The sequence below is a fragment of the Scophthalmus maximus genome, chromosome 13, assembly GCF_022379125.1.
Source record: "Scophthalmus maximus strain ysfricsl-2021 chromosome 13, ASM2237912v1, whole genome shotgun sequence".
NCBI classification, from domain to species: Eukaryota; Metazoa; Chordata; class Actinopteri; order Pleuronectiformes; family Scophthalmidae; genus Scophthalmus; species Scophthalmus maximus.
The window spans coordinates 21,997,059-22,136,917 of record NC_061527.1 but is presented as its reverse complement, the minus strand read 5'-3'; the positions used below and the strand labels follow the sequence as shown (position 1 = coordinate 22,136,917).

General features: G+C 44.5%; 12 protein-coding genes across 24 annotated transcripts in view; 4 read left to right on the top strand and 8 right to left on the bottom strand.

Annotated features, from left to right (window-relative positions):
- The window catches only part of sec16b (SEC16 homolog B, endoplasmic reticulum export factor), a 58,417-nt gene extending 2,802 nt beyond the window's left edge, over window positions 1-55,615 (bottom strand). Inside the window, exons 1-25 of one of the 8 annotated variants that reach the window (XR_007031982.1) lie at window positions 55,518-55,615; window positions 54,836-54,982; window positions 54,429-54,743; window positions 53,998-54,092; window positions 53,783-53,879; window positions 52,959-53,173; window positions 52,713-52,864; window positions 52,556-52,617; window positions 52,277-52,415; window positions 51,952-52,182; window positions 51,449-51,546; window positions 49,276-49,357; window positions 49,021-49,138; window positions 48,809-48,920; window positions 48,476-48,581; window positions 48,196-48,333; window positions 47,971-48,084; window positions 46,775-46,859; window positions 46,500-46,659; window positions 46,212-46,372; window positions 46,097-46,125; window positions 45,798-45,905; window positions 45,621-45,713; window positions 45,412-45,526; window positions 34,834-34,980 (exon numbers count right to left, since the gene is read on the bottom strand). Coding sequence is in view for 5 of the 8 variants with exons in the window: in XM_047336685.1 (XP_047192641.1) it covers window positions 39,561-39,595; window positions 45,412-45,526; window positions 45,621-45,713; window positions 45,798-45,905; window positions 46,097-46,125; window positions 46,212-46,372; window positions 46,500-46,659; window positions 46,775-46,859; window positions 47,971-48,084; window positions 48,196-48,333; window positions 48,476-48,581; window positions 48,809-48,920; window positions 49,021-49,138; window positions 49,276-49,357; window positions 51,449-51,546; window positions 51,952-52,182; window positions 52,277-52,415; window positions 52,556-52,617; window positions 52,713-52,864; window positions 52,959-53,173; window positions 53,783-53,879; window positions 53,998-54,092; window positions 54,429-54,700 (2,817 nt within the window). In the remaining 3 variants the exon portion in view is untranslated. Of the gene's footprint in view, window positions 1-34,833; window positions 34,981-38,053; window positions 39,596-44,141; window positions 45,013-45,121; window positions 45,172-45,411; window positions 45,527-45,620; window positions 45,714-45,797; window positions 45,906-46,096; window positions 46,126-46,211; window positions 46,373-46,499; window positions 46,660-46,774; window positions 46,860-47,970; window positions 48,085-48,195; window positions 48,334-48,475; window positions 48,582-48,808; window positions 48,921-49,020; window positions 49,139-49,275; window positions 49,358-51,448; window positions 51,547-51,951; window positions 52,183-52,276; window positions 52,416-52,555; window positions 52,618-52,712; window positions 52,865-52,958; window positions 53,174-53,782; window positions 53,880-53,997; window positions 54,093-54,428; window positions 54,744-54,835; window positions 55,448-55,517 lie in introns of those variants that run through there. The other 7 variants (XM_047336686.1, XM_047336687.1, XM_047336688.1 and 4 more) reach the window with 7 other exon arrangements.
- glulb (glutamate-ammonia ligase (glutamine synthase) b) lies at window positions 23,254-25,875 on the top strand. Its single transcript, XM_035647138.2, has 7 exons — window positions 23,254-23,415; window positions 23,729-23,917; window positions 24,030-24,191; window positions 24,284-24,430; window positions 24,520-24,647; window positions 24,766-24,965; window positions 25,078-25,875. The coding sequence occupies exons 2-7, from the start codon at window positions 23,752-23,754 to the stop codon at window positions 25,394-25,396; spliced, it is 1,122 nt and encodes a 373-aa protein (XP_035503031.1). The 5' UTR covers window positions 23,254-23,415; window positions 23,729-23,751; the 3' UTR covers window positions 25,397-25,875.
- On the top strand, window positions 39,554-44,141 carry znf648 (zinc finger protein 648). Of its 2 annotated transcripts, none has more exons than XM_035647136.2 (2): window positions 39,554-39,614; window positions 39,809-44,141. In XM_035647136.2, the coding sequence occupies exon 2, from the start codon at window positions 39,836-39,838 to the stop codon at window positions 41,348-41,350; it is 1,515 nt and encodes a 504-aa protein (XP_035503029.2). In that variant the 5' UTR covers window positions 39,554-39,614; window positions 39,809-39,835; the 3' UTR covers window positions 41,351-44,141. The 2 variants fall into 2 exon arrangements, with proteins under 2 accessions (XP_035503029.2, XP_035503030.2); XM_035647137.2 differs by having other exon boundaries at window positions 39,566-39,706.
- A 1,078-nt stretch (window positions 55,616-56,693) lies between the features above and the next one.
- gadd45ab (growth arrest and DNA-damage-inducible, alpha, b) lies at window positions 56,694-60,144 on the top strand. 2 transcript variants are annotated; one of them, XM_035647141.2, is made up of 5 exons: window positions 56,694-56,834; window positions 57,839-58,139; window positions 58,689-58,790; window positions 58,901-59,108; window positions 59,342-60,144. In XM_035647141.2, exons 2-5 carry the CDS (start codon window positions 58,090-58,092, stop codon window positions 59,453-59,455), a joined length of 474 nt encoding a protein of 157 aa, XP_035503034.1. In that variant the 5' UTR covers window positions 56,694-56,834; window positions 57,839-58,089; the 3' UTR covers window positions 59,456-60,144. The 2 variants fall into 2 exon arrangements, with proteins under 2 accessions (XP_035503034.1, XP_035503035.1); XM_035647142.2 differs by lacking the exon at window positions 56,694-56,834 and having other exon boundaries at window positions 57,597-58,139.
- A 2,541-nt stretch (window positions 60,145-62,685) lies between these two features.
- Window positions 62,686-91,855, bottom strand: gng12b (guanine nucleotide binding protein (G protein), gamma 12b). 4 transcript variants are annotated; one of them, XM_035647005.2, is made up of 4 exons: window positions 91,647-91,851; window positions 84,052-84,118; window positions 64,690-64,810; window positions 62,686-64,591 (listed from the first exon to the last, which is right to left on the bottom strand). In XM_035647005.2, the coding sequence occupies exons 3-4, from the start codon at window positions 64,780-64,782 to the stop codon at window positions 64,466-64,468; spliced, it is 219 nt and encodes a 72-aa protein (XP_035502898.1). In that variant the 5' UTR covers window positions 64,783-64,810; window positions 84,052-84,118; window positions 91,647-91,851; the 3' UTR covers window positions 62,686-64,465. The 4 variants fall into 4 exon arrangements, with proteins under 4 accessions (XP_035502898.1, XP_035502900.1, XP_035502899.1 ...); XM_035647007.2 differs by lacking the exon at window positions 91,647-91,851 and adding an exon at window positions 85,981-86,039; XM_035647006.2 differs by lacking the exon at window positions 91,647-91,851 and adding an exon at window positions 85,811-85,974.
- A 1,514-nt stretch (window positions 91,856-93,369) lies between these two features.
- On the bottom strand, window positions 93,370-97,288 carry LOC118317896 (protein wntless homolog). The gene is made up of 10 exons (XM_035647009.2): window positions 97,130-97,288; window positions 96,876-97,031; window positions 96,626-96,762; window positions 95,249-95,417; window positions 95,057-95,154; window positions 94,903-94,966; window positions 94,577-94,720; window positions 94,353-94,436; window positions 94,098-94,257; window positions 93,370-93,979 (listed from the first exon to the last, which is right to left on the bottom strand). The coding sequence occupies exons 1-10, from the start codon at window positions 97,271-97,273 to the stop codon at window positions 93,879-93,881; spliced, it is 1,257 nt and encodes a 418-aa protein (XP_035502902.2). The 5' UTR covers window positions 97,274-97,288; the 3' UTR covers window positions 93,370-93,878.
- Window positions 97,289-98,575: 1,287 nt separating this feature from the next.
- Window positions 98,576-102,041, bottom strand: dr1 (down-regulator of transcription 1). The gene is made up of 3 exons (XM_035647004.2): window positions 101,091-102,041; window positions 100,822-100,985; window positions 98,576-99,830 (listed from the first exon to the last, which is right to left on the bottom strand). Exons 1-3 carry the CDS (start codon window positions 101,308-101,310, stop codon window positions 99,684-99,686), a joined length of 531 nt encoding a protein of 176 aa, XP_035502897.1. The 5' UTR covers window positions 101,311-102,041; the 3' UTR covers window positions 98,576-99,683.
- Window positions 102,042-102,838: 797 nt separating this feature from the next.
- On the bottom strand, window positions 102,839-105,723 carry zgc:109982 (uncharacterized protein LOC553564 homolog). Its single transcript, XM_035647002.2, has 6 exons — window positions 105,436-105,723; window positions 104,529-104,690; window positions 104,232-104,411; window positions 104,059-104,152; window positions 103,368-103,551; window positions 102,839-103,259 (listed from the first exon to the last, which is right to left on the bottom strand). The coding sequence occupies exons 1-6, from the start codon at window positions 105,632-105,634 to the stop codon at window positions 103,023-103,025; spliced, it is 1,056 nt and encodes a 351-aa protein (XP_035502895.2). The 5' UTR covers window positions 105,635-105,723; the 3' UTR covers window positions 102,839-103,022.
- Window positions 105,724-105,839: 116 nt separating this feature from the next.
- scinla (scinderin like a) lies at window positions 105,840-111,872 on the bottom strand. Its single transcript, XM_035647001.2, has 17 exons — window positions 111,715-111,872; window positions 110,492-110,697; window positions 110,215-110,369; window positions 109,975-110,130; window positions 109,727-109,876; window positions 109,469-109,552; window positions 109,249-109,381; window positions 109,077-109,165; window positions 108,754-108,969; window positions 108,531-108,664; window positions 107,975-108,065; window positions 107,408-107,578; window positions 107,129-107,303; window positions 106,925-107,040; window positions 106,748-106,825; window positions 106,581-106,641; window positions 105,840-106,496 (listed from the first exon to the last, which is right to left on the bottom strand). Exons 2-17 carry the CDS (start codon window positions 110,670-110,672, stop codon window positions 106,330-106,332), a joined length of 2,157 nt encoding a protein of 718 aa, XP_035502894.1. The 5' UTR covers window positions 110,673-110,697; window positions 111,715-111,872; the 3' UTR covers window positions 105,840-106,329.
- A 5,825-nt stretch (window positions 111,873-117,697) lies between these two features.
- si:ch73-389b16.1 lies at window positions 117,698-119,770 on the bottom strand. The gene is made up of 2 exons (XM_035647731.2): window positions 119,386-119,770; window positions 117,698-119,274 (listed from the first exon to the last, which is right to left on the bottom strand). The coding sequence occupies exons 1-2, from the start codon at window positions 119,564-119,566 to the stop codon at window positions 119,057-119,059; spliced, it is 399 nt and encodes a 132-aa protein (XP_035503624.1). The 5' UTR covers window positions 119,567-119,770; the 3' UTR covers window positions 117,698-119,056.
- A 4,939-nt stretch (window positions 119,771-124,709) lies between these two features.
- Window positions 124,710-133,292, top strand: LOC118317682 (divergent protein kinase domain 1A-like). Its single transcript, XM_035646573.2, has 5 exons — window positions 124,710-125,045; window positions 131,345-131,479; window positions 131,593-131,700; window positions 131,803-131,979; window positions 132,066-133,292. The coding sequence occupies exons 1-5, from the start codon at window positions 124,992-124,994 to the stop codon at window positions 132,876-132,878; spliced, it is 1,287 nt and encodes a 428-aa protein (XP_035502466.2). The 5' UTR covers window positions 124,710-124,991; the 3' UTR covers window positions 132,879-133,292.
- Window positions 133,293-133,423: 131 nt separating this feature from the next.
- On the bottom strand, window positions 133,424-139,387 carry LOC118317684 (60S ribosomal protein L5). Its single transcript, XM_035646575.2, has 8 exons — window positions 139,238-139,387; window positions 138,639-138,708; window positions 138,431-138,546; window positions 138,047-138,181; window positions 137,603-137,805; window positions 135,219-135,396; window positions 134,795-134,883; window positions 133,424-133,584 (listed from the first exon to the last, which is right to left on the bottom strand). The coding sequence occupies exons 1-8, from the start codon at window positions 139,238-139,240 to the stop codon at window positions 133,485-133,487; spliced, it is 894 nt and encodes a 297-aa protein (XP_035502468.1). The 5' UTR covers window positions 139,241-139,387; the 3' UTR covers window positions 133,424-133,484.
- Window positions 139,388-139,859: the final 472 nt, after the last annotated feature.

Sequence of the window (139,859 nt, the reverse complement as noted above, 5' to 3'; positions counted from 1 at the left end):
ACTTGGTACTTTTATTACATTCTCTCTGGAGCTCTTTATTTGTTCAGAGAAAAAAAACAAAACGCCGATGCACCTTGTAGCATGCTCCTCTATTATAATAACACCAGTCCCATATACACCATCCTGCTCTCAAATAGAAGAGGCGCTTGATCCACCTGTTTGCCGGCGCTGTTCCGCGCGAGGAGCCAGAGGCAACATGGAACAGACAAGCGCGTTAACTGCTACTGCTTGAAAAACAAAACGTGAGACTGTGAACGAGGATGTCTGCACTCTTTCATCGGAGCAAATCAACCCGGCCGTTCATCGCTGCTGCCGCCTAATGAAGTGCGGAAGCAGCAGAGGGGGAACATAATGAAATTCCGGACGCCATATTTCTCGCCCGCGAGTTTACGGGAACAGCAGAGTGGAAATCCCCAGGAGGGGCGCGGGGGGGGGGGGGGGTGGGGGGTGAGTGCGGCCTGTCTGATTCCACCGCCTCTCACCTTTACTTCCTCTCACCTGGTAAACCCATAATGCGTGTGTGTCTCCAATATACCGACATCAGCAGAACCGTGATTGGCTCCTTTGTGCCTGTCCCATCAGATGGGGGGGGGTTTAAAAAGAGAGGTCTCCCTTAGCCGTCAAGGCATCCTCTCAGTCCTGCTGCTGCTCCTCAGCCAGAAGAATGAGACGCAGCAGACGGTCCGGGATGAGGCCCACTCAGGACTCTCTCGCTGATCACTATCTGACACACACGGGCAGGGGGAAAAGCAATCAGCACGGCAACCTATTCCTACTTTTTTCTCCTGCCCCGGTATTTTATCACAGCAGTTTTTTTTATGTCCGCAACTGATACAGAGATTATACCCAAGGAGTGGAGGGCATGTGGGGGGGGGGCGAGATTAGCAAAAAATGTACTGCGCAGATCAAATCACATTCTAACCTACACATTATGCACCCCGTGAATAACAAACCTTGCAATGCATTGTTTATTCCTCGGCGTCCAATTTCAAGACTGCAGCTCTTTGGAAAGTAAAATTGAAATTAAAATGAGTTTTTTGTTGTTGTTGTTGTTGTTGTTGTTGCAAAGAATATCCTTGATATGTCATTTGTTTGCATGTTGCGTCAAACTTGTTAGAGGAAGTTGGGTTTTTTCTCTCCGGTCTGCGGTCATAGTGCCCCCTACATTAGTGTTGTACTTGTTGTATGGATAATCGGTTCTGACTAAAACTGTGCAATGTCGCTGCGGGTGTCATATCAAAAACGGCCCAACGAGACCTGTCTGTGACTCCAGGGCTTTGGATGTATTTCACGCTGAACTTCAAATCTTAACCTGAGGTTAATATTGTGGGAGCGTGTCTGTGTTCCCTCACCCTCACCCTAACATCGGGCCTAATTTCGATGCGGGGGAAATTTAATAAAAAATGAGGGAGCATAGGGCTGAGGGAACGTAGGGATGACCCCAATATGGTCAACATACAGTGCATACAGCCTAAATATCAGTACGTTCTGTAACCAAAGTCATGTGTGCCTGTTGCCCAAAATGGGGGGGGGGGGGAAACTACCCCTTAAATCAGCGTTCGTAACCCGCGCAGTGCAACCTGGTCTCACGGATTTTCGGGCCCAGTGTCACGAAAGTTACTCTATTGAATCGTGTCCCTGAGCACGATCATTCAACCTTTTTTTTCGTGTACTTCAAATGGGGGGGGGGGGCAGCACTTGAAACCTTATTGGTCGGATCGACGCACGCGCACGCGTTTTTACTTTTTTTACTTTATGTGTGTGTGGGTGGTGGGGGGGGGGGGGGGGGGGGGGGGGGGTGATTCAGTTCTTGTCTGAAAGGAGCCCCAGAACTTAAAGTCTAACTGAAGTCTGACTCACTTCAATCGATGTGCGCTCTTTCACTCGAGCCGACATTACTCCTCTGTATTTGCCTGACCCGCCTGTACAGTATGAGTTCAACCAAGCGGGTCTGTGTTTCCAGGCATCTTGTGCAGCATTCTCGAAACGACTTGCAATGTGGCGCTGGTCTGTTTTCTCTTACTCCAAAGCAGGAGATGGGGATCAGAGGGTGAAAAGTCAGAGGGAGGACAGCTTGACAGATAGAGCCGGGGTGGTGGAGGGGTCAGCGCTGGGAGGGCCATTTCCTCGCTGATTTTTATCTGTCTATTAACACAATACACCACCTGGCAGCTATAAACACACATGAATGAGAGCACGGCACATCCGCGGTATGTTGCGCACAAATATGTACTTTCGGAAGAACAAAAACTTGAAGAACAGTTGAACAGTGCACCACAAAGAAAGAGCCACAAACCCCCATGCTTGCAAAACGGAAAATCTTCCATGACGTTGCGCCGCGTGGCTCCGTTTTGAGGAAATGCCGTCGCGCATTAATCAAAATAACTCTGATGGCAAACTTTGAGGGTAACTCTTTGTCCCGACCAACCATGTCCTTGATTGCATTTTCCTTTCCATTCTTTCGTTTAATCAGAGGGAGTCTTTTCAATAGAGAATTCAATTACTGCGTACACCTGAACACACAATGCTTTGGACCTCATTCAACACGGGTCATTGTTAGTTTAAGCATCAGCGTGTCTACTAGGAAATATTGATTCAAACTTCTTCGCCGTCTTTTTGTCCAGGCACCAGTTTGTATTCTGTTCTCTAGGATGTACAGTTTTCCAGTCAGAAATGAACTGGTGTTTTATTTCATTCGGGGGGGGGGTATTTCCCTGCAGACACCCGGCGCCCCTTTGCAGTTTATTGCGTGGATTATCATCCTGAAAAAGTAATTAGCATGAAACGATCCCTTAAATTCATCCTCATTGGGCGAGGGGCGAGCAATCAGGGCCGAGCGACCCAACCTTCCTATGTGGCCTGATTGAATGCTGCGATAAGAACCGAAGCACTGAGAGCTGCGTAATGCTACACGGCTAATATTCTTGACAAAAGGTAACTGCGTTTTAGCAGCAGAGACTGTAAAAGAATCGCAATGGCAAGAAGAAAAAATACTTAAAGGAATGAATGCCCTTTGCAGGAGTGGTGGCATATTTTGCTAAAGGTCAGCGCAGAGGAGTGGAGTCGGAGAATAAACAGCAGTGCTCCATCCAGCCCTGGAAACACGCGGTGTTCTCTGGCCAGCACCAATTTCAGATTCAGCAGTCGAGCCGGAGCCAAGCGGAGTATATTCATCATGTCCAGGTCTAAAGTGAACTGCGTCTACAAAGGACTTCTGCAGAGATCACTTCATAAATCTACTAAACTGCACTTAATGAAGGTCTACGATCCCGGCCGCGGAGATTTACATACAAGTTATGACATTACAGGAGGCTTCAAGTCAGCGCCGTTATCTACTTTCATTTGGTTTTAGCTGGTGCAGAGGGGGCACTTCTTTTCATCCAAGTCCATCAATTTCGCCCTAAAGGACAGACACACATTTTCTGCAGGCCCGCACCGCGGAAACATTTCACCACTAGATTTACTTTTTCCCGGGTCCAGCCTGCATCATGACATTAAATGAATAATATGTGATGCTTGTGTTTATAAAAGAGCACATTCCATGCTGCCTGCTTTAAAGATTTAATGTGTTTTCTTATTAATGTAAGAACTGTTGGACCGCCTGAAAAAAATACTGCAGTCTAATTCACAAAGGTACGTACAGAAGGAGTATTAGGGCCAAGCATGAGGAGAAACGGATGAGCGGGAAGATTCTTTTTTATTTATTTAAAAATGTCGAGGGAATTAAGTCAAAATGTTGAGAATGAAGTGGAAATGTCGAGATTAAGGTCAAAATAGCCACGTCGAATTTATTCTGGAAATGCATCATAAAAAAGATCTTACTCCACTCATTTTTCTCCTTATGCCTGGCCCTAATACTCTTCTGTACATAGGAGTTCAGGATCAACTCAAGAAAATGGTTGAAAAAACTAAATGTGAATACGTCTGCGAGGGATCCAGTCCCAGACCCCCGCAGGTCACGCCGCTGGCGCGAGTTCGAATCTGTAATTTATTTTCTTTTTTTGTGCGCTCCAGTCATGACATTACTCCCAGATCGAGTATGTTGTCCTCTCAAACCGTGTGGCAAATCCCTAACCACTCTCACCGTGGTGAAGATGAATCGGTCAGGGTTGTGAGCAGTTTGCAACAGAAGTTGAACAGTGTAACATTTGTGACATTTAGACTTTTTTTTAGCTCCTTCTACATTTTTTCGTATATACCACATTGGCACGTTGAATGCTGTTCGAAAATAGTGCAAATAGACAAAGGGGCCTTCCATCACATCACATGATCTTCATTAGCAGGTCAAGAATGAATACTGGAGCTCATAATCTGCTTCTTTTTTTTCTTTTTTTTTATTCTTTAATGGTGACAGTCCTGTGGTGTCTTCACACAGACAGCAGCCCGGGAGATTTAAGTCATATATTTAGAATAAAATCTCCAGTGTAGGTTACAGCCGCGGTGAAAATGAATACATATGGTGTATGCTTTATGAATATAAAACAGGTGCAGATACTGAATGGGAAGTCCTCATTCTGTGTCAAAACAAAAACATAAATACTGTTTTTTGGATATATTTTTTTTTTATTGGTAAGCTTATCCCACAGTAACACAGAGGATTACAGTGTCATGTCTACAATAGAGCCTCCCTCTGTGTTTTCAATCCTAGGATGGTGGTGCTCTGCAGAGCATACAGACTTCACTGTGTGTGTGTGTGTGTGTGTGTGTGTGTGTGTACACCGTCTACCTGCCTCCACCACTGAACCCACTGCGGATGGGAGGGATGGGGGGGGGGGGGTCTCCGTGATCTCCCATCAAGCGCTCAGGAGAGCGCAGCCACGCAAGATTGATGACACCCTCCGGAAGAAACAAAAGATCTGCCGCCCGCGAGAACTGGCTTATGAGGCCTGATAGACTCGTCTCTTAATAAACATCACTGATATGTCAGCCACGGCATGTTTCACCCACAGCTGCATCGCGGCGGGCGCGGTGAGCACACTACACCTCGCCTGTCACTGCACTCTCACAGTGGTTACGCACACCCAGAGAGCAGACAGGGGCCAAGACACCAAACCATTAATATCAAGGTGGAGGATTTATCCCCTGGAATTACACGGGGGGGTTGTCATTACCCTGATCCATCATCATTGGCAATATGCATGTATACACTTCTTGTTTCGTAGGATGGACCACACACAAAAACTGTTCACTCGTACATTCTCGGCGTCTCTGTGGTCAGGAGAGACGGGCTGCACTTTGACAGGCGGAAAAAATACAGCACGTCACATGCTGTTTGCTGCTGAAATTGCCTATTTGCATATACACCATTTGCCCCCGTGACCTACTTTATGGCTTTCCAATAACCCCCTTGTGACTAAACGACGCCTAGTCGATACTATAGAATCTGTAATCTCGTAATCCTGTGACGTTTGCATTCCGATAAATGTAAGCCTGAATAATTGCCGCCGCTGTCGCCCGTGAACCCTGAACGCTGCATGTGGAGCCTCGAGAGCGGCCGTTATTTCCACAGGGAAGGGCCTGAGACTGAATGACACCTATACATACACGAGCAGCTCTCCCCCCTCTGAGCTCTGCCATATTTATACACTCCGCTGTTTACAATATTCTGTATTTCCACCGTGAAAAATGTTGTATCTGTCACAATTCTATCTCCCAGACCTTCCCCCGGTGCTGTATAATGCCTTGTTAAAGTCAGCCGTGTGTGAAATGGCATTTTAAAATAAATGAAACTGAGCAGGAAAGTGAGGAGAGGGGGAATATTGCGATGTCAAGCTGACAGACAGGCAGTGGAAATGTAACAAGAGCTATCATCTTAAAGAAAACCGGATTAAATAAGAACCAAGGAGCGTCGGTGCATCCCCGGCCCTGATATTGACATGTCGCTGGCTGGGGCCATTTCTCATTGTCACATCAAGACAAAGCATTATGGGAGATCAATCTCCCCACCTTGCATCAGATAGGCACATCCCGTTTTAAAGTGCCGGGTGTTGGTTTTATTATTCCTGGTAATCCACTGAATGTTTTGGACACTGCGACGAGAGCGTCACTGTCACACTCTGGCATCCCGAACCGGGGGAGGCTTCAGTTCGACCTGGAAGGATGTGCATCATCTCTCGTCACCGCACAGCATCACTGCACAGTGGGAATGGCGATCGATAAAACACACTTTGCATCTATTTCGCCATCACCCTGTCCACGCAATCAAAGGCAAAAAAAACAAGCAAGAGCATATTTATCTTCACTTTTAACTACAAATATGCAAAAAGAAGGGTTGCTTTTTCTAAAAAAAATCTTTGGCTGCATCTTTCTGTTTGGCTCCGAGATTGGACTTGAACTTTGTAGCCAGCAGCCAATTGCACATCAAGCCTTTAACCTCAGGAGCATGTATATCTGTAGGGGTTGTTCATTTTAAAAGTCAAGCATTAACCTGGTGGTGTAATGTGGAATGAGAGAGGTACAGTAAGGCAGGTCTCTATTAAAAACAACAACAACAAGCGCAGGCGTCGATGCTCTACATACAAAGTCCTCAGATCATTGTCTCCAGTCAAAGTAGGAAAAACCACAAAGTGAACAATTAGTTTTACTAAAGTAAAGTACACAAATATTTCTGCTTTATTTTTAAAGTAATTTTACTCCACCAGTATTTGACTTCTTTAGTTATGACTTCATTTTGTAATTACTTTATTAATGAGAGCTGATAGAATCTGATGTACTCCATTGAAGGTCAACCATAACCAACCACAATAGTAAAATGCTACTGATACAGTAACTCCAGTAATATAAAAGATTACAATTTTTTTTCCCAAATTTACTTTTTTTGTAACGTAGTTTTTCTTTATTGTTGTATTGCTACTTGGAGATAAAGATACCACAGCAACATTTATCTTTGAAAATTAGTGGAGTATGAATATAAAGTGCAGGCAAATTACAATATTAACATATCAAATTGAAAAACTCAAGTAAAGAATTTTTTTTGTTGTAATGAGTAAAATACACTGAGTTAATCATTGATGGTGATACAAAGAGGGACGACGCCTCTCGTGCACTCCCCTGTATCTGTTAAAGAAAAAATCGGGTTGATTTTTGATTTTATTTAAACCATATGTGAGATTTTCTGGCAGGTTTATTTCTTTTTTCAATGCTGAGCAGAACGACCAAAAGTCTGTTTTGTCATAATCTGGATCTCAATGAAATGATTCCCCCCCCCCCCCCCCCCCCCCCATTATGTCCCACGTGCGCTCAACTGAATAATTACAAATCATAAGCACTAGCTTTTTATGTTCGCCAAAAAAACGTAAGGCTCCGGGGCTCCTCCGGCCGAGCTCGTCTTCCCTCCCACCACCACCTACCCCCCCGCCGAGTTCAGACCTCGTGGCTTTACCTTCACAGCCCCGCAGGGATTTGGGCATGGAGCTCAGGCCTCGCCTGTTGATTGCTCTTTGACCGATCATTTCCTTGAAGTGCTCCAGAATGTCACATACAAAAAGCATTCTTCATCCTGCGCCCCAGAGCCCCGACGTCCACCCTGATCAAAGAGACGTGAGTGTATTTGGCACTCTCCCACTCTCCCACGGAAACATAAGTCCCGAGTGTTTAGACTCCGATGTCTTCTGTTATGCTTGGCTCCCTCGGAGCAAGGCGCGCGAGCTTTCTCCAAACGCCCACTTTTCTTGTGGAGAGAATTTCAAACGCAGAAAATGTCCTTTTTCCAAAGTATATATCTTTTAGAACATGAACACAGTGCAACAAGGCAACGACATGGACAACAACATAGGCAAGAACAACGAGGCAACAACATGGGCTAACACAGTTCCATAAAATGGTAACAAACAACTAACCAATGAGCAGAGACTGAGCTCAGTGTACAACAATCAACTGCAAAACAAGAAAAGAAAGAGGGGAACTTGATGTGCCCTTTTCCCGAGGAGAGAACCAGACCCAGAGCTTGCGCTTGTGAGGATTAAGATGTTTGATGACCAGGACCCCCTGACCGAGGTGGTTTCTGACCACAAATAAACATCAGCCTCGGCGGGTCCCTGTGCTCTGGCCTCTGCACGGTCAGCAACAGGAGCGCATCAATCACAGCTGGAGTGGGGGCTCCCCAAGGCGGGTGCACGGAGAGAAAACCTCGGCCAGCTGCTGCTTCAACCCTTCACTCACTCACACACACACACACACACACACACACACACACACACACACACGCTCGACCACAGAGTTCTTAATCTCCCTCCACAATTTCACTCCGACAGACACTCCGTAGCCCGGCAGGGACGCAGAAGCCTCAGAGGCTGAACAGAGACCAACAAGAAACATTCAAATAGGGATTTCTATGTCATCATCCAAATATTTATTTTCAAACATTACTCCCAATATGTCAATTATTTAAGTAATTCTGTGTGTTTGTGTGTGTCAAAATATCCCCATACAGTAGACAGGTTAGAGGCAGTGGAATGGGAAGTGAATAGATCCTTTGAATAAGGAGCAGTACTGAGATTTCAAAAGGACTCCAGCACAAGTCAAAGTCTTGCAATACAGAAGTATTATCAGTGAAATATAAAGTGAATCATATAAATGAATTAGAATTATTGTCATTAAGTAAGCAGCATTTAACATTTGCAGCAGGTCAAGCTGGACCTCGTGCAGCTTGTGATAACAGTGCATGAAACCTTCCTCGATAAAACTTGCATCATATTTAATGAGATGGAAATATGGTTTAAATGAAGATGTTGTTGTTGTTGTTGTAGCAGCAGTGTTGTGGTAACGTGAAGACGTATTGTAGTTTGTTAAATAACCTAATTGTCAAATAATTGTCATGAAAGTGGAATGAGAGTAGTACTATATTTAGGTAGAGGTATAAAGCAGAATAACATTCAAACACTTGAGAACTATACAAGTACCACACATTTGCACTTAATAGCAGGACTTACTAAATATAATAAATCACTTTCTCTGTTAAGAGGGCAGTTGCAGTATATCGGAAGGCAAAAATTAAAACCACGGCAACAATGAAGAGAAGTGCATCATCAAAAAAAAATACTGATGGTAGTGTAATTTTCAGGTCTTCCTTTGTTCCCAGCCCCGTCTCCTACACCTGTGTCGAAATCTGTGTGGTGTTTTGGATTTCTGCTGCTCTCGCTAACAATCCTGAATAATCGCACTGACACGTTCACTGCAACTACGAAGGTGGAAAAACATTATGCAGCGATAACAATCCACTGCTCATGTGGCGGATTCACTCCTCCTTGCCTCAAGAAGCGCTGTGAAATAATGCACTGTGCATGTGTGTGTGTGTGTGTGTGTGTGTGTGTGTAATGTGTTGCCTTTCAAACGACGCACATTTCCATAAAAGGGGGGAGTTTGACAATAAACGTGTAATAAAGTTGGATCTCGTGCTGCATCAATCAGTTTATCTGGTGTCAAAGTGTCTCTTGCCCATGAAGTTTGTTTACATTAGGGCTGCAACCGTTAATCGATTAATCGATTAGTGATCGATTACTCAATTAATCGCCAACTATTTTGATAAACCGATTAATCGGTTACCAAAATCCAAAATTCTCTGATTTCAGCTTCTTAAATGTGAATATGTTCTGGTTTCTTTGCTCCTCTGTGACAGTTAACTAAACCTCTTTGGTGTGTGGACGAAAAATACCACATCATCTTGGGGTTTTGGGAAACACAATCGTCATTTTACATTTCATGGACCAAACAACTTATCGATTAGTCGCGAAAATAATTGGCAGATTAATCGATTATGAAAATAATCGTTAGTTGCAGCCCTAGTTCACATTGTGCTGGACATCTGAAGCAGTCTTCACTCTGCAGCAGCAGCAGTTGTACATTTGAGGCGGATTCTCGATGTTAAGGAGCAGTTTATTGCTATTCTATATTGTATTTTTGCATCTTATAATCAGAAGCAGTTACTGGTTGGGCTATTTTCCAACTCATCACATCATATATATGTTTTTTTAAATTATTTTGGTGATGGAACAGAGTTTAATTGATATCATTTAACACATGATTTCATTCTACTCTTTTGGTTTGAAGTAACAGATCCTTAATTCAAGTTAACCCCTCCTCATTGTGCTTCCCCCTCCCTCCCTGGTTAATATTGCCCCCTGCTGGAAAACAAGCAGCGCTGCTGTCTTACAAACGAGGCGAAAGTGCAAAAATTAAATCTTTTCACTATCAATTAATCAGATAATCGCTTGTTCTAACAGTTCTCAAAAAAAAATGTGGGGGATAAAATGCTTTTTTAAAAAAATCATATAAAACAGGGGAAAAAAGCAAGAAGTTCATCGCTTGAGGAAATGGAACGTGGGGAGTTGGGGACATTTTGGCTTCAAAATTGACGTCAAAAGTGACCAATTGTTTTCGGCTCTGGTTGACAGTGCATCACTGTGTCGTCCACTATATTAAAGTGAAGGTTGTGGGTGAAGATTCATGTCAGGAGAGACAAGGCAAAAAATGAACTTAGAGACTGACCAAACCCATGGATTCATCAACGGGACGGAACTATACTTTGTCTGACATACTTTGTAATAAATCTTTCTACAACACCAGTGTTGCACGTGACATGCACCTTTAAAGGAAACCCGCTAGTGACTGTTCTGTCACATTCACCAATTCACCCACAAGCATGTTTCATTACCGAAATTATAACTTCAATAGATCAAATGGAAAATATTGAAACAATTTTTGAAAAGCACGTACAGACTTGGGTAATTGGGGACGCTTTGCTAGAGCTAATACATTTGGATCTTTATCAGCTATTTTTTTTTTTTTACTTGAAAAGCAGGCTATGTATTAACTTTCAAACAAATGCAATCGACAAATCAAAGTACAATATTTTCCTCCAACTGTACGGGAGCAGAATTATAAAGTATAGCATAAAATGGAAATCCTAAAAGATTAGAGGGCTAGTTTTGCAGATTTGTACTTGAATAAATGTACCTAGTTACATTCCAGCACTATAACACGTCATATTTTTCTATAATCATTCCCTTTTGTTGTCGGCTGATTCCTCCTGTAAAGGAAGGAAAGGAAAGACATTTCTGGCAATTGGTAAATTTTTGAGACGACCTGAACACGACATCTCCCGCATGAGCCAGTCTGATCCAGCCGACAAGGTCGCATGATTCTATTGTCTTTTGTTCAAATATACAGAGAAAAAGCAATCCTGTCTTCATCTAGCTCCTCTTTTTTAGCAACCAGAACCACTCTAAAAATTCCTTTTTTTATGAATTTTCTCAGCACAATGTTTGAGCCTGTTTTGGTCTGTGTGGTGATAAATGCACTGAGGAAATGAAAAAAACAGTAATGTTGCCGGCAAATGAATGTCTTCAGTGTGCACAAACAGCAAAGCACACATCATCTAAACGCTGAATATTCATTTCCGAGGACGCAGCGTGAGCACATTAAAACAGCTGACCTCAACCGCCGGATGGATTGACACCTGTCAAAAGTGAAAAAAGCTGCCGGACAGAGCAAGGATTCACCCGACGACGCGTAAAGCACCACGGCAACCTGAAACTGGACACAAGTACATTCGTAGTACATAACTTTTAACTTTGCATTGTCTTTATAAATGTCAGTTGAAGTTTGAAATAGACAAGTATCCTGTGATAAAAATTCCATGTTGAACAAAGGCTGAGAATCCTGACCTAGATGTGTGTTAGTGCATGATTTGTGTTATAATTGAAAGCTGGTGAGGGATGCATTAATTAGTCAAGGGTTTTTTCCTCCTCTGCCATTTGCAGTCATTATGAACATTGCCTACACAAAGCACTCCATGTAATTGATATTGTGAACAAAGATCATAAAATCTACCTAAATCAAATAGAAAATAGTTAATTGGTCGACTTATTACATTCCAGAGTCCATTAGGAAGAATTATATTATATTCCTTTTTTTCGGGGACGTAATTGAATTTCTAATGGAACATTTAGTTTTTGAAATGACCTTTTTCAATTAAAGCCTTTTAATTGAAAGTATATCTTTTTCAATCACTGTACGTCATTTAATTAAACCATATCAGAGATATATAGGACATTGTGTCTTTTAAATTGTATTCATTTTTTGACATTTGACACTTTGTAATAGTTGTGCCTTTGGCAGAAAATAATATTCACATCAAACTTACCATTACATCATTAAGGCGTACTGAAATAAGTATTCACTAGTACTTGCTTGTCTTAAAATGGAGATATAAGGCCTACCCAATATAATGTCAGTGATCACATAAATGAAAGGAAAGACATCAATCCGCAATTGATGTAAAATGCAAGGGGGAAAAAAGAAAACAAAATTTCCAATAAAAATGATTTGTGAAAACTGAGGCCAGATTTGTCTAGTTTGAGATGCGCAGGATAGAAAAGTCCCCGTCTCCCGGAGTAATATAGCGATTGGCTGGAACCACCAAGATGCAAGAATACAGTAGAAGTGATGTGATCAGATTTCCTAGGGATTGTCTTACGCCTATTAGTAGTATTTGAATAGCCTGGAGGCAAGCAATCCACTTACATATATAGACCGGAGTAAGTACTGCAAAAAGGATTGAATTTCAGTTGTTGTTGTGTGATTGTCGAATGTTTGTTCGGAGTCATATATGGCAGACTAATTCGATGAGATTGTTGACATCTAGAGATTTACAGAGCAACTGTAAAGGAAGTCGGACAAATATACGTCAAGGGCGTAAACATGAAATTTCTGTCTTCAAAACTATAAGACAAAATAACATGTTAATATCATGGGCACAATTATGCAGAAGGGGCTCCCGATGCCTCGTTACTAAAACATAAACAGATATTGTCCTGGGGTGGAAACAACTGATGCTGCCATTCTTCATAGGAGGACAGACTCTTAATGTGTGCCCCAGTGGAGGTAATGGTAAACAGAAAAGAAAAGATGATCTAAAATTGATCCTTATGGGACACCACAGGTGAGGGAGGGGCAGGCACGGAGGCGGCTTCGTACCCAGAGTTGTCAGAAAGCAGTAAATCACTGCTCTTGTCTATTGTAGTGCAGTAACAGGGTTATGGAAAAGTCTGAACAGCAAACATTATTGAAGCTCATGAACATCATTTATTCACCAGAAATGTTATTTTCTAAAACATTTAAGATCTCTTTCATCACCTCATGTGACTTTTCAATTTTAAGCGATAGGCAGAGGTCATTCATTATCATTCTATTTTTAAGGACGATTTTAATAGGACAAACAAGAAGGAAAACAAAGCAAACCTCAAAAAAAGAGGCCATGTTGCCCAATGCTGCTGCTGCCCTGACAGGCTCTCGTGTCTTTAGTCTCACCTTTCGGCACTGCGCTGCGACGTCTGCTGTCTTTCCTGCAGCAGCTGCCCTCGCCATTCCCCCTTTCCCTCCTCCCTTTTCATCCCCAACCCCCCTCAAAATCACCTTTTCCTTTCGAATCAAGTTCAACATCTGGAGGAGGAAGAAGTCCCCGAAACTGCTTTTGTTCTGTGTCAGAACAGATTTCGCCCGAGCTGAGGTGCGGCTGCAATGATTTGTCCTAAATAAGGTGCAGTGCGGCGGCGGTGACCGACAAAGGAGGACTTTTTACAGCCTCTGTCTCAATTTTCAGAATTTGTCCGTTACAATTTCGCCGCATGCCAAAAAACTGGAGCACATCCAGATCTTAAGTGTTTCGATTTTTTTTTTTTTGAATAAGTCACACTCATCCTACAAAAAGCATCTTTGTCATCTCATTAAAACATTTTCATCCACCCTCCCCCTGACAAATACAGTAGAATGAAAAGCCGAAAAGATTTGACAGCGTCCAAATTTTTAATGATTTAAGCGTAGGTGCTGCGATCCACTGGCCGCATTCAGACTCGGTTCAGTGAAAGGAATGCAACAGTATGACCCACACTGGATTATGTCAACTTAAACTCAACTGTATGTGGTGCAGATCTGTGACAGTATCTGACCAAAAGGGTCTAATAACTAGGGGGGGGGCGATGTTTATTTCCAGTGTGTATCACCCCTCAGAACACAGGATGCCTTTACATGCAATGTGACAAGACTTCCTCTATTCTTAACTTCTGCTTCTGTGGCTGCTGGGGTGGAGGGGGGCAGAGCTGGGGCATGGGTGGGTGGGAAGGGGGGGGGGGGGGGGGGGGGGGGGGCACAGCGGTGGGCTCCTGGCAGTGGCCTGACGGAGGAATGTCTGACAGCAGCCTCAGCCTCTCCGCTCCACGACTGTGTGCCTGCAAGACAGCACGGAGCCATCTGCTGGAGCCCCCCCCCCACCACACACACACACACACACACACACACACACACACACACTCCATCACCACCACAGCCCGGTCCCCTCCGCCCGCCCCCTCTTTGGGATGCAGCTATAACCACTGACAACGCAACAAGCTAATTAGGAGATTTACGGCGCTAATTACACATGCACAGAAGTGTTGCTGGAGATTTTCTATTTGGGGCTCGGCTCCGTGCACGGTTTCCCCTCAATTAAAGGCAAATGTAGCATGTGAAACCGCGTGATTGTCTTTTACACCCCTGCGTGACGCTGATGCACGGTGACAGCCGACAGACAGCTGGAATGGCTGAGGGCCACCTGACTTCTGGGGCCTGTGAGAAAGCGGCGCGCCCCGAGCGCCCCGCGACCAAAGTGAGAAATGAGTCGTGGTGGTGGGCCGAGGGGATGCCAGGCTGCAGATAACACCCACCATCTATAACGTCCCGGTCTACTTTCGCTGTCAATTAAGAGACAAGCGGCAAGACGGCTGCAGAGGCAGCAACAAGCCTGCAGTATGGAACGCACCGCCCAACGCGCCCAGCGGTTCTCCTTTGATATCAGAGTCAGGTTGAGCTCTTCAGAAGTTGCATTGAGCCCCAAAGGGGGGATAGATCAAGTATCAAATGCATTCCCGGCGAAGGGGAAATGGCTGGTGTTATTTTTGAGAAACTCTCCGCTGAATCTCAGGCGATCATTCGGTACTTAAAATACCTCAGGTGAACAACAACAACAAAAAAATGAGTGTCGTGTTGCTGAAACCCTGTGAATGTGCTCAAGTTGAAATGAAACACAGAAGAAAAAGCAACGGATGGCAGGGTCATTCAGGCATTCGTTTAGTCTCTGCCTTCCACACTTCTGAATTCTCCTGGAGGTTTCCGAACCCTGCCGCGCCCTGCTACTCACCTCTCTCCTATTCCCTAGTCCACGGTGGCCCTGAGAGCTCACGGCACTGCAACGTCGTGTGCGGAACCAGACCGAACACGAGCACATTGACAGAACATCTTCGACGATTTGACAGCGCATGCGGCTGCGTTTAGAAAAGCCGCCGCAAAGAGTGCGGTGAGTTTATCAGAGCTCTTTGAGAGCAGCTCCCTCCTGCGACTTGAAGCAATGAGCTGAGGGCCACCCGAACCCCGGGCAATGCCGAGGGGAAACTGCACAGCTCGGAGAAGACTTTCTGTGGGTTACAGCGACTGACACCAGTCACATATAATTGTCTGATTCATCGCTAATATGAAGACATTGAGTTCTTAAAGGGACAGTTCGCTGATTTTGAAGTGGGCCTGTGTGAGTTACCCGTGCGTAGTTAACATGTGACCGTGTGGAGATGGAGATCAGCGATGTCATTCTACGGAGTTCGGAGGAGAAGAGGAAGTAGCGGAAGTCGGAGGCCCACTGTTGCAAAAACGTGTTTTTTCGGTGCAGAGGATCAGCATATCACGCCGCAAAAAAGTGCAAAATTACACGTCCGCATAAGTAACTCACACAACCCCACAATTTGAAATCACCGAACTGTCCCCTGAATGTGTGTGGATATCGTCTTTGTTTTTCGTTTCCTTGTGCGGCTTCTCTGTTCGCAGACTTATTCGATCACTGCAGGACGTTTCTGTACGTTTTCTCTTTTGTCTTTTCTCCACAGGTTCACCGTGGGCGTCATACAGCCAAGTCCAAATGACCTTGACTGGCGCCCGTGGACAATTGATGCAGGATTAATCATCCAGCACAAAGATAGAAGACGGAAAGCTTTCAACAATGAAATTCAACAATTTTCTTGCGGAGAGACAAATTATACAGACAAATTATTATATACATTAGATTGCTATAACTCTCATATGTTTGTTCAATATGTGGCTGGAGCCCAGGAGATGTTGAGCCAAAACACTGAAATCGGAGGACAACGACTAGCCTGCCTCTGTCCGAATGTAAAAAAAAATATTGTATTTTATGTAAGACATACATGATTTGATTTGGTGTGTTGCCAGTTTTCTAATCGGGTTTTTTTCTTCTTCTTTACCTTTGGACAGAGCTGTGCTGGCCGTGTCTCCCTGCCTCTGCGCGTTTTGTGCTAAGCTGCGCCAAGCCGAGCGAATTTGGACTTTGGCGTCCTATTGAACGGACAAACGTGACGGGCCCACTGCAGCTGCACCTTGAGTGCAGTCGGGAGGGTCGGATTCTACCTCTGAGCAGGGCGAAGAGTGCAGTCATTAGCCGAGTGCACTACCAGCGTGCCGCCTGAGCCTTTCCGCCTTATTACTGGCAAAGGCCGGGGAAAAATGTCTGGAAGCCCACAGGGTCTCTAAATATTAATGAACTCCTCCCTCACGCGGGAATAGCGGGAGCCTCTCCTTGTCGTCGTCCCCCCCCCCCCCCCCCCCCCCCCCCCCCCCCCCCTCCTTTATTATGCCCGTTTGTTTAATTAAAAGAGTGTGTTTTAGGGAAATGAGCTGGCGTCGACTGCCTCTGGGGGGGGGGGGCCTCTCGCCGGGGTGTGAGCTGCTGGCATTTAGACGGAGGGGCCCGCGTGACACGGATCAGACCCGGAAACATGTTGGAAAATTGCACCGCTGTTAGTCATGCACAGCTCATCAGTTGTAGGTTCTGATTTGGTCGTCGTTGTCCGGAGCCGATCATTGACATATGCGGGAGAACATAAAGATGAAACAATGTAGTCACTGGGTATGAGTAAATCCAGCACACGTGGTTATTTATTTTACAGTGTAACACAAAATACATCTTTACCATGGAAACATCACGCCATAAGACGGCCATGAAGTAACTGGAGGATGTGAGGGGGAGAAATACACTGCGGCCGCGTAAAAAAACATGGCCTGAGGCAACTTTTAGATTCAAGCCGCACAGTCCTTCATCACTAATAAGAGCGAGGTATCAGATAAGCTCATCTCTTCCCTAACAATAACACGAGTAAACAGCACTTCCTTTGGCGAGAATCCGCCCCGGCTCTCTGTCATGTGGCGTCCAATCCCTCCATACTTTATCCTTTCAGGATCCAATTCACTCCCGGGCTCGGCATAAATGAGGCCGAGCTTCAAGTTTGAGCAGATAGCAGACACGGAGCGTCTTCTTTCCTTTTTATTTCCAGTATATAACAGCTGACAGGTTTGTGGAGAATACGACCGCACTCGAAATCCCTGTTTTAATTGCTTTTCGGCGGCGGTAACAAAGGAGTCATTTAGACCACACACAATGGCATTCTCTGCGTGCCTGCCCCAGTTATTCCGGAGAGAAACTTTTTTTTTTTAATTCAAAGTGCTGTGTAGATTAATTTTCTGATATGTTAAACATTGTTCCGCATTCTAATTGACACCTCTTCTTTCTTCTTTTTTTTCATGTGCAAAAGCAAGTCTTTTCATGGAGGCGTAATTAAAAGGGTTTGGCGAGGCTTTTATGGCACACGCTAGAGCAGAAATTAGCCAATTACCGTTTCTGTTTGAGGGGTGGAATGACCATCAATGCGGCTGACTCTCTTTTATGTGTCCCACTTAATGGTTTTTAACCCCCACTGCCCCGGAAAAAAATATTTAGTATTCCAAGCCAAAAGAGAGAGAGAGAGAGACAAGAAAGCACATTACAAGGCCAGTAATGTGTTCAAATGTGTACAGAAGTTATATCACAAGTGCAGCATCTAATGTATCATTAAATGTTCAGAGGAACAAAACCCACAATCACAAATGTGATTTTCAGCCGGTGACAGACTCATTCATCTTCTTCCTCTCAGTCATGTTACAGGATGCACAAAACATCCTCTGGATGTGGAGACTGACAACCCTAGTAAAAACACAACTTTTAGATCGACTTTGGATGTAACTATGCTTTGTAAAATCATATTTACTGCGTTTGTGGCCCTCATCAGTTTTCAGTAGAGTAAGAGTACTGTCTGTTGTAGGTGGAGTACTTGTACCACCCTGTGGTTAAAAGTGTAAACAGCGTGTAAAGACTTTTTTCATGCTCATCTTAAATCTCAGTCCAACATGTTTATAAAATATAAATTAAGTAGGAAAGTTAGTCTTCAAACTTCAAACCTGAAACCATCAATGCTCATAAACTTTTTAAAAAATGTATGTTTTCAGTAGGTCTGTAGATCTTGTTTCCAGCAATAAACTTTTGAAAATAGATTGTGGATTTTTATTACTTTTACTAGGGGTAAATGAACCATTGCATGGAAGAGTACGTGCAGAAGCCCTGAGAGGTGAATAATTCATTATTCGGTTGTTTATTTATTCTTAAGATAAGATATACCTTTATTCGTCCCACAATGGGGAAATTTGGGAATATGGGAATTTGGGAAATCTTGCCAAAATCATTAAAAAAAAGAAATGCATTTGTGGAAAGGGGATTTTTGTTGTTGCAACAGAGAAAGCAGATGAAAAAATGAACCAAGAGAGGCAAGTATTGCAGTGTTTCAGGTTCAGTATGAAGGATTTTTTGGCATCTGCAAAAACTGAATACCCCTCACTTCCCCCTCTCCCTCCAAGCATGAAAGAGAACCTACAGTGGCCGGAGCAAAATGAAGAGGACTCGCTCCCAATGTAGATAATAAAAAATTATAATATGTTAACTAAGACAAAAAAATAAAGCTGGGTTTGATCACCAGTCTCTGCAGGTGAGAATTCTACCCAGGTGTTTATTACCGGTCGTCCACCATACCGCACGTGACATGAAAGAAATATGTGGATACTTGGATACATTTTTTTTCCCACTTTCCTGCCGCTTTCCTGTGCTGATGTTACATATTTTAGTATGTTGTGAGAGTTTTAATAATGCTATTTAGCCATAAAGAAATAAAAAAATGCAGAATATTATTATGGCTGTAAATTATTCTTCTTATCATTTAAAAAATATATATTTGATTTACTAATAGATGTGTTTTGCACGCCGTATCAATATAGGAACAAAAAAAATGACTGCTTGAAAGTACAAACTACAAAATGTTCTTTACAAAAATATTAGACGGACAATTCTTCATTGAAACACTGTTGCTTAAAAAGGGCTGACTGTGTATGTTTCTAACCCTAAAGAGCTCTGCCGGTGATCACACTGAGATGATAATAATAATCTTTTTTTATGTGTACTGCTGATAAAGATCCAATTGACGGAATTAAAAAGTCTTTCGGCCTTCTCTGACTACTTTGTAGTAGTTTTTTTCATATAAATCCTGACTACAGACACAACAGCTATTTCAATTTTTCATATACACTATAACAATCAGAGAGTTGTTTAGATAGATGACTGGTGACAGGTTGTACAATGGTAAACAACACAGTGCTGCAGAATCACAGTGACAGCATTGGACTCAACTAGTAGAACAGAAGAAGGGCGACAGTTCCTGCTCTTCTGCCTTTCAGCCACTAGGTGTCACTGTCTGACCACATACAGTATCTCGTGCTGCTCGTGGTGACGTTCGTCTTCCAGATGGTGCAAGAAGATTGAAAGACTAGTCTTTCTGTGACTTTAGCCGAACAATTGTGTGTCCACATGAACCTACAGCCTGCGTTAGATGAAATATACAAGCGTGGACCCCTTTAGGGGACAGTCTGTGACACACACACACACACACACACACACACACACACGACAATCTAGGGGCTTGCATCATGTCACCATAGGTGTCCTGGGGTTTTCAAACAGGTGTGTATCGCAGCTCTACGCTAAAATAAAGAAATAAAAAGAACAGATACACACAGTTTTGATGCCGGCATGTTTTGTTCTGCCCACACATGCTTCATATACTTATGACAGACATTCTCATAAGGAGATAAACAGGGTTCATGGAGTTATTCTATAATCAGAGTGGCAACACCCTGTTTTGGCACTGTTTCATTCACTGGTTTGTCAGCCAGCAGAAAAGCCATGGAAAAGAAAGACAGTGAAAGTGTATTCTGCTAATATGAGGTTTGGCAAACTCTTTAGAGACGGTACTTTCTTGATCCCTGTCAAGTTCCTTGTGGCTTTTCAAACAACCTCATAAACAACGGCTGCTCTTTTGTCTCACAGTAGTGCTTGAGAAGTGCTTTTAGTTTGAGACTTGCTGGGCATTACTTTATCATGCTTCAATACGGGTGTTTCTTTCTTTACCTGCAATGCAAGTTTGTGCATATTTTTTTTTTACCACTCTAAAGCATTTCCTAAAAGTGTTTAAACAAAATTATGTTAAAAATTGAGAGAAGTGAAGACTTGTCTAATGTCATATGGAAAGCAAAGGAAGGCTGTCATAATTTGAATTTTACAAGTTAATGAAGTCCCAATTTTCAAATGTTTTATAGCATTTTTAGCACAATGTAACATTACCATCATTTATTATATTATATACTGTATGTATAGTATGTATTATATTATATATTTTGCTTTTTTGTTTGTTTAACAGTTGAATGTCAGTGTTTACATTTGCTGTCTGGTTTTCACTGATCCAGTTTGTGCAACATTGTGATGTACATGTTTGATACTAAAAAAAATCCATGTTAAATAGAGTAAACCTTTTGAAATGTCACAACTTGAAACTACCTGGACATTTCAAAGAGGGGAATTCTGACCACATAAATTCAGATACAGTACATGGTTTCAAAGCAAATACATTCTGTATTTCGCACTTCAACTGGTTCAGTTTCACAAGAAGGTAGTAGTAGTAGTAAGTACTGTTCTCTAACAGAAAACAACATTATGAGCAGCTGGGTTCAAAAGCAGGAAATGAATCCTTGTGTTGCTCTGCGGGCAGAAGAGCGAAAACGTTGCATACCACATTACCCTCATTTCTATCTACTAACTGCTGTGCGATGCTTGAGAGACAGACATACTTGTGTTTAGGAACAATGCACGTCCGTGTTAGCTGTAGTCGGAGTCGCTGTTATGAAACCAGCTGTACGTGGACAGACCTGTTTTTAGAGGAGCCAGGTTTCTTCTGAACAGTGCAGTACAAAAACCTTGACGTCAGCCAAGTTTTCCTCTCCAACCTTAATTGAAATTGTTGTCGGACAACTGCCAATTGCAATGACAAGTAAGCCGTTCAACAACAAAGACTCGGAGCAAATATTTAACTGGCAATCTTGAATTCAATTTTTGATGATACCAGAAAACATTCTGGCTTATATTGTGTTGCCATCGAGTTGGTTTCATGCCATTAAGCAAATATGGAATCTGCAAATTTTCTTTAAATCATTACAAACAAGTACGTGGTTATATAAGGCCATAGACAACACAGTTCTACAGACTTGAGCCATAGCTTATTTTTAAATGTAAGTTGATGTAATCACTGATTATTAAAACGGCAGACCGGGTGGAGGAATCTCTAGAGTATGCTCACCTGTTCATTACATACCTGTATTTTGCCAACCAGTACAGAATATAACCAGGGTTATATCACCGCACCCCTCAAATACCAGTGACAAAACCACAAGTTACTTACCATGTAGTACAGCATTGTATAGTATGGTGTATAGTATAGTATAGCTAAAGTAAAGCTACAGAAGGAATTAATATTAGAATGAATGTTTCAAAAACAATCAAACTAACAGTCACACAAAAACCAATAAGATAACACCAAACAACATTTATACATAGGATAAATATATATATATATTTATGGTGTATTATATGTATGTGCGTTCTTTCTTCTTTCTTCTTTGTTGCTGCTGCTGTAGTTCGAGTTCAGAAAGAGGATACTGGATCAAGGTCATCAGCATCATCAACGTCATCAGGTCGTCAACAAGTTTATATAAGGCCGCGGCAACTGATTATTTTCTTATGGATTAGCCTGCTGATTATTTTTTTATCTTTAATCTCAATTTAAGGGACAAATAAGACTTGTTGTTCTCAGCAGCCATTTGGACGTATAATAGCAAGTCATCTCGCCTTGACAAAGGTCCATTGTTTGGTTTGCTAAGATTCAGGAAATAGTGAAAAAATGTGAGAGCCCAAGGAGAAACTCTCCTCACTGCTTATTTGTTTAAAAAAAAGAAAATATTACATACTACTAAATAATCATTATCTCATATTGGGTGGAAATCGTCAAATCTGAGAAAACCGGAACCATAACCTGAAAACCCCCAAAAATGTATAAAACAGTTTTAATATTCTGTCAACTGCACTGCCACGGAATTGTGAGTAGCACGGGTGCACGAACAACGTGGCATTAAAAGATAATACTCGGCAACGTACGAGCACTTTTGTCTACGAATTTGTGAATGAAGTACAGTACTTGCATAGAAGCACTGTTGATTGTTTATGGTTTCCTTAATTTAAAAGTTGGTTTGGTGCCACTAGGGGGCGCATGTGTTGTTTTTCGCACCCCGTCGGTCTCCGTCTGTGTCTGTCCCTCTCCGCCTGTCGCTTTTTCGTTTGCTCTGTCAAGTGTCGCTGTTGTTTCAACCTAAACCTGAACTCTGACTTGACCTACTCTCAGATGGGGAAACTCAAGAGTGTTCGGTTCCAGAAAAGCAGTTCTGAGTTAGTTAGATCGAATCGGTCCCCCTACGTCACGCCTTTAGATTTGGAGATACCACTTCGTGCTCGTGGAGGAAATAAGATCATTCTGAGAAAGCGGAGCACCCCAGCTGAAGCTGGCGAGGAGAGACACAACTGCCCGAGTCGACATATGAGACTCAATCAAATAAATGAAATGATTCGAAACGATCGGATGTTTTCTCCGCAAATGTCTTGTCTAAGTTGCTGGTATGATCGGTTAGTGATGCTGTCCGGGTTTCGTCGTCTCTCTCTCAAGAAAACCTGCCAGCAGGCCGGTTAGGGTCACGGCGTCAGTTACCATGGTAACTGTAACTGTAGGGTAATGTAGTTTAAATTCACTCGCTTTCTGGAAACGGAAAAAGGCCAGAGTTTCCCTCTTGTCGGGGTTAAAAAATACAGAGTTTTAGCAAAACCTGCTTCCTGGAACAGGCCCCTGTTTTAGTGTGTGTGTTTGGTATTGGTGGGGGGCGGGGGTGTCGCATTTCCTCAACACGCACTGGTCACGTTTGCGCTCGGCCAATCAGAGGCGGCGGTGCGATGCTCGGCACTTGTATAAAAGCAACGCGGAGGCGGCGCGGGCGGCAGGAATGAGCGACAACCGACGTCTCCACAGCGACTCGTCGTCCGCCGACTCGCTCCAGCTCGGGATCTATTTCTACACCTAGCAGAAGGTAAGAGAGTTCTCACAACCGGTGCTCGCCAGTGGATTCCTCCTCCCGTTGTCGTGTCTTTCCGTTCGCGTGCTGCCGGAGTTGTTTCAACGTGTTATTACAAATGTGGCACTTTCCTGTGATCATTAAATTAAACGGCCATTTTAAATGAGACTGGCCACAATGCCAGATGTTCTGTTGGTATGCAGTGATTCTGCTGGACGGCTTCCTTGTCAGTCACATGTAACCTCCTTTGTCTGAGCCTGGCGGGATTTACGCGCACGCGTCACACGTGCGTCCGGAGGAGTAACGCGCGTCCCCTTCACTCTGGCAGGTCTTTGGGTAGGGTCCAACAAAATGGCTACGTCGACAAGTTCGAGGCTGAACAAAGCTGTGAAGCACCAATACATGAGCCTCCCCCAGGGGGACAAGGTCCAGGCCATGTACATCTGGATAGATGGGTCCGGAGAGGGACTCCGCTGCAAGACCAGAACCCTGGATTCTGAGCCCAAGACGATTGAAGGTGAGATCTGGCCCCAGTGTGATCCACACTGATGTTCATAACAGTATGTGAGTAAATATACATTTATTCAACTTTGAAATGGATCATTGATTGCCTTCTCCCCCCCCTTCAGACCTTCCCGAGTGGAACTTTGACGGCTCCAGCACCTTCCAGTCGGAGGGCTCCAACAGCGACATGTACCTGATCCCCGCGGCCATGTTCAGGGACCCGTTCAGGAAGGACCCCAACAAGCTGGTGCTCTGCGAGGTGCTCAAGTACAACCACAAGCCAGCAGGTGAGCAGAAAAGCACACACGCCCGGGCACCTTGAGCAGACGAGGCCGTCTCGTGCTGCGTGGCGGCTCATTTCCGGCGCTCTTCCCGACAGAGACCAACCTGCGCTCCACCTGTAAAAAGATCATGAGCATGGTGGAGAACAACCACCCGTGGTTCGGCATGGAGCAGGAGTACACTCTCCTGAGCACCGACGGACACCCGTTCGGCTGGCCCTCCAACGGCTTCCCGGGTCCACAGGGTGAGTGTCGGCTTTCCGGCTCGTCTCATTGTTTATATAATGTATTAGGAATCCTAGTGTTAATTTATATTTTCTTTCCTCCTGGGTAGGGCCTTATTATTGTGGAGTGGGAGCGGATAAGGCCTATGGCAGAGACGTCGTGGAGGCACACTACAGAGCCTGCCTGTACGCTGGGGTTGAGATCTGCGGAACCAATGCTGAAGTCATGCCAGCTCAGGTATTGTCCAGTGGTCTTATCATTTAACACATGTCGCACTTCCATGGCGTTGTAAGTCGTCCGATTATTTAAAAAAAAAACATACATTTTTAATAACACCGTCTGTGTTTCGGTTCAGTGGGAGTTCCAGGTTGGGCCTTGTGAAGGTATAAACATGGGGGACCACCTGTGGGTCGCCCGCTTCATCCTTCACAGGGTGTGCGAGGATTTCGGTGTGGTGGCGTCCTTCGACCCCAAGCCCATCTCAGGGAACTGGAACGGCGCCGGCTGCCACACCAACTTCAGCACAAAGGAAATGCGAGATGACGGCGGACTGAAGTAAGGATGAGTTTTAATTTTATCCGTGTATTTAAATACCTCACACGGGTATGACGGCGCGTTTGGGTTGTGAATGTGTTCCTAAGCCCCGTCCTGTTTTTTTTTTTCAAAGGGTCATCGAAGAGTCTATCGAAAGACTGGCAAAGAGGCATAGATATCACATTCGGGCCTACGACCCCAAAGGCGGGCTGGACAATGCCAGGCGCCTCACCGGTCGGCACGAAACGTCGAACATAGACGAGTTCTCGGCCGGCGTGGCCAATCGCGGCGCCAGCATCCGCATCCCCCGGGCGGTGGGGCACGACAAGAAGGGCTACTTCGAGGACCGCCGTCCGTCCGCCAACTGCGACCCGTACGTCGTCACCGAGGCCCTGGTGCGCACATGTTTACTCAGAGAAGAAGGAGAGGAGCCCACAGAATACACCAAATGAACAAGTCTAATTCAAAAAACCCATTGATGGTACTGTTTTTTTGATCCTTGTCATTTTCAAGACTCGAGGGATTGATCTTTCCATTTCTGATTAAAAAATTTTTTACTTGAGCGATGTAATAATGAGGCATTCTTTGTGCTCGCAGAAATTCTTTACCTCCGACGTAAACACTGCCTTTCTGTCAATTCAACTCATTCTGTCATGGTAGCTGATAATTTGCTGAGAGGTGCATGACTATGTAATGTGTTAAACTTTGTACGATGAAAAGTTTGTATAACTCCGACCCGAAAAGATCCCAAAGGAGTTTGAATGTTCTGAGCAGTCATGGCCGCTGTGACAATGGTGGCTCTTATCATGTTGTAGATAGTTGTGGTTATTATGTAAGCCAATCTACTTTTGTATGTTTATAATCCTACATTTGTTCCATTCATGATTGTCACTTACTAAAAACCTTTAATAAATACATAACATTTTTACAACTGACTGTTGTCTGTGGGTTATTCCCAAGCATGTCCTGTTTTGCCTGGAGATATATTCTGACAGAGCAGTCTGTCACATCCAGACAGTCAGCTGATGTGGGTGGAACCGAAATGTGACCGGCGTTGAGGAGAAAATTCAGCGGATGTATTGCTCACTGTAAAAGTGACAGCGTGCACATGCGCAGATCTGTGACTCCGGGGCTTGTGCGTCCATGGCACATGTCAATCCAGAAATAGCGTGTGTACCAGTCTTTCTGGTATGTTTTCAAACGTCTGGACAACCAGTGAGCTAGTTCTTAAAAGTAGGACAGGAAAGAAATGGGGGGGGGGGGATTCCTAGTAAAATCTCACGTGATACTGATCCTTCCTTTTTTGCGTTGGCTGCTCAAAGAAGTTCAGTTAACTTAATACAATTTAAACTGATTATTCTCAACTCAATAAAAGGCTGATTACGTAACCTTCACATTGGTAGGCAGTGGAGCTGGGTGGCGTGACTTCCTCTGGTTTTCCCCAGGTCGTTTATTCAAGTTGCTCTCAACTGGAAACAACAATCATAACTTTGAAGACAGGATGCAGTAAACGTACAGGGTGTGTGGGGCTGGCAAAAGAGTGAGAGGCTTTCAGGCCCAACATACTTTCTGGCCAAAATTTGAAGACTTAACTTATTCTTCACTTTTCCTCTTCTCTCTTTTCTCTCACTTGTTGCAAACCGTTTTCTACCTTAAAGGTCCATTCAAGTATTTGTGCTTCAGCTTATCCTTTGCCCACCTCCCGTACATTTAACAAATTTAGCAATTTTGAATCTCTTCTCTGCATTATCGCTCCTCATCTCCTGAATCTAACATGAATCACCATGTGTCTTTTGATTGTATATTTTAGTCTCAGCGCCATGAGCTGGTGTCAGTGGGGTGACGGTGTGCCCTCAAGAAGCTCTGTGATAAAAGTTGAGTCTCACGCTCTATCTCTATCGCAGTTGTGTCTTTTCCAAGTGACCTTTAGTGAGACATAACACAACAACCAAATGTAGTTTTCTCACAAGTGGCTGTTGGGGGGACAACGTTTTAGCGTTATCTCCACTAGAAGACCACGTATCGGTCGCTTATAAACAGATATTTGTGGGGGGGGGAAAGTAGCAAGCGTAACACATGGGCTAGGAAAGAAAGGGCTATTCCAAAATCGAAGAAAGTTTTGTGCCATGATTTATTCAAATCGGAAACGAGTTACATAATCGCTTCGTTCTGTGAGGCTGTAGGTTTATTCGTGTGTGTTGTTAAAGGACAGATACTGTGCGCTGTTGGCGGTTTGGGGACTGTTTAGTTGCTAATGAAAGCACATTCACAATACAGGTAAGGTACACAGTAAATGTAGTAGTGATATATATATATATATATATATATATATATATATATATATATATATATATATATATATATATATATAGTACTTAATTCATTACAATGGGAAACCTGTTTGTGAGAACCAAATACGAGTAGCATGTTGTGCCCAGCCAAGCCTTTGCACATGGTTACCAGCGTCAAAGGGTCCATTTGACCCTAAATCACAATCTTTTCCTGTACTTAACTGAAGTGAATTGAAACTGAAGATTAACCAGAGGCAGGAAGTCCTGACGGCAAACAGCTGCCAACAAAAAGCACAAATCCAGGATCCTATATATTTTTAAAAAAATGGGCATTCAGAGATAACTTAAAGGAGACATAGTATGCTCATATCAGATTCATAATTTGATATGAGCATATCAAATTATGAACCCCAGTCTGCTCTGATTGGCCAGCTATAGTATGAAAAATGAATTCCCATTTTTAAAATAAAAAAATGGGTCGAGACAGGGGTAATCAGATTCAGTGTGTGTATTGTATTTTCTTGCAGGGGGGTATTTATTAGCACTGCCAGAACATACCACACTTTCATTTGGCTCATTGCCAAATGAGTCCAATCATATGACACTGGCGCCAGAAAGCTATCCGGAGATAATACAGTGGATAGTGAGAACAAGAAAACATTTAAAAAATCACTTCCACCAGAAACGTCAGCACATGCTGTAGGAATGCCTGAGGAGGTGGACATCAAATTGAAAAGCCCTGCACATGTTTGCTCATATTGTAATGCACACTTGCTGTTATGCAACCGATTGAGACCGAAGTCCCCCTCCCCAGTTTTGTCATTTGATCTCATTGTGCTGTTTGCACAGACAGGTGTGAAAGAGAGTGAACGCGTCAGTTTAGCAAACAACACAGGGATATACGCATTGATGTTTCTGATAAGATAACCAGGTCAGATCAACTAGTCAAAGGAGGAGGGCTCGTGAAGTAAAAACCGAACGCCTTGAGGCTTGTTTCCATGGCAGCCGCAGACCAGGGTCAGGCATTGTGGAGTGTGGCGGAGACGTGGGGGCGGTGCTCCATACCAGGGTGTTACATAACGACAGGCAGGTCAGGAGCATGTATAGCACACACAACAAAGAGCGTACAAACTGCGACTCTGACTCTTTTTGATGTCCATTTAAAGCAATGTCAAGAAAAGCCGGTGTGGTATCACTTCTCAAGGAGAGCTACATAATCTTCGCTTTGACCTTTTCCGTCTATTTGTTGTAAATTAAAAGGCATACGTACTGCAATTCAATCAGAGGCCCCAGACCCTAATCAGATACCTCAAGTCCCAAACAGCGAATGAAGTACCATCATTGGCTGCGTGAGGTCTAATCTCATCACATGAATACATTCCTTCATCTGCTCCGGAGCCCTTTAGCCCCAGCAATCACTGCAATCACTGGTGACAGCAGAGTGCCCGGGTTTCTACCCCGCCCCCAACCCCACCACAACCACCAACCACCCACCTGTCGGCCGGTTTGGGGACATGTATTGTAATGCCTCGCATTGCAGCGTGGCAGGCTTAGCGGTCGGAAACTTGAGCAGCTGTGAAAGCAGAGCTGCACAGTTGGACAGAGGGGTCAGAGGAGCTCGGACAGAGATCAGACCACCGCCGATCGCTGCGAACGTCATCATCAGCATTGCAAACAAACACACTGCAGCTTTATGATGAGAACCATCCTGACTGTCATGGTCAAGTTTGACCTCAAACTTTAGATCTTGTCGAGTGAATACACTCAATTGAATACTTTCTCCAGCTAATCGGACGCAACAAGGTTCACGTCAGGCTACATCCAAATTCGGCACACAGAGGAAAAAAAGAAATCAAAAGTCCAAGTGTCCGGACAAGGAGACTCTTTGTGTTTGTCCACCCTGCGGCACGTGCCCCACAGCTGACCCGGTGATAAGAAACATGAGAAGCGACGGGCCTGCGAATAAGCGTGCATTTTAAGATGCAAAGCATCATGCAAACGGGGCACACGTTCTCAGTTCATAAGGCGCATCAGGTGGCAAGATTTTACATTTCAAGTGCCACAGTAAAATCTGTCACAGATGAGACCCAGAGAGAGATAGTTTTTGGAAAGGAGACGGGCTGATAAGATTGATACCTATGTCTTTCTGGTAAATATGATACTGCGGCAGCCAGGAGCTGGTTAGCCTCGTTCAGCATAAAGACTAGGGAATGGTTTAACCCGGGCACAGCCTGGTTGCCTGAGTTTACTGCACCAGGAGAAGAAAAAAAACACAAATCACTGTAAAACTGTATTTTACAGCGACTTATTCCGCGAGAACGGTTTGAAACCATGTGAACGCACACGCTGCCATCCACTCACATCAATCTGTCACTTTTTAAAAGTACCACTGTCCACTGTATTTCAGATGCTTTGTTGCTACTTCCATTGAAAATATTAACTGTTGATCATCAGACGCTTATAATGCTCTTGTAAAGTTCGAGTACTTTTGTTACTCCGCCTTCGGTCTGCACTGCTCGTGTAGTCAAGCAGAGGTGAGAGGCGTCTTTTTGTGTTTGTTACAAAAAAATGGCTGGTTAACTGCCAGGTTAATGTTTACTTGGCGCTTTAGTAAAGCTTTCCCCACCCAGAGATACACTGACATGGTTCATAATCGTGTCTGCTTATCGGCTTTTTTTTTTTTCTTCTGAGCAACATTTTATTTTTTAAAAAGATCTGATGTTTAGTCAGCCGCAATGATGTCATACTGTTCAGTCCGTAATTATGCGAGTGGGAAAAAGCCTACTCAAGTCCTCTTTCAAGGTGTTATCCCAAACTGGAGACATTAAGGACGTCTGGCCGTTTACGATGTCTCCCACTTCAAGACAACAGCCACAGAGGGGTGGACAAACTGCCGGCTGCAAAGACGCCACCAACGGTTACAGCAGCCCATTTCAACGGGCCTGCTGTAAACACCTAAATCAACAAAAAGCTAAGTGCCGCCATAAGTTTAACAGATGTGGTAACCATCTCGGAATAATGCACGAACGCTCCAAAGTCTGAACAGTACGAGTTGTTTTTTCCCATTTTGCTGACTTGACCTGAATGCAGCATTAATCAAATTTGTTGTCCCGTGTTAAGAAGCGTCCCCCGTCTCACTATTATCGGACGACCTTTCGATATTTTACTCGCGTTCAAAAATTGCCTTTCATGCCTTTATTTTATTTCTCAAATCAATTTTCCCCGTGAAGATTTCATCTGTTGTATGTTATTATTTTTGTTAAATTGTGAAGCATTTGGTAACTTGGGGTTTGACAGAGTGCCCTATAAATAATGATCAGAATCACACGTGGAGGGCTCTAAGTACAGTTTTGATTACACCAAAGTTGCAAAGGTGAGGCCAAACCCTGCGCCGACCCCACCCCCATTTTTAGAAGTTCAACCTCCTCCTACTTCCTGCACATGCGCGCTTCACGGCTGCAGCTGGATATTGTATTGAGATCCGATCACATCCAGACGTGGTCTGGGCGACATATGGCCATATTCTTTTAGCAGTGTGTTACGCTACTGTGTCCTGAGCGACATTGAAGGCCCACCTACTCAAATCCCGCCCATACCCCACAGGCATTAAAAGACCCAGTTGATATTGGTTTATCTTTATTTTAGAATGTTTTTCTTCTTTTGATTTCTGGCTGACTTGCGTATGGGAAATGCATTTCTCCATCCTACCAGGGATGGAGGGGGAGGTGGAGGGTGGAGGTGGAGGGAAGACCAGGGGTGTTTGAGTGGGTGATAAAATGACAGTAATCCCAAAGACAACAAACTCCGCCAGGCTTGTAATTTGTTAACCATGTAGCATTCAGGTCTAATAGTCGAGGCTGATGCCATTTGTCTTCTTTTGGAAAATGTTTCATCGGTGGTGGTGGGGATACATCGTAGCGTAGACGCCAGGCGTAAATGTAGCAAAGGTGAAAGTGTTCTTTAAAAAAAATAAAAGTTCTTATTGTGGACGTAGCCAAAGAGCTGTCCACTCAATGGATCCCCCAAGACTAATGTTTGTACCAGATTTAAGGTTCAGGGTTTCATTGGCAATGGGCAACCCAAAAAGTGGAAGACAGTCATTGCAAAAAGTGTACCGTTGTGAAGTAAAACCCAGAGTTTTACTTCTCCGCTCTCTAGAGTATTAGTGTATAAAATGGACAGTTACTTGGAAAGTGCCAGTTCCTTTTCTTTCTTTTTTCTATGTCATTTCTCTTCACGCCCACCAGACGGGTTATATGAGCAGGAAGATTCTCTCATTTAAATCAGGTTGGGGTTTTTTTCGCACCACATTGCTGACGCATACAGTACAGGCAGAAACCCAGTGGTGAATTTAAGATTTGTCACCCACGTGCCAAGGAGGTTTGCGTTGTATCCAGGTCAATGAGAGCAACGGTGTTGGCTTCTCGCTGACCTGTACTAAGGGCCGTAGCAAAATTTCAAACCTGTTTTTCTGGGTTTGGCTGACGAGAGCAGACTAGACACCCCCCTTTCCTGGAAAGTTTGTTTTTCTTATGTCTTTGCAAAACTCCATGTTGTCAAGTTGCCTGGCTGGGACAAAAGATATTTTTATCTTTTGATAAGTGTTCACATGTCTTCCACCCAAGTGAATTTTTGAACTATGCAGCACAGTCACTTGTTGTTCTCCTCAGTGACAAGACCAGACTAGACACTCCTTCCCTGAAGGTTCCCCCCCCCCCGATTATCCTGTTTTACCGAACTCCCGGGTGTCAAGTTGCCAATTCGCAGCTGGAACACAATGTTCTCTTTTGAAGAAAAATGCATTTTGTTTTTCTATCAAGAAGCAAAATTCATTTTGCTTTTTGATAGAAATTTGTCTTGTTTTTCTCATTACATTAAATTGTCGAAGGCGGTCTGAATATAAATAAACAACAACAACTAAACACTGCAAACTTATGGCACTGATCGATTTGGAGTTAAAGTGACCCACAGACAGTTGTTTTCTCAATTGATTTGTTAACTTGGACTTTCTGGAAAGCTTGACGTCTCTGGCCCTCCAGTTGCGTGTTCTCCTCTCCCGCTGTCCACTCCCATCCTTCAGTTTAAAATCCCCCCCATTGCGAAGGCCTTCCTAGAACCGTGAAGGCAACACCAACCCCCCATCCTTCGGCCTCAAAGATAATGGGAATTCACAAAGGGCACACGAGTAAGCACAGGGTGAGCACAAACCAGGCAGAGACATGCCATAAAAACACTCGAACCAGCAGTTCAGCTGTGCCTTTGGAGTTTTTCCACATTGGAATTTTCAGGAAAAACTGATTTTACAGAATTTCACGGATTTGATCTCAAATACTATGACATGTTTTAATCACACTGAGCTTCACTGAACCACATCCTATCATGCGATTAGGAGAAAACCAGCCTTGGACAAATTTAGGCTGTTCCTGTTCCATGCCGACGAGCATTCATGATTCAACGTTTCATTTCAGTTTTTGCAAACTGTTGTAAACTTTTGATGTAGTGATATGAAAGAAACAGCCACCTTAGTGTCACCTTAGCTTTGTATAAAGAGGGGGCACATGGGGGAAACAGCTAGTGTAGGCTATTGTGTCCAAATATAAGAAACCTACCGACAATTAATCGTTTTCAAATTTGAAATTGCGATTTGAAACAGTGCGATTTGGTTTTTTCATATTCATGCCGTCCTCCTCGTGTGCCAGCCCACCGATCATGTAGAAGTCACACTCACCAATCAGAAGTCGCCCCCAAGGCGACTGCGTATTACGCCCGCCAACAACACGCGCGTCAAACCAAAGAAAAACACTGCATTAGTGGAGCGGCATTCGCAGGGGGCCAGAGGCAACGTCGGACTATCAAGTCCAGAAGGAAAGATGTGCAACAAGAGAAGGTAAAGCATGTGGTGGAACAGTCGCTGCATCCTGTGGCAACAACCTGGATCAGAGCTTGACAAGCACCACAGGCAGCTACATGACATGCGGTTTATCCAGGTATTTGCACAGAAAACAATCAGGCATTGTGAGCGTTATTGATCACCTACTTGCTGCGTGCACCGCGTTTTGCACGAGGCGGCCATGATGCGCGTGCACATGCATAGTTCAAAGCAAGCACATATCTCCGAGCAAATCTCAGCAAGAAAAGGAATCGGCATGTTTACCCCAAAAAAATTCAGAGACAGTTGTATGAGCTTGGTATTGGGGGGGGGGGGCACATGTGGAAACAGCTTCTCTGGCTCTGTCCAAATGGAAGGAAATCCACCTCCCAGCTTCTGTCCCTCACCAGTTCTAACCGGCGGGATGTTAGGATTAGAAGAAGTGGCGCACACGTGCGTTGTAGCTCAGCTGTGTCAGCTGTATCGAGTTTCAAAACAGACAGTGATCCGGACGGTGATATGGGGGTCTACAGTGTGAGGGACTGTGTGTTCCTTTGGAGATGCAGTTATGTAAACAAAACGCTTACCCAATCTCCAACAGCTTTTTTAATGCCCAAACATCAGGATGTGTTCAGATATCTTGAACCATAGTTTTGATTGAAAATATATGGAGACCGCTCGTAATACGTCTAAGTATGTAATATGTCTACATCCACGGTAAAAGATTCAGGCGGGAATGTGACTTCATGACGTGGACACTTTATGGAAGAAGGGCCAGGAATTCAAAGGCCTCGAAATGGCATTTCACTAATAACGGTCGACGCCACTTTGGATTGCCGCTCGAATGCAGACGAGGCGTTTCAGGCACTTCAGGTCGTCAAGGGTTCTCTTTGGCCTTTGTAACTCAACTGACCTTTCTACGTGCATGACAAGATATATGACACACTTAAAGGAAAGGGGACAAAACCCCAAAAGCATAATAAGGGCACTTTGATGATACTAAATCGGAGGATTTTCAACTAAGACCATCTTGTTCAAGTTCAATTGCCAATGGCAAATTAAAATAACAAACATAAAGGCAAATCTTCCGCTGTGACAAAAAATACAGTTCAACCGCCTTTTTGAAAGACTGAGAACAAAGAAAGGCAGGATTTATGCAGATTCTCTAAGGAGGTTTAACAATTCACTTCCCAATACACCAAATGAGTAATTTGTACCCTGATGATGCATATTGGTAACTGTTAGTCAGAATCCTATCATTCCTTCAGCTCACTTCCAAAGCCGTCATGCCGTATGACAACAACAGCAAGAAAAAGTCCTAGTTTAACACCCTGCGTCAGCAAACGCCGTCTTTCCTGACTGGGCCCCTCCCAGCGCTCTCATTTCCTCCCGAAGAACAGAACTTGCTCACTCACCCGGTGAGATCGGAAGAAACAACATCGCTGATCTGTTAAGTTTTTTTGTTTTTTTTTCTTCCCTGCCCTGCGTTACACTCCCACTGTATTTAACCAGCACACTGGAGCAGTCGGCCTCCTTCTCACTGCCACAGTGCCAATTGGCTTGTTAGCTCTGGTCAAGAAATCAACATGGATCCCATGATTCATGGTGATCACCAGGATCAGTGTTTCCACGAGACCGTGATGTATGGCTAACGAGGCCGTGATGTACTGTCTGATAAGATTAAGAGAAACGGTGACACTGTAATTTGAAAACAGTTTGTTCCGCTCACCCTCCACCGTGTCTCACTGTCACAGAAGTCAACACTGCCCGCCATTTGTACGTCATTCGGCAGCTTGACGTGGCGCTGTATTGGATTGCATTGCATTCCAGTTTGTTCCGGGTGTTTTGCCGACCTCCTGTAATACTGCTGGCCACACTGTGAAGACATAGGAATATGAAGTAAATGTTTGTATGTATAAATTAATTTACTGGCCAAAAAGACAAGTCCTCATCGCAGGTACACACTGTAAAAGATCTACTGTAAAAGTAGGCTATAACTACATCAGGTCTGCCGGAACGCCACAGGTTGATGTCCTGTGGACTACGATTTTATACAACTGACTGCAGCGTGAAGCAAATCCAACAGCTTCCAGTTGCCCGAGAACGGAGTTCTATGGAAAATTCCAAGATACCGTATGTTCCCGATTAAGGCAGCCTCCTCCACCATGAAATCCAAGACCAACCCCTCAGAATGACTCTGCACATTCCCCGCTGTATTGTGCCAGTGGGTTTTGTATGGTTATGATAAAATGTCCATTCATGTTCAACATCCGAGCCAAACATATTAAACTTATTTTCTTGCAGCCAATTTATTTCTATTCTAGATCTTTACAGCGTTTTGGACACTGGGGAGTATTAGTAGCGTGGGGGATAGTTGTAACCGGGCTGTAGCACTGTCAGATTGTCCTCGACATCATACAATGACGTATATAAATCATTTTACATAATATAATAATGACAATTTCTTATTGACAGGACTGAGTGTCATGTCTCTGTGCAAAACATGCTATAAATATACAAATATACTAGAGAAACTGTTGCACACACACAAACACACAGCAATTGTTCTTGCAGTATTAAAGTTGTAGAGGAAATAAGTCCTTGTGTCACTTTACATTGTTCGCTTGTTTAAAATTGTTTATTCTTCATCCTTTAATAAAGCTCTCGCACATATTGGATAGTGTAGATTTGATTTTATTGTAACATCTATGTTGTAACAACGGTGTTGTTCCGTATTTGACGTTAACTCAGAGAATCTGTGGCCGCGTGACAGTCATATGGTGAGTTTCATTTGTAGTAAGCAAACCTGTGTACCGTACATCAGGGTTTGAGGAATCTAGCATTAACCACCACCGTCACTAAAACAACCAGTGTCACTATGAAACCCTGGGCTCTGTGAGATCACATTCATTCAGGGTGAACAGAGATTTTAAAAATATATTTATTCCTAATGAACTGATTGAAGCCCGGCCTTCCCAAATTGAGCGTGATGAAGAATGCGCGTCATCCTCCCTTTGAAGCAGTCACAAGGGGACAAGCTCTTTCCTAAACTCGAGGTTTGGAAGAAAAGAAAAAGACAAACAGCCAGTAAACTAACAAACTGCAGTGTGTTTAGTCCCAACAGGGACCTGATGCTCCTTCTGAGTACGGCGCCGACATCCGGGTTCATTAATAACGTCACTGGGAAAGGGCACCTGCGTAACGTCCTCCACAGCTTTGTTGTGACGGCTTCCAGCAAGCAGACACAAAGACGCAGAGTCATGAACATTTCAACAGATTGAGATTACTTTGAAAGGTTCTTTTTGTCACTCTTAATGATTAGTGTACAAGGAGTTTAACTTGTGGAGTGTTTCCCTCTTTTTTCATTAAACAGATAACATCAGAAAGAACGGAGCTGCGCGTCGCGGCCAACAATTATTTTGCTCTTTCTTTTCATTCCCAATATGACATTTTCAGTTTCATCAACCCACTACTGTGCTTTTTTGTTGTTTTCTTTGTGATCTCAAAGATTCAGTGTGTAGAATCGAGTGGCATCTACTGGCGAGGTTGCATATTGCAACCAACGGAGTACCCCTCACCTCACCCTCTGCTTCTCCTGCCACCTATGGTGGCGTTCTGGTAACACAACAATGCAAAAGGTCGAATTGTCCTGCCTATCTACTATTCCTTGACCTCTGTGCAAGAAAAGTCATGAGGTCAAGGAAAGGTGTAAAGGAGGACTCATGGGACTTAGGAAAAGCCGACAGCGCTGCTCAGAGAATCCGACTCGACTTTCACTAACACCACGTCATCACGCGACGGCCGATGTCAATTGACGTGCGTCTGCCGTGGAGAAACTACGAATTTCTGAAGATGAACTACATAAAACGCAGCGGCTCCAATCCAGCATGTTTTTCACCATGTGACATCAGATATAAATTATTCATATGCAACGGTAACTTACATGATGACGACGTGTGTCTCTTCTGGGTCATATTCATACTCTTCTACTTCTTCTACTTCGGATTTCATCACTTACGCCCGTGCGTGTCACGCCACGTTAAATATCGCTGCCGCAATGAATTGTGGGGCGTCTATATCTCCTACCCTTTGGCATAGGAAGGTCCGGTGCACCCTTTGCCAAAGGAGATAGGAAAGGAAGCATTGAAGCTCCTTTCCTATGCATTTAGAGAATCCGAACAGCTCCTATCATGGCTGCTGATCAAATACTTCCTGGTGACTTCAAGCTTTAGGAAACAGCCTAGGCCAATTTGACAATTCAACCTCACACCCTGTCTAGAGCCAGTGTTTGGTTTGGCCATAGTGGGCTACTGTGGAACCGTGGTGGAACCCACTCTCAATGTAAATATAAAGAGCTTGTTGTAAGAACACAACAGTTCTTACTTTCAGGTGATTATTCACAAATGAAAACACAATTGTGAATATCATAGTCCATTTATGCCAATAGATCCTCCTAAATCCTACACACAAACTTCATTTTTTGGTAAGGTGATGCACATTATTTACTTGCATGGCCGATTCCTAAACTGTAGTATCACATCGATTAGCTAACAATATATCTAAAACCTGACATGAGGATATTAGTATATAGGTATGGGCTGATGAAGTGTGGGAAACTCCACAGAGACCCAAACTTGATACGTGTAGATGAACAATTTACACCCAAGCATTAAAACCCAGCTGGTGATTTGTTGAGTGTCCAGTTTCAATGCGCTCTCCTGGGAAAATGCACAGAGTGCAGACCAGCACTGTGCCTTATATTATTGGAAGAGTCTCACGAGAAACGTTTTAATTACCAGTGACTGAAGGGTTTTGAGAAAAACAGGTCACATCAAATCTAAGCCAACCCCCCCCCCCCCCCGCCCCCCCTTATAATTGACTCAATCCCATTGGATAAAAAAAACAAAGAATTCTTAGAGAAGAAGAAAAAAAAAAGAGTTGCGAATCAAACTATTTTACCGAAAAGAGAAAAACAAAGGGGTGTCACATTTTCATTTCTTTTCAAAAAAGTTAAATTGGGAACATTATGTTGAGCAACACGCTGAAAAACAATGCCATCAATCTTTTTGGGGACTGTTTTTTGTTAGGGAGCTGGTGATTTTCCACAGTTCAGTGGTAAATGCCCATGAAGAATAACTAGTGCACAGCGACATCTTGTGGCCGTTACGAGAAAAAAATATGTACCGAACGGAACATAAACTATAGAACTGCAGCACACTAGAGCTTCACACACTAGAAACCTGGTTCACAGAGATTGTGGCTTCCTAACAGAATGAAGCAGGCTGTTAAAAAGAAACTGACAATTCAAACTGCCGACCTCCTGCTGTGAAACTTTGTTCATGAATAAATTTGGTTGAAAATATACAAAAGAAGCATGGTATCAACAGTATACAGGTACAATGCAGCACAAGGAGACGGTACAAGGGAACAGCCGCATAATAATCAGTTATTAACACCCCACAATAAATATCAATACATCAGAGACAGTGCTTTTAAAGCTACACTGTGTAATATTTAGAAGAACTTATTCACAGAAATTGAATATATTGTCCATAACTATGTGTTCATATATGTATAATCACCTGCAACTAGGAACCAATGTTTTTTCGTCAACTTTGAATGAGAACACATATAGATACAGGAGGTGGACCACCATGAAATGTCCCCTGTTGGGTGCTGAGTTGGTTGGGGTTTGCAACTTTGCCACCAGATGCCGCAAGAAAAGTACAAAAAAATCACTCACTGGGGCTTAATGATAAAAACCAATTAAAGAAATAAAGAAAAAGAAGTAATAAAACGGAATAGCTTCTCAGCGAAATACAATTCAATGTCAGTTATCTAATTAAGAGGGGAAATGAATAGTGAGTATATTAATTTATGATTACTTTTATGCTTTTGTCCATTTGATTAGTTTAACAGATTTTATATACAATTTGATTGTTAATCTTTTTTATTGTTTTGCAAGAGCAAACCGAATGTGAAACTGTCTCTCGAGATAGAAGCTGAAAATGAAGGGATTTAAAAAAAATAAAAATCTATTATTCTATTTGTGAACGCGAAGCCAGAACGAGTGTCCCAACATTAAGAGACGACTGTTTTCATTTTCTTTGGCACTTTTAAAGGTACTCACATTTTGAGCAGCAGTTTTATTGACTACAGACAAATTAAGTTATCAAAAAGGTTTGAATACAAAGATATGTAATTTTACAAAAACCAAAAGGTAAAATGAATATCCTCAGACTCCGTCACCGTCTGGGTGACTTTTCTCCGTGGGCCGTACGCGAACGGCTGGTAAGCTGAGCCGGTGGAAGGTGAGCTGAGCGCCGCTGTGAAGAAATCGCCGCTGTTGCTGACTAGCACGATAGATGCTGAGCCAGCTGACCCAGGGACGGCTGCTGCCAAGCTCCGCCCGTTAACACCTCTGGACATCTCCCAGAGTCACACTAGACCCGGGGGCTAGTGTGACTCCGGCATCTCCTGGACGCGACCTGCTTGTGAGGAGACCGCAGGGTAAGCAGCTCCATTAAAAAAAAAAATGTTTTTCAGTCCTTCAAAGTTAATCTAATTAATTTTGTATTTTATGGGAACATCTAAGAGTCAAGGTGAGGAGTGAAAACAAGGTCATATGTACTAGTAATGCATTAAACAAAGTTGTTCTATGTGAATAAATGCTAGTTAGATGTATCCTGTATTGAATTTTTCAGGTCAATTCCCTGGGCAGCTTGAAACACATGCGGATGATTTCATGCCAAACTATAAACGTGGCCATGAGTGAACAAACGTCTGCCAGGATGGTCGTTGACAAGGGAAATACAAGGAAACATCAAGGGAGACCCCGGGGCACTCGCTCTCCCACGGATGGACAGATTCTAAGTAGCACTCACAATGTGAACGCTGACCCTTCACCTGGCGGCATTTTTGCGGGTGTGAACTCGCCCACGGTGAGCGGTGACACCGGGATACTCTATCTGAACCCTCAAACGCCAAACTGGTCCCTCGCGGAGAAGTTCGCCGACCTTTCTCCAGTTGAAAAAGCTGGGGTCTGCGATGAGCGGGACCGCAGCGCTCAAGCGCTGTCGCGATGCACTAAACACCCTGAGAAGGGTCAAATAAATGGGTGTAACGATGTGCATTTGGACGCTAGGCAAAATAAAAGCTCCAAGTACCTCAATAGCCTCCAGAGGGATGCCTCGGGCCAACAGAGGTCAGCTAAGCTCAAGGAGCTAAACATTGAGGAATACTCTCCAGGAGGTGGGAACAATGCCAAAAAGAAGCACGTGAATCGTCCCTCTGTCAAGAAATTACTGAAAAAGCACGCAGACGACAAGATCCCTCGACTTTTGGTGGCGATGAAAAAGCGCGGCGGGGTCGACACAGAGCCCCGCCCCTTCAAGTGTCCACACTGCCAGTGGGCTTTCAAGAAGCTGTGCAACCTGCAGAGCCACTTGCAAACGCACACCGGCCTCAAGCCCCACGTGTGCGACGTATGCGGCAAGGCCTACTCCCACCAGGGCACACTGCAGCAGCACAAGCGCCTGCACACGGGCGAACGGCCGTACCACTGCCCCTTCTGTGTCAAGACCTACATTTGGTCCTCGGATTACCGCAAGCATATCCGCACACACACGGGGGAAAAGCCCTACGTCTGCGACGCCTGCGGCAAGGACTTCATTCGCTCGTCTGACCTGCGGAAGCACGAGCGGAACATGCACACCAACGACAAGCCCTTCCCGTGCACGCACTGCGACAAGACCTTCAATAAGCCCCTCTCCCTGAAGCGGCACGAGCGCAAGCACCTGGGGGAGAGGCCTTTCTCCTGCCCCGACTGCGGGAAGGCCTTCGCCCTGCCCAGTCGCATGGCAGAGCACCGCAAGACCCACGCGGGGGTGCGCCCATACGCGTGCCCGGTGTGCTCCAAGTGTTTCACCAAGTCCTCCAACCTGGCCGAGCACGAGGCCATCCACAGCGGCGCGCGGCCCCACAAGTGCGCCGAGTGCGGCGTGGCGTTCGCCATGGCGTCCCGCCTCGTCCGCCACCAGCACGTGCACACTAAGGAGAAACCCCTCCGCTGCACGGGCTGCGGCAAGAACTTCAGCCACCTCGACACGCTGAAGCTTCACCAGGAGCAGACGTGCGCCGGGAGGATCTTCGTCTGTGTGGACTGCGACAAGTCTTTCCAGTGCGCCGCGAAGCTCGCGCAGCATGTGCTGCACCACAGGGACAAGAGTGCATGTGAGTCTGTTTAAAGACAGGTACTGTACATGTACATTCACTGCCCTGGCACCGTCTACTCCATTAACAACTCTATATCTAGATATATCTGAAGCGGTGTGATATTTGATGGATTTCAAATGCTCAGGACACATCAGATAAATTAAGCATTATTAATTAATATTATTTATATTAAGGTATGCGTCTATGATAATTGTGCCTTAATGACTTTTAAACTTAATACTCTACCCTCCTTGCCCACGGTGCCGGGTTACCATGAGTATGGTATGGGATAAAAATTGCCACCAGCACAGCATCGACACCGGAGCTGACAACATTCACAGTGTAATGTGAAAGTGGTTACAAGAGCAGTACACAGCTTTTAAAGTGACTGTATACACTCGGCTGGCAGTTTATCAGGAATACATAGCTAGAAACTAATGCGGATGAATCCCACAGTGCTGCAGGTATTTCTCTTCTTCAGTCTACGATCATTGATTTAAAGGGGGTTGACAAATTGGCAGCGTGTCTATGTTCCCTCAACCTTATGTTCCCTCAGCCCTGTGTTCCCTGACCCCAACGTAGGGCCTAATTTTGATTTCACAGAAATGAGAGCACATAGGGCTGACCCCGACAAATCTAAAGAGACACCTGCCCATATAACTCGATACAATTCAACACCACCACAAACTGCAGCCTCCAGAATGACCATCCTCTCTTCAAACAGTTTTTCGACACATACTGAAAATGATGACTGAAGGACTGCTGTGTTACACGGCATTTGATTTAGATAGGTGTGCCTAATGTACCGCCAACTGGGTGTATATGCGGTTAGCAGTACACACCAAATTGCCATTGTGCGTTTAGGAAACGCAGGCAGTTTCGAATGGCAACCGATACTGTGGCATGTGTCATCCTGAATCTGATGAAGCGATGGTGCTGAGCGCGATCATTTCAGTCCCAACACCCTGATTTTCACAGATACACTGATTTGAACCGCAGATAATTAAAAGTTATCGGTGATATCAGTGACTTACGCTTTCATAACCAATTCACGTGATGGGCAGCTGGCAGATTATTTTATCTGGACAGAGGGAGGGACAGCCTAATGCTGTCACTACCGTGTCCATTCGTCTCTGTTTCCCGTCGCCCAGTGAGCTCACTGGACCGTGGGCGGGCCGTTTTGGTGGCGACAACTTTTCTCAATGCACAAAAAGCAGTGGCTGCAAAAAAAAAGAGTCATAAGCCAATCATAACTTCAATCATAACTTGGAAAAAACATAGCCCTGACATGCTTCTGTGACCACATTGATGGACCAGAGGAGTTTTTAAAGAGAAGCTGATTAAGTTTTCAGTCAAAGCTTTCTTTTTTTTGCCAGATGACTTGAAAGGTGGAGTTTGTACTCATTGTGCGTTCTACTCATGTCTTCGGTATGAGAGGAATATGACATATCATTATTTCCATGCTCCAAGTTTTGTGTGACACTGTACGTGGGTTTTTATAGTTAAAGTTTTGTTTAGCTTAATATGTTTCATAGACATAGAAACTTTACAAATGTCAGAATAATACACAATTTACCCCGAAACAAAGTAGGAGGTTGTCCCAACATCTTTGCATCGAACGCCCCTTTCACTCTGGACCAAAACACATCTACCTTCGTCTTCAATGTGAAATGGTACAATTGGCATTTAAGGGACAAAACGCGACACCCAGGTGGACACAAGAACTGTAAACACACCCGTCACTTGACAACTACATTCCCGGTGAGCCAGACACAACAGTGACTACACCTTATTTGTATACAGTCTGTGGGGGGCAATGCTATTTATGACAGCTATGCCGAGATGTTTCAATCTCAAACGAAGGTTCAGACAGACAGGAGCACCAGCCCATGGATTGGATGAGATGTGATGGACCCATTTTTAACAGTCAGCCCAGCGGCTTGTAGCTCACTCAGTCCAAACAGAAAGGCAAACTTGTCTGCTGCCCTGGCAATGTAAAAGGAGTCAAGTCACCCTTTTTAAAATCAGGTTTACCCACGTTTAAAAAAAAAAAACTACATGCAAGTGCTAATTTTGGTGTAAAAGAATATGTTTAAATGCAGGAATTGCGTTGTAATGTACAGTTAAAGCCCTTATGACGTATTGTAGACGAGATCTCGAAAAGTGTTTTGGCCAAGGCTCAAGCTTCAGTTGATGAGTGTTCAACCGTTGTCCAACTACTGTTACATTTTACTGTGAAGGTGAATTTCAATAAAATAGAAACAATCTATCAGTTTTTGATAAGTATACTCAGGTCAATTTCTTGCTTTCTGAAGAATCATTTTAAAAAGATCATGAAACAACAATTTCTTTTTCAAAATTTTAACGATAAAAAAGTAATTATTTCCCGAATAAAGACAGGGTCAATATCTGTGGTCAGATTTGACTCTTTGGGGAGATGTTGGATCTGTTCTGAATGTGTTCATGCTCCGACATGCTACTGGCAGTAAGTCAGTGTGTCCCACTCACACGTGGCTCCTGCAAGTTAGTCGTGAAAGGAGGCGGCATCTGCCATGTTGTCAATTGCTCTGCATTAAGTGAGAGGCCCACGTTTGGAATGCCAGCTATTTATTTATTTTTGGCAAGTTATATTTATTCAATATGCTTTTAATTTGGTGTTACTAGAATTGTGTGCCAAAGAAAAAGACTGAAAAGCGTTGACATATACTGTAATGTATAAAGCACAAAGCCGTAAGACAGAGGTACATTTCTCAGTTACATCAAAACATGTTTACAAGGAGACTGTGTAATAAAAAGATTGTTATCAAATATATATTCCAAGAATATACATCACTGATTATGTTTTATTTACATTTTAAAAAGCCTCCACTCAATTTGTCTTCCCAAACATTAATATGACGGGACTGTTACTAAGGTCCTCTTTCAGATGAAGGTGCTGCATATATCATGAGCCTGGTCCCCTCCCCCTCAACCATGAGGTATCATCCAACTGTACTTTTCTGTATGTATATATATTTTGAACACTTCATATATTGCTCAACTCTCCAGCTTGGATGATTAAAGACCACAGCATTGGGTTACTTTTAATTTGGTATCCTGTTTATGGTTTAGTCTGTTTTTTCATCCGATGGATTATTGTGTTTACGTGCATCAATATTTCATCGCAAAAAGATTATGCAATCGGATTGATGTATTTATACTTCAATCAATGTAATTTTGCTCATGATATTCTCTAGAAGCATATAGTGTTGCATGGATAATCATTTTTAGAGCGATCTGAGCTGTGAGAGGCTGATGACACTGATACATACATAGCTACACGAAATCCGTAACATTCATGGTTATTGAGGTCAATTAAGGTATCTCTTTCCCCAAGTATGTCCCGCAATCATTGGTAATTTCCCTGCTGTCAGCTTCTGGGATGCCCCATCTCAGCTGTTTCAGTCGCTGCAATATGAGTAGCTATGCTAGTACCCTCAGTATTCATTCAGAGTATTTCTGTATCCAACATGCGACATGATGGTAAGCAAGCTGTGGGGGTTTGAAAGGACATCCTTAAAAAAGAAATGTGGGCAGTGACGCGTGGTATGGATCTTATTGCTGTCCCCCAAAGCTTAGGTAAAGCTCTCATTAGACATATGGGGCAGCGTTAAGGTGTGAGATCCTCACTTTGTCGTAAGTGGTGTCAGTGATCCTGCAAACACGTGAGAGATTTAAAGGTAATTAATGCATATCTTTTGATTTAATATATATATATATATATCATGGTGCAGATCTGTTCACCTTACTGAAACTCAATTTACCTGAGATGCAGGACAGTGGTCTCCACAAGGTTCCTATCCCAGCCGCTGGCCTATGTGAGGAAGATGTTTGTGTGTTCGTTTTTTAAATCACATTTTCTTGCCGGCCGAATCACAGCAATGTCTTCAATTTTAATACCAAAAATGCAAGTAGTATATCGTGACTCTGCTGGACATACTGGTCATCAGATGTGTTAATGGCAGCTTAAGGTCAGTGACCTCACCAATCCCACATAACATACAGTAAGGAGAGAAAAAAAACTGTGATGACAGTGATCACAGTGTTGTGGTACCTGCTTTCCTTGAAAAGGGATTGATCCCAGCAGAGGATGGCTGCGGTGGGAAGGTGTCAGGGGAGATGATGGCGGGTGGGGGAGGAGGACAGAAGCCAGTACTGGGTGGCAGCTCCTAAGAAGATATAGAGCAAAACATATGTTACATCTCTGCATTGAAAACCTGATTATAACTGAAAGGGAAGTATGCATATCTACTCTAATCTTACCGTCTGGGCCGTGCTTCTGTGCTCTGAACTCTCCCTTTCATCGTCTTTGGGTTTGGAATTGAACCAGCCTCTGAACCACCCTGTCTTAGTGCTCTGCATATAACACGGAAGAAATGGACTCGCGTCAAATGACTGATGTGGGTTGACAGTTGTCAATAGGACAGGAGGTCCACCCACCTCTTTCGGGGGCTCGTCCGTCTGCCCAGAACACTCGAAACCTTGTGGGGTGCCCTGCTGGTTTTGTCCCTGGTGACGGATGTCAACCTCCAGCATCCGACCCCCCATCTTCAATGGCAGACACAGACAGCAGACATACAGGTAACTATTTGGAAACACTCCTCAATGCTCTACACACAAAGTGGTACATTTTTTATTTGAGCAATTGAAATAAATTCAGAGAAAAAGCCCATCAAACCAAGTGGGTTGGCATCTTCCTCGTCTTTTCCTTTTGCAAAAGATTATGTAGATTAACTCACCTCGCCTGTTCCAGAATACGACCCAGCCCCTGGAAGAGCGGTGACATGCAAAGATCAGACGAGCAAATCTCTTTACAGAGAAAGGAATGAACGCTCTCTAACACTAGAATCTCACCCTCTGCTGCCGATGGCGGAACACTCAGTGGACAATGTGTCGAGGCAGTTCTGACTTCAGCACTATCTCTGTTATGATAACTGAGGCCTTGGCTCGTGGCCACTGTGGGCACCAGCGGAGCATAAACTACGGTTACTGGAATCGGAGGACTGGCGCATGGCCTAGACGGGGCAACAGAGAGGACGGTGACATAATAGGATCTTCAAAGACAGGATAACAAATGTGTAGTGATACTTTTCATCAGTGACGTTCGCGTGGATGAAAGGTATGCCGCTGTGTGTTTTGTACCAGGCCTGTGCTCCCGCGATGTCCGATGACAACGCCGTCCTCTCCTCGGGGTTTCCTTGGGTTTGATTCAGGAGAACGTCCTGATCCTCACTGACTCTGTAATAAAGGAGCTCAGGCTCAGGACTGTGGATGTCACGGCTTAGGTCAGCCAATCCTGGTGCTGTTGGGGGAGAAAGAAGGGTGAGATGTACGAGAAGGTAGACACTGTTCACTAGTGGTGAACAGGCCACACAGTAGATCATTCAAAGTACAGGGGGGGGGGGACTTGGAATTACCTGAGTTAACTTTGCTATCCTCATGGGCCAAAGCACATACCTCAGGTTCTGGGTGGTATGTTTCAGCAGAGCCGTAACTCCCAGTCTGAGGAAAAGTTTATACAGAAGTTTTAGTGTCTGAATGAGACTGAGAATCTATTACCACGCTTGGTGAGGCCACTCACTCACAGCGGTGCTTTACGTTATCTGCTTACATCTGCATGTGGAAACACTAACAATAGCAATGATGCCAAACTGATTTTTAGCAGCTGTATTATGTCAGCATGTTAACGCATTAGCATTTGCAATAAACACAAAGTCAGGTGAGGCCAATGGGAAATGCATTTGATTTTTTTGGGGGTATGATCATAAACAGAACCAGAGGACAAATGGAAAATTGCCCCCAATGATGGCACCAGCATAGTCGTTGAGATATTTAATTCCAGACCAAATCGTTGGACTGAACAAACAACACAGACCCCTACTACAATCCACTACAGTAATCCACGAGTAACACTGCTAGCAGTAAGGAAGCAAAATTAATTTTCATACAATAAAACAACTGAAACTGGAGAAAAAAAAGTTTCCTTCGCCCATCCAACAGTTGGGGACAAGAATCAAATGCAACAATTCATGGAAAACTGATTTATGTTGTCAAACACTTGCAAAAACGACATCCCGAGCACCTGCATTTACCAAAGTGTGTACATCATGTTTCACAGTGAACTATATCTGCATTGTACCATTTGGTTGTTCTGTGTGTCTGTATGAGTAATGTATTGCACTGCGCTGGTCTGATTACTAGCTTTCATGTGCTCTCCATGGATATTTGAACCTAGTCCTGTGTTTTTTCATTTTATTTGTAATATTATCTATAGTCCAGGTTGCCTTTTAAAGAACTGGCTCGGGACAATGGGTGAATATTTGCACATACAAGCCAACTCTTATTTAGAGCATCTTGTCAATTAATGAGCATTGTCCCTATCAAATAAATGAATAAATAAATAAAGGGTGGGTACTGAATAGAAACTGGACTGGTTTGAACACAAATATAACATTCCCTCAGTGATGTAATTCCTCATCAGCCAAAACATAAAAAATGTCTCTACATTCCCCCTTCATTCCCCCCCACATCAGAGATTTTTCCTGTGGCCTCGGTGCGACCAGATGCTTCTCTGGTAGGCATCATATGAAAGGAAGCGAGCAGCGCTGATCACCTGGAAACTTTGGTGCCTTGCGCGCAGCTGTTTCAGCCAGTCAGGTTGCTGCCCGTCTCCACCGACACCAGCGTCACTGAACTGCCCCTCAGAGTGTCTCAGTCTGTCCGCCAGCTGCAGGAGAAAAAACACATGCGCCATACAACCATGTAGTCCTCATCAGGTGGACACAGAATCACTCGGATTACAGAACTCAAATGTGTGAGACGCGCCAAGTGTGTTTACCTTAACAACCTCTCCGGTCAGCACAAGGACAGGCTCCCGCTGTCCGAGGACTGCTTTTCCTACCACCTCACAGTAATGGAAGGCCTGAGACGCAAGGCCACAATCCAGCAGTCGACTGGCATACAGGAATTTATACACCTGACCACAACACACTCATACTTAGCATCGCATGCACTTTAAAATTGTACTTCTCTATCTTTAAGAGGGCAAATACTATAGGCCAATTGAGTGATTACTGCAAATGAGACAGATCGGAGGTAAAAGGGGGATGGGGGCATACCTGAAAGGATGGTATTGAAAAGCATTTGCCCCTGAGTGTCTGGCAATACTCATACAATTCAGTGCAGTGGATGGCAGAGTTCGTGGCAAAGTATTCAAAGGGTTGCCTAGGGACAGAGATGAGAGGGTAAATCAAAGCTACACTGTAGCCAAAACAAACCTCCGAAGATTACAGATTAGAAGACATTTACCTCTTGACTTTCTTCTGGTGATTTATTGTGATTCTAGTTCTTTTTCTAAAAAGAAATATCTGTCAATCCCTCCTCTACATTGGACTAGACTCGGTCGACGCCGACGACCGATGAGAAGCAATCGAAGGGAAAGGGCAGCTCACCTGTGGCTGCTGCTCAGGAGCACCAGTCTCTCCGCCTTCTGTGTGAACACCCCGAAGGGAACGCCGGCCGTCAGGTAGCACACGTGGGCGGCGTGCAGGAGGCCTCTGGAGGCTGTACGTTCGGAGAGAGGCACAAGGCGAGCGGCTCTTATGTCTGGACAAGGAACAGCATTACAACGTGTCACTCGGCGGCAAGCGGCGCATCTCTGTACCGAGTGTGTCCCCCATGGTGACGATGGCCTTCTGCTGGACGGCAGGGTCTCCCGTCTCGTTGGAGAGCATGACGGCCAGATGGGGCCTCCAGTCGGCCAGTTGTTCATTTCCACAGCACTGGACACAGACACTCACTGTCAAAACTCTTATTGGCGAACGAGGTACACACCGACACACGCGATTTGGAGTACAATGAGTGACCCTGGGACGATTGGGTTGTTCGAGAGTTTGAAATGGTGTGTTGCATGTTTTACCGTGGCCACGGCAGGGATTCTTCCAGACAGCAGCTGGAAGAGAGTCTGGAGGGGATCACTGGCCGTCAGCTGGCCTGTAAACCTGCCGACGGAGCGGTTTGCGTCACTGAGGCTTCATCACATGCTCGCAGCAGAGCCGCTGCACTAAAACAGGAGGCATCGCATTCAAAGGGTGTCCCTATGCTACTCTGTGCAGAAGTTGCATGCCATCCTTGCAGCTCGAATTCTGGCCCCCCGTGTCAATCACAAATTAGAATCAGCCTGGCGATCTGCCAGCCCTCCCCCAGACATTCCTCCACTGACACCCTGACACACGCGGCTATGGGACATATTGCCGATACCAAAATAGTCCGTGAAAAGGACTGGGTTACAGGATAAACAGATCACATAAGCCGCAGTGATGTCTTTCATTAGAAACACAGCTCTCAATCAGCACAAGCCTCCCTGTGAAAATCAATGACTTCCCAGTGTGTGGTATACGTAGAGATTAAAAGACTCTAATACTAACTAAACACGTCAAGCCAGGTGATTTACACTCTCGTGCGAAGTGTTAATGGCTCTGTTATGTACTGTCAAATGACTACTGACAGCAAACAATGAATAACTCAGAAGAAAACTCTGTAAAACAGTGGGGCTGATGGATTATCAGTGATACATCAATAATGAATGAGATCTTTGAGTAGACTCATTTCAAAATAACAAATAAGTTACTCAATGCTGGTGGAACACATTGTAACAATCACCTTATACAAAGATATAAAAACACTCATTTCCCTTTTTCCAAAATGAATCAATTACGAAGCCACGTCCAACTGTTCCAGAAATCTAATCTCTTAGCGTTTCCCTTACTGTAATTGTCTTCCTCCCATTCTAAATTAAGCACATTATTTTTGGACGCAGTGCTGGGGGAAAACCATAGGACTTGACGGACAGAGTCGACGTCCTGCCGGGCCCCTCAAAGAAGTCACAAGTCTAAGAATGTGAGAGTCGCCGGCTCTGTCCCTTAGTTCTGACTGCAAATATTAAGGTGAAAATATTCCCGTGCAAAAGGACAAATACACATTTCAAATACAGTTTTGAAAAAAAAAATGTCACGGTGACATTAGGTTCCACAAATGAACAAAAAGTCTACAGCTGAATGCGAACATCACCATGATAACATGCTGACAGCTACAGAATGTTATCATATAAACAGGTTTACCAAGTGCGACATTTTAATTTAGCATGATACCATGCACAAATTAACTAATTAGCATGAAGTGCGGCTCAGGCTGACGGGAATGCCATCATGTCATCACGGAATAACTATAAAAAAGATTACAAATTTGGCATGAACATTTCAAAGTAATCCATCCATCCATGTTGAGATTTTCCTTAAGCCATTGAAACCACAGACATTGACCTAATGGGGGCGCTAGACTCCTTAGTGCCCCATTAGGTTGATATCTGTGAATTGAGTAGAATAGTGACTACAGGAAGAATCAAGGGATCACCAGGTCAGGAGAACTTATCATTTGGGAACAGTCCAAGGTCTGTACAGAATTTTTTTTCCAATCCATCCAGGAGAGATTGAGATCTACAGTAGAGATTGAGATCTACTGGATAGATAAGTGAAAACTTTCGGTTGTGAATTGTGATCAGCGGGAGTGCACACACCCCTAACACGGCTGCACGGTGGTGTAGTGGTTAGCACAGCAAGAAGGTTCTGGGTTCAAAACCAGATTCAAAACCGGTTCAAACCAACCAGGAGTTTGCATGTTCTCCCCGTGTATGCGTGGGTTCTCTCCGGGTTCTCCGGCTTCCTCCCACAGCCCAAAGACATGCAGAATGGAGGTTAGGTTTATTGGAGACTCTAAATTGACTGTAGATGTGAGAGTGAATGGTTGTTTGTCTCTGTATGTGAACCCCGCCTCTCGCCCAATGTCAGCTGGGATTGGCTCCAGCGACCCTTAAATGGATGAAGCGGTAGACGATGGATGGACACCCCTAACACATTTTTTCCAGTCTGGACAAAACGTTTGCTGCCTTATATTTGCCTGCAGCCGTGACACAGGTTTAAATCAGACCAAAAGTAATCCAAGTTATGTCTTTCCTCACAAATTAGCACTCGTGTGAGGGGCCCTGCGCTGATTTGTTGCAGCTGTCGCGTCTCGAGTGACTTTGCCTTTCTCACCTGTTCAGCACCGTCGTGTAGGACCTGTTGTCCATTTTGCTGGCGAGAAAGAGTGCATGCCCCCACAGGCCGTTGCTCATGGCAGACTCCAAAGCCTCCTGGAAACCACATGGGAAGGAGTAAGGGGACAACCGGATCTGAGAACATCATGACATGCATGGCAACAAGTATGACGCTGTGGTCCTCTTTTTTTCTTTTAATTCTTCAGCCGGACTAGTGCTGTATCAGCGACGGCCTTCCAAATGTTGACCCGTCGTTATAGCTCTCAGATCAATTGTGGTAGCTGACACCACTCATTCCTCCTTTATTTTCATAGCCCTAGTTTATAGGTATTTAGATTGGATGACAGTGAGAGACACCCTGATAAAATGTTATCATATGGTGAAAACAATTGCAATCACGCGTTTACATCCTATACCGCAACTGAAATAGTTCATGAGCCACACAGAGACAACTAGAAGAAGCCACAGAGCAGATCCGAGAGAGACAAAAAAGGCAGAAACCTTCTTTCTTCCAGCCAGCAGCAGCCGGGTGTAGCTCTGCAGGGCCTTCCCAGTGGTCTCGGAGCTGAAGCTGCTCCAGTTCCCCGTGAGCAGGTCATCTCCTTTCTGGGGAGGCTCTTCTGCGGTCGCGCCCTCGCTGAAGTCAATGAGCGTGGTAGCCTCCGACTCCCGGCTTCCATCCGAGCGTGAGCCCTGCATCAGCATTTCTGCGATGTCTGAGCCGACTATTTGCTGAAATGGCGGGAGTTTGGTGAGGGTCATTTCACCCAAAAACAAAAAAAGGGGTTACTCTGATATTATTTGAGGAAAATACTGATGCTCTTACTCCATTCTGTCTGCAGAGCAGTATCAGCAGATTCCACAGGAGGGCAGCAGAGCTCTTATCCTGCAGCCTGTCGTCCTTCATGGAGGCGCCTGCCTCCTGCTGGGCAAACTCTATAGCATCTACTTTGTGCAAATCTTCCCTTTAAAAAAATCAAAATCAAATTCATACCATTGAATTTGAAATATAATCTCCCAAGTATATTTCAGACATTTCATTCAGCAGAATACATTTTATTTTATTTTTTTAGAAGCATACCACAAATAAAAAAAGAAACAATACCTAGTTAGGGGACCAGGGAAATTTCTCATCTCCTGCTGTTCCTGTGTCTCACTCAGAATGACCTGTGCAGACAGAAAGAAAATATCGCTTGTGTTTTTTTCTTATACTATCTAGAAAAGAAAATAATGTTATTACTTTACACTCATTGTGAACGTACTTCCAGGCTGTGGACCTCCAGCTGACTGACGTTCTTCTGTGCGGAGAAGCCTGCAGTGACCCGAATCAGCTGGCCTGCAGGTCCGAAGCTGACTATGGCGTGAGGGATTGAGTACTTCAGAGGAGCCGACGCCTGATGCACGGGCCCGTGCTCTGGGGAGACACGATGCGTAACAGCACATGCGTCATCGCTAAACGCTGAGCGAAAACACACCTGAGAGAAAACAAACCTGAATTGCACTCCCACCTGCGTCAGAGGTGTGAGCAGGCTGTGGGGCAGAGTGGCCGTGTTCTCCTCCGTTCATGTACTGACTCAGTTCATAGCTACTGGACGATAACCCTGAGGTTTTGGAACTTTCTAGCGTCCCAAGGTAATAAGAGGACACCTCCTCGTTCTCTGTTGAAGGATTTTCCCCACGGACATTGAGGTGATGCTGGGAGGTGTCTCCACCCTGGTCATACCTGAAGGAACGAAAAGAGAAGAAAACATTAAAAAAATTAATTTACATCCGGGTACCATGACCCATGAGGCACCCTGAGGCACCCTGAGGCAAAAGGCTCTTTTTGAGGTGACTTTAATATAGTGAAGTAAATCAAAACAACTACAAAGAGACTCATTACTACCACAGAGACAGAAGTGTCACAGCTGTGTGTGTTTGTGTGTGTGTGTGTGTGTGTGTGTGTGTGTATGTGTGTGTGTGTGTGTCTGATTCATCCTTGTGTCTTATGATTTATTTCATTCCCTGTAATTAATTTGTAACTTTGTTCTAAAGTAAACTGTACAAATAAAGTCATTGCTGCTACAGTGATCACTAAGATTAGTATTGTAATATTATATACGATATCAATACAACACTGTCATGCTGGCGAATGCCAAGATATAGTTTACTGTCATAGAGGACTAACAACCAACCAGCAAACACTCACTATTAAGAAGCTGAAACCAATATTTTATCAATTTTCTTTTCTTTATAAATCACTAATATTTGACTTAATAAATAAAATCGTCAGCTCTTCTCTCAGATTACTCAAAGGGGTCAACGTTGAGAGAAGTGGAATGCTGCTCCTCACCTGTACTCCTCGGAGCTCCCTGAATGCTCCTGTATGTATTTACTTTCTTGGATACGGTCTGTTCTCCATGAGTCTTGAGGACCCCATTGGCCGCCATCTTAAAGAGAATTTTTACATTCCAGGACAGTGCAAATTTGTTGGTTAACCAAGGGTGAGTTGCATTGCTAAGAAAAGCTTTGTTTTTAATCACATGGGTTTGGTTTGTGGGACTGTACCTTGTCGACCATGCTGTCCTCTATAGTAGTCGTGGTCATAATAGCCATAGTTGTCCCTGTAGTAGTGGCCCTGGGGTGGATAGTCGTACCCGTGCCTGCAAATAAAGGGCCGCTAGTAACATCAATGCATTCATTCACTTTCTTTCATCCTTCCATACTGAAGACGGCAAAATTTGATAAAATATTGTGTGAGGGTGGAGGTGGCTCAGAGTGAGCGGCTGTTGTTCCGATCTCTGGTGGTGTTGGGCCGCACCTTGGGTGCTATCAAGTGTTAAACCGGGTTTGTTTTTATTATTACACTGCATGATTACCTTGACTTCTTCCTAAACTTGACTCACAGTCCATTTAATAAGAGAAATGAGTGTGACGTCCATCCTGGTAAGATCCATTAATAGAAAAGTCAGTTTAGAGAGCTGTATAAGCGTACGCACCTGGACAGGGGTCTTTGGGGTTCTGCTCGCTCATAGCTGTAGGGATACTGGTGGGAGTTGTAAGGATACTGCTCCTGTCTGGCAGCAGGTGAGGGGTAGTGAGCCCTGTAGCCGGCATCAGGATGAACCCAGTGTCTCTCCCTCTCCCTGGGGTCCGGCGCGGGATAGCTCTGGTCCCTGTCCTGGTGGGAGTGCCTGCTCTTGTCGTCTCTGTCTTTGGTCCTGCGGGAGTGACGGCCGGAGTCGGGCCAGGGGCGACCTCTGTGATCCATGATGGGGCCCGTCCACACAAGATCAGCTGAGGAGTGTGCAAATCTGTCTCAGAGAAATTTCATTTAAAAATAACATACATTACATTAGTAGAATGTGGTTGTTGGTTTTTTTTTGGGGGGGGGGGCTATACTTACAGCCTACGGGAAGACAAAGTACAGTTGCAGCTGCCACATCATTTCACTGGGAGCTCACTGATAACAAGTCAGCGTGATAACACGAGGATAAAGTTCACAGTTCACTGTGAACCATAAGCAGGCGTTGTCACCGCACAGACACCGGTGCTTTAAAAAAAAAAAGAGAGGATAAATTAACAAAAACGAAATTAAAAAAAAAACGACCAAAGGTTAACTGTTGAAAAAATCTACAGCCTCCAATTAAGAGTAAATCTGTGCAAAGTGCTTCGTCCCCGTTGTGTTTGCAGTGTGCGCTCTCCTCCCAGTGATCTGAAAGTAAACAGTGGAGCACGCCCTGAGGAGTTTGACAGCTTCAGTCCCGCCGGGCAGAAGAAGAAAAAAAGTTTCTTCCGTATAACCATGAAAAAATTAAAAATTAATAATTGACAGTCCTCTCTCTGTGCGTCATCTCGACGTGCCAATCCGTCCCCTCGGATGATGGCTTACATGGGGAACAACAACAAAAAACAACAACACACATCCTTGAGGTGCTGAGCGTTGCCACGTTGCCGGTAGGGAGGATGTGGAGGACTCTTCGTCAGACTCGGCTGGTCTCCGGTCAGTCTGAAGTCGTGTTCCAGGAGCGGGGCCACGGGGAAACTGATTCAGAGTCAGTGCCGACGACAGAAGGAAAAGGGCTCACCGCAAGTGTCCACTAGAGGCGCTGTGGGGAGTTGAGCCGGGACCTATGGCCGGGACCTGCACTCACAAAGCTGGACGTCAACTGTCTCAGTCAACTCTGGGCTTCCCAACAAAACAAAAAGGTGATTTTTCGGTGAAATCGTACAAAACAGCAACAACAAAAAACATGATTTTGCAATTAATACATTTATTATTCTTGGGAAAATAATTTTGCACAAAAATAGGTTCCTGAAAACACAGCCGAAATGCTCTACTTTTCACAAGGGGCTATGTCAACATTTCCTATCTCTGAGAGTAACCCTTTCGGGTTAAGAGCGCTTGTCGGTAATTACAAGAGGCATATTCAGAACAATGAATATGTTTTTTTTATATAATACGAAAAGAAACGCTGATACGTGCAGGTTATTTGATTTAAGCGTAAAAATCAAACAACTAAACAGAAAAGAACCACTCAAAATATTTTTCCGGTCTGTCTGAACATATCATACAAATAATCACAGGAATTTATCAAGTTTGCAATTGAGTTAATATTTTTGTCCTTTTGTCTGACGATGATTAAACTATGATGAATAAATCTGATGTGGTGTCAAACTGTGTCTGCTGCTGAAGCAGAGGAGATAATTTAATTTGTGAAGAGGTCAATCACACTGAAATGTTCATTCACGATCATGAGAAATATCGAACAGTGTGTTGATTCAAATAAAACATATATTATTAAGTTTCTGTTATTATTATTATGATTATTATTTTCGTCACAGTCTCCTTGTGCTGTTCAGAGCTGCTGCAATGATAGAATAATAAAGAAAAACACTGTCAGTGATTCTGTCGGGAATCAAATCATCTTTGTTGAATTCCAATGAAACTCTAATCTTAATGAGTCTATGTATTTATTTAGTGTGATAAACTCTCCCTCTGTTTGATATAAGTTTTGTTTTAAAACCAGAGTGGACACGTGATAAGTCTGTAACAGCGACATCCCACTCATCTATAAATATCTACTGCGCTTTTATCATTTGTCACTTTACTCGAAACTCTTTTTTGTCCCCGACGGGATCCTGTAGAATGATGACTCTGGTTTTTCCATTGATCTGATTGGTCAGTAGTAGGACCGGCGACTGGCTTTGATGTCTTGGATCTCTTGAACTTAACCTGCCAGAGCAGGTTTAGCCCGTTAAACCGGAAGTGACCTGAGTAGTGCAGGTCTCCGGTGTAAGGATTAAAAAATATGTATTCAACGGTTTTTTAAAATCTTGAGTTCTTACAGAAACTATCCAAAACCAAGTCGTCAGAAAGAAAGTTATCAGAAAGGTGTACTACGGTAAAAACCCCGTGTGACTCGGGCGCTGCTCGGGTCTCAACTCAACTAACTAATACACTTCAAATCCACTCGGAGCTATTTCTCTTAAAGCGACAGTAACATGCTCACCTATTTAAACAGAAACTTAAATATTGCTGCATTTTACAGACGTTGGTCTTAAACCAACTGTATTTCAAAATATATAAACTGCACTCAGTAATGCACACTGCTCCTGCAGCCTGTGGGTTCACTCTTGCAAGGCTTAATGTCTACTAATTTTCGTCTTCATTTTATGTTATGCTTATGTCGCACATTGCAACACCTGTTGTTAACTGACCCACTGACTCTCCTTTTGCTCCATATTTTCTATTTTGTTTTCCTTAGTTTTGATCTTTATAATGTTCCTTTTTTTGATTTGTAATTTCCTCCGTTTGATTGTATTATCTGATACAGTATATGTTAGGGTTATACACTGGTGTATTCTACCATTATAAGACATTCAATTAAATTACATTAAAGTGTTTATTATAGCACACTGCTTCATGTACAATGCATGTGTTTGAATTCAATGTTTAGAGTATGCCAAAATTATTTGTTTGGCTAAGATTTCAACTAATTTTAAAAAAGATAGTTGAGGAGGACAGTTTGCCAGAAGATAAACAGTTTCTTCAGATACTTATTATTAGCTAGCTAAATATGACTTTTTCTGCAACTATAAGTGCAATATAATGAGTAATATAAGGTGTAAAAGGGTTAGTTAATAAAAATAAATGACTCCGACGACCTTATTGATAAAATGTACGATAACCCCTCCTCCAGTTCACTTCATTTTTGTTTGCCCTCTGACCTCCTTCCTAATACATAATTGTTAATCTGATAAACAGGCCTGTCGTTCAATTGATTTCTTGTGTGCACATTCCCTGAAGAATTACCAAGACTGCTGACGGTCCGACCAAACACGATATGCATAACACATTTTACATTATCAATGTCGTAACCTCCTGCCATCTGTTGGCTTCCAACAGGCTCTGCCTGTGTCGTCCCCGTGGCGGCCGCGGGGCGTCGCTGTACGCACAAAGACGACGGCACCAGGTAGCTGCTCTGGAATTTCCACGTGACCAACGAGACCGGTTTATGCAAATGAGCTGCGAGGACACGGGGGCTCCTACTAGGGGAGACTCGGCAGCAGCAGGCACACCGCGCACAGAGGCTCGGCAGCAGCACGCACACGGCAGAACGTTCCGCCCTGGATATTGTGGGACAACAAGCCGCTCGGATGTGCAACATGACTTTTGAGGAAAGCGGCGGAGATAATTCTTCAGAAAGGTTCGCTTTTGTTTTTGTTTTTGTTTTTTTTAGCTCTTGCACTTAATGCGTCTGTGCGCGTGTGTGTATTTTCCCTCAGGTTGTTTCTTGGTGTGCACTTTTATTCGAACGGTTTTCCGAGACACGTTTCATTTATTTATTTGAATGTAGTTTTCACTATGTCTTCCTTTTAACGCCGTCGGGGCGTTTTCTGTATCCCGAGTTTGCACATGTGCAGCGGCGATCTTTACTTTTATGCTAGTTAGCAGTTTTAGCTAGCGCTGCGCGTGCATGATGTATGGATATTGAACAGAAAAACAGTCATCGATTAGTCTCCACACACACACACACACACACACACACACACACACACACCACCACCACCAGACGTGCAATATTACATCATGAGTTGTTATTCAACCAATGTGAAAAACACTACTGGTTGACTTGGGCTTTTAAATGTGAAGTAACGTATTATGTATATATGCCTGTATATATACACACACATATATATATATTTAAAAAATGTGCGTGTTGACTTTGATATTCATGTCTTGTGTGTGTCCTCAGGATGGACTCGGTGGCTGAAGCGTTAGAGCAGGTCCTGAGCTCTGCATTGCCTCAGGGTTGCATCACTGCCGGGGTCTACGAGGCTGCGAAGTCCCTGAACGCGTAAGTTCAAAAATAGTCCCAGCGGTCAGGTCACGGCTGCGACACGGGTGTTATTCAGGATGAGTGTGAGACTTTTCTGACAAATTTCTTCTCTCCTCGCGTCCCCACAGGGACTCAGACAATGTGGTGCTGTGTCTGCTGGCCACGGATGACGAGGAGGACGTGGCCCTCCAAATCCATTTCACCTTAATCCAGGCGTTCTGCTGCGAGAATGACATCAACATCCTGCGCGTGAGCAACATGAGGCGTCTGGCAGAAATCCTTGGCGGAGTGAAACCTGGAGGGGAGCCCATGGACCTGCACTGTGTGCTAGTTACTGTAAGTGTCATTACTCACGTCTGTTTACTGTACAACTGCAGCACATTGCTCACTTCCCCCTCAGAAGGTAAAAAAAAAAGAGTTGTTCCGCTGCTGCCTGTTTTGACACCAAGGCCTTTTGTCATACTTGCAAGGAACTGTTGCTAGTTCAAGTTGGGCAATGTGATGGATCTCAAGACTGTTTGCACAATCATAAATCAGCAGATGGTAACTGCTTTGTCCCTCCTCTGCAGAATCCCCAGTCGTCGCTGTGGAAGGACCCCGCACTGAGCAAAGTGAACAGATTCTGCAGAGACAGTCGCTGTTTGGACCAATGGGTGCCCGTCATCAACCTGCCCGACCGATGAAACCGCTTGGAATATTCATATACTGTGTGCATTTTTGGAGGAAGAAAAAAGTAACTTCACAAGGCCTGTGTTAATGTCTGTGTGGACTCCTTTGGCAAGCGCCCAGGGACAGGAACGGGAGGGGCGGGCGAGAGAGCACGAGGAAGAGCAACGCTCCAACAAATTTTACCAGGTCAGGGTGAACCCGCCGGCCAAGGAAGAGTGACTCAGCAGTCTTGGTTCCAGGATTTCCAATGAATGACCGCGCCTCTCTCTGCTGAGACAGAAAGCCTTTACGGGAAACTGTATCATGTGAGAGGACAAGCACATGTGGTGGTGAGCACAAGCACTGGACTGGGAGGGTAAAAAAAAAAGGGGACAAGACTCCCAAGAGCTTGTCCACGTTGGAGAGGACCAGTCAGAGCTCTCAGCCTGAAAAATTCCTCAACAGAAGTTGACCAAATTCCAAGCATTTCTGTAACAGCACATTTATTTAAAAGTATTTAAGACTTGTCACTTTGATATCTCAAAAGGGAAAGTTTTCACAGTCTATTGTTATTATTATTATCTGAAGGGCATTGCAATGTTTAGATTTGTCCACTAACTGGTGTTTTTATGTGTTATTAATTTAATGAGTTCTATTTATTGTGCATAATTTCATGGAATTTTGTTAAGTTGACCTAAATAAACAAACGACTAAAACAAACAAGCAACAGTTTCTCTGGATGGTTTTGCTTTAAGGATTTCCTGGTACTACAGGTGTGCATGCAGGAAGTCACGTGCTGTTCCGAGCAACAAGTGCACAAGGTCCTCGGGACACACCTCCTGTGCCCGTGGCCTCACCCATGCACACGGACAACTCCCGTGCCCCACAGGGTTTTAGATATTGGCATGGCATGTCAGTAATCATTTTTTTAACAAGTCTGCTACAATGATTTTTACTAGAGTCCCAAAAAAAATACTGTAATTTCAAACTATAAATATTTACCTGCTCCGGGTTGAAGCTGTTACAAGCCTGAGATTCCTTGAAATCAGCTTTACTGCTGCGTGGGAACAAATGTGGCCTTTGGCATATTTTGAATATCTAGTTACATTGAGGGGAGGAGAATTCCCATTGTAGTTGAATCTTGAGTGGGATGGAGCTCGTCGTGGTGACGCTTTCTTTTTCCGGCCATCTGCATCCACGCAATCACAGCTAAATTTACTGCTGAGGGGATTAAAAATAGCAGAGAGGCAATGGGGGGGGGGGGTGGGTAAATCCACGTTGACTAACCATTTTCAGGCTGCAAAAAGAGAAAACCAGAAGCTATTGGTGCTTGCGCAGAATGGGGAGGGACAAAGACTTTTTTTCTCTTTTTTTTTTTTTACACAGGGTCACAAGACAATGGATGTATGAGTCAGGGCTATTCAGGCCTCCATTGCTAGAGCCCTGCAGTACTTTAGCTTCGTGGCTAAAAATAGCCCCGTGAATAGAGGCGTCCCCCCCTACCGCTGACAATAGTAGCACTTGTAATTAACAGGTAGCGTACCCAGAGAGGCGGGCCCCCCGCAGAGATGTCGGTAGTGCAGCCGAGGATGTGAAGAGGGACAACAGACCTCCCCGGTGGTGCCGTCAGGTAGCGGATGAAAGAAGGGGAGAGAATAAAAAAAGTGGGTGAAAATGAGGACTGACTGGAAGACTGGGGAGGAATGCGGGGTGGGACGGTGGCTGGAGGCCTTGCGGCTGTGTCAAATTGACTGAAGTTTAAAGGCTGCCATTTGCAAGAGTGATGCACGGAGGCCAAAAACACGCAGCTTTACACGCCAGCGAACAGATGTCAGAGTCACTTCGGTCCCCGCAGTCTGCGGCAGGACGTCCCGTCACAATTTCCCAGTGACAACTGTTGTGGTGCTGCTGTCTTTCTTCAGGGAAGTGGCCGGTCAGCAGAACGGAGAAAACACGCGCAAACTGTGCTTCTGGATGAGACGCAAACGTACGCATATTGGGAGATACTGGGTCGCTGGCTTATCTCCCGAGCTCCTCCGCCACGCTGACAGGTAACACGATCCCTGGGAATGAAGCCGCCACAAAGCCGGTCCTATCGGTGCGACTCGAGCAAGGATTACATCAATGTGGGCCAACATATGAGCTGACCTTGTTGTGGATGTAACATCACACCTGTGGAGACCGACGGGAGAGAATGGGCTGCCCACCGGGAGCAGGGGGATTTCTGCATAACAGGCTGCCCCGTGGCTTCGGGGCACCTTCACTGAGGAACTAGAGCCAGAACCGCAAACGTTTATGTGCTCCTGACCTGATACTCACGCAAGTGGTAAACAACAGGTCGCGTTTATGACTATTGGCGCCAAGTAGCAGAAATAAGGTCAAATAGTTTTGGCTGATTAGTTATCTCTGTCACACTCTGAGCTGGCAAGTTGTTGTCAACCTCAGAATACAGAGTGTATCATTAATGCCAGAGACTATGTTGTGTCTGTGTTTAGTGTGAGACATGTCAGTACGCTACGGTAAAATCACTGAGTTAAAAGAAAACCTTTAAAGACAAAGATGAACGAACATATTTGCAAGTAACAGGCCAAGTATGTATGCACGTCTTTTTTCCTGTGTGAACATTTGCGGGAATGTTTCACACCCTAGAGTGCCGACTAGTTAGATTTTGTTGGCCACTTGGCAGCAGAACAATGTGTAAACACAACACATATAATCGCCTTATAAAGTCGATATACACCAGCAAACACTTGCCCAGTCGTCATCATGCAGCAGACGGAGCTTACTCTAGTCGCCCTGTCTCTGTGCACCCAATTTAGCTCTGCTTTGGTCGCCACACATTCCTGGTTTGGTGCTAGGCAGGTCATTTATTAAGGATTTTATAGAGCTGTTACACTGGAGACAGATGCCTATTCTGATGCGAGCTGGAATCAAACCATCACTTTCAAGGTCTCAAATCCAAAACAAAGAGCTGCAAGAGGCAAAAATGCCCTCTGCACATGAAGGCAACTGATAATTCTCCTTGGGTTTGTCACCAACAGTTACAGTTTCACAGAGCATGTAAGTCATCAGTGCAGCTTTAATTCATATGAATGTTGCTTTTAGTCAATAGTCCAAAGATGTTACTTCACACAAAGAATAATAAAAGCATTGATCCAACACACCAAATATTAACATGACCAAATATACTTAGTGACCTCTTGTAAGGTGTGTTAAAAAAAACCAACTAATCTTATTCAGAAAAAAAAAGACTTATTTAAGTGACTTGTTTTCCATGGGTTTATTTGCACTTATCACAGACAGGTAAAGGCAGAACATGACGTACAGTAAGTTGTGACCACACTCACCACGTGTGAGAAATTTTGTAGCGTTTTTTTCTAAAAAAAACCCCACTAAATCATACTCACAAGTAAAAATCTACCAAATCCACAATTAACCAAGACAATTAATGTTGCAAAAACAGAAATTAAAGTGGAGGTTTGACTGAATCAGTGCAATCCTGCAAAAGTACATTACACTGTTACAAGCCAGCACGTACTGTGATACATGGACATATATCACATGAGTCTTTTTTTAAATATAAGATGTCATACACACACATGGTTAATAATCTATTGTCAGATATACCCCCTTCACCTATAGGGTCTTCATTATTCACAGTATTAGACAACAGCACTTGTGTGACTAAAAGTTTGTCAAGAGGCTGAAGCGGGAATTACTTCATTATTAAGGCCCGAGCTGGTAAAATTGCAATATTAGTTGGTTGCATTTTGCACCAACAGACAAATGACAAAGATACAGCGATATCAAGCCAGTCAAAGATATTAAAAAATATATAAGTCAAAGTGAGCTTTGGAGCAACTTTAAACATGGAATGTTTCAAACTCAAGAGTGTAACAGTCATCTGGAGTTTACAGGTCTCAAAAGTGCATGAGGAGCACAGTCACTGTACAGTAATAAAGCCTCAGATCTGCAGAGAGAAACTGCTGTGAAAAGAAAAAAAAAATCAAGTTTGATAGAAGTGACTCTGATGAGATGGCACGGATCGGTCTTCCAATAGTTTTCCTTCAGCAACAACAGCTGAACATTTCCACATTTTTATTTAGTAGGCACTGCCTCCCTCAAAGGGCCGTGTGTAGTTACGGGACAATCTTTTTTTCTGTTTCTGTGCTGGTACAAAGTTGCACATACACTTCTAGGTCAAATGCATGGAGAGAGAGAGAGAGAGAAAAAGAAAAGATGAGAAAAATGACTCAACAACATTTTCGAGACATTGAATTTCTTTGCACTGGATTTAGTTGAAGTCGGGGATAATGATATCAAGTCTTTTATGCGTTTGCAGAATGCTGCAAGCTAAAAGGAAACATCCATAAAAACAAACTTTTAGTCAATTCAGACCAAAATCCTGGCTTTGCACTGCAAGTGTGCTTCACTATAGTCTTAGAGTGGCTGAGTCCGATCAACATTATACATGTCGGGACAATCTGGTCAATTTTAATTGAATCTTTGCACACAATCATTTTTGACTGTGGCTGGGTGGCAAAATATATCAGCAGCACAGTTGACTCTTCCAACCACCGGACGTCGTTATCTCAAGGCAGTCGTTAACCCAAAGTAACTAACTTAAAAAAAAGAAAAAACTGTTTCCCACAGAGGAAAGTAGAAGCTGAAAGCCAAAATGCGATTTGACCAATAATTGAGTTTATGCACGCTGTGATAATTAGTGAGTCAAGGGACTCTCCCTCAGTGGCACAGTTCCCTCCAGATCTTATCAGATCACCAGCACAGAAACAAATAGCCTCCATACTAACTTTTCACCACCTCTGTTTGAGCTGAAGTTAACGTCGGAGGTCACAGGTTCAGATTTCTGCCTGCTCTCTGGTGAAGCTGCTATCTGACTGAAGAGGCGGCGATGAATCTAGTCCTTATCGATCTGCAGCAGGCACGTGAAAAAGTAATCGGGGGAACGCTTGGCCTTAATGCAAGTAGTGAGCAGTATGACTACCATCGAAATGAAACGCAGCGCGAGTTCCGTCCAGCTCCCCCTACAGAACAGTGCATGGCTTCTTGTCCTTGAAGGGGTTTTCGGAGGCGGGGATGCCCATGAGCAGCGGGTCGTTCTTGGCGTGCTCCCCGCAGTAGCGCATGAGGTCCGACGAGGCCTTGGACACCTGCAAGAGAAATCAACCCGAGCACTGAATACACCTCGACGTGCACGTAGCAGGGGCGGGACACTCAGCTTGAGCGGGCCCTGAAAACACAGACGCACCTTTATCCTCTCGATGCTGGCCTCCAACCTCAGCTGCTGCACCGTCCTGCGGGCCTGCGCTATGCTGCCGGAGCTCTGCATTTTTGAAGACATGGCCGCTTTCGGACAGCCGCGCTCAAACCTGTGTGTGGAGAAAGACAACATGCACTCACTGTACGTAAGCCAATGAGTGGAGGAAACCGACAAAGGCCCAGCGTAATACATCTATTCAAATGCTTCCTGGCGACAGGCTGCACCTGAGGGATTAAAGAAGCAAAGGTCAAATTGCTGCTAAAAGGTGTGCGGAGGCTGTCGCTGACTTCATGCAGAGTCCAAAAAAAAAACAGCAAGCAAGTTAGTTCACCTAGATTTGACTTGGTAATAAGTTTTATGGTTACCTTATTTTGAAATCGAGGTCTCTTTCTCTATCGAGCTTGAAAGCTGTTTCATAGTCATCCCACGTAAAACACGTACAGTGCCTGTTCTGCCATGGTTAGCGTGTACATACAGGGTATCTGCTGGATCATATAAGGTAGGTACCAAGATTGAGCAACAAGATGGGAATGGGTTCGGACGAGTAAAGAGCCGAAGAGCCGAGGAGATGAAGTCCAAACAACTTTTGTTATCCAGTGAGCAATGTAGGAAATTTGAAGCGATGAAGCTCGAAATAAGGACACGCCTATGACTGACCACATCAAGTGTTTCTGGGTAAAATGAGCAGCACAAAAAGTGTTTTTGTCTGCAGCCGACAATGTTATAACAGCGACTGCTTGTGAAGAACCGTTCAGTGAGTCCATAAAGGCGCGTACAGCTGTGCGTTGGCCAACACCTCTTGGGATTCTGCCAGGGCTTCTGGGGAATTCGTAGTTGGCGTCATCGCAGACGTCACCATCCTTCGGCTATAGAAGGATCAGGGGATATGTGTGTAGTGTGTATTCCTATGAATATTTGTGAAGTAAAAGCCACAACAGGACCAAACAAGTCACAGCCCTGCTTTCCTTCTTTATTCGTGTCCACTTTGCTGCTGTAATGTCCAAATTTCACCATTGTGGACGAATAAAGTTTTATCTTATCTTAACTTATCTGATATTTCAGTTTGGATCAAAATCACGGACTGGCCAACACTGCTATCCCTGGGTCTGTGCTGCTAGAATGAAATAGAGAAGTAAAAAATGTGCACACATCTGCATCTTCGGTTGCAGCACCAGTTTAATACGTAAGAGGATTTGCACCACATGGCAGATATTGTAAGAAGTGAAGTTACTGAGTTGTTGCACAAACGTTCCACCGCCTCAGGCCGAGCGACTTCTCAGAAGAGGCCGCTGACCTAATCTGGAACTGACTAAATGTGCATGAAAAATGCCTAACGGACTCCTGTTTCACAATTCCCACTTCCAGGACACAAGGGTTTGCTCTTAACAGCTCATTGCGTCACTCTTCGGGCTACTCGACGGAGCTGCAGTGCCCTGCCTTTCACTCTGCAGGGGGGGTGATGCCCGTTTTCTTCTCTGCACAAACACGACACTTAAAGGGCTCTGATGCACGAACGGAACGACATGTATTCATTTCTGTGGTAGAACAAAACGGAGAATTTATCGGTGTGCGTGCACAAATAAGTTGCAGCTTTGCTTTTCCCTGGAACAAATGAAGAAAACACACCAGAGAGTGGCTCCTCGGTGGGACTGATGGAAATACTCTTTGACATGTGGCTGTGGGAAATGTTCGCTCTGTGCGCTGGCGCAGGACATTATGTGGGAGGGGGACGCACAGACACGGAAGCTAGATGAAACATGGACAACTGCAGAACCGACTGCATACAGGAGACAAGACCACACATCCCTCTAATCCCCCCCCCCCTCTCCACCCTGCAACCCACTCCCTCCTGCTTCCTCCACAGGAAGCAGTGTCGGCAGTTACCCTGGTCTACAGCATAAATGATTAAATATGGGGTGGAGTTTTTTTAAAAATAGACGCTCCACACAAGGCCAGTAGCCACGGAAACAGAAAGAGTGGCAGAAATGTATTTCCATTTCTCTCCTTAAGCTACTTGCATGATTTAAAAAAAAAACATCTTAAATGCACAAGACGTATAAACACTGCAAAAACAGACAAAAAAACCAAAACAATCTGCTTTCGTTTGGTGCTTTTTTTAACCTTTGGACTGACTGTTCCCAGGAGCTCGGCACTTCATGTTTTTTCGCTCTCTTTTCAACGGAGCTGTAATTTTTCAACAAGCCCACGAGCAGACGCAGGACGAAGGAGAGCCGCGTCACGGGGGGGGGGGGGGGGTGGGGGTGTGCTGCGCCCCCCACCCCACACACACACACACGCAGGAATCCTCTGTGACGCCAGCCGCTACTGAAGAGCTTTATCAGATTGGAAGGAGGCACAAGGGGGGGGCGTGACTGGTTGTAAAATACATTAACGAGGGCTAAGTGCTTTGTGTTTCACTCCGCTATTGTTGTGTCCCTTGTTGCACTAATAGAGAACCATCGCTCGGCTGATGCAAATGTGTTCCCACTCAAATCCGAACTTAAAGATTCAATCATCTGCATTCTCTTCCTTTCATTTCCATCCCTTTCCATTTGCTCACAGACTACGAGGACATTCAGGTTTAGCCCGAGAAAACGAGTTTGTGCATCCATCTGTGCTTGTCCTGCCGCAGCGGGACGACAGGAGTTGCAGCTCATCTGGCCCGCATGTTTAGCAGCCGGTGAGAGGAGCAAAGGCTTTTCTTTGCCAATACAGTCCGGACCACGCCGTCAATACCTTTGCCTATTGAACCGATAACTGAGGCAGATGCTGTGAAGTAAAAGAGCTGATCCATGGAAACAGAGCTGCTTGTGGCGTGTTCCACCTACACAGTCGCCGAAGTGCGGACTGTGCAGACCTGAGGTGCCGCGTGTGGCACGATATCATCCCCAGCGGTCGGCCTGGCAGGGGTGAACGAGTTCAGAACACGCACTTGCACCAGGACTGGTCCGCCCCCCGTCCGTCCGGCGTGGGTACACACACACACACACACACACACACACACACAGACTCTGCTGTGCAAAAGTGCTGAATTTCAAATAATCCCCCCTCCCTCCCGCTCTGTCGGCCGTGCGGTGGGCAGCTTCACAGTGGGTCGGAGGGATCGTACCAGTCTTACAGGCGACGTCGAGATGCGACGCACCTTGTCAGTGCGACTTTTCAGTTGGATCGCCGTCGTTTATTCATTCTAGGCTTCATTATGGGAAAATCTTCATTTTAGAGCCCCAGTGTGTAATTTATGTGCTTTTCTGGCGGCATCTGGTGGTAAAAGTTGCAAACCGCAACCAACTGAGCACCCGACAGGGGACACTTTATGGCGGCGCACCGCTGATTCCATTCCCGGTTTCCGGCAGCACTGATTGTGCAACCATTTTGTGCGACAACCGTATACAAACACCACGTAGCAAACATCTGCGTCTTACACGGAGGTCGGGTCCAACTCACGTAACTATAGTTAACTCATTCAAAGTTGACGAAAACAAACATCGGTTCTTTGTTGCAGGTGATTATACAATATATGAACACATAGTTATGGACAATATGTTCAATTTCTGTGAATAAGTTCTTCTAAATGTTACACACTGTAGCTTTAAAATCCTAATCAGAAGGATAACATATTGATTTGCTGTCTAATAGATGTACACACCTGCTGGAATCTGTTCGCAATACCCTCAGTCAGAACTGAACATGGTGAAGCAACATTTAGCTGCTATGCTGCCAAGCTTTGGAATCAACTTCCTGACGATATCAAAGCCGCTCCAACTGTAGCCAGCTTCGAAACCAAACATTTTTTTCAGAAGCTTTCTTTTAACTGGTGGAGTCTAATTTTACTGCAGTGACTGTCTTCCACTAAGAAAGGTAAAGGAGAACGAGTAGTATAAGGAAACAAATGCCTTTATTCTACTTCTCTTTATTTAAATATATACGCTATTTTATGTTCCTATTCTATTTCATATGTATTTCATTGTTTTTACTTCCTCTCAGCGCACTTCATCCCTTAATTGAATGCATTCTTTGTCAATGTTCTTTTGTCAGCTTATTTGTAAAGAACTTTGAAATGCCACTGTGTATGAATTGTGCTACATGAATAAACTTGCCTAAATAAAATATTTTTTTAAAAAAACAGAGGAAAAGTTCAACATTTTGACAGGTACCACTCTCCTGTGTGTAGCCTCTGCTAAATCTGAAGCTACAGTCTGATTATCTTCGTTCGGCACAAAGAACAGAAGCATTGGGGGAGGCAGCTCCAGCCTTGCTTAGCTCGAAGCCCGATAAACTCTTCCTATCAGTGACAACAAGTCATGTGTTTACAGGGATCACGAGCCACGCTAGCCGTTTCCTGTCTGTGAAGTGGGGGGGGGGGGGAAAGGAAAGAAAAAAAAAAGAAAGACCTCATTCCGGTAAAAGGGACACGAACAGGCAGGGATTGTTTGTCACTGTAGGGTGTGACACTGAAATGTTAAAAATCCCTTCCAGCCCAAAGACTGTCAGCAATGCCCTTCAGCCGTGGCGTGTCAAAGTCTCCCTCCAGCATGTGTACTTAACGTGCGGTGAATGTCCAACATGTGGCACACTGAAAGCATTGATAAGGAAGCTAAAAAATAAATAAATATAAATATACATTTACTGTCCCACAGCAGAGACATGTCTTCGATGTGGCTGCGGGGCTGTGCGCAGGTGGGCTCCCACGGTGCCAGCGGGGAGAGGTCCTGCGGAGTTTCTGACAGCGCATTCTGCCCTGTGGCGGGTAACTCTGCCCACCGCTCAGATCCGCCGCCTGGACAAATACACCGGCGACGACTTCAAACCAACAGCCCGCCGGGCGGACATGCCAATTTGCCGAACAGCAGTCGTCAGTTTGCAATGCGTGATCAGTGCACATCCCGCTATGGCATTGGCTATGTATTTGTAGATGTCACATAAAACAATCGGAATTGATCCGCACAAGAAAACTAAAACTGAAACTCATTAGAAGGGCTGCAGCTACTGTATTCCACTCTTAATTGCCTGTAGGTGTGCATGCGAGCTTAGGTGGTTGTTTGCGTGTCATCAGTGTGGTACCATGACGACCTGTCCAGTGTATAAAGCGCCTCCCCTCCACCTGCAACCCTCAAGGATGAGTGGTATATATGGATGGAACAGTACTCACATGTCCCTCTGCAGTATGTTAAAAACTAATAAGGTCATTTTCTAATTTTCACAGAGGCTGTGACCAGATTCCTTTCTAACACTATTACAGTGGATGATATGGTATATGTGCAAAACTGCACTCAAAAGTAACACTCTTTCCACAACAAAATACATTTTGAGTTTACCTTTGACTTTTCTTGTTGCTCTAGTTTGTCTGTCCCCATTCTGTAGGATCCAGATGAGCCTATTGCTCGTTGTCAGCATTATCACTGTCATTATAACAAGCAATCCAACAGGTACACAACATCCCCCCTCTCCGTGGATACTATTTCTTTGCTGAGTGGTAATGGTGGGATGGGAAGACACCAACAGTATTTGGCCAACTTCAGAGTAGAACACGGACTGTGGACATCGTCCGGTGTGAGCGGCAGGAACAATTTAAGGACAAACATGGTGTCAGTGTCGATAAGGGCATGTGAGTCCACACAAGCCTTCATTGCGAGTTGACCCTTACCTTTCACTGATAATGCAAACAATTGCCTGTTGCGGCCCTTTCATTGCAATGAACTGTAGTGTTCCGCTATTGTGCATTGTATCAGACATGTCCCCCCCCCCACTGGTGAAGACGAACTCCAGTAACTTGCATTTTCACATTATTTGTGCAAAAGCAGAGCACAATGAGCATTTCGCTCCTCGATTACAGAGGTGTCGTTCCATGTCTGATAAACAGAAGGCAGACGGTGGGCTGCAGCCTATGTGATTACATATCAGCTGTCCAGTTCCTAAAAGTGCTGGGGCCGTGGGACACTGGGCAGCGGCAGTATCTGCGCGTAACCCCGCTAAAACTGCCTGGCAACAACACCGGCAGGCTCCGCAGTCCGCTCCTGGGCCAGGGTCTGTGGCGGCCTCGACAATGAGCTCAGAGGCTTAGGCACATTTGAGAGGCACGCAGACAATGCAGACGGGCCTATCAGTATTGTGCCACACTCACAACTGCTCTTTGGGCATTGTGTGCGACAGAGGCACAGAGGACAGGAGTCCGGAGCTTCTTTTTTTTTAACAAGTTTAACTGCGCCCTCATGGGTGCTAATCTCAGACAGCCTGATGTTATCTCGGAGCCAGACTGTCCAGTCAGGCGTGCAGAGGAAAGAGACATAGGCCTCCCATAAGAGAGACACACAAAGTCTCCTCTGAGCTACACTGAGACAAGGGTATGACTCAATGCTATAACATTCCAATCCGCGCCGGAGCATCGTCGATTACGAGCTTTGATGGAGACAGATTTTTTGAAAGGTGCCTTCCCCTCCCGCGTGAAGGCAGCCGACATGAAAGGGAAACACAGAAGGCGTTTGCGTGTCTTTTCGCTGCAGACCCAAACAGGAGATGAGGTTTCCAAGCCTCTGAGTCACTCTGGGCTCCTCACTCCCGACTGTACGCCCCGCCCCCGACCTCTGCAGCAGCACGATGCACCTTCGTCGAGGGTGAGGTCAGCAACGGGACAGCAGATTCTCAATCCAGCTCCCGTCCTTCCTGTCCTTGATTCCCGCCTGGGCCCCATGTGCAGAAAGAACTGGCTCCTTTGAGCGTGTGTGGTGTGTGTGGGTGTGTGTGTGTGTGTGTGTCAAACAGCCTACAGACAGTAACACAGCAATTTAAAAGTTCAAAGCTTTGAGTAATGTGCTTCTGATTCTGAGGTATAAGTTCATCTACGGCCCTTCGTACACACCGTGGAGAGGCATGGTGAATAACCAACCCTCTCTTTGAAGTTTTGGTGACTTTTCTCTTCAACGCACTCGGAAGTCGGTGGATGACAAGCAACCATAAACGCCCTGCACCAGGTGCTGCACTCTTCCACTTACAGATCATCATACATGTGCTCGGAGTTTCCTCCCCGATTCGCTTTGATTGTTTTCCAAAAAAACTAAAACTTACATTATTGCTTTGGCAAAAACTGACACAGAAATTGAAATCTTGAAGAACAGATGCAACGCAATAATGTGCCCCCAGCTGCCTCTATTAAAACAGAAAGGCTGCCTAACAGCTGCATGTGGGTGGTGGTTATCATGCATACCTGTTGCATGCCGATTGCCAATTAAAATAAAAGGATTGGAATGCTTTTTATTTTTATTTTTCCACAGTAGCAGCATGGTCACTTTGCTCCAGACGAAAATATCTGAACAGCCATTGGGTGAACTGCAATGATATTGCATTTAACCAACCCAATCGTGACGTCACCCATTGGTATGTGAGTGTATGTTTTGAAGCCTTGAATTTAGCGTTTTGGCCAGCGCCATTTTGGGTTTTTTGAAACCAGAAGTAACCATATTTGGAGGAGGAGGGGGGGGGGTCCGACTGAGAGCTCGTCCAGCTACACTTGCAACCATGCAACTGCAACGGACGGCACAAGCTTTCAATCAAGCTGTATCTACGCCCTAATGCATGCTGTGCTTTATACAGTCTATTTTGCTCTAATTGGGGCTATAACTTACAAATCAGTGACAAATAGAATAATTTTCTCATAGACTTCTACAGGAACGGACTTCTTTTTTGCGACTAGTGGAGTCGCCCTCTGCTGGTCATTTGAGAGAATAAGAGGTTTCAGGCACTCCCGCATTGGCTTCACTTTCCTGACCTGGTGACCCAAGTTCATTTTTTAACATACAGTCTATGCAGCTAATACAAGACATTCCCAGTCCCCAGAGATCGATGCCTGTACTGACTTCGTTGACTAGCGCCACCACGAGGTTTACATTCACGGTTTAGTGTCAAATCTCTTGACATTTCTAGGAGAGGTTGCTGTGATGTTCCCATCAGCCTTTGCTGTAGTTTGTGTTGAGTTAGGGCTGCTGAGGCCAACGCCACCAAACTTTTACCCAAAGGCAAAAAATAAACGTGTTAAAAAATGAGTAATGCTGAATAATTACAAAGTTATTAAAAATAACGATAAGCATCATGGTGGACAACAGGCCGGACACCACCGCCAGAGTGAGCAGAACCCCCGGGTCGTAGTTTTGACACCAATGAAGGACTTCATCTCCTAAGCCCCTGAGCGCCACGCCACATTCTGAGCTTGGAGCAGGCCCCCTGCTCAAGGTAAAGCGTTTGCTTCAATATGAGCTGCCGCCGAGCAGTTTAACGCTATCTCAAGACAGTTATTTAACACTTTTTTCACCTATTCGCCTGTAACAACAGCAACACTTTCACAGATCACCTTTAAACAAATAGGTCCCCGACCAACTGCCAGTTTAATAGGCCTATCTGTTTTCAAGAGTATCACATTATGTGAAGGAAGGGATAATGTCCTAACACAAATTTAAGACTACTCCTTCTGCAGATTGCATCAGGGTTTTAGAAAGGGAGATGCAGGGCCAACCTTAGCCACCATTGGCATGTAGCACAGTGCATAACTGTACGGGGAAAAAAGGGAGGAATTAGTAATAAAGTAGTGAATAAATGCTTTCTACCCCGCTCATTAAAAGGCAGCTAGGCGACCACACACAAGAAACTCATAGTGATAAAATACTGGAGTTGGTGTCTGTGTCTACCCTCGATTCTAAGTTCCTACTTGACAGTAATAATGGTCCTAGACTTGACTTCAAAGGGATGTTCAAGGTCCTGCAGCCTGTAAGAGTTTACGGTTTTCCCTCTTTTTAAAAAAAAAAAAAAAAAAACCCCAGCTGCAAGTTTGGGTCGGGGTTATTTTTGTCTCTTTCCAGATCGCATCATTTTCTCTGGAAACACCTCGTTACTTTGCCGTCGTCGCTGCAAATCCTCTGAAACCAGTAGACAGTGCCTCGGCAGTGGAACGGCGCACACGGGGCTCCAACGAATAGCCCCTCGGGGCACGGCTGAGAGCAACAGCTAATGAACCCTTTAGTCAGGCCTGTCTGCTTCCTGATCTGACGCCGCGGGTCGCCCCCGCCGACTGTCTTTGTCTTAACTAGCTCACTTACAGACAATGGAGCCACACGGTGTGGGCTCCACCAGCACAGATACTGAGAATCGCTTTTGTGCTTCGGCGTCAGGAGGCAAAAAGTCATGTATAATAAGAGAGTAAACTACACCAGCAATGCATGAGTCTCTGTGTGTGTGTGTGTGTGTGTGTCTGTCAATGCTCTGTGTGCAAGGTGGGCCAGGCTGCAATTTCCTGCCGAGGGGGAGACATGAAAGCGGTGAGATTTTTATTCCGTAGATATCTCTGCACAAATGCACCAAACTGTCTCCACCCTATCATGGGAGAAAAACTCCCACCGCCACCCAAAAAAAAAGAAAAACTGCTCTAAGCTGTTGACTGGATTCGTTGAAATCCCCAAGGGGGGAAAAGTGAGCAGGATGAAAAAAAACAAAAAACAAGAGCACACCGCCTCCCACCAATACTTCCTGGAGACTGGGGCAGTCCTGGATCTGCATGGGTCTCCTCGACAACCGGGCTTTGTCTAGACAGAAACCAGCGCTCCGCTCACCGGATAGGAATTCAGTAAACCCACAGTCCCACATTCTCACACCACCTTTAGCCCAAAGCTCTCACATAGCACGGAACAACCGAGCCCCAGCTCTTATTGTCACAGTGATCCTGCACTTACACTGCAGCACCCCGCCGTTCATAATCTTTTCTTCTTTTTTTTTTTACAGAAATCAATGCATGTTGCTAAACAGGGTTCTTTCTGTGCATGGAAATCAGCTCTTCGACTCCTCTGACCACGTGGGAATGTGAAACAAGCTGCAGCGAATTCCTCTCATTCCACCTCTGACTGCAACACGTTCAACGCGATCCGCGTCCCGCTCGCTTCAACGTCCAGGTTCTGAACCGGTCTCATGGGACGCGAACCGTGTCGTGCGAATGGAATGTCGATTCAAGAGGGCTGACGCGCTTCTTTGACACAGCCGGCTGCTTAAGGATAAACACTAGCAGTTCTTCTTCCGCGGCCTTAACTGACATTTTCACGCCATCCCCTTAAGGTTATTAACACAGAGTTCTCTCACCTTTTCCCCACTTCGCGGCACTCACATGCCTTAGAAGCAGACACACACACACACACACACACACACACACACACACACACACACACACACACAGACACAGACACAGACACACACACACACACACACACACACACACACACACCACAAAGTCATCATTGTACATGCATGCTAAGGTTTTCTTTTTCCCCTCATTTATTGATTCTGTTCCAAGGGTAAGGTTTATACGAAATGATACATGCTGCGGGATGCGGTATTCCTGAGAAATTCTACTAAATTCATATTAGAAGAATTCCTCCTCCACCACTCTTACAACACTGTTGTCCTTGAGATCATTCGGCGCCAGTTCACATAATGTGGAAAAAAGCTGCAGCGCTGATTCAAGGATTTGAGAAAAACTGATGTTGTAAAGTCCATGGTTCCATGTTGCATCCCCTCAACTTTTAGACTGACTAGACACCAAAAATAAAGGCTCTAAAATGTACATTGTTTTCAATCAATCACCATTCAACCAATAATCAGCAGGTTTCTGCTACTGGAACTGAAATCTGGTAGGGCTAGAGCAAATCCTGTAAGCCTATGTGTTTTTATCATCATGTAGAAATATACATCTAATGGTATTGCAACCATCCAGTTCAATGTGTACTATATTAAAGGTTGCAGGTTGCTAAAAATCACAAATTAATGACACTGAAGACATAACCTTAGTGTATGTAATGTAAGTAATGTATCCACAGCCCTGCTTTACACAGACAAACCGCATAACCACCAACCCTATCTAGGCGGCCTGATAACACCACAGGTTTTTAAAAGGTATCAAAATATATTTCGATGTGACTGATAAAACAAACACAAACTCTATTGAGGGCCTGTGATGACTTGTACAGCTTTCCCCTGTAGATAGAGGAGGAATTGTGATATGATTGAAATTCAGCCACTGTGTGAGCCCATACTGCAAAACCGTCGCTTCCGAGTTTGTAAAAATTTACACTTGAACCACCCCTTTTAAATGAGTTTGGTGGTTTGATCAATCATATGCTCACATTCATTAACGCTTCAGGATGAAACCTGAATGGAGAAGAATATAAAATGTCAGATACTTGGATCAAAGCGGGTACTGAACTGGAGCAAATCAGCTATGTCATACGGGGCAACGCATCCCAATTTCATACGAGCAACAATATTCCAATTAATATCACACAATGCACACAAAAAACAGTCAAATGTTGCATGGCAGGTCATCTGAAGCAATGCAAAAGTACGGGTCCTGCACGGGGGCAACAGAGTTTGAGAATTCACAGTTGGAAATTGAAAGCAGCCCTTGTGGAGAGCGTTGTTAAAGGAGGGTGATCTAATCAGCACTGGGAGAAGGTGCTGGTAGGTGATAGGAACTTAGGAAGGCTTCTTCGCTGCTGCCACCTGACTCCTTATCATGATGAACAGAGACAGAGGGAGGGAGAGAGAGAGAGAGAATACGGGGAGGGCTGGGAAGAAAAACACAGCCTTCTGACCTCAGTGACAGGAATGACTCCCCCCCCCCCCCCCCTTTTTCTTCCTTCCTGTGAACTTTGGAGCGCCCCAGAGCTGAGTGAGCACTAAAGTGCACATAATGAGCAACCACGGGGGAGGCAGGGGAGAAGGCCGCGGACGTAATAGCCGCCGGGCCGGACGGCGTGTCCAGATTGTCCTTCTTTTAGGGAGGCTCCACGAGTGGTCTGCTGCTTTTGTCTCACGACGTCTCCCTCTCTCTGGAAGCCGCCTGATTTTTGTCCTGACGCATTAGTAATCTGCCCTTTGGCCCCAGATGTAATGACCAGAGAGTTTCGCGTGCACGGCACTCGCGCGCTGAGAGAGAGATGCGGCGCGTATGCAGCAAACAGGTGTTATTAACCGCGAAGGAATGCCAAACAGTTTCGTATGCTTTTCCCCTGGCTGAATGTAATCATTTTTTTGGATGATGTTTGGGAAATGCATGAATATTCACGTGTGCTGCCTAGGGTAACGTAACTAATTACTTTTCAAATCAACTAATAAGAAAGGAAATATAATTACTTTTTGAAATAGTAAAAAGTAATTATTAATGAATAACCTTCCCAACACCGATGCGAACACACTAAGACAGTGCACGTGTTGAACCTGCTCAACATCAGCACGTCAGCTCTGTCACATCTACAAAGTTTCATTTTCAGGGAAAACTGAAAATGAAAGTTCCCCAAGCAGCGAGAGGGCAAAGACCTTTTCATCTTGTGATAAGGTCGGAGAGAGGAGCCCCCTTCAGGCTCCGCTGACGACGCAGTTCCTTCTCAAAGTTGTGGCTCTGTTGAACTCCGGTTGAACTTCGCCGGGCTTTTTGTTGAAAAAAAGCGAGAGGGGGAGTGCATGGACGTGTGGAAGAGTACGTGTATGAGTTGAGACCAGAGTGCGACACTGTGCTGCAGGAGCCAGGACTGCGTGTCCCCTGTTGCCTTCGCTCGTGCACATGTCGGCACACACAGTAGTTAGCCCGTGCACTGTGTGCAGGATGCTCAGTGGCAGACGGAAGCCGTCATGTGACACAGTCAATATGCCCAAATCAGGACAAATTCATATTAGCGAGGGGCAAATGCATTTGCACAGAAGGAATGTTCAAGGTAAAATACGCACGTATTCCAATTCACATGCACACGTGCATACCAACTACTCCATGGAATCCACTTTCATTTTCCTAATCCATTTCTTGGAAGACTTGAATGTCAACTGCTCTCTCTCTCTCTCTCTCTCTCTCTCTCTGTCTCTCTCTCTCGTCAACACAAAAAGGTTGATAACGCTGCACCGGAATATAAAGCAAGGTCAACAGAACACGTTTGAATACACACCCGAGTCACGCCAGAGTAAATCATTGACATCATTGTGAGTGAGAGTATTTATGCCGTCATGAGGTCACAGAGAGCCAGACAAGTCCCCTCCTTCATTTCTTTTTTAAATTCGATGCAACCGTCAACCTGCCCCTAATCCAGACGAGGGGAACTTCTCAAGGCGAAGCTCCGCATCACCTCAACAGTGACCTACGTGACACGATATTCATACCCCCGTCTTGTGCACGAAGTTCACGTGATGACTGAGCCCCCTCTTTTTTTTTTTTTCAATCGTGCATCTCGGAGTGTTATAATGCCGCATTCATTCAAAGCACCGAGCAGGATCTCACAGGGAAAGTATGCGCCCGGCCAGTTGCAGTGGTTTGTTTCAGAACAGTGTAACTCCAATGGAACGCGGCTGCAATGCCGAGCAGCATACCACCATGCACCCCCCCCCCCCAGTGGACATCAATCAAAGGTGCATTTTTACAGAGCGGCAACAGACCACCGTGTGTATACTCGCAAGGCAATGCAATTGAAAGCAACTTTATTTCTGGACTGGAAAAATATTTCCTTAGCCACCGTCTGGTGGAGGAAAATGTTTTAGGGAAAAAAAAGATCCAACCAGGAAAGAGCAGCCTGTCGGGAAGAATCTCAAGCATGTAACCAGTGGCTGGGCAGATCCTCTGGGCAGGGTGACGTCCCGACTGCTGCTCGGTCTGGCCCTCTTGACTGCCAGACTCTTGTGTTTGTTAACCGGGAGGCCGACATTCCCTGGACGGCTCCCGCAGCAGAGATCAGGGGTGGCTGGAATTCTTGTCTGGCAGACACGTGGCACAGGAGTGCTCCAAAGTGGACACGGCATGCACAACGGACAGATAAAGCAAGCGACGCGGGCTGTTCATTGTCAGGACCCTGCAGTCATGATTAGAGGGTTGTTTTTTTTAAAAGAGAAGCCACGCCGAAGCACTTTCTAATATGGTCGAAGCACAAGCATGGAGAATGACAAATAAGTCATCAGTGAACTGAATCACGTCTACGGCCACCCGGGCAGCTCTGTGAGGGCTTTAAACTTGTATATATATATATATATAACATTTGCTATTTAACGCTGCGTTCGATTATCGCTCGGAACTTGGACCCCGGAAGTCATCATCACTCATTTCGTTTGCACTTTCCGACTTGGAGGTCGTCATTCCGAGTGGGAATGTCTGTAGTTTTGCAGGTATGTTATCATAAAGTGAGATTATTTCAGACCAGAGGGAAAGTCATGGCATCAATTCATCACGAGGGGAGCATGAATGTCAGATACTGTCACGGCTCGGCTGTTGGCCGGAACCTGGGGTACAGGCCAACGGTCAAATCTGCTTAGGAAGTTTCCTGAATCCTGAAATGACCCGGACGTTATTCCGTCCGCAGCCATGATAGGAGCTGTTCTGTTTCTCTTCATTTTAATGAAAGGTGCTTCAATGCTTCATTTCCTATCGCCTTTAGCATAGGGTACACTGGACTTCCCTATGTGAAAGGGAAGGAGATGTAGACGCCCCACAATTCATTGCGGCAGCAATATTTAACTTGACGCGCCATGCACGGACGTAAATGACAAAATCGAAGTAGAAGAAGAAGAAGAGTGACCCAGAAGGGACGCACGTCATCATGTAAGTTACCGTTGCCTATGAAGCATTTATGCCACACGTTGTAAAACACACTGAAAAATGATGGACGGGGCGGCTGCGTTTTTCGTAGTCACCACGGCAGACGCACGTCGATTACATCCGCCGTCGCATAATGACGTCGTTTAGTGAAAGTGGAGTCGGATTCTCTGAGCTCCGCTGTCGGCTTTTCCTATGAGTCCTCCTTTACAAATGTAAGTTTGTGCAAGTTCCATCTAACAAACGTGAAAATCGCGATAGTAGATTCAGAGTTCAACTCCCACAACATTGTCGGACGAATATTCTTTTTTTTATTCCTCGCATTCCTCTTCCTTTCAACACCTGGCACCTTCTTTACCCACAATGCATTTCGACAGCTAACAGTTCAGTGTAAGATTCAGGTGTGTAATGCTGGCTGTCCTCAAGCTAACTCCTTTCCAACACCTTCGATTTTGAACTTCTCGAACTTGTAGTCGAACTGTATCCCACTGGCTCTGCAGCCACGAAAGGTGTTAAAACCACTTCACAGACGCCGTCGTGCTCGCCAAGACCTGTGCACAGACACGGATGGGTAGAGGACCAGACTAACCTGCTGACACGGTCATCCCCGGAGACGCGATGCTATAGCGCGGCTGAAAAAAACAATGCGCGCACGTACCCTTCCCTCGCAATTCACATAGAGAGCCAAAGAAGACGCCACCTGGCAGGCAGTTATGCGAGAATCCTACCCGCGGAAACAGGATCTGCAGTGACCTAGTTGTTGGGTGGGTCGATAATATGTCACAAAGAGGCAGCAGGGGGTTGGGGGGAGGAAGGGTAATTACACATCTGAAACTGCAGTCATAATTCATTCACGCAAAAACAGATTTGTGCAGGCTCGATGTTTTGGACGGCTTCTGTTTTCTTCCCGTGAAGCATCACGTGTGCTGATTAAAAAAACAAACAGAAAACATTAACAGTACTAATCTAATGCATGTGGTTCACACGTGTAAATATGCTGTATATATTTTCAGGTGGAGAAGAAAAGCTTTTCTGTGTCCCTGGGGCGAAAAGCCTGATGAGGCTGTTTGTCCAACTTCAAAGCGAGCATGTGTCTACATTATGGCTGTGCAGATAGGACTGCTAATCACGAGTGGTATCTGCATGCATGCAGGGCACCCATAAGGCCACCCAGTGCACACGGATGCTGAGCTGAATTCCCAGAATTAGAGGTCCATGTACATAAATAACAATACGAGCAAAAATCTCTGGTGCAGGATTCGCCCCCCCCCCCCCCCCCCGCACATCCTGAGCAGAGCAAGAAAACATCCACAGTGCACACGAGGACAAGGTCTTGAATGTATTCAGATCGCACGGGGCTTTCCTCTCTCTTCTGCTTCAGAAAAAAGAAGAAGAAATAATTCAAAGCGTGACATGTGCGGCACCAGAGAAACAAACAGCTTCACGTGCAGACGTGTGAGCTATTTCCATCTGTCTTGACATATGGTTGCAGATGGAATCTGCACCCACGGAAAAGAAAAGAAGAAAAAAAGGCACAAAAGTAAACTGCTCGCTGGTCATGGATGCAAGCCATCAGAAACCGGTGATCAAATGAGTATTAACCGCAATACTTCCTGCACAGGGAAGAGCCACTCCCGCCTCTGCCCATAGCTAACCAAAATGAGTAGGAGTGTGTATGTGTGTGTGTGTGTGTGTGTGTGTGTGTGTGTGTGTGTGTGTGTGTGTGTGTGTGTGTGTGTGAGAATGAGAATGAGGAGGGGTGGAGGTTTTTCAGGAAGCGGACGTAGAGCAACCCAGCAGAGGGAAGGAAGATGCCCATATATGAGCACATGCTTATGAAACAGGACGAAAGACATGCCTGAAAAGGCCTAAGATCCCCCCCCCCCCCCCCCCCCCCCCCCCCCCCCCCCACCCGGGTGCGACAATAATACAGTAAATGTGTGAACATCCTCCTCCACGTACAAACACACACTCACAAGCTCAAGTTGCACCAAGCCCTCCCTTTCCTTCAGCCCCTGACCCCGACACCCTGCTCTCTGGTGTGCTCCGTACACGTCCCACCTGAAAACCTTTGTTGTCATGTAAGGATCGTTACAGTCGGGCATTTAAAACAAATTTAAAAAATGCATGCAGGGATTCAGAGGATCCGTCACTTCCCACAAATGACGATAGTCACTCATTGTGGAGTCGGTCCACTTACGGAAAAACAGGCTCCCGTTTTGTGCCAAATGTGAACAATAGGCCGAGGAAGTTGCAGCCTATTAGCAGCTCACCTGCACGACGGCAAACAAGAGCCTTTGTTTAACACTGGGACAGTGTTTTAGTCTCATACTGTATCCAGTTAGAACTTGTTATATTCAATTAGAACTGATTATGTTTTCATTAGAACTGATTATTTCAATTGGAACTGATGGTCATGCTGTTAAATCTTTATGAAGTTTAACTATTCCACGAAGAACATTTCCCCCCTTTTTCTGGCCTAAAGCTGGTGTAATACAAATTATATTTCCTGTTATTGCCCTTTTGATGATGACAACTAATTGATGCGCTGCAGTGATGATCTGTTGACCTTTAGGCGACACGTGCCACCACACATGAATACCCGTCACACATCTCACTCCCACTAAAATGACAAAAGGCGCCGTTGTACGTGCTTAATTCATATAATCGCTCAAGAAAATAGGCGGCATCCTGATGCACGGTGCTTCATTAGCGTAGACAAAGGAGGGCAAGGGAGGAGGGTGCTGGATAATCTTTTACAGTTATTGATTTGATTATATAGCACAGTGATGGTGTTCTTAAAGCTGCGTTACCATAGATTTATTAATTACAGAGATGATGGACTGCCCTATACTGCCATCAGGTGGAGGAAATCTATTACTACAGAACTAAGGAGCGTTCACTTTTTTTGCCCCTCTGCCAAGGAGGCTATGCTTTCACATGGGGTGAGGCCGAATTGTCAAACTGGCTTAGGAAGTTTCCTAAATCTTGAAGTCACCTGGGAGTATTTGATCAGCAGCCACGATAGGAGCTGTTCAGATTCTCTAAATGCATAGGAAAGGAGCTTCAATGCTTCCTTTCCTATCTCCTTAAGCATAGGGTACACTGGAGCTTCCTATGTGAAAGGAAAGGAGATATAGACGCCCCACAATCCTTTGCGGCTGCGATATTTAAGGTGACGCGCCGTGCACGAATGTAAACGATGCAATCCAAAGTAGAAGTAGAAGAAGTAGGAGAGTATGAATGTGACCCACAAGCGACACACGTCATCATGTAAGTTACCGTTACGTATGAATCATTTACATCTGATGTCACACGGTTGTAAAACACTGAAACGTGCTGGATTGGAGTCGCGGCGTTTTTTGGAGTCCATCACGTCAATGACATCCGCCTTTCCGCCAGTCCTCCTTTACACCTTTCATTGACCTCATGACGTTTTCCACTGAGGTCAAGGAATAGTAGATAGGAATAGTAGATAGGAAGGACAATTAAACCTCACCGATGGATCTGAGCACAAGGGGAGGAAACAGGAAGTTTTTTGTCACGCTCATTCAAATTTTGTGTTTTTTTTGTTTGTTTTTAAGTTTTTACCAAAGTAACGGCCTCACCTGCCCTGCCCCAAGCTCCATAGGTAAGATAATCTCTGTTAGAGGGTGAGTCCACTGACGTATGAGTGTGTTTAAGCGTGTGCAGTGGCTGCCGCCTAACAGAGAAGTTCCCTCTTCCTGCTTCCCTGTGAAAACCAACTGCAAATACCATGTAAACCAAAGACAGTCCATGGACCATTAAAACGTACAGTTTAAAGCCATTTTCAACACATACATTTTCCTAATCATGAAATCATTTAAAAATATGTAACTAAAGTGATGACAATGACTGTTCCCAACTTGCAGCACAGAAGGGGTCACAAGATGAATCTCTGAGAAGAGGATCAACTGGAGAGGAAAGAAGTAAAGCACATATTTCTGCAACACTGAAAGTGTTTTTTCAGACATTTCTCTGATATATATGTATTTATTGTAAATTACTGCCTAAATCAGTTTTTGGAGAACTCAGTCATAGTTCAAATTTGGTCGAACTTGTGCTAATTTGTAAGCCAAGTGGTCCTCCAGCAATTCAATATTGGACTCCCTTGGGGAACTCCTGAGTCAAAATGGCAAAAGAGGCAAAGAGGTTCTAAATCTGAAGTCCCTGGTTGTGGTCAAGCTCAACAATTCATGCGATGATTCAGCACCACATTATCCATAATGCAAACAACAATAATTCGGGTTTTTTTTAAGAACTCTTGCTGCTTCGGAAACCCGAACATCATCCAAACCCTGAGGGGTCCTCACGACAAGTAAACTGCACTCGATGTGTCGCTCTCCAAGCAAAGACACCCTGGGACACACGTAATAAAAAAACAGCAAGTACATTGTTGCTGGGTAAAAAAACCTTTCTGCGCGTCTTCAATTTGCACATTTACTAGCAAAATGCAAACTGTCAACAGCTGCTTTCCTTAGCACTGTGAACTCTGTTTGTATCACCAGAGGGCAGCAGCTGACAAGGCAGCTCATAGAGGGAGACTGGAGATATGAAAGACTTATGGGGACCCGCTCTGATTAATAATGGATGGGACTGGTGTCGGAGCAATGTTTGTAACCGAACCCTTCTCCCAATTACAGCAGAGGCTGGGGGGGATGCAGGAACAGTTGACTCAAGCGGGGGGGGGGGGGGGGGGGGGGAGACACGACCTCAACAGCAAGGACACTGACCTGCGTGGGAAAAGATCTCAAGGAGCGCGGACTGGGGCGTTTCCAGCGTCCGTGACCGGCATGAAATCTGGAAAGAAAAGCAAAAGGAAATGGGTTGAAATTTGGGGGCGTTGTGTTGAAACCAACTGACTGTCGAATGAAAAAGAGGGTTTCGCAATGCCAGGGAGTCCAGTTCTTCAGTGTAAGTGGAGAGGTAGAAACATTAATGCTCCAACTCATTGACTATATTTTCATAAAGGGTTTGACATTCCAGTGAAACCAGTTTGATGGCAAGTGCCTTGGCCTGAGAACTCTCTTGTTTGTCTTCACCCTCTCGAACACAGCACTTGGGGGCGGGGCTTTGTGGTGTGAGCCAGAGAGCAGACGGTCCAGAATACCTTCGGCTCTTTAACTGTTCATTTGCCAGCAGCACTCACATTTCTCCCTCTTGTAAAGGCCTAATCAGTCACATACTGTATTCAAATATGTGAAGGGGAATCTACACAAGGCCCTGCAGGTACATGAGTTATCAATGGATTTTTATAAAGAAGACTTACTTGACCTCAGGGTCAGGGAAATATAAGTGAGGAATGCCTGATATGCCAACTATGAGTGCTCTATGATGTATGTTCTAATACTATGGCTGCAAATAATTATTATTTTCATCAACGATCAATCTGATTAATCCGTTAGTTGTTCGGTCCACAAAATGGTGAAATATGTCGATCATGTTTCCCCAAACTCCAACATGATGTTTTGTTTTGTCCACACACCAAAGATATTTAGTTTACTGTCATAGAGGAGCAAAGAAACCAGAAAATAGTTGTTGTTTTTTTTTCATAAAAACTACTTGAACTGATTAAAATAGTTGTCTATTAATCTAGTGGTCGTTTACTAATCGATTGACTGTTACAGCGCTAAAGGTAACAGTACTGCTGTCACTGCTACCGTTCAAATGGAAAGGTTATCAATTGCATAAAGTTATTGCCTTATGAATTGATTGATTTCTCATCCTGGAAAAGGTTTGTTTGCATCAGGCATGTTGGTGAACAGAGGACAACAGCTTTGTATATTGTGATAAAACACACACACACACAAAATCCACACAAGCAATTTGAATAGAGCTGCAACAGTTAATTGATTAGTAATCGACCACTAAATGAATCGCAAGTAGTTTTCATGGGGTAAAAAAGGCAAAATTCTCTGATTTCAGCTACTTAAATGTAAATATTTTCTAGTTTCTTTTCTCCTCTTTGACAGTAGACTAAATATCTTTGGTGTGTGGACAAGAAAACCCCATCATCTTTGGGAGTGGGGAAACAGACATTTTCCACCATTTTATGACATCTTATGGACCAAACAACTAAGAGAAAATCGAGGCAAAAATCGACAGATTAATGGATTATGAGAACAGTCGTTAGTTGCAGCCCTAAATTAGAATATGACAAAGCAAAACAGCTTCAACAATGATTGATTGGGTCTTTAAAACCAAAGGCTGTGTCAGCAGGTTTGGCTGAGGGTTCAAAGACAGTTTGCTGGACAAGGACAGACAAGAGCAGAAGTCATATGTTTAGGGTAAACAACGGCTTGGATTTGCTTTTGTTCGTGTGTTGAGGGAAACTCTGCCATGTGTGAATTATACTTCTAAATAGGAACAGAGAAAGAGAAAGTCAATAAATAAAGCACACTATCGCAGTGAACCAGGACTAACGGTTGCTGTGTTGTACGGACACGGAGAGGTCTGTTACTGTACTATGCTGAAAAACCAAAGATGTTTTACCTGCATGCGTTCCAGTTGCTAAGCAACCTCTGTCTTCCCGTGTGTAGCCTTGTGGAAACCCACTAGCTCTACCACATAATAGGAGAATATGATATCGCTGTGAAGCTTCGCCCAACGCCCGATCGCAAATGTGTTGTACTGCACATACAGCAACACGTCTGAACACTCACCAGCTGAGGAAGTCATCGAGGCAATAACACGGACACGGGCGGCATCGGCCCTTTCTCTCCAGCTTCCTCAGCAGGTGACATCCTGCGGTCGTGCACGGATTTTGTGCAATCCAACTTTATTCGTGTGCACATGACAAAACCAAGTGCAGCATCTTTACGTTTCCACACAACACACTATAACGCTTGGCACAGACATACAGTTTGGATTCGGAGATGCACATGGGAGTGTGCTCGCTTCCCGATTTAAAACAAATATGAGAATTTTGAGCTATCGCCGTTTTAACCTTGGTTTCCTAATATCTCGGTGGAAAGAAGAAGTGGAAGAAAAAAATATTCTGAGACACACACACACACACATGCACACAGAGAGAATCATTTTAAATATTTGATATTGACTTTCTGTGTTATTTTAGTAGTCACCTCTGTTCAATGGGTCTGTTTTAACTATAATACATAATGCACATAATACACATCAGAGCTTCCTAACCCGGAGGAAGCAGCCGACTGCAGGGAGGCCACGAAGAGGGGATAATTCAATTTAATGACAATGGCTCTATCAGGAGACTCGTTCCCGCCGATGCTGTGCATGATGCACCGCAGAGACCTGCAGTCGGTTTGTGTAATTGTGTCAGTCGACCTGCACGTCGTGTGCTACTTGTCTATAAATATCCCGCCGCGGAAATATGACAAGTGCCCCAATGTCAGTGGGTCATACACATGCAGGGTGACAATGACCAGTGACCCGCCTGCCGTCACACAGGCCTGCGTGTCACCTCTTGGAGGGGGCGATGACTCGGGACGCCCCCGGCGGTGGGACAGGAAGAGCAACGGTGAGGCCGCATTTATAGTTGACATGGCCCAGGGGTTCTACTGGAGGTCAACCACTCTCAAACAATCGTCCTGAACAAAATATGTAGTAAATATACACGCGTGTTGTTGAATACCAAATGTGGTTTATACCTGTCACCTCTCTTTACAGAGCTGCTTTGAAATCAAGAATACATGATGACAGTAAGGACAGAGGGGGAACCAGTGAGTGTGCATGTACACTGCTGACCCCGTAACATACGGCAGATGGGGACAGCAACTTCATTTATGCAGCAGCCAGGTTGCCAAGGCAACATCCAGCTATTTGACATCAGCATCCCATTAGAGCCTTAGCTTTTTGTACCCCCCAAAAAATCTCTCCCACAAGCCAAATCCACTCAGAGATAGTGTGGTAAGAGCCAGTCCAAACAACGGACGTATAGTAAAACTGCATACTGCGTTTGGAAACAGAACACAGGATGAGGACGATCACAAAGTCCTACTCTATGTACGTGTATCTACATTTACATCACACTAGCGTCAACCAGAGGTTTTTTTTTTGAGTAGCCACTTATACAAACAAACAGAACATGAAATCTGTACCGACGTTATTGTAGCCTGATGCAGATTTCTGATCGTTGTTAAATAACTCAGGAGACAAGTCATCCTCAAATAAAGAAGGCAGCATAAGCTTCTCCTTTCAATGCAAGACAGCATTGAACTTATCAAAATAAATACAATTGTTACTTCCAAATGTCGATGTATTTCAGTCTGTAGCAGATGAATTACAGCTAAAATAATATTTTTTTAGTCAATTATATTAATAATTTGATTGTTTTTAGAAAATAGAAAATAAATAAATTTGCCTAACCGTAAAAAAACATAATCACAAGTTCCCAGGTGACAACCTTTAGCTTCTCATTTTGTCTGACCAATTGTATAAAAGCCAAAATAACTTAATAAGTTAAACGATCAATAATCAACGACTAAATGAATCGCCAACTATTTTGATAATCGATTAATCAAGTCAAAATTCTCCGATTTCAGCTTCTTAAATATGAATATTTTCTGGTTTATTTGCTCCTCTGTGCTAGTAAATTAAATATATTTTGTGCGTGGACAAAACAGCACAGGTTTTGCCATTTTATGACATTTTATGGACCAAACAACTAATCGATTAATTGAGAAATTAGTATGTAAATTATCAATTGAATTGAAGCGAGCCCACAGTGAAGGCCTTCATCACTTGTTGACGAGCAGTTGATGCTTTGTGGGCCGATGTGTGACACGTGCACTCACACTCATGGTGGGAGTGTACTGGTGTACCTCGTCACTGTGCAGCGCTCCAGCGAGGAACCGACTGCAGCATCTCCGCCGCGTCGACTGGACGCAGCCTCTGAAGGTCTTCGTGACCAGGGCAGTGACGCACGGGCGTCAGCCCCAGAGGCTGAGCGTGGAATTTGAGTCGAGGGACAGAGGGGGGCAAGGGTAGGTGGGGTGAGAGGGGGAGCGGGGCAACGCTCTCACAAGATTAAACCATGCAAAGGTCTGCACCGGTGACTGTGGCGTAACCAGGCAACATGGTCCAAACCCACGTCAGCACCAAAAAAAAAGCCAGACAGGTTGAGCAACAAAAACATTTTGATTCCTTTCTTTTTCTGGCCTGTTACACATTCCTGATTCACACTTCTAATACACGCCACACAGAGTTTGAAACATGCTCACGTATCAATATATTATTATTCTGTACATATTCACTCCACAATGTTTATCCTGCGAGTTTAATTATTTATTGCTTTTTTTTTTACTGATGTTTGCATTATTACTATCCCCTTTGCTGCTGTAACAAAGTCAATTTCCCCGTTGTGGGACTAATAAAGGATTATCTTATTGTATCGTATCGTATCTTATTCTGAGGAAGAAATCTGAGAAAAACTTTTCTCTTGCTGCCGAAAGTGAACCTGTGCAAGTTTTCAACAGTATAACATCAGTTTGTGCAGCAGCAAAAAAAATCTGTGTGACTGTGATAGACCATGCGCTCCCAAACCGTGGAACCCATTGGATGAATGAAAATAAGAGTAAGACAGCTCGCAATGCGGGGAGGCTACTGAACCTGAATAACACCAGGTACGTCAGCAGCCCATCACACAGCTTGTCAAATGTGACAACAAATATGTATTTGCTGCTGTCTCTATTAATAAGGCAAAATCTGTGGGAAAAGCTAGTAGTCTGGTGATAATTCACACCATAGGCCCTGGGACTACATTTTATAGTCTCAAAGTCTCAACTTTAGAAAAAAGAATACAATCTAAGGATAATTGATATTGAAAATCGTCTTCATCCCTGTTTCACTGGCAGACATGAACATAATGAAGCCTTTATCAAAGTTATCACAAACACTGGCTTTTTCCACAGAGCAATGGATGGACTGGTTTCAAAAGGATACCCGGTCGCATACATTGATCAGGCCACAACGTTAAAACTGGTTACTGACCTTTTTCACAGTACTGATGTCTCTCTCAAAACAGGCCCAGGTTGTACACACACAAAAAACCCAGCTATTAATGCAGTTGTTCCGACAATGACACTCGAGAGGCACACAGGTCATATTAGTTTCCCATATCAGACAGAAGCACAGGACTTATACTTATAATACCCCGGACAGAGGAAGGGCCGAAGACTGAAACAACCACGAACTAACCCTGAGTGCCCTCTGACCCTCCGATGTAGCATGTAGCCAACTTCAACTTGGCTTCAGAAGATGTCTGAGACACTTATTCTCTGATTTTCCACGACTTTCAGGCTTTCCATGGAAAATAATTGAATTCATCATTAAATCAGGATCTAATTGTACATCTGAACCCTTAGGCTATATAGCACGGTGGCCCTGAAGTGCAAACTAGTGTTCGACTGATTTATCGGTCGGATGTTTGCGTTTTTTACGTGTATCGGCTCTTCTCCCCCATACCTCGTCTCCCTCGACCCAGGGAGGCGAGCCACGGCCTTGGCCAAAACCCCACTTTGACTAAGACCTCGGATCAGAAGAGACAACCGCTGAAATTAATTCTATTTAACTATTTAAATTGAGGGAGCAAAAGTAGTATCGGCTCCAAATATCGGCTCAAGAAAATCGGCAGTCCGTATCGGTCATCAGCTAAGGCTGATCGGTATCGGCATTGGCCCTAAAAAAATCAGTATCGGTCGATCCCTAGTGCAAACCACAACAGCAACTCACACAACACGACAGCAACTCACTCAACGCGACAGCAACTCACTCAACGCGACAGCAACTCACTCAACGCGACAGCAACTCACTCAACGCGACAGCAATTCACACAACGCGACAGCAACTCACTCAACGCAACAGCAACTCACTCAACGCGACAGCAATTCACACAACACGACAGCAAATCACCACAAAACAACAGCAACTCACACAACACGACAGCAACTCACTCAACCCGACAGCAATTCACACAACACGACAGCAACTCACTCAACCCGACAGCAATTCACACAACACGACAGCAAATCACCACAAAACAACAGCAACTCACACAACACGACAGCATTCGTGAGACTGAAACTGAAAGGGTCGGTACGTATCGGAGACTGATCCTCTTCTTGAGTCACTCACAATGTTTACGTTAACATTTGGACTTTCGGTAGTGAAGGGAAAGGTACTGTGTGAAGAGAAACATATAGAGATAGGAGCTACAATATGTATTACCCTCACTGCGTTATCACTCCGTTATGTCCGTGATCGTCACGCCATAACACCGGCCTGGTACGTCTAGCAAGACAGTGGTTCCCGACCGCGGTGAAGTTGGTTTCAAGTTGGATCACCGCGGTGACGTACTGAGCTGATGTTATGGCGAGTTCTGCTTCTATCGAGCCAAAACAACCCAAAATATGAGCTGGTAAAACCATAGATCTCCAGAAATAAAGTTACAGTGTGGCTGCAATATTCGGCAGAGGCTACTAACGTCACCGCGCATTATCATAACAGAATGATAACGCAGTGAGGGTAATACATATTGTAGCTCCTATCTCTATATGGTTCTCTTTACACAGTACCTTTCCCCTTCACTACCGATGGAGAAACTGCGAACATTAACTTAAGCATTGTAAATGACAGACCAGAGGATCAGTGTCCAATACGAACCTACCCTTTCCATTTCAGTCTCAACAAAGCTGTCGTGTTGTGTGAGTTGCTGTTGTGGTGTGGTGAATTGCTGTCGTGTTGTAAGTTCCTGTCGAGTTGCGGCGAGTTGCTGTCGTGTTGTGGTGAGTTGCTATTGTGTTGTGTGAGTTGTTGTCATGTTGTGTGAGTTGCTGTCATGTTGTGTGAGTTGCTGTCATGTTGTGTGAGTTGCTGTCGTGTTGTGTGAGTTGCTATTGTGTTGTGTGAGTTGTTGTCATGTTGTGTGAGTTGTTGTCATGTTGTGTGAGTTGCTGTCATGTTGTGTGAGTTGCTGTCGTGTTGTGTGAGTTGCTATTGTGTTGTGTGAGTTGTTGTCATGTTGTGTGAGTTGTTGTCGTGTTGTGTGAGTTGCTGTCGTGTCGTGTGAGTTGCTTTTGTGGCCACCGTATTATAGAGATACATTGTCATATGAGGGAACAGCTGTTGTTTTTATCCTGTTCACCCACACACACACACACACATATATATATATATATAATCTGTAGTCTGCTCATTTCATGTTTGCATGTCAGTTTACCAGCTGGTGTTGCCTAACCACAGCACCAATGTCCACACAAACACACACACACACACACACACACACACACACACACACACACACACAGAGTAACAGCTGCTCTGAGATTATTCTTATCTCCTTATTGGCGACACTCACCTGGCCTCTCGGATCCGACACACTTTGCTGTTGTTGTTGTTGTTGTTGTTGCCGTTGTTTGTTTTGGGTTTTTTTTTTCAAACTGTAGCCATGAAACAATTCTTCTTTGATTAGAAAACAGAACGAGAGAAAGACATTAAAGTTATCTCGCTGTGTCGAGGCAGCAGTGTCTCCACAGAGAGGACAGACATGCAGCCCTGTCGGTGCGGAGCAGCGGCAGCAGCAGTGACAGGAGGGGCAGGTACAGACATCTGCTGCGGGGCTGGGGCTCGGCGTCTCGGCTGCGCGTGATGAAGACAACAGCGCCCCCTGGCGGATACACTGCACCGCCCCCTTCTTCATCCGGCACCAGGTGACTAGAAAATAGGTAGCACGTGGTTGGTACAACACTGTATTGTATGGTGACGTCAGTGGGCAGGGGCGTAGCACCAAATTCTGGGCCCTATACATAAGCAATTTCCCGGCCCCCGCCCATCACCACAACCCCAAACCCCAAAATTGTTAAATAGGGTTTGCCTAGAGTATCATGCTTAGTAGAATATTATTTTCTTCATGTTTATTTACGTATTCCAGAGGTATTACATAATGCAAAAAAAATGTATCTTAAAGAATATATCCATCCGTCGTCTACCGCTTTATCCATTTAAGGGTCCCGGGGGGGCTGGAGCTGACATTGGGCGAGAGGTCCTGTCCAGGGTGCCAGGCTATCACAGGGCCACATACAGAGACGGACAACCATTCACTCTCACATTCACACCTATGGTCAATTTAGAGTTTCCAATGAACCTAACCCCATTCTGCATGTCTTTGGACTGTGGGAGGAAGCCGGAGAACCCGGAGAGAACCCATGCATACATGGGGAGAACATGCAAACTCCACACAGAAAGGCCCTGGTTGGTTTGAACCGGGACTCGAACCTAGAGCCTTCTTGCTCTGAGGCGAAGGTGCTAACCACTACACCACCATGCAGCCCTTAAAGAATATAACCACAAGATATTTATCTTAAAGAATATAAACATCTTAATATATAACATCTAAGTTTTTTAACCCCTACATTGACAAAATGGCTTACTATACTGCTAAATAAAAAGACAACTGACCAAGACTTCACTAGAGTCCCTCAGAGAACCTCCACTATTTTTTGAAAATACATAGTTCAGTCTCTCCACCAATGTATTCAGTCAATTTTACATGTTTATGACACTAATTACTTAAAAAAAAAACTTATTACAAACAAAAAAACCTTTTAATTCCAAGCTTTCCAGAACTTATTTGAAATCTTTTATTTCCAAATGAACCTGTACGTACCTTGAGGTCCTCAGGCAGAGAGGATCTGTCGGAGACGTTTGTTTATTCTTACTGACTTTACCGATTTAATTTTTTTGTCTCGCTTATTGTGAAGCACATATGTGACCGTGCTATATAAATAAAAGTTTATCATGAGCATCATATGGGTCCATCCTCAGAAACTTAAAACATATCCACAGCTATTAACTTAATTATATTTTGAGCCATTTTTATACAAAAAAATTTGTCCGCCTTTGGGTGGCGCTATATCACAGGGCAAGTTGTCGACTGGATCACAAGGATGAGTCCTGTGGGCAGTGCGGTTTCAGCAGATGATGTTATGGCAAAGCTTCTTGCATATTCTGGGATAGTTCGTGCACAGGAAGTGGGGGGAGGAGGAGAACGGGGGAAAGTTGGGCGAATAATTCAATCAGGATTTCATAGCATATTCCCTTTATTATCATTACGTTAGTACTGTCCACTTGGAGAAAGTCTGCAGTACCACAAAACTGGAAGCACTGAGAGAAGCTCACAGACGGACGCCCAGTTTCCAAGCAGCATGTCCGGTTACCTTTTCATTAATATGAGGCCGATCACAGTATCATTGAGTTAGTTATACATTTTCCCATATCCGCAAATAAAAAAATTACAATTAGCCCAATTATTACAGATCAATAGCCACTCACTGAGTCTGGGACTTTCGGGGCCCACATTAAGTTCCAGGGCCCCGGGCGGTGGGCGATCCATCTTCTAGTCTCGTGTTCCGCCTATGAGCCATGGTATTTTCCCCAATACTGCTGCACATTCCAGTAACTTCCCCAAAAAAAATCACACTGTTGTTTCAAAGTTACAGTATTCTACATAGTCTAACTTTTACACCTTTTGTGTACATACAGTGACATGGAAATAACACAACAAAGCAAGTTTGCTAAAGAGACCTGGCGGTTATTCCTCAGCCCGCTTTCCAGTGATCCTGTACGTCTCGGTCGGCCCCTGGTCCCCACGCGTCAGCCGCATCTCTCGGCTCTCCGGCATCTGCGCCACATCTGTCAACAGTGAACGTGGTGTCTGAGAAAACTGCCATTGCCACGGAACAAGCATTGAGATTTTAGCAAGCAAATATTTTCCATTTGTTCCACTGTCCACAGCCGAAATGATACAGACCTGCATGTTGACCGTCCGCCGACTTGTGGTGCTTGTGGGAGGGCGCGTAGAGGAAGATGATGGTGAACACATACAGATTCCACATGCCGTAGATCCCCGTGAGGAAGGCACTGTGGACCTGGAGAGTGTAGTCTCCCCAGTGCCAGTGGCCTTCGCTGACCTGGTGAAATGTGGGAACAATTTGGAACGATGCCAGGAGTAATAAATGATAACACAATATTATCTGTGTTGATTATTAAGCGGTATAATACGCACTTGATTCAAGATGAAGAAGATGACGGTCATGGCTGCGCACGCTAGAGTTACCAGCATCAAAAACTTGAACCTGAAGATGATACCCTGCGAAGACGGGCAAGAGGGGGGGAAGACAACCAGAATATAGTTTCATCCATTGTATTAAAAATGTTTTTCTGCCAATTTTTTTCTCTCCTTCTGTCTGTGAGTCAGATATTCAATTCCACAAAGAAAACAAAAGAAACCTTATAGTGCAGTCTCCTGGCCTCTGGCATTGCGGGAAGTTGCTGCCTTTTCCCACCAATGTTCCTGAACACACGACGCACCATGTGACACAGGGACAGGAAATACAGACAGACCGAAATCCCTGCCACAAAAATGAAGGTCATCTGAGAGCGGGGGGGGGGGGGGGGGGGGGGGGGGGGGGGGGGGGGGGTCAAGGAAAAGGCCTTAGTTACACCAAGAGATAATGGGATCTAACAGGCCTGTTATAATAAAAGCTTTTATCTATATACCACCAAATCATAACAGTTATCTCAGTGTATTGTTCAGAGTGATTTCTGAAGGATACTGAAACCCTTGTCCCAATGTCCGATGCCCACACACTGTAGAAAGGGTTGGCCAAATGAACGCCCCTTTATGAGAAATGAAGCACATTAACACTTAAAAGAAAAAATACAACTGAGAAACGCGAGACATCAACAAAAGGCGGTCTCTGTCCTGACCTTTCGCTGAGGTCAAACACGAGGAGCACGGACGACCCGAACACCACGAGCCCGACCTGCCACCAGTATGCCGAGAGGCGATTCCTCCGGCTCTGGTCCTGAAGGATTGGCGGTAAAAAAAGAAGGACAACTGGCATGAAAGTACAGAGAAAGGTCACGGCTGAGGACAAGAAGTACGAAGAAATTTCTGACCATGAGGTGTTCGCCGCAGAAGACGACCCAGAAGCAGAAGAGCGCGGAGTAGAAGAGGCCCTGTCGGACGTCCTCCAACAGCAGCATCCACGTCCACTCGAAGCCCAGGGAGAGCCACTCCACCGGTAGGTTCAGGGACGTCATGGAGACGCCCAGAGCCAAGATCCCCCTGGACGAGGCGAACACACACACATTACACTCATGCACTCTTAACTTCTGGGCCGCGGGCAGAGTATTGACCTGGTTCTTCCAGGCCGATCATGCACTTAATAACAAGAGTCCTCCGTGTGTCCCGCTTTCTCCAAGGTGCTGCCCTCGAGCATTTCATTCCTCTTTAAAAGGTAAGACAAAGGTTTTTTTTTTATCTGTGGCCTCGGAGCGCTCACTGGGCACACTTCAACTTAAGAGTAAAGGGGCTGTGTTGTATAACTTCAGTCCGACTTCAACTTCAATCCAGTGCCCTGTGTTCCTTCAGAGTGCCACTAAGATATAAGTGACATTATGGAGGAATGAAAAGGATCCGTTTGGAACTCTACTCACCAAGAGGGAAGAAATAATAATAGATATATGTCTTTTGCCTGCTAAAAAAATCAATTGCATTGTTTTGATAAAAGACCAGCAGACCAAGTGTCATATATTGGGGTGAGGCAAATGTTAATAACGTTTCCTTTGGAAAAAAAAAAAAAATATTTATACAAAGAGGGAGGCAAAAACTTTTTGAGATGGTTTGGGGATTTTTCAAATTGTTTATGAAAGGTATGGAGCTGGCAAATGACGAGGAGGATTGAGTACTGACTTATGTAAACCTCGTAAAGTGGTTAACGCGAGTTCAAACTATAAAACGGTGAGGTTTATTTAAATTAAATTGATTAGGCAGCAATTTGTTACATCCTTTTTGGAATGTACGTATGAAATGTCTTTGTCTGAGAGGGGTTTAATTTTTTTTTTTTCCTTTCTTTCTTTTGACTTATGTTTGCTGTTCCTGTTTGATTTTTTGTTTCCATCACCTGTGCCTCCGTGCAGAGCTGAGTGGTCAAAGTACACACGTGTTTTAGTGAGTAAAATGTTAATAAACAAATTGTTTAAAAAAAAAGGGATCCGTTCAGGAAAATACCATTATGAAAGTTGAAATTCTTATTGTGAAATTTGTTACTGTGTCTAGTTATTCATTATAATATATTCATCACAACGTTTAACTTGATTTACTTTTCCACGTTCTACGCATTGATAACTTGAATTTAGCAATATTCTGGATAAGATAAGAGAAGATATTCCTATATTCGTCCGACAACGGGGACATTTGGGATGTGGCTGCTCATTACTAGAGCTACCTAAGCATTTGGTTGAGTAAAAACATTCTCCATCACTGGCTCATACTTTTCCAGGAGTACCGGAGGTCTGGTCATTAGGCCGATTCTGTGCCAGAACCAAGCTGTCGCCCCGAGGATCCAGGGACTGAACACAGTCTTGATGCTGATCCACACTTTAGTAAAGCCTCCGTTCTGGTGGATGCCCTTAGGGAGAGAGACGACGGGGGGTATGCGTGATTGTGACACATGCCGGCTTTAAATTATAACTCAATCCAAAAAAAAGAAAACGGACATAGCAAGAGAAGAGTTCAACTCACCACTACATGGATGTCCTTTATTTCTCCAATGCCAACATTCACCGTGTCGTTCACCGGCAAGCGCAGGTTGATTAAAAAGTATTTGTGGGCAACGGTGCCCAGTTCCAGGAAGGGTACGGGGTCACAGTGATAGAAGCGGCCTTCGTTTTCATACGTCTGCGGGGACACAGGTCACTGTTACGGGTCACCAGGCAGAGGTACACTTGAATGTTATTAACTTGCATGCGTTAAAAATGCGGCCAGGCGAGGTTCACCTTCGGGACCGCCAACGTGCACCTGAGGGGCCTCCTCTCCACCGAGTGAAACTTCGCGGCCCACTCAGACTTCAGATCGTCTCGGCATGCGATGCCGGCATCCATAGTGATGACGACGTCATCTTCTACAACAGGCGGGGACATAATGCAGTTTATTAAAGACATCCCTCCAGCTGCGATATTGTCATTTACAGTCCTGTACGGGAAAGATACGCATCTATCTCACCGATCTGATTGATCATTTTGAACGCAATGTCAAATTGCAGGACAGCCAGCATGTACTGGAACCAGGGGCTCATCTCCGCGTTGGGAAGAGGCAAGTGTGCAGCGAAGACAATGTCGTTGGCGTCCAGCGTTTTCGCCAAAGGCTCGTCAAAGGTCTTGACCTGCTGGCACCGGTTCGGCCCCCACGGCGTGAGCCAGCCACGGGCCCTGTGGCGGTTTATACATTTAGTGGCCAGGTAGCGGATGGCAATGGTGGGACTGGGAGCTAATGGCGAATGGGAAACGATCGGTCAATAGGCATGCTGTTTTTGAGCTATGGTCTATACAGACAAGAGCACAGACAGAATAAAGCTTCATCTTATTAATTTAGCCGCAATTTGAAAAGCTGGTTTATAAATATTCTAGGGGGTCGACTGATATGGCTTTTTCAGGACCGATACCAATATTGATTATTACTAATCTTAGAGACCGAAACCGAGATTTCTCTGCAGAAAAAAAAATGTTGAAAGGTGTCAAAATTCTGAATAAAACAAACTCTTAACACAACACTTTTTGTTGAAATGCCTTTAAAGCATATGTTTTATTCACAGAACCTTTCAACATGACCTGGACCTGGACATTGTTAAAGTTCAGAGAGTCTTGAAAGCGGCTGCACCAGAGCCAAAGTAGCACATTTTTTAATGAAATTATTTATCAGCAAATCGGCTTAGAGAAGGGCCGATACTGAAAATCATAAAAATGGTGAATATCGGATCCGATAATCTGTTGACCCCTAAAATAGACTGTTGGTGCAATTTTTTTAAAGCACAAATTAAACAGGTAAAATCTCAACAAAAAAAAAGAATCGGACTACTTACCAATCAAAGCTCCGACCACGATTGAAAGAATTTGGAGGACAAATATGAAGAAACCCATGAAAACCAATTTCTTCGTGCTCATGTTCTCTATGATTGCCCCTGACATTTTTGTTTAAAAGGTCATATGTATAAAAAAGAAATGATGCTTGAAACTACCCTCGGTCCCAATAGTCGACGTGCTTCACTTCAGCTCGTCTACCTGCTCTCTCTCACACACACACATACACACATCTGACTCTCCGAAGGACTGCATCAGAAATCATGGTCGGACGGAGCATGTGCAGGGGGGAATGGTGGGTGTAACCATTATGTGTTCCAGACTCCAGGGGGTTGGGGGACAAGAAAAAACTAAAACAGTCGTCTATAAAACGTGATTCCTTTATTGCTGAAAGAATACAACTTTGAAGAATGCGCATCACAACTAGGTAACTTCTCTACATTTAGAGCTGACCACGGTCACAATGTCTGACACTGCACCGAGCAGAGGGGAAATAACAAATTCAGCGGGGATGTCGAAGCCTCTTACAATGATCAAAGGTCGATAATCCTTAATAACATTTACCCTGACCTGGAGTCAGCAGCGAGAATCACAGTAGCACCTACACCTTTAAAAAAAATCAACAACAAAAAACTTTAAGTCTGAGCTGTTTAGTCTGTCATCTGTCTTTGGCTCTGTGAGACGAAAATATTCTGTTTTCTGGAGGTGCGGCGGCTCATTAGCAATACTGTGGGTGGTTCAATGCAGAAGAGAACGCAACATAAAATATTTGACTCGGCTAAAATTAAGCAAAAATGTCCATTAATTTGATTCTCTACTTGACAAAAAAACCAAAACCAAATTCCAATATTTACAACCCGTCAAATGATCCTCTTGAACAAATATAACTAGACGGAGGCAAAGAAAAGCCTCTCTGTAAAAACGGCTGTCGAACCACAGGGTAGGAGGAATGACAGCTCTGAAAAAAAATATTCCTAAACAAATTCTCCTGAACCACCAACGTGATTTATGTCAAATGGAAAACAAAAGTTAAGCGATCTGGCGAGGTACCCGCAGGAGTGAACACTTGCTGCACCAGAATTTCACCAAAAATATCCGAGGCAACGGCTTTCTTCAGAGTGTCAACAACAGAATTCCAGAATTCTACTAAATACTCACAACATAATATCGAGACAATTAAACAGAAGCCACTGCGGGGGAAAAGGGGGTGAAGATGAGACTAATCAAAAACCTCATTAACAGCGTCTCAATCCAAATCATCTTCAGGTACTGATATCTGAATGGTTGGCCATGTTAAAAATTCCCCCTTCTTCGTCCTGGTCACTGTCCGTTCCAAAATGTGCATTTCCCTTGTTCCAAGGAGGTGAAACACGTTTCACGTCTCTGCCCGGTGACGATACCGGGGGAGGTCTGAGAGCCAACGCTGTCCCCAGGGGGGGTGGGATTCGGACAAGTTAAGTGGGCGTCCCTGGGCTCACATGTCATCTTCTTCGTCTTCGTCCTGAGAGGAGCCTGCCTGCTGGGCAGCGCTGGCGGACGCTGCCGCCATCTGTGCCTGTTGGGCGGCCTGCTGCATCTGCAACCACTCCTGCTGGGCGAGCTCCGCCTGCTGCTGCCGCGCCTGCAGGTGCATGGCCGAACCAACAAGAGACATGATAAGACAAGGGAAGTCAAGTGAAGGGCTCATTAGGCAATTAGTGCGAATCGTGATCATATAGTATCCGATATCAGTTGTTTGATTACTTCACAAAGACGACATGCTCAAAAGGTTAGAATTTAACAATAATACTTGTGATCATCATCAGTTTTCCGCTGCTCCGGTGCGTCACATATTATTTAATATCACTCTTCTATAAAAACATGGAACAATCTTTCAATTCAGCACAGATACAGCATATGGCGGATTTCACATGGATCTTCATGAACTATTTTTTTCCCTAAATTGTGTAGGTCTGACAATGATATTAAGTGTGTATGTAAAAAAAAAACAACTCACATTTAAGTAGGCCTGTCTACTCAATTAGTAATTGACTACTAAATTAATCTCAAACTATCGACAATGAAAGTAATCGTTAGTTGCCGCCCTAGACACGATAACTTCTGTTTGTTGCACAATATATTGTCCCAGAAATGATTGAGCTAAGCAAAGTTATCATAATTTTAGGGCCATTTTTTGATACCGAAACACGCGAGCTGGGCCGCAGCACGTGCAAGCAAGTCCCGCGCGATGTGAGAAACATCATCCCGAGTTCAGACTTGTGTTAAGGCTTCAGACAAAACAAGCAATCTGACGACACGGTGCCTTCGGACAAATCCTAAGAAATCCATATTATTGTGACTTATTGACCAAACCAGTAATGGATTCATCACCCGACTAGAGCAGAGACGTTTACTACTGTATCGTAGTAAACGTCATTATTGTGACAGGCCCACGTTTGGGCGTGCTTTTCACCCATTCAGTCACTGGAATCTTACTGTATACGACATGTTGTCACCAAACTGCCCCGTACCGCAACCGTCCTCGTTGTGGTTGTGGGCAATGGAAGCATCACATTGCCCTAAAGCCCTCCGATCCACCATGACCGTGAGCTGCCTGTATTTTCAGATCGTACCTTGGCAAACAGTTCCTGTTGTTGCCTGAGCAGCTCCTCCTCGGGGATGCCCAGGTTCTCCAGTCGGGAGCTGGCCTTCCTCCTCTTCAGCGCCACGGTCTTGCACTCCTGCAGGACGTCCTTCACCTCGGTGATGTACGACGCGAAACCGAGACTCTCGAGGGCTGCGGTGCGGACAAAAACACACATTTTATTTTGAGCGTGGGGTTTTTTTTTTGGTTTTTTTAAAGCGTTGGCCGACGGGGCGCGCACACCCCCGCGGGACTCACCGTTGATGACGTGCTCGGGGGAGATGGTCTTCTTGTCGGACTTGTTGCATATTTCGTTGGCCTCCGAGGAGATGAGGTGGATGAACTCCGTGCAGCAGTTCACCACCAGCTCCCTGGCGTCGTTGGCCACTCGCACGTTGGGCAGCGTTTCCTTGATCATCTTGTTGATGGCGGCCCTGGGGATCGTGAGGTCGTCGTCGTTTCCAGAGGAAGACGCCATCGTGGCAGGCGACGGGGCCACGACCCGAACAAGAGAAAACTCTTCGAGTGGTCAAAACAAAACAAAACAACAACAGAACAGCGATAGCAGACCTCGACGGGCCCTTCTTTAATCACAGGAGTTCACGTGTTCCACCTGGGCCGAAACGACGTCCGTACAGACGCAACTGTCACCAATGACAAACTGGCGTTTTCTCAAAGTTTGCCGGCTGTTAGCGCGCCGGCTAGGCTAACAGCTGATTGTGTTGAAACAGACGTGGTGCGGTTGCCGCAGAGCGCCGCGAGTTACACGGGACGTAACGGGGGGAAACGAACGGCCCGGGAGAAAAACGTTGAAGCACAATGAAGAGAACACCAAAAAAAAAAAAGAATGCTGACACCGGAGGAAACGCTTAGCTAACTAGCTACCAAGCTAGCTAGTAGCCGCGGTTGCCTGTCGCAAGCGAGACGCGAGCTAGAAGACCAGCGACAGCGGAGCCCGAGAGCATGGCTAAAGCTAGGCTAACAATAAACCGCCCCTGCCATATGGAGCTAAACGGTCGGCTAGGCAGAGGCGACGAGCGGGGTGTAGCCGGCGCAACACTGCAGGTGACACTTCCTCGCATCGACCAAATGAGTTGGACATGTCCGACAAACGCAGAGCTACGAGCGATTCATTTTTTAATTCTGTATTGTGGGTAACGTTAGCTTAGATGTGTCCGGATACGACGTCAACCAAAAAGCCGGATGTGTTTGGAGTCGCCTAGTTTGCCATTACCGCCACCTACTGTTCATTTACAGACTTGCACATTTATTTTCTATTACATTCTACTATATTTCGTCATAGTTTTTTTTTTAATATGCTATTCTGCTATTAAAAGCTATTTATTTTAAACTGAAATGTTTCCTAATCATTCAATATTTATTTTCAGTATTCTACCTCGTGTAATTAAAATAATCTGTTATTATCCATATTTAGTCCAGCCTCTTTGCACTGTTCACCATTTGCACTAGTGTCTTCAGACAACTTTATTCCTATCCTTTACATAAATACATATATATGTAAATACATATTCTGTATATATATATAATTTTTCTATGTTCTATATTAACTAAAATCAGATTCAAATTCCTTGTTGTTGCATGTTTACTCATGCTTGGCGTATAAGGCTGATTGATTCTGATTCTGATTCTGAACTTCCATGAATTGTGAGGCTCAGAGCAAATGCAGCTGAATCCCAGATTAGGCCACGTGTAAATCCCCTAATCTCTCGTCAGAACAATATGTCTCCAGCAGAACCAGTTGACAAGGTCATAAATATTTTTAAAACATAGCTGTTAGACGTTTCAAATGTCTACCCACCACTCCCCACTAAGGCAGTATTTAAAAAAAGCTGACCGATCTGAAGGGTCAATCTGATGCACTAGTACTCCTTTGCATACTGCTTATATCATGTATCATATAGGGCCTGAAAACCTTCTTGGTTGATGCAGTCATGTTGAATGCAGGCTGTGGTTTAAAACTAACAGGATCAACTTACAGACACACGGAAAGAGTCACCATAATTTAATGCTTCTTCTTTTTCAAATGTGTATCAGCTTCTTGTTTTTAGCTCAAGAAGTCTAACAGCTAAAAACAAAATGAAAAGGCAATTGAAATGAATAAAGGAAATCATACAGTACATGCATGAATTCACCTGAGAAAATTAAGAAAGATCAGACACAGACTCTCTGTTAGTTGCTCTTGTCCTTTTCAATGGTAAAGCTTTTTCGACTTCTCCAGCACAGGAGTTTGATGAAGTTGAGGCTGGCGTTGAAGACCTTGTCGTGTTCAAACACCATTTTGTAAAAGGTGTCGATGGGGAGGTCGCCGTTGGGGTCGGCATATTTGAGTGTGGTCATTGGGGTGTAAAGAGTGTTGGTCTGATGACGGAAAGGTGGGTCCTCCATTGTCATGATCTTGAGGGTGTGCTACAGGTGGCAAACACACAGCAAACAGGAATGCTCACTGACCGATCTCAATAGACAAGACGATAAAAGATTGGTTGTGTTCTGTTTTGTGGACGAACAACACTGTACCTCTGCCACGTCCTCCGCAGTCTGGCCGAGGGTTTCGAAGATTTGTTTGTAATTCTTCAAGTAGATGTTGAGGAAGATGTCAGCAGTCACGGGGTCGGCTTTGCTGAGATCAGTCTTCAAGCCCTCATCATAGACCTTACGCTCAAACTCTGTTATCACTGGGCCTGGCTCGATCAGGCTGATACTGAGGACAGACGAGAGGAGAAGTACGGCGCAGACATAATCATACCGTCTCAATACGAAACTGTAGAGCAGCATACTAAGCAAAAGAGTAACTGAATGCTGCAGAGCTAAATACTTAAAATACACGTTAATGGAACATTATGTTTTACCTACGGGGCACAGCTGTTCTGCCACTATTTGAAACCACCCTGCAGAGTTATTTCCTGACGTAATGTTGTGTTGGGACTTGCACCCAAAACAAGGTGTGTTCTGGTTTGACTCATTTTGGATGGAACACTTTTGTCTCATTGGTGAGACAATTGGCAGTCGCGGGCGTGGTTGTGCAATATGAGCGTGCAGATCCCTCAGGCGTAGACGAGTGATGGTTTGCAGTTATTTTTTAATATCAGCTCTGAAGGAGAATCACGCCTCCCTTTAGTGAGCACAGCTCTGATTCTCACGAGAGTCCCCACACAAAAATAAATAGCAGAAAAGTACAAGAAGTAGAGTAAAATAGTCTGCATCTTACTTGAGGTTGAATCTCAGGGCTTGCACTGCCAAGCTTTCGCAAAAGCCTTCCACCGCGAACTTGGACGCTGCGTAGACGTCATTGAACAAAATTCCTGCAAACAGGGAACGGCACAGTTAAGAGACTGTCTTGTCGCCATAAACAAGCACTCTCCTAGGTGGAAGTGCCCTCACCCTGAATACCCATCACACTGCTTATAACCACAATGTGGCCCTTTTTCCTCCTCTTCATGTCAGGTAGGACTTCCTTCAGCAACCGCACGAGCCCAAAGAAGTTGGTGTCCATGACAGTCTTCATCTCATCAATTGACTGACACTCGATGGGTCCAATCAGACCCATCCCAGCATTACTTACTGTGAAAGGCAAGGCAAGAAGTGTTATCAAGGTATGTGCAGTACAATTGTCGAAGGCTGCTACAGTTACAGAGCATAGTTTTTCTGACCGCACTCAACCAAACGGCGTGGACGTACTGAGGATGTCCACCCTGCGCTCAGGCAGGCTGTCCACGCAGGCTTTGATGGAGTCCTCGTCACAGACGTCCAGCTGCTTGATCTCCAGGGTCCTGCCCAGAGCCCGGCCTGCCGCCTCAACCAGCGCCTCACCCTTACTCACGTTCCTCATGGTGGCGTAGACTAGGAAAAAAACACATTGCTTTTGTTTATTACTCAGGTGCAGAAGTGCTGAAAGTCGACAAAAAGACACCAGGACACTTCTTCTTAGATGGCATCTGTCTTCAGTGCACCTATCATTACAAACAACATGTTCTAACTGCTGCTGCCACCCCAACACAAAGCACTATTGTAAGTTTCAGATGCGGAAACCTCACAACTTTGCACAAAGGAGTCAAAACAGATTTACATCAACATGAAAATCATAACTTGTTTAAGATACCTGTGTTCTTATAGCTACACAATTACTGCAGCATAGTGTTCACAAGCACTCCTCAAAACACTTTTCAGCAGTGAAATTACTGCTTATGAATAGTTATATATAGCTACATAGCCACATTATTTTCTTAAACTAAGAGCTACTTTGCTAGTTAGATGCACCATCAGTGCCTCAGGCAGCAGTTTAATGAAAAGCTTTATGGAAGAAAAAAAAAGGTTGGAATGAAATATGAATCTGGGGTAAGAAAAGACCTCCCCTCCTCTTTCAAAAATGACTTTAGCAAAAAGAAAAAACCTATATCAATCTCTAAACTGTTAAATTACCATCCTCATCACCAATCAAAATGTGATTCATGTGCAATGCAGACACATTTAAATGTGATCTTTCTTTCGTCTCATTTTCATTTTAGCTCCTCTTTCTATCTGCGTGCCAGTGACACAAACAGAGCAAGTTTTTGACAAAGCCCGATAAGAAATGTGGTGAATTTACCCATGAACCTCTTCTTCTCATCTTTTGCGATGCGGGCGGCCAAGGCCAGGCCGATCCCAGAGGAGCAGCCTGTGATGAGTACCACCTTCTGGTTCATTGTGCCCGGTTGTCTGTTTGTCTTGCAGCTCCAGCAGCAGAGAATGGACCAGGACAAACAAGGGGCAGGAGCAGGTGATGTGGAGGCACTTTTAAAGCCCATCCTTAATCCGCAGGTCTGCGACTCAGCAGAAGCCTTGTGCACATGGCCAGGAGATTACCATCAAGCATGGTCGGCACACGGTGCCAATGCATAGTGGGGATTTATCCTAATCATAACAATTTTATTGCTGCAGCGAATCCTGTGATCTGAAAAAATGATGGCCAAAGACTCGACAGCAAAAGCAGAAATGGAGAAAGAAAGAAAGTCAATTTTCTAAATAGGTGATGTCTTTATTGAAAATTGTATTTGTCTTTGCATTCTAGACTGTAAAAAGGGGACATTTTAGGTAAAAATATGCATTCAGTTTGTCACAAAATTGGTTCCAGTACCTTATGTATGGAACATGTGCATTTTCAAAAAAGTGCGTCATGATTGGACCTTTGTTTTGAGGCATGTTTAAAAAACAAAAAAAACACAAACAAGCAGCAGAGAAAATACCACAAGCAAAGGTTTGATTATATCTTTAATCCTGTGAGCAGGCAATTGAAAGCTTCTGTCTGTGTTCTTATATCACAGCATGGATATTATTTTAGACTTTGAGGGATATTTAAATAACACCCTTTAAACTGCTAACTACACCGTCTGTGTTGCAGGATGTCAAATCTCAATGTACCTCCACCCATATCAAAAGCGTTTCAGGAAGGAATCAAATCTTCTTTTTTCTGCAAAAGCTACTGCTTTGTGATTTTCTGCTACTACTCTTTGAGACGATCATTGATGCGCTGCAAAATATCCTTGTCCCACATCTTGGGGTCCCAGGCATGGAACCAGCCGGTGAAGGACAACAGCTCCTCACCCTGCTTCATTTTAGTGACGGGGATACTGCTGCGGCCAGAGGGGTCAGAATCCAGATATTCTTGGGCTGAAAAGGAAGAAGGAGAAAACGTTTGTAAAATAAAACTCTTCTGTAATTTCCCATCACCTCTAATAACTCTGTTAATATTACCAATCTTGAGTGATCCAGTTTTCTCGGTCTCATTGGCATCCTTTCCGACCCAGGCGAAGATCTGGCGGGAGAAATAACCCAGCAGCATTTAGGGACGAGGCGGTGGTGAAACCGAGACCTACAAGAACTGAGCCTGAACAGTTTCAGTAAAAGTGAAGGCATCCTACCTGATCGTAGGTGTCCAGAATCATGACATCATCGGTTGCCAGATCCAGCTGTGTGAACTCACCCGGCACCTCTTCTGCCTAAAAATCGATACATAATTATATAAAAATATATAATTGCACGTATTAAAAACGACCTTTATTTAATTAATCAAAAATGAGGAAAAATGGAATGCTCACTATCAGCCTGCCAGTCTTGTTTGAGCAATTGAACAGTCGAGGAGCCTTGACTGATTCCTGCAGGGTCTTGGAGGTCTGGTAGTCCTTCTTCCCACCCAGGGCATTCCAGAAACCAACTGGCAGCAAGGAGAAATGGCAGTTGTCCAGATGAACTATTGAACACAGTTATCCTTCAGAGCTCAGAGCTCTGACTGCAGCACTCACCAGGCTCCTTGGTCTCTTGCACCTCAGTGGCGGTTCCTCCGAGCATGCCGGCGACATACTTGGCTGCCTCCTTCTCCTCCGGAGTTCCTCCCTTCCCCACCCACAGCATCAGGGCTTTGGGTGTCTTCAGCACAAACACGTCGTTGGTGTTCAAAGACGAAGCGCTGGGCTCCACCTGGATCAGCAGGACACGAAGTGTCACAAGTGGAAGTGACGGTGTGAATCGTTTATGATGAAGTGTGAGTTAATGCAGATTCCAATGTAATAAACGACGCTGACCTCAACGGCCCTTGTGGCTTTGGTGCAGCTCTGGCGGATATGGTAGAGCCGTGTGCTGGCAGGCTTGCTCTCACCGCTCGCACGGGACGTCCCACCGAGGTGGATGACCAAAGGCTTGTTCTTAAACAAGCTCACGAGATGAGCTGGTTCTTGGCCCTGAGTCACACGGACCTGCAGAGACACAGTAATAGCTCAAGCTACATGTTTGATGAAGGCAGGGGTGATAGACATTACAAGGAATAATTTTGGGGAATGCTTATTCGCTTTCTTGCAGTTAAGATAACAAGATTGATATCACTGCCATGTCTGTCCATTCAGTGTGAAGCTACAGCCTGCGGTATTGGTTAGCTTAGTATAAAGATTGAAAATGTGGAAACAGCGAGTGTGGCTCAGTCCAGGTGTAACAAAGTCCACCTACCAGCAGCTCGAAAGCTTCTTACTGAACATCAGGCCTGTAGGTTGCTAAGCTTACCAGCTGCATACAGTAGCTTAATATTACACATATTTCTCAGAACTATTCCTCAAAGAAAAAATCCGGATTGTTTTTTTCCACTGTAAATTTCTTACTTGTACAGCTGCCTTATCCATGGAATCATCCATTCTGACGGTGAGAAAGGCTGAAGCAGTCAGTTCATCTCGACTGCACTTCTGTCCTTGCCTAGCAAAGCCACATCCGTCACTCATTTGTTACCCATTTCAAGCAAAATGAATGGCAATATTCACAATAAAACAGAATAAATTAAATAATAACTTTCTTTTTTTTAATCTCACGCCACCTTCAGGTCAAAAGTTTCATCTTTTGATTTGCAAATTTTAGCATACTAACATGCTATACTAAGATGATGATCGTGGCAAACACGATGCATTCGGGACATCGGCATGTTAGATCAGTCAGTTTCTGCTGTTTTGTGGCATAAAAAGGTTGCATTACAAGCAATTATGATGGCTCCTGCATTATTACTCACTATTGTGGCCTCGTCTGATAGAGGAGTCCTCATCTGGTTGGAGGACCTATGACTATTTTAGTTCTCACAAAGTGCATATTCTCAAATAAAGGGCGGATTGCATGCACTGGGTCTTCCTAACATGTAAACAGAGCCATGTGGAAAGAGGCTGCACCCACCAGGTGTAGATGATATGCCTCATACGGGCTCCCGTGGAGTAGGAGTACTGCACCAGGTAGCAGTCACCTCCAAAGAACTGTCCATAAGTGGATGGGTCCACTGGTACTGTATCACCGTCTTCCACCCGATAAATCTGCAGACACCCACAACTGTCACATCTAAAAGGTTGATATTTGAGGAAGTTAATATGTAGCATGACCGTAGTTAGACTAGTGACCCAACCTTGACGTCCCCGGATCCATCATCCACCATGCCGTGTTGGGCAGCCATAGCCGTGTTGTTGTGGAGTGTGGAGGAATCGAAGGGAATTCGCGGCACCTGGGCGATTCTACCCATGGTGTAGGCCTCACTTGGGCCTGTAGTCTCATACTTGTCGATCCAGTTGAAGAAGAAATGCTTGAACAGGGCGTTCTCGGCCCCTGATGGCATTATCTGGACCTGAACATGTCAGAGAGACACACAAGTGCAAGCATATTCGTAAACAACAAGCGATGAAAGGAAGGAAGACATTCTGGGACAAACATTTCACCACATGACCAGATTACCTTAGTTTTTGGGGAGTAATTCTTATCTTTGATGAATTTGTTTGCAGCAGTGAGTGCGGCTTTGCGCTCATCGGGGTTAGCATCCTTTCCTGCAGTGTGGGGGGTGTGGTACAGTGGTTAGAGACTTCAGACTGTAGGCTTGCAGAACTGAATAGATGTCTAGGTCCAATACCTTTCCAGACAAATATCTTTCTGTCCCCTGCATTGTCTAAGATGTAGCAGTCACTGTTGGAGAGTGCGTCTTGTTGGAATGGGGGTTTATCAGCCATCTTAGTAGTCTTCATGGAGCCTGCAGCATCAGAAATCTTGATAGAAGAGATATATGATCAAAGCATTTGCATTTATCATGTCAATAATTAACATATTGTAGAATTTCAGGATTTTCTATTTACCAAATAGAGAGTTGGAGGGATGTTCTTCTTATCAGGTAGCTTGTCTGATGTTCCTGGTGGGATGTTGGGCATTGGTCCAAGCAACTACATACATAAACACATGCAGACAGATTGTAACATCACATCCTTCCTTGCAGCCAAATGCGTCAGATAAATCCTTTGACACAGCCACAGGCATGAATATTCCAAGATGTTTCCGAAACAAAACTTTTTTACCTTAAAAAAAAAGAAAAAGAATAGTAAAGAAAAAAAGCTCACATCAAGGACAACGTCTGGCTCACTGCCTTCATCAATGTGATGTATTACAGCTTTGCCGGCTCGCTCATTGTTGCGTATCTCGATGGCCAGATCAATGGATTTCAGGCGCTCAAAGGGATTGCTTTTGGATCCAGCCCAGATGAAGATATTCTATCATTTTGCAGTGGGGAGCAAAGGAAAACAAGGTGAGTTATGGTGAAACACTGTCTCCAACATATTGTGGCTATCCAACTCCAATTCTAGATCACCTCTCCCAAGTCAATGATGAAGCAGTCTCCTTGGTTGAAGCTGCCCCAGGACATGTCCACCTCTGTGGCTCTGACGCTGGAACGACCTTTAAGATGCAGCAGGCGCTTGACCTCTACGGACTGCGCGTGTTTTAAGCCTGTGGATACTCCACCTTGCTGTGAAAGCAGCAAAGTCGGGTTGAGTAAAGCATTACAACTAGGTGGGACCAGTTCATGTTCAATATCAAGATCAACCTTCACCTTGTATTGGATGCCAGCCTTGAAGTAGCTCATGAAGGTGACAGACTCGTCGTTTTGAAACTCAGTGTACTGTACTGGTTTTCCATTGAGGAAATCATCCAGCTGGATCATGAAGATGGGCGCAGCCGCTTTCTCATCCAAAGAAGATTTCTCACCTGTGGTATAACAGATGGAGGGTTAAAAAAAAAAAGGGAAGGAAAGACAAATGGGGGAAATTTCATTCTATCATAAGCCAGAGATTGATTTGAGGTGCCATCCAAGAACGTAAACCCCATACCGATCCATGTGTGAACGTTGTAAGAAGGAGTAGAGGTGGTGTAGAGCAATATATAAGAGTCTCCGGTGTAGAACTCTCCATAGAATTCTCTGGGGACAGGTTTCAAATCCATTTTCTCCACCCGCCACACCTGCAGACCGGGACTCTTCCCTGCAGTCGCGAACTCTTTGTGCAGCGCCATAGTGCTCAGGGTCTGAGAGGAGACACTGCAAGGACAGTAATTAAAATGAGAGCTCATAGTTGGTGGCAGTTCCTCAAAGGGCTGAAACGATTTGTTTCATTAGCAATTTTCAGATCGACAGAAAATGCATCTAAAACTTTGAGCCCCTTGAATTGAGACAAACGTTTTTTTATTATATATGGATTTGATTGTAGAAAACGCCCAAACCCACGTGTGACAACCAGTACAAACATAGTGATCCCAACCTTTGTATCATCTATTGAGATATTCCTAAAGTTGAGAATTCAGTCAAGCATTTCATCAATGATGTAATATTTTGGCTTATTCACTTTCTATATCAAGTTCTTGGTTTGTCCCAGAACACAAGATCCATCCCTGGGTTTAGTCTGCATGTGCCGCTTAACCTGTATTACTGGTACGTTGAGAATAATAGAAGTGTATTTATTTACAGAAGTTAAAAATCACCTGATGCCTGTACCAGGGAGTGTCCTCTCCACCTAATTACCCACTGCAGAGCAAAGCGCAGGTGAGACATGTTGGGCTTGAAGAGCCACTCCCCACGCACAAAGACGGTATTGTACCGTATGTAAGTATTGCCCTGCCAAGTTTAGACCAAAGAGCCAGGAAAATAAAACACGATTAAGTATTATGCACCAGAGGATATAGTTGTTTTCTCTCCGTCTCTCCGAATTTCTGGTTGTTTTCCAGTTCCAGGGGGGAAAATACAAAGGTCCATTTGTGCATGATTTTGTCTTTTGACATATTATAACAGCCTATACACCCAGAACTGTAACAAATAATTTTTTTGGAATTAATGCGCGTAAAGCATCGACGAGTCTACTTTGCTCCCATTCGCTGCGCAGGGACGTGATCGTGTGATTTACAAATACTGAGACGAATAACTACTTTCCAAAAACAATAAATACGCAATTGGTTTTTAGTTGCTTAAACTCCCAGCACTTTCTTTTTTGTATTGTATTGTGTGTTGTGCAGACACATAAATGACAAAATAGAAATGCACATTATTATGTTTTTCCATTACCTGGTGAGGACAGATGATGGGTGTGAGGGAGTTGACACTGCTGCACTGCTGCTCCTCCAGGGTTCAGCCCAGTTTGTCTGCGCGCAGGTTTTATTTATAAGCTGCAGAAAACATCCGCATTCCCACCGAGAGGTGTGTTCAGCCGCGCCCCGCCCATTGTCCTGCAGCAGCTAAGTGTGCAGAAAGTCTACTGTACCTACACCACGAACACCCTACACAGCAGCAGCGAACACAGACCAAAAGTTAGATGTGTGAGAATTGTGAAATCATACTGGATTTAAAATGACACCTAAGAGTTGATGTGCCACTGCCCCACACAAGGCAAAACCAGTGGATAGAATTACATCATGAAAACTGGCATGTGGGCCGTAGCCTACTGGTGGCAGTGAATTTCCACTCTCCAGTAATGGAATTCGACAAAGTACATGTACTTGTACCTTCCGGCCCTACTTGAGCACTTTTCTGCTACTTCTACTCCGATTAAATGTCAGAAGATAATGTAGTTGGGTTTTTATGTTGTTGGGGTTTGTTTGTTTTTATCCTCCACCACATTAATGATTACATGTTAATGCATCAGTGATACAAATAATATAATAATGTAGGCTAACACTCACCACATTGTTTAATACTTAGAGGATAATTAATAAATAATAATAAGTCTTTGCCTTTTGTCAAGTCAAATTTTGAAAGCAGGACTGAGTATTTTTTACTTTTACAGAGTAAGAATGATCTGAATAAATCTTTCACCACTGCAAAAATCTGCCTGTGCATGCAGCCATGGCAAATGAAAGGTAATATAATGCAATCCCAATATCACCTGGGATTATTTATTTATCTCTTTAATATTAAAGAGTTAAATTTTAACAGTACTGTTATCTTTGTCATCAAACAATTCATGCTACTGGAGGTGAAAAATAAATCATACGCTAACTTTACTTCAGTGAGTATAGGAAACATATAACCAAGCTTTTATAGTGATGCAAATATTCCTGAATAACTTCAGGCATATCAAAATCAAAAGTTCATATCAGAAATGAAATGCTGTGGGGCAGCGTGGGGCAGCCTTGTGAGAGGTTTTATAATCATCACATTAGTAAACTGGATATGGACTCGTCTGTTTCTGCAGTCCTGTGAGCAAGAACATCTGTTCATCACTTGGAAGTCACTGGACCGGGTGAGCATGTTGCCAAGTTGTTTTTGCAGTTCCATTGTTGTTCTGTAACATGCGTTTGGGCCAGGGGTGTTAGTGTCTGGCACTGCCCTGTCAGCAGCTTAGAGTTTGAGACCCCTCTGAGTCCCATGTGTCAGCTTGACAGAAAGTGGGAGCATAAATCTCTCATCTGAGCTCCAGCCGTCATCTCTGGTTAGGGCTGGGTCCATCACTCCCACTGTTAGAGCTGCGTCAGCATATTCTGCCTGGTTGTGTAGTGTACACACAACTCGCACAGTCCCAGTCTGGGACATACCACCGTGCCTCCACAAGACAAGACACACAGACAAGTGCACACACATAGACGCCTTCCTAACACAACGGCAAGGCTGCCAAGTACAAGCTACTTGTTCTAACTTGAGCGGGACTAGAACACTCCTGATTGAAGATCGTGATGACTACGATATTTCACATCGAGGCACAAAGCAGCCTTCAGCAGTGTTTTGCTGGAGAGACGTTGTGAAGCATATGGCCCAATCACAAGTCTGATAACAAAGCCTCCTCCTGTCTGAACAAGGCCCACATGAATCATTGAGTAAAAAAAAATAGAAAAATGCCTCATTTCCTGCGGCAGCTCTTTATCATGAAGATCTTTTGCAGGGAATTGACCGCTCACCATCACTGCTAATTTTTCACTCGGTTAAAGGCGATATGTGTAAGAACTGGATAATCTTTCAAATTCATACTCCAAACAAATAGAGGGCAGCATATTACCTGCACTTCTGTACCTTTACGCTGCCTTCCCCTTCCCCTGTGCCATCGATCTTTGTCAGTCACGTCACTATGGCACCAACTATGTCTACATTACTTTTGGTAGGAGGGAAAGCAGTGACACTGGAGAAGCAGAAGCAAAGTGAGAGTATACCATACGGACACACAGTCAGCAAGGTTGCCAGGTATTGTTGCATCGATCAGTTGTCATCTACCAACCACACTGATCCAAACAACCTGAGCACAAAAAGTGTACCCACCAGCGTGCGAGGCCAAGAGAAGGGGCACAGGCACCTGAGAAGACACTTAAAGTTTCTGGACACCCCAGCTGGACCTCTGTGAAAACCAGGAAAAAATAAAAACCCCAGCTCTGTGGGTAGTAAAGAGAAGAAGAACAGGCGCAACAACATAGTGATCCCATATGTGTCTGGAGTAGATCTGAACAAACTCAGGAGGATCTTTAACAAGGATCATATCCTGCGTTTTTCTAACCCAGTAACTCATTGAGACAATGGGGGGTTGGCCCCAAAGGCTGCACACCACACACACACACAAAAACAACCTGGTTTATGCAGTCCAATGCAGCGAGGAATGTGCCGACCTGTCTTGATAGTGACACTCCTTTGTAGATAGGGATTTGCATATTCTGCACAGGGAAGACCGGTGGTTTGAAAGAGGAACGAAAGAAACCACCTTTGTTCAAATAGAGACTCCATCCCTCAACAGAGGAGAAGGTCTATGACGCCATCTTTTTCCCACCTGCAATGCTGTCCATTCATGCCTCCCCACTTGACTTGACTTAGCTCATTGTGTCTCTATCTGGCCGTAGAACCAAAGGCCTCAGGTTTGCATATGGAAATGAAAATACAATCTCATTGAATGCTCTGTTCGCCTCTCGGATATCCTGTGCTCATCGAGTTCACGCCTCAGATTTCTGTTTTCTTCCGCCAGGCGGTTTTCCTTCTGCACACACAGTTATGATGTGTGGTTAATGGTTAACTTTCCTACCTTTTCAATCGTATGACTTATTATTGCTGCATTTCACAGAACACCAATACCATGGTACCATTTCAAATTCGCAGGGGTGCGTGGGATTTCCACCCTTTCTGCTCTACATATCCCAACCTCTGCTGAATTATTTTTATTCTCCGACATGGACAAAATGTATCCCCCCCTCAAAGTGATCAATGCTACTTCACCAATAGACCATATGAAATACCTCAAATAGACATTTTAAACAGAGTAAAGTGCTCTAATGTGAACAGTCTATAGTGCAATCGAACATTAAAATCCAAAACAGACCACCCACTGTCAGTGCCCGTTTAGATGACATTGCAGTTGATTTACATAATGATCCTGGTTCCATTAGCCTTGATCAATGCACAGCTTTTCAGGATGTCACCAAGCACGAATATTTGGAAAGGGGGATTTAATCCTTTCATTCAATATCTTCAACGTCTTCAATAGGGGTTAGGGTTAGTGCAAAGCAGTGATTCTGTTTTTTTCTTGAACACCCAGTGTCTTTATGTTCTACAATAGAGCGCGGCGAGCAAGCCGATTTAATAAACAGTAACCACAAAACATACTTACAGTTATTGCAGGGAAAAACAATAACACAATCCAGACTCAGGTAAAGGAACCAATGGTAAAAACTGAAAAACAGGAACAAAATAACAAACCGAACCACGGGGGGGGGGGGGACAGGAACAAAACAGGCTGGAAACAGGAAGAGCCTGAAACGAACTGACCAACACAAAGGGAAGCGCGGCGAGGTCCCAGGTAGAGAGACACAGGTGAGACACAGTAGGAACAGGTGTGGACAATCACCGGGGCAGGAGGAGACGCAAGAGAAGTGAAGACACCAAACACACAGGAGAACAGGAAGTGACTACACGCGAGGAAAGGAAAATTAAAAGTATAGCAGGAAATCACAAATTCAAGGATACAAACACTTGCAAATCACAAAAGGTAAATCAAGGCATGAACAGAAGGACCACAAACCAAACCCAGACAGTCTCTCAAAATGTGTATTCAAGTTCATAAAGAGCGTGGCAGTATGACAACAGTATGTAATATCAGTGATTGTGGCAAAGAAATTATGACTGCGGCTTGTTGAGATATGAGCCTACGGTTGGGGCATGGTTTAGGTCAGACATATAAAACACTTGGCTATGAACAGATCATAGCTACGGTCACTGGTTGGATGTAAACTCAAGTCTCGAGCATAGAAAGTCTGATACGCAACAGACCCACCCACCGCCCCTGACTTTCACACTTTTATTTTCCACCCTGTTACACGAGTTTCACTATCATCAAATGTGGAATTTAATTCCTGTAATGATCCACACATCAGAATACAACATGGTCCTATTCCGTTGTGTCCCAATGCCACAGTTCCGGAGAAGGAGCAATTCTTTTCACATGCACAAAGTGACCCCGGGGGCGGTCGGAAGCACGATGAAATGAATTGAAACTATCAACCCCCGACATCTGTTTCCAAAAAAAACAACATCATTAGAACTGCTTTCTGCACAAGAGTCGCCGCCTCCGAGATCTACTGACTGATGTCTCAAAAGATAACGCGAGCTTCCTTCCTCTCAAATCAGCTGTTAAAAAAAAAAGAATCATCACTATGATGAACTAACCGTTTATGTGAACAATTTTGAACAATTCACAAATCCATTTAAGACAAGGCTGTGATAGCATGCATTGTCGTGGTTGCCTGTTTCCGGGTGTGCATGCAACTGCTGTGAATAGTAATAGAAATGGACAACACTCTCCTAACAGTGCCATCTGTCATAGATCAGGTGGTAAACTAACAGTTCCTAACCATTTATTAGTCACCAGTGCTTGGTTGTGTGGCTAATGTATATCGTGCATCCAAACGTAACCCTTTTCCAATCTGTTTGTGAGTATGTGTTTATTCAGCTTCTAATCTTACTTCGTAAAAAAAAAAAAGCGAATTAAACATGTTGCACAAACTATGTGCATTATTTAGTAATTTATCTATTATTTATTGAATATTTAAATAGATAAATTGTCAGATTTACACATTTTGACACATTCGGAATAGTTTAAAATCTTCAGGCCTCTAAAAACAAATTAAACTGCAAATAACTGAACTGAACTCAGACTTACACAACCTGCGGGACGTGTGTGTGTGTGTGTGTGTGTGTGTGTGTGTGTGTGTGTGTGTGTGTGTGTGTGTGTGTATGTGTGTGTGTGTGTGTGTGTGTGTTCAGTATGGATATGCCGTGCTCTGTCCTGACAATACTGTACGCCCTGTTCTTCCAACCCCGTGATGAATGCACAACCTCCTCATTATTTTCGTCTATAAATAAATATAAGGCCATACTTAAATTGTAGAACAAAAAGCTCAACTAATACACATGCATTCAAAGTGGAAAAATCTATGTAATCTTCTTTGTAAAAGTTTCTTTTACACACTGCTCACTAAGAAGCCTCCAGCGCCCCCTGCTGGGTCATTTGTTGTGATCCTCTACATCTGTTTTTAAAAGACACCTCTGCCCTGTTTAAATAAAATTAACTAAAACATAATTAATTTCTCTTCTTCAAGAAGACAAGAACTATAGGGTTGTCCATTCATTTGTAGGGAACACCATGTTACTATGAATGTTGTGCTCTTTGTCTAGCTTTTTTCCCCCCAAATGTTCATAAATATAGCTTTGGCTCAATTTTTTCATTTGGACAAAGATATGGAGAAACTTGTTACTTTGAAGCTGACACCTTGACCTCACGCCCCACCCATGTATTTTTAAACCCCACTCCTGTGACATCAGCTGTGACATCACGGAATGTTGCTTTGGGAGTTTTCTAAATTAAACTCACTGCTGCCATCATCACTACCTGCACACAGATTTTAGACGTGCAAAAAAAGTTACATCATCAAAGGTCACCCTCCAGCCTGGGACACAACAAGAGCGCATCCCTTCGGTGATACTTCAGCCACTATTGGCAGGCATTATTTGGAATAGGAAAACAAAACAGAAGGGCAGACAGAAAGAAGAGATTTCTCAATTTATTTGTAGGATTATAATAATATTCATACAACACGTATATGCATTGCTTACATGTCAGCAAAAGATATGACAGCGTTTGGGATGGCATTCATTAAAATCAGAGGCAGGGCCCATAGGATAACATGCAGATGTATATCATGAAGATGCCTTTTGGCCAGTAACGGTGTTATGATGACAGTTAAATGTTGAGGTCAGCGTCACAGCATGTGACATGATGTGTGAAACCGGCCTCCCCTGAATTAGATGTGATTACATCTCAGCCATGGGGGGGGGGGGGGGAGCACACATGCAGCTTTCAGATGACTCACCGCAGGAAACAGACAACAGACAATTGATCCCACATAGGGAGACGGAAAGTTTCTGAACACCACTAGACATACTCTTTTTTTCTTTTTTTTTGCATTACAAAGAAAAAGAAATGCATCTGCGTCTTTCCATGTGTATGGCTTTTCATATCTGCCCGTGATGCACCGTTTTACTGTTCACATCTCAGGGTTGATTTATCTTCATGCCCCCGGCAGGGAATTACAAAACAGTTAAACAGTTATTCCAGTGCTTTTCTTCTTCTTCTGTTGATTTACCGTAGCTGAGCGGTAGCTCCAAATACAGCCAGTATTTATAATTCTTGAATAAGAGTACTTTTGGATAAAAAACATGACACCATTACAACAACTAAGAAGTTGATGAATCCGCAGACTGAGATTGTAAAAGACAAATTACGTGCTAGTCATCGCATTGGTTTAGTGAATACAAATTGGACTCCTGATGGAAAAATATAAGTGGATATGAAAGATATTTTCTTTCATAAATGGATGAACACAGAGCAACCACGAAGAAAAAAACATGTATGAGAGAGCATGGGCTGCGAGCGAAACACTACAACAACAACAACAACAACAACAACAACAACAACAACAACAACAACAACAACAAACTGCAATCTTCAGAGAAAAACAAAGACAATTCACAGGACTAAGGAATTCTGCGTGTATGATTTATGACAGTGTCCCGAAGCAGCGGTGACTTATGATCGTCCTCAGGTTGTTTCCACACGACACAGAGACCAGGGCTGTGAAATTCAAAGCATGTCAATGCAAAGCCCTCGCAATGCGAGAGTATTGAGACAACGGGGAGAAGAATAAGAAACAAAAAGCAAAGGGAAGAGGAAGGTGCTATTTCTCAATCATTCGTCACACGCGGCTTCTGAAATCCCACAGTCAGTACCTCAGTGCAGTCTTGTGTGACGCCAAATGGTGCAGAGGAAGAGGTCCAACGCCGCGGCCCGGTGTCTCTTTCTTTGACCACGTAGCCAGTGCGGCCCCGACGGATCTTGAACAACGACCTCGTGTGTGTGTGTTTTTTTTCCGGATCGAGGAGCGGTTCACCTGAGCCCCGCCGCCAGCTTCTCCATCGCCGCCTTGCGCTCCTCCGCCTTCTGCTGGGAGCGGCGCAGGACGTTCCTCAGCTCGTGCAGGTGGTCCAGTGTGCCCACCAGCTCCCCTTTCACCGTCTTCATCTGACTCTCCAGCATCTGCGTGTGGTGGAGGGAGTTCCTCCTGTAGCGTCTGCTGGAGCGCACTTTCTCCTCCAGATCCTCCACTGCAGAAAACGGACAAACCACCCCCCCAAAAAAGAAGAAGTCACAAACAGCCTTCTAACATAGTTTGCAAGGTATGGGAGCATTCAAACCTCCGCCTCATTTCTACAGACCCATGTTCTCCTGGTAGGCCATGCTCTCTGCGCCGGGCTCTGTCTTCTTGTCCAGCATGTCCTTGGTCTGCTGCAGCATCTTCTCCATCTTGACGAGCTCAGCCGCCTTGGTGTCGCTGTCTCGACGGATCTTCAGCAGCTCCTGCTCCCTCTGGGTCAGCTCACCGTTATACTTACTCATTATCGAGTGTTTCAAAATTCTAAGCGGCCCAACCTGCGAAAACCGGGACCTCGGAGAGACCTTAAAAGCGCCAACAGCGTTAGTGGGGCCGAGACGCAAGACGAGGCATCTAAAAAAGATGACTTCAGCATCCGACAATGTCCCACTTGTTTTGCGTCCTCTGATAGGCGTCGATCAGTTCTCGCTGCTTCGGCTACCGCATGAAACGCTGGTGTGTTCGCCCGTGCTCTGCGCTGCGCCTTTTTATAGGCCATGACCCCGGCACATGTCTCCGAGTCATCTGGAAACAGCCAACCCTCAGTAAACAACAGTACAACTTTGCGAGTCATAAGACTTGGCTTCACAATGCCTTTAAGCAAAACGGATCATTTTTACGCTTATGTGCGGTGGTGACAAAGATCTCTGAGGGAACACAAGTCAGCCGGCCTGCCCCCCTTCGGATGAAACATTTGTCTGTATTCACACTTGGGGAAGTATTTTAAAACTGTTAGGAAACATGATCCGACTAATATGAAACCCATTCGGGGGTTCGATTCCTTGTCAGGCCGTGGGTGAATCCAGTGGGGGTCCTTAACGCTACCTGCCAACCTCTGATATGACTCGAAGTCCAAATGAATGTAATGTACCATTGTGCAAAACATCATTCTGCAACGTCAGACAGGGTTTAGCTTTGGTTCCATTCTAATTTGTCAAATAGAATTGAATTGAATCGAGATAATCAGATTTGAAGATCAGTGCTGCTCACTTCAGAGTTCCCTCAGCGCAAAGATGCACACACCTCCGATGTCAAGCAGATATACTCGGTAGCTACCGCTACAACTCATTAGACATAAACGTAGGCCGATCTCTGATAAATCTAGTTCGATAAGCAATTCACGTTGAAGGCCACGCTCTAGGTTTTGCGTACCACATGTGACCCGTCCCCTGCAGAAGGGCCGCTCACTTCCTGGGCCCTCTGTGGCGTCACATCTTGTTCCTGCTGTGTGACTTTGCACCTTCTCTGTCTCCACTTCCTCCCCACAGGCGGACCACATGCAGCAGCACAGGCTAAAATCTATTTTATTTTGGAAAATTTAAAATCCTCATAAAACAGAGGTCAGTATGAGCAACATATTCCAAGAGTATCTCTATATTTTCATTGTGTGTTGTGTGCAGCTGTAACACCGGGATTTCCCAGTTTGGGATCAATAAAGTACCTCTTTACACAAGCACACATGCCCGTGCACGCACACATGCGCACACGCAAGCACAGGCACGCACAAAAGCACATGCACACGCACACATGCACACACTAGTTGAGTCTCTGTTTCTGTTCCCGTGTGGCTCAGTTATGAAACAATGACATACAGGCTATTTTGTCAACAAGATTTATCAATTATAAAGTGTATATATATATATATATACATACATATATATATATATATATATATATATATATACATACATACATATATATTTATAAACAAGGAACCAATGTCATTTAATAAAAAGAGAAAATGATGTTGATTCAATGATAGCAGATCTATTTCAGGGGAGAAACACCTCTGGCTTCAGGGTGATGAGGAGCGACCCATATAATGGCTGCTGTGTCCGAATGTCAATGCATCTAGTATATTTATCTACAATGAAGTCATTGTTCTCCAGAAATCTCCGCACATGCACATGGTAAGGGTACGAGGTGCTGCATTACACCCAAATCTCCCATTTGGGTCTTCAATGGGATTCAGATCATGGCATATGATGCACGCCATTTTCATACTTATGAAACCGTTCATCGATCCACTATGACCCCATCATTGTTGGCTTTGCTCTCAAAATGGGAACAGTTTTCAATCTGTTGCCGAAAATAGCCCGTGACAATTGCTTTATTTCCATCTGTTTGGGTAGTTTTTGCATTTTAACACACGCACACACACACACACACACACACACACTAACATGGCAGTAAGCTACTGTACCATTCAAGGTCAGTGTCTTGCCCAAGACTTGCCGTAAAAAGTTATTTCTGCTCATATTCCGTATGCGGTTGCTTCATTGCCTGAATGCAGTTGGGACAGTGAAATCCTGTTCTTTCACATTCTATGAATGAGACGGGGGAGACCCCCTTCCATATGACATGATGGTGACCTGCAAAGATGTTAAACTCACACATACATACGCCTGAATGATTTTCCAATTGATCCACCATCCACTGGTCTCTATAAAGCCTCAGTTTCCCCTGAGTAATTAGCGTACAGTTAGTAATTCAGTATTCTGTAAAATTATGATTTTTTTTCACGATTTTCAAGTACTGTGTTCTCTCAGAATATATCATACACAACATATGACAAGACAAATTGTGGGCGGTGGGGCTCGGGAGGTAGAGAGGGTCTTCAACGAATCAGAAAGTCAACGGTTCGATCTCCTGCTCCAAGTGTCCTTGGGCAGTGTGTGTGTGCGTGTGTGTGTGTGTGTGTGTGTGTGTGTGTGTGTGTGTGTGTGCGCGCGTGCGTGTGTTTGTGTGTGTGTGTGTGTGTGTGTGTGCGCGAGTGCGTGTGTTTGTGTGTGTGTGTGTGTGTGTGTGTGTGTGTGTGTGTGTGTGACTTCTGCTGTGAAGCTCTTTGGTTGGTTGATTAGACTAAAACAGTGCATTTACCATTTTACAAATGTATTTATGGAGGAACATGTCCGAAAATATGCAGTTCTCATCTTAAATTTTAAGAATGGTAGACTATGTTTACTTAAAAGTGGAGCCTGTCTCAATCTGTAAAAAATAATCGCTGATCCAGCTTGACAGTGTTTCATCTCTCACAACCTTCTAACTCCTGAAAGTTTTCAGAGTGACCTCACTTTGTGGTTGTCTTTTGAATTCTGAGCGACTCCAGCAAGCCTGGATACACAAGTATCCGTAAAACTGCAATTCAGGACTGTCACCATGAGGGGGAGTCCAACAGCAGTTATTTCTGCCGGTGTTTTTTCTCTCTTTCAACCAAGCAGGTTTAATAAAACATTTTTCTGTCCATGGTGAATGTTTTTCGGACCCACTTTAAAGCGAGTGGTCGTCCTCAAGCATCAACGGTCACAAATATCTGATGATGGTCATTCCACCACATTTACAAAAAGCTGGGAATATTAAAAAATGATCTCCGTTGGGCTGCTCGACAGACACTTCCTCCCATTTGTTGCCCAGGCCACTTATTGGGTTTTGATAGATGCTAATGGAACAATGCCGTAATGAGCAAGTGTGGGCTGTGAGAGTGGATTATTGGTATTGAATGAATGGCTAAATTTAATTTAGCCATGGGAATTTAAAAAAAAATCAATGGAGATGTCTTCCAGTGTCAACTCGTCTCAAAGGTCTTATTTGTGGAGCAGACCTTAATCATATTAGACATTGGGCATAATTAGCGATATTTGTCTTAATAAGACAACCAAAGATGACTACTTCTGATTGGCGGCCCGTCTATCTCAATATTCCTCTGCAATATTATCTGTGCTCCTCGGTGGTGCTGTTGCACTCATCTCTGCAGTCTGCATCAACAATGTCGTTGTTTGTTTGTTCTAATATGGAAAAGAATTCTGCTCTCTCCAAGTTCCTCACGGTAGACAGTTTTTTATTGCAGGGAAATATATATCTTAACTGCATCCGGACACTGTCCTCTACTCTTCTATCATTCTCCTTCAAATTCCCAGTCGTCAAAGCCAGCTTTTTCCAGACATGAGGACAGCTTTGTTTCTGTCTTTTCTCTCTGTGGAGAACATAAAGCGACGCAGCCATGATCACAGCTCTGTTGTGCTGCGTGGAGAAAATTGTGCCCTTCAATTTGTCACATCTGACTGTACAAATATCTCTGTTTTGTTTTCCTCACACTTGGCAGGCAGCACGGCCTGTTTTGATGGACGATGATAATGCACATGCTGCGCATGCTAATGTGTTGCATAACTGCCATTATCTTTTGTTGGTGCATTTCCCCTAACACACACATCGTTCTCCTTTTTCGTCTCACATCCCTCAGAGTCAAAGTGCCTTTTTTGCAAAGGGTAAAAATTTTTTTTTTTAACTCTAACAAACACCATTTCATCTTAAACTAGACAAAGCACTTGTTTGATGTTCACGCTATTTATGTTGCATGTCATCGTGCCAATGAATAATGGAATGAAATGTTGTATGTCGTATGAGAAGATACAGAGAGGGACCCATTACCTGTGCCTCCTGATGTTTGAAAAATGTCATATTCATTCATAAATATGAATATAAATTTCATATAAATATGAATCCAAAAAAAGCATGCTCAATGTGATGGAAAAGGCAGTAGCGTATGAAATTAAAGATAAAGGCAATGTCACAAGAAAGGACACTCATGACTAATTTTAACGTTTTACCACAAACATTCACGGGCTAGATTAGCCTTCGAACAATCCTCCGGTTCAGTCAAGGTATCTTCAGTTAACGTTAGCTAGTTAACCATTAGCTAAGAGAATATAACGACAGCTAGATTCCACTCAGTACTGTGTCACTTTGAATATTAAAGTGCGAATTAACATTGCTACGCCTGTAGAATGTGTTGATGGTTGCCCCGGCAACCACCCGGGTCGGCAAGAGATGACGTACGTCTAGGGGATTGTGGGTGAAAGACGCACGGCACCGTCACGAAGGCTAATGCTAATGCTAATAAAGTTTGCCTCAGGGCTACACGAGACCCTCGAGCATCTGTGAATCATTGCGCCGGCATCTGCATGGTGTCAGAAACGAGCCTGACTATAGAAGATGGCCCGAGGACTGGGCTATCGGCGGCAAGCAAGACAATCGAGGCAGACACCTCTTCGCGACCTCGCTGGCCCCGATGCATTACCACATCTACAACGCTACTTTTTAGGATTAAAAACCCAAAGAAGCATAACGGTCTGACATTGGTATAATGTAAGCAATGCAGCGACAACTAATGAAGTTGATAATAGGGTGTGTTAGATGTACAGAAGGTGTTCGAACGATCAAGCATGGGAGGGGGGGCAAATACAATTCTGCTCAGGGCCACATAGAGGCTAGGGCCGGCTCTGAGTCAATGTACAGTAAGGTTTAGAGGTCTACAGTAAGATCAAAAAACATCTGCCTGCTTTTTTTTTAGCCTTGCATGTAGCAGGCTACAGACGGTTACTAAGGATACCCCATGCTCCTCCTGTAATTGGTCAAGAGGCGATCAGAGCCAATATGAGGCTGACTTCGCTGCAGTCGGCGGCGCATCGACGCGCGCACATCAGCGGCGCAGCCGACGGCATCGCTCGTGTCTCACGTCTGAGCAAATCTCTCGGGGGCTTTAGACCGACAGGCGTTGCCTGACACCGTATGAAGAAGTGTGTGTGTGTGTGTGTGTGTGTGTGTGTGTGTGTGCATGTGTCGAATCCACTCCTCCTGCAGCTGCCGTGAGATGCCGTGAGATGTTTCGCCATGGCGAGAGCTCCGTTTCCGTGGGGTTTCGTCAGAAAGCCTCTGTACATCCAGGTAAGCTTCTGGGCGGGGGGGGGGGGGGGGGGTCCAACCTACACCCACGTTTACCTTTATTCGGTTCATCTAGCCTGCGCTCATCACACCCCGGCGACGACGCGCGCGAAAGGAAACTTTAAACCCACGGGCTTCCGTTTTTTAAAATTATAATTTCACCTTCATATTGCATATGTATTGGTGGTAAATTGTATCTGTAGGTTTCACGGACTGAATCATAAAGTCACTTGATGCTCGACGGGGAATGGGCCGGCCCCCTGATCCCCGTTGCTGTAGCAACCGCTTCCACGACGCATCCCGCTGGTACAGCGCCACTGTAACGACGAGGCTATTTCTGAGGCTGCGAAAGTTCAGCATCTGCCTCGAACATCGGTCGGATGCAGGTTTAACGTGCGAGGCGACCGCAGAGCAGAGGTACAAGTCGTGGGCCGCTTATACCGTAGTTCAAAATTAGTATGAAATCATTACCCTGCACGTGTATGGATGTGATGCTGCCGCACTGGTCACCCGAGACTGGGAAGCTGTTGAGGAAAAAGGATGTAACAGTAGAACGTGGGTGAAATAAAGTGATTCCCCCACAGTTGCATTCTTCATAATTAAATTTGGACTGTGGGTGGGGAAGCCCCTCGAGGGCCACCTGGTGGTCTCAGTAACCCAAATTTAGGATCCACACACTAAGAGAGACTTTTTTGGGGGGGGGGGGGGGGGGGGGGGGCAGTATTGCAAACGGTTGATATGGAGTAAATGGAAAGTGTGCCATTCAGTGAGAGGGAGAAAGAGAAAGATGGGGGTCGGGGACGGTTGATGTCTTTGGTCCAAACTCTGGTGGAGGCGAATGAACCAAGGACAGGGACACTGAGTCTAAGTGGAAGAATGAACCAACCAGATGTTTTAACCTCCATTAGGTATGCCTGATATGAATATCCCATACAAAATGCCCTATGTGAGCACAAGATTATACATCGCTACACATATGTATATATAAACAGTAAGGAATTGGAAAATAAAGATGGGTGGGAAGTGAGGGGACACACCTAGACGGAAGTGAGGGGAGACACCTAGACGGACTCTCCCCCCCCCCGCACGTGGGAAACAAAAACTGTCAAGTGAAGTGAGGAGAGTAGCAGAGGAGACTGCCGCTCTCGAGAGACGGCCACCAGCTTCATTCAGTTTTTCTAGGCCACCTCAGCCTTCCAGTGACAACTTCAGAAGTGTCATTCACTGATCCTTGGAGAGAAGCTGTTACCGCCGGAATGCAGAGACTGGCGAGTACTGTGAGCTGGAAATGTGCTTCCTATGCCGGTTTCTGTGTTGTTTCATTATTTTTTTGGTCTTTATATTTTACAAGCGAGCACAGATATTTTGATCAAATGTGTGTGTGTGGACCCTGTGTCCGTGATGTTCGACAGATTTACAGCATTGTTTCGAGCAGCACGGCTGCGGACAATGTCGTGTTCAAGTGTTAATGTCGCAGCATTGAGTCAGCGTGTAAACAAAGTTGTGCTTAGTATGCATGCGTGTGGGTGGAGGTGGTGGATGTGGTGGTGTGTATGTGTGTGTGTGTGTGTGTGTGTGTGGGGGGGGGGGGTGGAGGTCGCTTACTGTCTGGACTGTAGTGAGTCACATCTTTGTGGACTTTGTGCAGACAGTGTGGCATCCTTTTTTTTCTCCTTTTACTTCAGAGAGTCTGTGACAAGTGGAGAGCCAGGCGGGACTGCTGCTTCCCATCAACATTTTACCTGGATCTTTTTTTTAGGTTCATAACGTTATAACAGTGTTTGTGTTTTGGACATTTGTAAAAGATATCAGGCGACCTCTGAATATCTCCTGTTTCTCACTGGTCCCGCCCTCTCTGTCGTTTCTTCCTGTTTCCATGTGTTCCTCAGCTCTGCACGGCAGCCCATTAACCGGCGACCTCTGAGGGATATAGCTTCATAATCATACATAATGGATGAATGGTGTGCCAGCTGAAAAAAACAAGTGTCAGAGCAGTAATGTGCTGTTCTTCATCTGCTTCAATCATCTGTAGCTGTACACTCTTATAACAATACACTACATATCACTTCACAGAACTTTGGGGCTTTATTATGGTTTGGAAAACAGAGATATGGCTGTAGAGGAAGTTGGACCAGATGAAGAGACGCGCTTCTTTCCATCCACCTCACCATATGGCCACAGTTCCCAGTCAGTCTCTAATTAATAGCTGTCACTGAAGCCACAATCAATATCACCTCATTAGCCATGTTTGTGTATTTGCTCTCCCCCTCACAGAGGGTCAATACGTAATGCCAGAGATAGAAACGCATCGGACAGAGTGGAAACGAAAAAGCCACAATCTTATCGACCAGGAGAAGGCCAATCATAAATTCCGTCTCCCCGCGGAGTGTTATTTCCATAATGCTTTTTGCTGTTGATGCATTTCACCTACGGAGAAATCGATTCTTCGAGGTGCACAGAGCACTTACTTGTGCGGTCGGCTGCTGTTAACTTTGCTGTGGGTCTGTATGGTCAGATTTGTAAGTAAACCAATCACTAGATAAAGCAGCGGAAAATCTTGAGATGAAGTGAAGTGTAGTGGGCAAGTCGCAATTAACAATGAGCGGAAAACCAGAACAATGATTTAAGAAACACAGAGGTCAGAGTTTTTCACTCTGCCTTAGACTTTCTTATTAGCCACAATTAAATGACTGTGATTTTTTTTTGTATTATCTGTACTGTTTTGTAATTTTCTGGAAACGATCTAAATACATTTTCTCTGAACGCTGTTTCAAAGCCTTCTCTGATCTGCCACGAAGCATAAAAGTGTTCACATTTAAAGCTGCACTAATAAATAGCGTTGATATCAACGGAGGATCGAATGTGAAATGTGAAAGATGAGGCTCGTGCCGTGACAAACCACGGAGAATTACCACCATGCATGTAAGTATGCCTCTGACTTGCATTCTGATTGATAAATGAATGGCATCTGATCACGGCATTTCCACAATACTGACAAACATATCACGTCCACCATATGGGAGAGAAATAGGATTAGTGGGCCACGCGGACGCTCTCTGAAAGCCCGATTTCTGCATTATCGGTGCAGAAAATGGCAAATCCATATAGAGACAGATACAAATGACAAATGTAATCTCCTTTTTCGACACTCGGAAATAACCTTGCATCTTTGCAGAGTGGCCGTTTCACAGGAAGAGCACAAAAGTGTTACAGAAAGGGGGGCGGGAAAGAACGGGGGAGAAAGAGATAAAGACACTTAAGCAAATAAAGAAAATTGGAACTGAAAGGGGCAGAGAGGGTGGAAGCGGGGGGGGGGGGGGGGGGGGGGGTCCATCAATGTCAAGCACTGAGTGCAAGAATCATTAATAGCCTGGAAAGTAGGGCTGCTAAAAAGTATATTACTTTTCACTAATGTTCTCCAATTGGAGGAATGCCATTATGCCTCTGAGTAGACTGTATTTATTGGCAGGGGAATTAGAAGGAAAATTCAAAAGACCAGGTAATGAGTCCGGAGTCTGCCCCACTGTTGCCATGCTCGGACACAAACAGCGTTTTCTGTTACTTACGGAGCAACTTTTTAGGAGCAATTGAATTAATGATGCGGTCTGTGATACAACTTCGGTTTGAAACTAATTTGTATTCAACTTACACTCACTGTTTCCTTATAATGATGGGCTAAATGAAACATGAGGCAAAAGCTTGCTGTATTGACTTTTATCATATTGTATCCTCTTAATTAAAAAATGAAAACAAAAGAAACTTTTTGTCAGGTAACCAGTGGCGCTGTCAGGGGCCAGACCACAAACATGTTCCATTTCACTTATATTGATCCAAAGATGTTCTCCACGGCAATAAGTAAGAGATAAAAAGGGCGTTCCACTTTGATAAACGGTCTATATCTACAGCTCCTGCAGCTGCACAACAACAGATGAATGTGTGTATTTTCTGATGTAGCATGGTCCAATACTTTGGCTTTTTCAGCTTGGTCAAAGCTGCACTAATTTATATCATTGTGAAGAGTCGACGTGTAAAATCAGTAGGGCTGCAACTTGCAATTATTATTATTATTATCAGTTAATCTGCAGCTTTTTTTCTCAACTAAAAAGTTTGTCTGTAAAATGCCAGAGAAATAGAGTTTGGAGGCATTGTTTCATAGTAAATAAGTTTTAGCTGCTTACGGTTAACCCTAACCCCGAACCATAACCATTCCACTTTGATGCCGAACCCTCATGGGGTGAGTCATCGTGATAGATTCTTACTCATAAACCATGAAATGGCCACTTATTTTCCTCATGATCAGCTAATCGATTTAAATGACCCAATTGTTGCAGCTCGAATGACCATTAGTGCAGGGATATAAGCGTGATAGTTTGCAAGATGAGACAGCAGCTTTTTATGCAATTACCCTCGGATATATGCTTCTAAGAATATTCCTGTTCATGAAAAAGTCAACGTTTAGCTAAAATCAATAAAGTTTTACTGGGAAGTCTCACAATGTGTGCTCTTGAAGGAACTGATGAAATGGTCTAGGGGCAACAAACATGACTCTCATCCTCTCATAAATCTCTTTTTACTGTGCAATGTAGGTCGTCTGAGAAAAATATACTGAACGCTGCATTTCAAGTGGAAAATGTTATATCTGAAGAAAAATGCACTTGGAGTGCTCGCTTCTCGCAAAGCTGAAGCTAGACTTTGTCATATTGTACAGCTCTGCAAAATAAAATAACTGAGCTACAACTAAACTCAAAAGAAAAATGAAGAGCTGTGAACAGTGAGCTATAAGGTGACATATTATGCTCATATTCAGGTTCATACTTTTAATTTGGGTTACCACTTACATGCCCTAATGTTCAGAAAAGGGATCGTGTTGTCATACTGCCCATTCCTGCAGCAATTCTTTTCACTCTATCTGAAACGCCTGGATTTCTTTAAGCCCCGCCCCCTCCTGATAAACCCCAGTGTGCTCTGATTAGCCAGCTGGGCCCAGTCTGTTGTGATTGGTCAGCTGATTTCAAAACGTGTAGGAAATTGTCATGCCCCTTCACCAGAGAAGTGGAGATTCTTAGATTGCAGGCGGGGCTACCCCCCAAAAGAGTCCCACTGTGACATCACAGTGGGAGAGAAATCTGAACCAGTGGTTCAGAGCCAGGCTGTAGGGTTTAGCCAGACCACAAACAAACGACAGGGTGGTCTTTTTCTCACAGTTTGTGGGATGGCAGGCTCCGCAGATTCACACATGTATGTGCCCAATTACTGAAAAAGTGTTTTTTAGCATAATATGTCACCTTTAAGTCTGAACAAGTAAATGAAGGAGAATAGAGACTTTGGAAAAAGTCTAAATGTGCTGGGATTTCCTACTGCGAGTAAATGCGCAGTCATATTCGTTAAGAATCCACGGTCTGCAGTTTGCAGTTTATTCATGTAAGGTCAACAAGAAAAGGCAGAATCCCATCTCAAGGACCATGATTCATCTAGGTCATTGCATAGGAGGAGGCTGAATAAGACTTGGGTTTTTTAAAAGTTTCTTCCGTGGAGGCAGAACTGCAGCTGAACTGCTGTGACTAATGGACGACTGGCGCTCTGGGCTGTTGTGGCGGCACAAAGTTGCCTGTGCGTTGGCGTGAGTCTGTGTCTTTGTGCATCTCTGTAAATGGGTCTATTTTTCGTCTGTGTGCTTACGTGTGTGTGTGTGTGTGTGTGTGTGTGTGTGTGTGTGTGTGTGTGTGTGTGTATATGGGTTTGCATGGGCGTGTGCAGGGTAGTCAGCTGATATTGCGGTAGTGATGGAAACCACTTCGCTACAGCTGGTTCAGGCCGGGATAAGGGTGAGAAACGTAACTCGGGTTCATGAGTTTATAGCTCAAAGGCCATAGTTCCCATTGCCTACAATTGTACGTTGTGTGAGCGAGAAGATATCACTGACAGCAGTGATATAAAGTGGGTTTTTAATTACAGTATCAGCACTCAATAAGGACTTGTTGTATACTATAACTATAATAGTGGATACAAGGAATCCTATTTCATTCAAAGCAGCGCTGTAAACCATCCATCCATCCGCTAACCACTTCTTGGGGGAGACGTGGAGCCAGTCCCAGCTGCCTCAGATCCCCCTGGTCATTTCAGTGCACTGAAGCATCCACGCCGAACATTTCAAATAACCTGAGCACAAATCCAAAAATAAGAATGAGCTGAAAGTACTCGAGCATGTCACGGTTCACCTGCGCCAAAGGTTTCGAATGTCACCTCGAGAGCTGATATTTGTTCGAACAGTGTTTCCAAATCTCCCAAACGTTTCCCCACAGGCCAGATTCTCCTACCTACGCATGAGGTACCTGTTCTTCTCCTGGCTGACGGTGTTCGTGGGCAGCTGGATAGTGTACGTGAAGTACTCGTCCTACACGGAGCTGTGTCGTGGGCACGACTGCAAGAATTCAATAGTGAGTCTTTTCCGTTTCCCCGGAAGGATCCGTCGATTCAGATCTTATCCCGATATGCAAGCTGCATGTTTCGCAGCGTGTTCAATCATTATTTCTCCCACCGTGTGTTTCAGTGTGACAAATACAAAAAAGGAGTCATCGACGGCTCGGCCTGCAGCAGCCTGTGCGAGAAAGATACGCTTTATCTGGGAAAGTGTTTCACTTCCAAGCCCAACAGCCAGGTCAGTCTTTTTTTTTTATTTAAATAAATCAAACAGTCCTCTCCACCTCTCCAGTCAGTTTAATAATCGATCTGCACCCCTGGCCTGCCTTGTTTATTTCAGGTTTACTCGGGGAGCTGGGGAGACCTGGAGGGAGTCATTAAATGCCAGATGGAGGAGGCTCCTCACTATGATTTGGGAAACGAGATAGAGCCCAGGAAGGCGGCCGTGGCCTTCGACAAGCCCGCGAAGGGCACCTCGGTGGAAATGTTCAGGGAGATGATCCTCAACCACCTAAAGGTTAGGGAAGTCTCCATTTCAGCAACAGAGGTGTGGATTAAAAACCTCGGGATTGTCCCGTGACCTATTCAATTTTCTTTTCACAGGCTAAAGTGGGGGATCAGTCCAACCTCGCGGACCTGGCAGGCCAAGTGCTGTCCGTTGCAGACGCCAACAAGGACGGCCACATCACACTGCCCGAGGCCCGCTCCACGTGGGCTCTGCTGCAGCTCAACGAGTTCCTGTTGGCGCTGGTCCTACGAGACAGGGAGCACACGCCCAAGCTGCTGGGCTTCTGCGGAGACCTGTACGTGGTGGAGAAGGTGCCACACTCTCCACTTTATGGCATCAGCCTACCCTGGATCATGGAGGTGTGGATTCCCGCGGGTCTGCGGCGCAGCATGGACCAGTGGTTCACCCCGTCGTGGCCCCACAAGGCCAAGATCTCCATCGGCCTGCTGGAGCTGGTCGAGGACGTTTTCCACGGCACATTCGGCAGCTTCCTCATGTGCGACGTGAGCGCCACGAGCTTCGGCTACAACGACCGCCACGACCTGAAGGTGATGGACGCGCGGCACATCGTTCCTGAGGCGACCTTCCAGGAGGGCATCAGGCAACAGCACTGCAACGTGGACGAGGACTGCCTCTACGGCGCCGACTGCCTCACCTCCTGCGACCTCACCAAGCACCGCTGCACGCCCGAGGTGACCAGGCCGAACTTGGCCAAAGCCTGCGAGGCCCTCAAGGACTACGTTCTGAGGGGAGCGCCGTCCGATGTGCGCGAGGAGCTCGAGAAGCAGCTGTACGCCTGCATCGCGCTGAAAGGCTCGGCGGAGCAGATGGAAATCGAACACTCGCTGATTCTGAACAATCTCAAGACTTTGCTATGGAAGAAAATCTCTCACACAAAAGACTCCTAACAGACTGGAGTGTACTGCACAGACACAAAGACAGAATCCTGTCCCGTCGAGTTTTTAAAATAGAAATAATCATTCACTGTGGTAAAAAACAGGATTCCTCTCATCCTAACACCTATAACTGAAGTATTTTATCTTCAAGGATTTATTCCTGCAGCTGTTATGGAAAGCCACTTTAATATTACATTATGTATTAAGAACACATTTTTAATGTACTTAAGCAAAAATTACAGTAGTTTTTTGGAAACCACCACTGATAAATAAATTTGACCAAGAATCATGTGCATAGAGTCAGTGCTTGCTTAGGCTTTTTCAGTCCATCAATCTGGGTAGTTCCAACTTTTCCCATGAACAAGACAAGGCACTGTTTATTAGTCTTTTCATTGCATGACTCAAGCATACAAGTACTTCTATGACTAACCAATCAGCTTGTAAGCCACAGAACCACTGATTATTCAAGTTACATCAAAATACCCTGAGGATCATGAAGGCCCTGCCACTGTAGAGAGATGATACAAAGTGCAACGTGACAAAGTAAACAAGAGATCTGACTTTTTCAACAGATTTATTAGGAATTTTTTCGCAATAGGAACTATGCTGACCGAAGCCTCAGTCCTCTTCCTCCTGTTCCTGAGCCCGGAGGAAGCTGGCCTTCTTCTGGGCGACGCGGTCTTTCCTCTGGGCCAGAGACAGCTTGGCACGGTTCCACCTGGGTCACAGAAAACGTGCACAATTAACCTTGGCTGTTTTGTAATAACCATCATCCGAGTTGCAGCATAAGACAAGTTCAAAAAGACGTGGATATTATTTTACATTTTGCGTTTTCCAGGTTTGTCCACAGGCCTAAATGATTACTTCCCACGCCATGTGAACATATTACAAATGCTACAACACTACAGGGCTACAATTTCATGTGCAGCGCTCAGCTGTCACTAGCTTTCTCTCTGTCTCACTTCGTTTCAAACACATTGACCCAAAAACACCCATAACATTTTTAACATCCTTTCACCAATCCTCATCATCCTCGTCAGCGACTGCTGCTGTAAGGAGCAGACACTTAGACTTTATAACTGCAGCGTTAATACAGAAGTGTTGTTAGCTATCATTGAAGAAAATAAGGTTATATTTAATGAATGTGGGCGCTACCAGTGAGACAAAAATGTATCAAATATATTTTTGTTTTTATGAAACTGACGGTGGGGCCAGTTGGCAAATTATGCAATCTGTATGTGCTTAAACACTACGATTTTGACAACTCCGACAACCCTACAGTGTGTCGTTAAAAATTCACCAAGAAACATCTTTTTCCAAAGTTGGAAATGCAAAAATGACAACGACACGGCCGCTGTGCTGAACCAATGTTGTCTGTTAAAAAAAATAAAATCATGTGATCAACTCGTCATCGCAAAGAGCTTTTGAACACTCTTGAGTTGGAAAGTTGGATGACTTTGCTAGTTTATTAGCTGGCAAACGCAAGGCATGAATTCAATTATTCATTACTTGAAAAGAGGGTGTGACAGAGAGAACAGTGATGAGACTTCAGTAGAGACTTTAAAACCCCATCCTGCTGTGGACAACACCTTTTCATTCTCATACCACTGACTCTGATCTAAATTTTAGTCGTTTACAATTAAGATTTACTTGGTCTTAAAGCAGAAATAATTTAAAACTTGTGGGTTTTTAAATTCAGATGAAATGACAAATTTTGTAGCGTTCTTCTCATATCCATTTATTAATAAAACTATTTGATAAGTTTTCATTGCTCTACTAAAATCTTTTAGGCACCACTCACTTTTTTCACCTATTAGCACGTGTCAAGCCCATTATAATTCATAACAAACTAAAGTTTAAACAAATGTATTCAGAACTAACTTGAAGACAGTATGTAAACACAAGATGTAACCACTGTAATATCTCACCTCTTCTTCTTGACTTCTTTGGGAGGCTTCTTTTCATGGACAGGATTCTCACGAATGGTAGCATGAGCCTTTTTGTACATTTCCTCAATCTGAAAGATGGACAACCAAACAGTCAATCTCTCATCTCAGTACAATTCATTCCAAACTCCGCTGTCATAAAAAGCATTAGATACTAGTGTTTGGGCAAACTCTGCATTTTATAATATTAACAACGAGGCTTAGATTACTACGATTGGTTAACTAATTTGATAAACAAAAGGTTAAGGGCCATGTTGCGCATATGAGGTAATTGTGATCACAAATGCCATCACGTCTTCACAGATCTGACGAGATCAACAAGAACACATTCTGCTGCCTACTGACAGTTTGGTATAATGTAATACAGGGTGGAAAGGTCATTTCATAACGCATTAAGAGGACTTGCCGAATCGGGGGTGACTCCATTCTTGATGAAGCGGGAGAACTGCTTCTTGTACGCATCCTCGTCCTCCTCCATCAGGTAGCTCATGTACTCTGACACGTTGATGCCCATGATGTGCTTGCGATGGACTTCAGCATTGAACTCTTTGCTCTCTGCATCATATCCAGGGAAGCGCTTGGTGCTGGAAGAAAAAACAACAACAATCAAATAAATAGGTTACGAGTTAAACTCATTCAGCGACATACAAGGTGTCAGCGCATTAAGTCTTAGGTAAAATGAAAAGCGCAGCATCACAGCATGTCAATTAATCTTTTAAGGCACCGATGTTTCACCATGAACACTTTTTTCCACATGAACACCTGCCATTCAAAATGATATGACAAATCTAAATCATTTTTTAAAGACAAAATAGCCTTCAGTTCACAAAAACTTTACATCAACGAAACAGTGTGAAGTGAACTGACCACAGTTCCGCCTCAGGCTGACTTGGTTTTATTTGAATATGCTCGTCTGCCATCTGACAGTAGAAGACATTCGACAGGATATAGGAACCGATGAATACAGGATTCGCATTCTATCCCATTACCTGACGGCAAATTTAACAAGTAGCCTATGAATCTTTCTTATTTGAAGATGCAAAAATACTGAAACATTCAAACGCCACTCGGCCCCAGTCATTCAACTCCCTCCCTCTGCCATCCCTCTCTTTTCAGATAGAAAAAGAGAGGGACATCAAAATCAATCATGTCCCATTACTAACAGCAAAGCCTCTTCACCCACGGTGGGCAGTGTCTGTATCGCAGCCTTTGGTCAACAATGCTCAAGAAGAGGATTGGCTGTAGGGGTGAGTAATAGAGTCAACAGATCATATGACAATCTTTTGGGATAGAATCACGACCCACGATCTGTTTCACGATTTTTCGAACATCTAGACTATCTGGTTCTTTGACTTGGACCAGCAGAAGTAGAGTGTACTTTTTACAAAGTGTTTCGACAGATCGGTCTTGTCACCGCCTTTACTTGGAAAACATTTGTTACACTTGTGGCACCGAGCGTTGTCTCGGGTGGGAATCTTTAGGCACTTCACAATTCGATGACGACTCAGAGGGCTACTAATGCGAGACAAAAACAAACCTACATTTAGCTGTAGCCTATACCGAAATCAAAACAGCTTTCATTAAAAAACTAAAACAATATAGAAGTTTGTACCAGCTCTCATTAAAAAAAGTGCTTTCTGTCAGATATGTGATAAAACAATTAACAACCAAAAAACCTGTGAACAATTAAATCATGACAATGCATGATCAATGTGCAAAATAGCAAAGGTGCTTAGCTGATGGATGCTGGACCGTGTAAGAGCAGGGGGAGTCAACGTGCTCCGGTGTAAATGTGCTCCACTGCGCAGTAACTATCCCCAGCAGTAGAAAAGACAAGACACTGCTGAAACAAGACAATGCTTCCATACGCTAGCTGTTCATGCAGTGGGTGCCGGTCAAACATTTCGGTCAGTTGCTCTTGTTTAGCCATGCTCACGTCACTTAGAACGTAAACACGATGCACATGATCTCTACGCCCGTGACGTTCAGCCACAAAGATCGTAGTGGACGTCAGAGGGGCGTACGTTGCGTGCCTCATTCGCCAAGTGTGGCATTCAAGTTTTAGAGTCATTACGCTTTACATTATGCGTTCTCTAGAGAACGGCAGGAATTTCACCACGATCTGTACGATTACTCATAAGATCATAAGCCAAATTAAAATTGATTACGGTGTAAGATCGCTAGATTGCCCACCCCTTGTTGTTACGTATACCCATTTAGACAGGATCGTCTTCTATGTGACCGGCGGTGCTGTTTGAGTCCAGTGCAAAGCTTCTGATCATCCCCAATTTCTACCAACTAATGTGATTTTTAGTCATTAGTCATATTCGGATATTTAATGAAAATCAGCATTTATGATAGCAAGAAAAGCTGGAAGACTAGCTGAAACCAATTGCAGGTCCAGTTCCTGTCAGAGTAGCCTCAGCAAATGACTGAAAATACATGCACATCCCCCTGACAGTGGATTGTCTGACTAGAAAGCAACTATTCCCAACTACCTTCACAGCAGCAGCCTACTTAACCGCAATTGTCTCCGACTACGTTTTTAATTTAAGTTTCTTAGAAAAAGGCAGCTTGTTAAAGCATTAAAACGCATTAGGAAAACATCCCATATAGAATTCAGTCATCATTCATTTATCATTTGCAACCCCTTCTCTACAGTGGCATTTTTTCCATGAGTCCATGAGATCAGTTCTGGCATGAAAACACATTCTCACAGCCTGCACTGCCCAGCGAAGCACCTTGAAGCCAAACGTGTTTGTGACCAGGAGGTGGGACAAGGGCCAGTACCTGTGTGGGATGGACAGGCCTCCATCCACGGCCCCCTTCAGAGCACCGAACACCTTGTTGCCTGTGGTGGTTCTCGCAAGACCGGCATCCAGGTAGCAGGTGAAAGCACCCGGCTGACCATCAACGCTCTCCACGTTGAACTCGTCGCCCGTCACCTCCACCTGGCCTTCGTACACCTTATCCAGACCAAACTTGTTCAGCAGCTGCGGACAGGGAAATGTACAAGTTTGGCATTTAGATCAGAAGATACTACTTTTATTCAGGCGTCCACATGTTTACCTATGCAAGTCACATTGTGTGATTTAGCGTGAACAATTATTTGGATTCCCAATTGTCTAATTTCAACTGAGAACTTATCTTCAAAAGGTGAAACAAATAAAAATCTTCGCACTCTAAAATCTAGGGTCAATAGCAGGCGGAATGTACAAGCGGATGTATACATACTCTGCGGGCAACCAGCAGACCAGTGCAGTAGGCTGCTGCGTAGTTTGTCAGGCCCACGGTGATCCCGTACTTTGGCAGCTCGTGTGAGTAGGCAGCACACACGATCATGTCACCCTCGATCTTGGCATAGGCGATCTGCAACACAATCAACCACAGTTAGGAATTGATCAAAACATTCATATCCCCAAATGTTGGGACATGGGCCGCACAAACACGGATGTCGGACAATCATTTTAACAAGACTACGCAGATTGTGGCTATGATTCAGATGGGACCATGTTTGTTTGTACAGAACCACAATCCATATAAACTTATTCCTGTGCATTCATATGTTGACAGACTCCCGATCAGATTTTCGGACAGGTAATCTCAGCGTGCGCTCACCTGGCAGACGATGTCCCTGTTTGAGAAACGGACGATCATCCGGTACTTGGGTGTGTTGTACTTGTTCTTATCCTGAATGACCAGGCGCTTGCGAGCGAAGAAGTCGGTCTTTCCCTCTGGAAGGAGCAAACAGTTGAGTTACTTCACATTTACTTGGGGCTATAACCCTGAGCACTGGGAGGAAGAGGAGTGTCAGTGGATGTCTCACCTCTCCTCCTCCTGAACTTGACCTGGTACCTCTTGAAGTAGGCCTTGTTCTTCACCACTTTAACAAAACCCTGCAAAAAAGAAAGGGACAAACGTCGACTCATCAACAGAGGGACCCCGGCGTGCAGCCTAACGAAGGCCAGCTCCACGTTGGATTCGCGGCTTCGCCGTGTTAAGGTGTCGGGCTGTCACTGTCAAATGAGTTAACGGTGGACGGGGCTAACGCCAGCTAGCTAGCTAAACCATTGGAAGTGACCGACGGGAGTTAGCGCCGCTGCTACGCCAGGGTGGACGGGAAGCAAGCCGGCCAATGGAAAGAGGTTTTAAAATGGAAACACCTGGGGAAGTGAACCTGGGGACTCGCTGGTTGCGCACCGGGGACAGAAAACAAGGCACAGGCGGTCTACAGACAACAGGAAGCAGTGAGTTTGTGAGCGCAGCCATTAGGGCCACGTTTAAGCTGACCGGGGTGAGCGTTAGCAGGACTGCATCTATCTTCATCTAAACACCAGCAACGTGTTTTCGAACGTCTGACCACACACAGCTCATGGTGTGCGTCTCGGGCACACATGTAGGCACATATTGGGGCGGATTACGAACCATTTTTGCAGTCTTTTCGTCTCCTTAATTAAGGAGCCCGGAGCCAAAGACTGGGGCCTGACTCCGCTGCACTGGAAAAAGGAAGAGCGCCGTGCGCATGCTCCGTTTGTAGTGCGTCACAGGATGAGCCGCGGCGGCGCCATGCTGCCGAGGATTCACCACTCTGCCCCCTGTCGAGCTGGAGCGGCCACTGCACCTCCCCAGAATCAAGAAATAGACTGAGCTCTCAGTGTATTTACACAGAAAAAGACTAAACAAAACAAGGACGAAAGAGCTAGACAATATGAACATAAACAATAACATCGATTATTATATACAGTTATAAACATAATATAGTAAAAAACATACAAAGAATATGTATATATATATATATATATATATATATATATATATATATATATATATATATATATATATATATATATATATATATATATATATATATATATATATATATATTTATATGTGTGTTTATGTATATGTATATATGTATATGTATAAAAATGAGAGCAATGTGTTGAAGGAAGTGCAAAGATGCTGAAATAAATATGGATGATAACAGATAACTATGTATACATAATGACTTTGAAAGTTTCAAATCATTTTTTTTCCTCGCTATCTT

Bases quoted from the DNA above. Each gene is read 5' to 3' on its own strand.
- si:ch73-389b16.1 (XM_035647731.2), bottom strand. From the start codon at position 119,566: ATGAGTAAGTATAACGGTGAGCTGACCCAGAGGGAGCAGGAGCTGCTG. The intron at 119,275-119,385 runs GTCTGTAGAAAT...CGTTTTCTGCAG, and splicing joins GGCCTACCAGGAGAACATGG to TGGAGGATCTGGAGGAGAAA.
- LOC118317682 (XM_035646573.2), top strand. From the start codon at position 124,992: ATGGCGAGAGCTCCGTTTCCGTGGGGTTTCGTCAGAAAGCCTCTGTAC. The intron at 125,046-131,344 runs GTAAGCTTCTGG...GTTTCCCCACAG, and splicing joins GAAAGCCTCTGTACATCCAG to GCCAGATTCTCCTACCTACG. The intron at 131,701-131,802 runs GTCAGTCTTTTT...TGTTTATTTCAG, and splicing joins CTTCCAAGCCCAACAGCCAG to GTTTACTCGGGGAGCTGGGG.
- scinla (XM_035647001.2), bottom strand. From the start codon at position 110,672: ATGGCGCTGCACAAAGAGTTCGCGACTGCAGGGAAGAGTCCCGGTCTG. The intron at 110,131-110,214 runs GTGAAGGTTGAT...CTGCTTTCACAG, and splicing joins AGGCTGGCATCCAATACAAG to CAAGGTGGAGTATCCACAGG. The intron at 108,970-109,076 runs GTAATCTGGTCA...TGACATGTTCAG, and splicing joins ATTACTCCCCAAAAACTAAG to GTCCAGATAATGCCATCAGG.
- LOC118317896 (XM_035647009.2), bottom strand. From the start codon at position 97,273: ATGTCCCCGCCTGTTGTAGAAGATGACGTCGTCATCACTATGGATGCC. The intron at 94,721-94,902 runs GTATCCTTCAGA...CCCCGCTCTCAG, and splicing joins ACATTGGGACAAGGGTTTCA to ATGACCTTCATTTTTGTGGC. The intron at 94,258-94,352 runs GTGCGTATTATA...ACATTTCACCAG, and splicing joins TCTTCTTCATCTTGAATCAA to GTCAGCGAAGGCCACTGGCA.
- dr1 (XM_035647004.2), bottom strand. From the start codon at position 101,310: ATGGCGTCTTCCTCTGGAAACGACGACGACCTCACGATCCCCAGGGCC. The intron at 100,986-101,090 runs GTGAGTCCCGCG...TCCGCACCGCAG, and splicing joins CCCCGAGCACGTCATCAACG to CCCTCGAGAGTCTCGGTTTC. The intron at 99,831-100,821 runs GTACGATCTGAA...ATGCACCTGCAG, and splicing joins AACAGGAACTGTTTGCCAAG to GCGCGGCAGCAGCAGGCGGA.
- LOC118317684 (XM_035646575.2), bottom strand. The intron at 138,182-138,430 runs GTGAGCGCACGC...ATTGTGTTGCAG, and splicing joins ACAGGGACATCGTCTGCCAG to ATCGCCTATGCCAAGATCGA. The intron at 134,884-135,218 runs GCAAGTCCTCTT...TCCATCTTTCAG, and splicing joins ATGGAGTCACCCCCGATTCG to ATTGAGGAAATGTACAAAAA.
- gng12b (XM_035647008.2), bottom strand. From the start codon at position 64,782: ATGTCTTCAAAAATGCAGAGCTCCGGCAGCATAGCGCAGGCCCGCAGG. The intron at 64,592-64,689 runs GTGCGTCTGTGT...TTTCTCTTGCAG, and splicing joins CCAGCATCGAGAGGATAAAG to GTGTCCAAGGCCTCGTCGGA.
- zgc:109982 (XM_035647002.2), bottom strand. From the start codon at position 105,634: ATGGGCTTTAAAAGTGCCTCCACATCACCTGCTCCTGCCCCTTGTTTG. The intron at 103,552-104,058 runs GTAAGATGCAGA...GTCTGTCCTCAG, and splicing joins GCCCTGAGATTCAACCTCAA to TATCAGCCTGATCGAGCCAG. The intron at 103,260-103,367 runs GTACAGTGTTGT...TGCCACCTGTAG, and splicing joins CTGCGGAGGACGTGGCAGAG to CACACCCTCAAGATCATGAC.
- znf648 (XM_035647136.2), top strand. From the start codon at position 39,836: ATGCGGATGATTTCATGCCAAACTATAAACGTGGCCATGAGTGAACAA.
- gadd45ab (XM_035647141.2), top strand. From the start codon at position 58,090: ATGTGCAACATGACTTTTGAGGAAAGCGGCGGAGATAATTCTTCAGAA. The intron at 58,791-58,900 runs GTAAGTTCAAAA...GCGTCCCCACAG, and splicing joins GCTGCGAAGTCCCTGAACGC to GGACTCAGACAATGTGGTGC. The intron at 59,109-59,341 runs GTAAGTGTCATT...CCTCCTCTGCAG, and splicing joins TGCACTGTGTGCTAGTTACT to AATCCCCAGTCGTCGCTGTG.
- glulb (XM_035647138.2), top strand. From the start codon at position 23,752: ATGGCTACGTCGACAAGTTCGAGGCTGAACAAAGCTGTGAAGCACCAA. The intron at 24,192-24,283 runs GTGAGCAGAAAA...TCTTCCCGACAG, and splicing joins GTACAACCACAAGCCAGCAG to AGACCAACCTGCGCTCCACC. The intron at 24,431-24,519 runs GTGAGTGTCGGC...CCTCCTGGGTAG, and splicing joins CGGCTTCCCGGGTCCACAGG to GGCCTTATTATTGTGGAGTG.